Source organism: Macrotis lagotis, chromosome 1 (genome assembly GCF_037893015.1).
Source record: "Macrotis lagotis isolate mMagLag1 chromosome 1, bilby.v1.9.chrom.fasta, whole genome shotgun sequence".
Taxonomy (NCBI): Eukaryota; Metazoa; Chordata; class Mammalia; order Peramelemorphia; family Peramelidae; genus Macrotis; species Macrotis lagotis.
Genome location: NC_133658.1, coordinates 856,246,223 through 856,390,401, shown reverse-complemented (window position 1 = coordinate 856,390,401; position 144,179 = coordinate 856,246,223). Strand labels below are relative to the sequence as shown.

The following is a 144,179-nucleotide window of genomic DNA, read 5'->3' as shown; positions in this document are numbered from 1 at the left end:
AATCACCCTGACCAATGACTTTTAATCCAAAAGCTATCTCTGCTGTGGTCTCTTCCTAGTCCCTCCAGACTTGGTTCTGAATTTCTTTGAAACTCTGAACAAGGGGGCAGCTAGGTGGTATAGTGGATAAAGCACCCGTCCTGGAGTCAGGAGTACTTGGGTTCAAATCCGGTCTCAGACACCTAGCTGTGTGGCCTTGGGCAAGCCACTTAACCCCATTTGCCTTACAAAAACCTAAAAAAAAAAAAAGAAAAGAAAAGAAACTCTGAACAAAAAATTTGCTTCTTCTTGTACATGTCTACAATATGATGCATGGTCCCAATGTAACAAACACATTGAATGCAGAAGCAGGATGGATCTTTGTGGCACTCTAATATAGACCTCTTGATATCAGGTAGGGCTCTAGAGGAAAGGATATTTTTTAATTTAGACCCAGATAATTTGAATTTGAATCCTTACTTTTCTCTATACCATATAAGCTTTAAAAATTCACTTCAAATTCTCCGAATCTCAGTTTCTTGGGTCTGTAAAATAAAAGGAATGAACCAAATGACTTTTAAGAACCCCTCCTTTCCTCCTCTCTTAAAATCCTATGATCCAGAGCCAAGTAGCTATCTCCAACTGTATAATCTAAATGGGCCATGAGTTTTTTCTCCAATGTTTTCTATTCTCAGCACCTGATCTGGCCCTGGGTACCCAAAGGTGCTGGGTAATTGTTCTGGGATGCTACCCTGATGGTGACCAGTCTACTGGAATCCCAAGGTTTCTGGAAAGATCAGGGGACATTGAGTTCCCCCAGTTAAGGTTCTCAGCAGTAGACCACAAAGCAGAAACACCAACATCATCCATAGGGAATTGAAGGGGAGGCGACAGAACTCTGAGGACCAACCTGGGCCTCATACCTCTCTCTGCTCCCCAGGCTCAGACAGGGCCACGGAAGAGCCTCCGGGCCCTGAGAGAGCCTCAGTACCTGGGAACAGTAACTGGAAAGGGAGGGGGAGCTAGTGGCTGGTGAGGGAGAAGAAGACAAGCTAATGAGGCCCCAGAGAGCCCTTAATCCTTCACCTCTCGCCCTGCCTGTGAATCACAGCCACTTGCTACCATCTCTCCCAGGCTCCTACCCGCCTGCCTGCTGAGCTTGTGCACATTTTCCAGGAGTGCCCCAATAGCCCCTGGGATCCAGGAACTGGGCGGGCCACCACTCTTCTCTTACCCTCCCTTCCATCACCTACATAGTGCCTATCTCTGACCCAGTTGTTTCTTTTCCTCCAGAGGCAACAGCTGCAAGAAGAGTGACCTTGGCCTGGGGACCTCTGTGCTTGGAGGAGGACAGCGAGCCTAACAGGGACAGTTCCCTCCTTTGCTCTGCCTGGGGTTGAATGAGGATTATACCAGGAGAGATGACTGCCCCAGGAGCAATATTTATAGTCAAGAGCTGGGGAAAGAAGCTGAGCAAGGCCTCCTGTGTTTTGGGGCAAATTCTTGGATGACCTAGGCTAAGATTGGGACAGAAATAACACCAGAAGAGAATTAGGGGCCAGGATGACACATGCACATAGGAAGGAGCTCCTACACCCTGGAGATCATACAAGAAGCAACGAAGGTAGATCGGAAAGAGCTCTCTGCTGGTGGAGGGAGTCGGGGGACCTGCTTTCAAGTTCTGGCTCTGCTCCTTGATCGTAATAATAGCTGGCATTTCTATAGAGCTTTAACACAAAAAAGTGCTTATTTCCATTATCTCACTGGTGCACCACAGCCCTGTGGGGCAGATATGGATTGTATTATGTCATCCCTGCTTCACAAAGGAGGAAACTGAGGCTTAGCAAGGTTAAAGTGATCGGTGGGGAGTCACAAGGGGAGCAAACCTTAGGATTCGAACCCAAATCTCTCCTTACTGCAAGCCCATTGTTGAGTTATTCTCAATTGGAAACTGTCCTCAGTTTCCACATCTGTAAAGTCATGAATACCCAATCATGAACTTAGAAGTTAAGAGACTTATCCAGGCTCACAGGGCTAATTATTGATCTGAGTCGGGATTTGAACCCAGGTCTCCTTGAGCTCCAAGCTCAGCGCTCTCCCCCCACCCCTTCAGTCTCACTGGGTGAAGCTCAACCCTGGTCTAGTGCCACCTGCCTAATTTATGTCAAGTGAGTTTGTGTCCAGTTCCTGCCCCAAAGCAGGAAGCTGGTGGCAGTGTTAACCCTGCATTTCCATAGTTCCTGGCCATTTTTAGTGTGACTTCATTTCCACTTATGGTTCTGGACCTCTCTGCCCCCTAAAGCCAGACTCTGGACTCTTTCTTCTTGATCTCCCCTGAGAGTGTTTAGCCATCTGAATCCCAAGACTCAGTAGTTAAGTAAGTCAATGTTTGTCGAATGCCCCAGGGGCAAGAACTAAGTGTTCAATCATTTGGTGTAGGAGATGGGAAGAAGACTTCATTTGATAAGTTACTCCAAAGCTATGGTCAAATGGGTTATAATCATTACTACAATAGCAATAAATAGCATTTGAAATGTAAATACTTTCCAAATGTTATGTCACTCCATCCTCCTAATAATCCTTGGGCGACAGGTATTCTTATTATCCCTATTTTACAGATGAGGAAACCAGTTGAAAGGGCTTAAGTAACTTGCCCAGAGTCACACAACAATGCAGTAACAGACAAGATTTGAACTCAGCTCTTCCAGACACCAAGCTTAGCAATGGGCTTAGAGTCAGAGGACCTGAGCAGAAGGTTCAGTTCTATTCTTTAATGGCTATGTGGCAATTGGAATAACCTAGGGAAGCTGCTGTCTAACCCTGGGTCTCAGTCTTCACATCTGTAAAATGAGGTTACAGTGCTCTCTGGTCTGCTTCCCTCACAATGTTATTCTAAGCACTTTGTAAGCTGATAGAACTGGCCCGCCCTGAAATGAACAGGAATTCTGGTCCATCACCCATGATGGATGCTCGCCTATCCTCTAGACGGATAAGAACACAGTGATGGAGAGCACACTCCTTCCTGTTTTCCTTCTACAACAGTAATAACTCCTTTGGTGGTTACTATTATTCAATATTATGCAAATAACACAGGTTTATAAAGATGTGCTTTTGTAACCTTGGATAAGAATCCTCCATTTCCTGAACCTGTTTCCTCCTTAGCATCTCTGAATAGCCTAAACACTTTGTGTATCTGTTACAATGGGGAGATCTGACTGGAGAAGGAAGGGTAGCCGTAAATGCCATCACATTCTGAGTTCAATAAGGGAACAGATAAAGATGGATGGGGCAGTGTTCCTCAACTTCTAGTCCTGGAATTGTGAATGGAAACTCTGGACCTTCCAGTGGAGCTATGACTAGAGATGATGGGGGCCTAAGGTGTCTCTGAGAAAGTACAGTTTCAGGAAGGATGAGGGTTTTTAAACAACACCTTTTCAGAGTGGTGGGTTAAGGCTGGGTTACATGTGACTTCAGGACAGAAACATACTCTGAGAGAAGCCTAGTGGGGATTGGGGTAAAGACTAGAAGAAGCCTGGTGAGCTGTGACATCTCTCATAACCTGTCTGAGCTATAACAGTCTTCTGAGCTGTAAAGTCTCAGAGTGGTGACCTGTATATGGAAACAGAATCAATCCTGGACTATCAAGGTTCATTTCAGGTATTTTCACAATCTCATAGTTAAATCAGTGAAGTATCTTAAAAACCGAAGCATGGAATCAGTCATAAAGCCATCATTCCCATTTTAAAGGAATAACATTAGCAATGACAACAACAATAATAATTCACATTTTTAAAATGCTTTAAGAAAATGATTTGGTCAGAAAAATCATAAAATCTCAGGCATGGAAAGGATCTCACAATTTTAGTCCAGACCATGACCTAATAGGGAATCTCTTCTACAATATCCCCAAGAACTGGACATACACAAATATGTTCTCTAAATGTGTGACTCACTACCATTTTACTCTAAAATTGTGATCATTTTCCATATATTTTCCATGTATTTATGGAAAAGGTTGTTTAGGTTTATGGAAATAATCTTTTGTAACTATTACTCTATGTCCTTTAGTAAATGTCTTTTCTTTGAACTATTTATGTCTACTGGATGAAGGTTAAGGGGAATCACCACTGGGGACTCATGAGCTCCAGTACCCTTTGAACAGAAGTGTCAAACTCCTGACCTGTAACCATCTCAAACTATATTAAAATGTATTGGGCAATGTTCACACACAAAGTGGGCATGCAGCTTTCAAATGAACAATGGAAGATTGATTAGCTCCTGATATCAACCATTCGATTGTTGGACAGTTCCGTGTAGTCTTTATGAACCTATGCTGGCTCTTAATGATCATCATTTCCCTGTCTCAAAGCCTATAAACCCTCACTTTCAAAACCTGTCCCAGAATTTTCACAGGAATTAAATTTAAGCTTTCCAGCCAATTGTTTAAAGATAATCTACCTTCTTCTTTTTTTATATTTGGGACATTTAGCCATCTCTGGTCCCAAGACATTTTCCCTATTCTTCATGTCTTTTTAAAAATCAGTAACAGTAACTTAGAAAGCAAACCTATGAATTCTAATTGTCCTGGGATCTGCCTACTTCATTCTAACTAAATGACTGGAACTTTTTGAGGGCATCTGGTTTCTTTCTTGCCATTTCATCTAAGGGTCCAATTTCCTGTCCTCCTCTATGCTTACCAGTCTGAAGATCATTATCCCAGAGAGCATCATAGTATATTTGATGGATTGATGGTTTGGAAGTCGAGGAGACCTGGCCTCACATTCTATCTCTGATGCTAGCTCTGTGAACCTATGCAAGTCATTTTATGGGGTGAAAGATAAAGGGGGAAAAGCTGTATATTCCAGTATAGTACTGTCCAGGTCAGTACAAGGAAAGAGATAGATGAAAAGAGAAGGGAATAGATGGGAGAAAGAGATAGAAGAGAAAAATACAGAGAAGAGATACAGAGAAAAGAGATGAGAGACAGAAAAAGGAGAAAGCAGATAGGAGGAGAGAAAGAGAGAGAGAGAGAGAGAGAATTTATTAGACATTTACTTCATATCAGACACTGTTTTAAGAAATGAGACTACAAATCCAAGCAAAAAAGATAGCATCTATCGACAAGGATCTTCATGCAGAAAGACCAAAAATAAAAAGGAGAAGAGAAGCTGATGTAAGGAGAGCAATGTGGAAGAAGGGTATCTGCCTGGGGTCAACACTACTTGGGAGGACTTGGAGAAGTCATGAGCTTGTGTGACCTGTTTGGGGTTCCTGTGGAGTGGTGCAGCCAGCAAGTTTCCTAGGCTTAATTTGTACCAGTAATAGCTCAGTCATTCAGAAGCACCCTTCTCTTTATGATCTTGTGGATAATACTGGGTTTTCTTGGCAAAGACACTTGGGATTGGTTGCCAGGATCACACAGCTAGCAAGTGTCTGAGGCTGGATTTGAACTCAGATCTTCTGTACTCCTGGCTCAGTACTCTATCCGCTGAGCCACCTAACTGCTTTCTAACAATAATTGAGTCTATTTCTATAGCTCTTTAAGGTTTTAAAAGCACCAGACTTAGAAGGGATAGGGCACCAGCTTTAGAACCGGAGGATCTCAATTCTAGCCCTGAAACCTTGACTAAGTTATTTTATGTTGGGGGGGGGGGGCTCCAACTTTAGGTTTATGATCCTATGACATAGTGGTTGTAGCTATTATTATCTACATTTCCAGTTGAGGAAACAGAAGTCCAGAGAGGGTAGCTACCTTCCCCCTAGAGCTCTACAGCATCAAAGGCACTAAGGACCAGGACTGGGATTTCACAGCTGTCTCCAGCCCTTTCTTTCCATGATGCTACCTGTGAGGCAGCAAGAGGAAACTTAGTCAAACAAACCAGGGCCAGGTCCTGGTTAATGCCAACAAGGAAGCCACCTCTTCTCTCTCACTGGCTCAGGGCAGAAAGTGCTTGTCTGTTTTTAGAATTCATGCCTCCTTATGGAAAGTCTGTATAGAGTAGGACCAAGTAGGCAAAAGAGAAGAATTGTCCTACCTCTGGACCCCAGGTTTAGGGGTCCAAAGATTGAAGTGGCTTTTCTGGTCAGAGACTCGAGAGGGTTCAAATTTTGATCCTCCCATTTATCTGTGTGACCATAGGCATGTCTCTTTCCCATCTTTATGAGTTTCTATTTTCTCATCTGTAAAATGATCTTGAAAATCCCTTTTAACTCAGAATCCTATGTCTCCGTGGATTGGGGTCAATAAGGGAATGGCAGGGTCCTGAAGGAAGGTATGGGTCCAGCCTAGGGGTTACCTTGGAACCTGGACCCTGGCAGCAGAGCCCCACATCCAAAGGGTTCCAGGCGTCTCTTGCCTGGGCACAGGAAGCTGTAGGCCAGCTAGCTCCCAGGTCCTCCTCTGGGACCCAGTCAGCAGGCAGGCTCTCAGTCAATGGGAGATCCTTTAAATACCTCTCTCAGGGCTGGGCTCTGGCTTCTCAGCAGCCTGGAGAAAAGTGACACCTCCCTATTTTGTAAACTGTTTCTCACAGCTTGTTTGTTCTGGGTTAGAGCTCCAACGGGCTCCGTATGGAAGTGTGACTCATTGTTTAATGTGTCAGCTCATTAGCAAAGCTTGTTGCTGCCTTCTATTCCTCTGCTCCCTCTAATTGGAGAGCCCACCATGGCCCCCACTCCCAGACCAGAGCTCAGGGCACAGCTTCCCTGCCTGGGGACTGACCTCAGTCTCTGCCCTGCTGGCTGACGCTCCAGAAAGGCAGAGCATTGCATTGCCAAGGTTGGACACTGAGTTCTTCCTGGGCAGGATACTCACAACTGCCACCCCCTGGACCCAGTCAAGCTCACTCCCCTCATGGGCTCAGGGCCATGACAGTGGCCACCAGGCAAGCTCCTGCTTCAGGCATGTAAAAACTGAAGAACTGGGGAAATTCCATCATTGATGTAGACACTAACCCAGAGTTGATCATGTTGTTAGACTTGGGTAGAAACTGAAGGACAATGGATTTAGAGCTGCAAGGGACCTGCGAACCTAACTAACCCAACCCTTCTTTTAATAGATAATGACAATGAGTTCCAGAGAGAGAGAGAGACAGAGAGAGACAGAGAGAGAGAGACAGAGACAGAGAGAGAGAGAGACAGAGAGAGACAGAGACAGAGACAGAGACAGAGAGAGACAGAGAGACAGAGAGAGAGACAGAGAGAGACAGACAGACAGACAGAGAGTCTCACAGGATCTCACAGGATCTCACAGGTAGATGACACAGGATCTGAACCCAGTTCTTCAGATACCATGGCCAAGGCATTCTTCATTCGACCACCCATCTTCTCTCCCCAGACTCTGTTGTATATGAGGAGCCACCAGAATCATGGAATTCAGTGGGCTTTCTATCTATTGATCAGAACTGAGGAGGGAGCTTCTCCTGTCAGATAGGGAAGCCAGATAATAATACTAGACTGCAATAGTGAAAAGATGATAAGACCAGATATGAGGACTAGGTGCCATTGACCTCAGAATGTAGGGTTCCAAACCTGTCTCTGACATTCATTTATATGACCTTGGGTCTCATCAATTTCCATCTTGAAGCTTCAGTTTCCCCATCTGTAAGTTGAAGATAATTGGGGCAGCTGGGTGGCACAATGGAGGCAGGAGGCAGGAGGACCTGAGTTCAAATTCAGCCTCAGACACTTCATGCTTAGCTGTGTGACCTTTGGCAAGTCACTTAAACCCATTGCCTTGCAACCCCTCCCCCCAAAATGATGAAGATAATTATTTGTGTCTTATTTTCATTCCTGAACATAGGTGGATTGCTCATCTCTTTGGCAATCTCAGGGAATAAACTTGACCATCTCAATACATTTCCTAGGGAACTCATTGTTTGCCCTCTTGAACCTTCATTAATGTCTTCACACATTCATACCAAAAACATGGTTAGATCTTACAACATGCAGGACCTAAGGCTTGGCCTTGGGGATACCAAGATGGACAAAGCATAATTCCTATCTCCAGGGAACTCATAGCTAGAATAAGAACACTATAATTAATATGACTATTTGTATAGTTCATTATTTTTATTAGATTTGTATTTTCATTCATGTAAGGTACTCCTGGGAAGGAATTTTCTCCATGAATGCAGAGCATTCTCTACAATTAATGGTTTTGGAGAGAAAATTGTATGAGGTCACTCAAAGATTAAGTGACTTGTCCAGGATCACAAAACCAGTATGTAGTAGACCTAGGTCTTTAACCCAGGTCATCCTAACTCAGAAACTAATTCTTAATTCATTAAGCCTCCCCTGCCTCTCTGCACTCAGAAACCGTACAGCCACCCTGTGAGGTAGGTAGGACAAATATTACCATCCTCATTTTATGAATGGAGAAACTATGATTCAGGGAGAAAAAGATTGAGAGAGTCAGCATTTACAAAGGAGCTACCAAGTTTGAAGCACTACACCAAGGCCTTTTTGCTAACATTATGTCTTTGTTCCTCACAATTACCTCCAGTGAGGATTGATCTTTAAGTTCAGATAGACATGAGTTCAAATCTCATCTCAAATGCTCACTAGCTTTATGACCTTTGGCAAGTTGAGTAAACTTATAACCTCAGTTTCTCCTGCTGTAAAGTGGGAAAAATAATAACAACTACTTCCTGGGGCTGTTGAGAATGAGAAAATATATGTAGTAAGCTTTACAAATCTTAAAGCACTATATAACCGTTAGCTATTATTGGGATCAAGATATTAATTATTTATTAGGTTCTATATAGGGCAGTAGATAAGAATGCCAGACCTGGACTCAGGAAGACTCATCTTCTTGAATTCCAATCTGGCCTCAAACATTTCCTAGTTGTGTGACCCTAGGCAAGTCATTTGCCCTTGTCTGCCTCAGCTTCCTTACCTGTTCAATGAGCTAGAGAAGGACATGGAAAACTACTCCAACACCTTTGCCAAGAAAATCCCAAATGCAGTCACAAAGACATGATTGAATGACTCAATAACAATAACAATATGTTTCACATATTGTACTAAGTGCTGAGGATACAGAAAGAAGGAAAAACATAATCCCTGCCTTCAAAGAACTCACATTCTGGTGAGGAAGGTAAATGACAAATAACCATGTGGCTACAAAATATATACAAAGTCAATAGAAAGTCATCTCAGAGGGAAGACACTAGATGAAGGAACTGGGGGTGGAAGGAGATTTGCAGATGGTAGACTTGGAGATGAAACTTGAAAACAAGCCAAGAAATCCAGGAGGTGGAAATGAGGAAGAGAAAGCATTCCAGACATAGAATGCTCCAGACAGTCAGTAGAAAGGCCACAGGAAACTCCAAGCACATTGAAGTTCATTGGGCATTGACAAATTTGTCTTTACTACAACCTTCTCAAGTCTTCTCCAGTCTCTTGGGCATGTCAACTTGTGGTCAAGTTTCAGGTTGTTTGGTAGTCATTGGTCAGGGAACTCTAACAATGGCATTTAAGTCGAATCTTGCAGGAGGGGTGAAATTTCAACTAGTAGAGATGTCAGGGGAGAGCTTGACAGTTCCAAAGATAAGGTGGCAAGAAAGGGCAGAACTTGTTCTAAAAATGGCAAATTATCCATTTCAATTGAAGTATAGTTGAGCAAAGGGAAAAAAATCTCAAAAGTTATGTTGGGCTCAGACCATGGAGAACTTTACACATCAGACTAGTAAATTGAACTATATGCTGTAGATAATAAAGAACCAAAGAAAGATTTTGAGCAGGAGAATGATACTGTCCTGATAATCTAGTTTTGTATAAAGGATGGATTAGCAGGAAGAAATTGGAGGCAGGGAAGCTTAAGGGTCTATTATGACAGTGCTGGTGAAGGCTATTTGAGATGGAAAAAGGTAACAAATACAGAGATATTTTGAAGGAAAATTTCAATGGTTGGTTGGATTTGTGGGTGGGTAGAATTCAATTTAATCAATTTAATAAATATTATTAAGTGCCTACTGGTACAATGTTCCAGTCACTGGGTTAAGCACTTAGGGATACAAAAAGAGGCCAAAGGCAACCCCTGCCCTCAAGGAGGTTACAATTGAATGAGAGAGACAATGTGCAAGCAAATATGCACAAAGCAAGTTATGTACAGGATAAATAGGAAATAATTAACAGAGGAAAAGTACTGTAATTAAGAAAGTTTGGAGAAGGCTTTCTGTAGAATATGGAAGTTAGGAAAGTAAATAGTCTAAGGTGAGCATCCTCCAGGAATTGGAGAAAGCAGAGAAAATGCCTGGAGCTAAGAGGAAGGTCTTGTGTGGAACAGCCAGGAAAAGATATCTCTGGGGTCTTGAGCCTTGATGACTGGAAGGGTATGTAGGTCACTGAGTTAGGAAAACTGAACAGAATTTGAGGAATCTGACAAGTTCAGGTTTGAAAATGTTGAATTTGAGGCAGCTAAGTGACACACTGGATAGGGCACTGGTCCCGAAATCAGGAAGACCTGAGTTCAGATCTCACCTACTTACTACTAACTGTGTAATCCTGAGAAAGTCTCCTAATTTTCTGCCTCAGTTTTCTCATCTGTAAAATGAGATAATAATAGCACCCATTTTCCAGGGTTGTTGTGTGATTCCATGATATAATATTTATAAAGCACATGGAAAGCCTAAAAGTGCTATACAAATACAAGCTCTTATTATTTGGTTGGACAGCTAGGCAATGTCTAAGAAGCAGTTATAATAACAAATATAGCTGCTAATACTGCTGCTGTTATTAGTACTACTGCTATTGCTAATACTACAGCTGCTGCTACTGCTATTACTACTACTACTACTACTATTACTACTCACATTTCTAAAAACACTTTGAAGTTCATAAAACATCTTATTGCAATATCTCTAATACTTCTGTCATACTTTTAGGTAAACAAAGTGCTTTATGTGCCTTGTTTCCTTGGAGCTTCACAATAGCCATGTGTGAGATTGTTGTTGCCTGTTGCTTCTACTGCTGTTGTTGCTCTGGTTCTGTGATTTCATCAGTGCATAATCTCATTGACTCAATTCTTCTGCAGTTTGTGGTCTTAGAGAGTCACCTGGAAGCTCTGAGATAAAGTAACTCAACCTTGATCACAAAAATCAGTTTATCAGAGGTGGGATCTGAAACTGAAACCAGATTTTCCTGACTGGAGCCAACTCCCTAGTATGTTATGACATGCTACCCCCCCCCCACTAACTGCCATAATTACCTCATTTTTCTAGATGAAAAACTAAGGTTCAGAGAGATAAATAACTTGCCCAGTGTCACAAGTAGCTTGCCAGAGAGCATGTTTGAACCCATATCTTTCTGACTTCAAGATCTGCACTTGATCTATGTAGACATATAGATCCATGTATCGACATCAAGATCCACATATCTACAATGAGGTAAATAGAGGAAATATTATTCCCATTTTACAGATGATGAAAGTAAAGCATTATTAAATGGCTTGTCCCGGGTCATACGGTTAGCAAATAAGAGAATCAGAGAACATCAAAACTGGAAAGTCTTCTAGTACTAATCTACTCATTTGACTGAAGGAGAACTTTGACATAAAGTGTCTTGCCCAAGGTGACAAAGCTTATTAATGGAAGAGCTGGGAGTCAAATGACTCCTTGCTTCCAGTTAAATGCTCTCTCCATTACTCCATTCTTCAAGGGAGCTAGAACAAAAAGTCAAAGACTAGTTCTTCTGTAGTGGAAATGGAGCTCAAGAGAAAGATCAGGACAATGGACAGAGATTTGGGAGTCACCTATACAGGGAAATACTTCTAGACTTGGGGCTAGCATCCAAGGAGATGTCAGAATATATACAGGGAAAACAGATACAAGATGGGTCAGATAGAATTCCAGGGAAATTAATAGTTTTGCCCCCCTTACCATACACAGGAATATATGAAAAAGATGGTGAGAAAATAATTAGTACAGGTGACCGAAATGTGAACTCCAGCAGCCTTAGTTTCACGGGAAAGAATAAAAAGGTCACAGAAACTGTGGTTTCTACCAACAAGGCCTGAAAGAAAAATTGGTTATTCTGAGAGTTAATGGATGGGTGGACAAGCATAAAAACCCTCACTATAGATTGTTAAGGAAGTGTATCGAAAAACATTACTTACACCAAAAATATAAAAAACTTTCCATTAAAAGAATTGCTTAATTAATAACTTTAAATAAATTAGCATTCATCTAGTCTTAACCCCAGATGAGGGTGACTTGTCCAAAGTTACAAATATAGTAAAAGTAGAGCAAAGGGTTGTGCTCTGGTCTTTTTTTTTTTAATATTTCATTTTCTTTGATGTTTGTTAATTCTTTAATCATCATTTTGAATGCCAAATTTTCTCTCTCTCTCCCACCTATTAAGAAGGGAAGCAATATGTTACCTATTATTTTAGTATACATGAAGTCTTGGAAAAGATATTTCTATATTAGCCAAGTTGTAAGGGAAAAAGGGAAGAAAAAAATTTTAAATATGCTTCAATCTGTACTCAGAGTTCATCAGTTCTCTTTCTGGAAATGGATAGTATTTTTCATCAAGAATCCTTTGGGGTAGCTAGGTGGCACAGTGAATAGAGCATCAGCCTTGGAGTCAGGAGTACCTGGGTTCAAATCCAACCTCACACACTTAATAATTACTTATGCATGTGGCCTTGGGCAAGCCTCTTAGCCCCATTGTCTTGAAAAATCTAAAAAAAAAGAGTACTTTGGAGAGGCAGCTAGGTGGTTCAGTGGTTAGAGCACCAGCCCTGGAGTCAGGAGTACCTAAATTCAAATCTGGCCTCAGACACTTAATAATAATTACCTAACTGTGTGGCCTTGGGAAAGCCACTTAACCCCATTGCCTTGCAAAAAAAAAAGAGTCCTTTGGAGTTGTTGTGGATCGTTGTATTGATCAGAGTAGTTAAGTTATAGTTGATCATTGTTACAGTTTTGATACTGTGTATAATATTCTTCTGGTTCTGCTCACTTCACTTTGCATCAGTTCATATAACTCTTCTCAGCCTTTTCTGAAACCATTCTGTTTATCTTTTCTCATAGTACAATGTAGTCCATCACAATCAAATACCTAGCTCTCACCTGTGGTTTCAAGAAGCTGTAGCATGCACCCCAGTAAATCATTTCAGCAGGCAGGCTAAAGCAGGTTGAGGGCAACCAAGGGAGTTTCAAACTCATCAGTGAGTAGTGGGGAGGTGTCTAACCCAAATATGTGAAGTCTTCCATTGGTGAAATGGGTGGAAAAGAACAATTCATTCCAATGATCATAAAGCCAGCTGAAGAAGGTGCTGTGGAATGCTTAGAGATTGGTTAGACTTCGAAGATGCCAAGGTCATCTACTGCATCTAGAGCCATCACCAGTTGTCCTGACTGTCTTGCTATGCTGGACCATGATGATTTTAGAAGAGTGAGTGAGGCAGCTGACTTCATGCAACACTAGCTCACTAAATTCAATTTACTCATGCAATGAAAGACATCACTCATAACCATTCCTCAAATCCCTGTGGCAATAGGTAAGTGACAAAGCAGCACTGGGAGCTAAGGTCTCATAACCCTGCACAAAGATGAGCCAGACCACAGGGTTATTTCCCCACTGAAAGTAGCAGTGAGACTGAGCAGCCCTTTTAAGGATTGCACTGATATGAGGAAGAGGCTGGAAAAGGTACTCTAAAATTGTCTGTTTACACAACCCTGGCCTGATTACCACAGTAAGCAGAGATCCTACAGTATGGTTGAGACACAAAAAAATCTACAAATTCTTCTTCAAAGGAGATTCCATTCACCATCAGTGCATGGAACATGTGCATACTCATAGACAATGCAAGATCCAATAGACCTGAAAGATGAACAGTTCTTGTTGCAAGAGTACTCAGTAGGTATCCTAAACAAAAGCAGCCCTGAGTAAAACAAGACTGACAAATGAAGGCCAACTTATTTAAGTCAGAGCTTGGTACATGGTTTTCTGGAGTGGCTGCAGTGAAGGGGAATGCCATGAAGTTGGGGTAGGTTTTGCAATCAAAACTAATCTAGTCAAAGAATGCCTATCAAAAGGAGTGAATGACAAGCTCATGACCATGAGATTGCCACTTCACATGATAAGCACTGATGAAGTTAAAGAAAAATTTTATGAAGACCAGGAGACCCTTATAATCAATGTATCAAAAGAGGATAAGCTTATAATTCTAGGTGACTTTAATTCTATAATAGGCTGAGATTACCGGACATGTCAGGGAGTCCTTGGGAGGAATGGAGTTAGAAACAGCAATAGTAATGGTCACCTACTACTGAAGACTTTGTGCATCTCATGACCTTCTCTTCACAATCACTGTATTCCATTTATCTAAATGCAATAAAACTTCCTGGATGCACCCCTCTTCTCCTTACAATCCTTACAACTTCATGGATGTACCCTCTTGTCTCCTTACAATCGCATAGTCTATTAGACTATGCGATTGTAAGGAGACAAGATGGACAGTTTATGAGCAAGAAAAAGGCAATATGTGGTGCAGAATGCTGGACTGATCGCAGACTCATCCTCTCTAAACTAAATATTCACAGTCAACCAAAGCAGCAGGCCCAAGGCAAAATGAATACTAGAAGAATTAATGTTAAGAGATTAGAGTGTCCCTCTGGGCAGGAACAGTTTGTTGCAATCTTGGAGAAAAAACTGAGTCAACACAAGTTGGCCAGAGGAGCAGAAAAAGACTAAGAAGCTTCCAGAGATCTGTGTACAGCATAGCATTTGCTCATCTGGGCCAGAACACTTGCAAATACCAAGACCGATTTGATGAAAATGATGGAGTAATACAGAAGCTGCTAAAAGTAAAATGAGAACTACATGGGTTTTACCAGCAGGATAGTTCATCCACTTCTAAGAAGGCAGGATTTAATTCCATCAAAAGTAAAGTACAAGCAAAGCTTAGAGAGATGGAAGATACTTAACTCAGTAAGAAGGCAGATGAAATTTAGGTTTATGCAGTAAGAAATTAAAATGTTTTTATGATGCCCTGAAGGTTATTTATGGGCTAAAGACATATGGTCCATCTCAACTACCCAGTGTATTGATTAACCACAGGGACATGATCCTAGAGATATGGGCTAAACACTTCCACAGTATTCTTAATAGACCATCATCAGTCAATACAGAAACCATTGGTCATTTATCTCAAGTTGAAGTCAATAAGTCCCTAGCTGAAGTTCCAACTGAAGAAGAGATTTTGAATGTCATTAGGCCCCTTTGAAGTGGCAAAGCACTTGGTGTCGATTCCCTCCTGAGATCTACAAGGTAGGGGATCCATGGCTCATCCAAAAACTGACTGAAATTATCCAGATTATATGGCATGAGGAGGTCATCCCCTAAGAATTCAAGGATGCCTCCATCATCCATCTCTATAAAGGTAAAGGGGGGATTTCTCTTTTAATCATTGCTGGTATGATTCTTGCCAGAGTCCTTCTCCATAGACTTATCCTTCACCTGGAAAATGGTCACCTTCCTGAGGGCAAGTGTGGCTTCAGAAAGGGTTGAGGAATAGTCGATATGGTGTTTGCTGCCCTACAACTCCAGGAAAAATGCCAGAAACAGAACAGAGATCTATATACAATATTTGCAGACCTGACCAAGGCCTTTGATGTCATCAGTCATGAGGGTTTATGGAAAATTGTCAAAACTGAGTTGCCTGGAGAAATTCATCAGTATTGTATGTCAGTTTCATGATGGTGTGCATCATGGATAGTGAACAATGCTCTCAACATTTCCCAGTCACCAATGTGACATAAGGATATATTTCTTGTTCCTATACTTTTTAGTATGATGTTTTTAGCCATATTATCAAATGTCTTCACTGAGGATGAGCATGGGCTCAAGGCCAGCTACCACATGAGGGCAAATTCTTCAACTTGACCAAATTCTTCCACCCCGACCAAAGTGGAGGGAGTGTTGGTGCATGATCTGTTTTCAGATGACTGTGCACTGAATGTAACCCCTGGAGTTGAGATGCAACAAAGCATGGATTGATTCTCTGCTTCTTGTGTTCATTTTGGTCTAACCTATTAACACCATGAAAACATAGGTGTTTCATCAGCCAGCATCACACCATCCAAATGGTTTTGAGTACTGTGGATGAGTTCACTTACCTTGGCAGTGTTCTTTACAAGGAGATTGACAGTGGAGTTGACACACACATTGCCAGAGCTAACTCAGTATTTAGGAGGCTGTGAAAGAAAGTGTGGGAGAGAAGAGGTATTAGACTGACTGCCAAACTGAAGATCTCCAGAACTGGTGTGCTGACTCTGTTGCTATTATGCCTGTAAAACCTGAACAGTCTACTAGTGCCATGTCAGAAAACTGAATCCCTTCTATTTCAATTGTCTTAAGAAAATTCTAGGGGCAGCTAGGTGGCGCAGTGAATAGAGCACCAGCCTTGGAGTCAGGAGAACCTGGGTTCAAATCCGACCTCAGACATTTAATAATTACCTAACTGTGTGGCCTTGGGCAAGCCACTTAACCCCATTGCCTTGAAAAATCTAAAAATTCTAAACATCACCTGGCAGGAAAAGACATCAGACACTAAACTCTTTTCTTGAACTTAACTGCCCAGTGTCCACAATGAGCTGGACACATTGTTAGAATGCCGGATGTATGCTTGCCAAAAAAAACTACTGTATGGAGAACTCATACAGGGCAAGAGCTCACAAGGGGGGTCAGAAGAAATGATACCAAGACACCCTGAAGATCTCACTGAAAATCTTTGGAATTGATTGTACAAGAGACACTGGCACAGGACCATCCAATATGGCATGCCCTCATCAGTGAAAGTGCTGCACTCTATGAGGAAAGCAGAGTTGAAGCAGCTCAAAGGAAATGTGCCATACATAAGTTTAGAGTATCCACTCCACATGTTCACATGGGCTATTTGTGCCCAACCTGTGGTAGAGCATTCTGATCTCATATTGGTCTGATTACCCACAGTCAGACACACTGTAATTTGGCTCAAACATAGTGATATCATTTTGGTCTTCTTAGATAACGAAGGACAAGAACTAACCAACCAACCAACCATAACTTGTTCAGTCATTTCCCAATTTATAGATATTCCTTCAATTTTCAATTCTTTACCACTACAAAAAGAACTACTATAAATATTTTTGTACATATAGGTCCTTTTCCTTTAACTTCAGTTTCTTTAGGAGTTTGACCCAGCAGTGGTATTTCAGAATGGTTTCAAACCACTTCACAACCTCACCAACAGAGCATTTGCATTCTTGTTTTTCTGCAACCCCTCCAACAATTAGCATTTTCCCTTTCTGAAATTTTAATCAATAAGATGTTTTGTCCTTCATTCTCAAAGAAGACTTTGACGTCAGGGAACTGATGCCAAGACAAGCACATGAATTGGATTTGAGTGCTGTACTAAGTCACCAGCCCCACTTTCTCCTTCAGAGCCTTCTGGGTCCAGTATCTAGATAGGAATCAGAATAACTAGAAATGGTCTTGGATTTGAAGCAATCAGTTAAGTGACTTATCCAAGGTCAAATAGCTAGTAAGAATCAAGTGTCTGAGGCTGGATTCAAACCCCTGTCCTCCTGACTCCAAGGTCAGTGCTCTACCCACTGCACCATCTAGCTGCCCTAACCAATCTGATAGGTATAAGGTGGTACCTCAGAGTTACTTTAATGTGCATGTTTTCTGATCAATAATGATTTAGAGCACTTTTTAAATTATAGATAGCTTTGATTTCTTCTTCTGAAAATTGTATATTCCTAACCCTTGGCCATTTATACTGATAAATAGTATAGGAATTAAACCAGAATTGGGCCTGGAGGCAGGAAGAGATAATTGTGGTGATTGAGGTGATATGGAAAGAGAACTTGGTTTTAAAGTCAGAGGACCTGTGTTTGAATCCAGGCTTTGCCATTTTGGTTACTCATGGTGTGATGAAAAGATTAGAATTTAGAGTCAAAAAACCTGAGCTTGAATTGTACTTCTACCACTAACTATCTGAGTAACAAGCATTTGATTTTTATGAGCCTCAATATTCTTATCTGCAAAATGCAAGTTGAAATGAATATTTTCCAAACTCCCTTCTACCCCTAGATGTTAGAGGCAGCCTAGTGGTGGTGTAGATAGAAGGCTATGGATAACCAGATGAATGGACAGATGGACAGATGAATAGAGGGATAGATGTATAGATGAATGATTAAATAATAAAGCAAATGGATCATCTAGGTGGCACAGTGATAGAGTACCGACCCTGGAGTCAGGAGGACCTGAGTTTAAATCTGACCTCAGACACTTAATAATTACCTAGCTGTGTAACCTTGGGCAAGTCACTTAACCCCATTACCTTGGGAAAAAAAAAACAGTCTGAAACACTTACTACCTGTTTGACCCTGGGCAAGTTACTTAACATTTCAGGCTCAGTTTCCTCATCTATAAAATAAGGACAATAATAGTTCCTACCTCCCAGAGTAGTTGTGAGAATAAAATTAAGTAGTATGTATAAAGTGCTATGTAAACCTTAAAGTGTAATAGCTAGCTATCATCATTATCCACAATAAGAGTGAGGATTAGAACTATATCCCTATCCTGTTTCTGATACTTAATAGTCATGTGACCAAAAGCAAGACATTCATCTCCATGAGACAGTTTTCTCATCTGTAAAATGGGAGAGCTAATAATTAACTAGTACCTACTTCAAGGGACCATTGTAAAACTGAAATGAGATAACAGTTGTAAAGTATTTCATTCACTAAAAATGCTATGCAACAGCAGTTATTTTCATTAATCTAATTCCAGAGCTCTTTCCTTCTACACATGCTTCCAGAACAACTTTGAGGAGAATGACAAAGTAGACAAGACATCAAAGAGCAAGGTACTGGAGATGGAGCCTGGAGAGATACCTGCATTGGAGAGGGGGAGGGGAAAGGGAGAGGAAAGAAAGGTGATAGGAGAGGGGAGGAGAAGAGGAAAGGGGGAAGGGAAGATGAGAGGAAAGAGGAAGGGGTGGAAAAAAAAGAAGAGGAAAAAGAAAAAAGAAGGGAAAAAGGAGGAATTGAGAAAAGGTAGGAAAGGAGGGAAGATAAAGAAAGGAAAGGGGAAAGAGGAGAAAGGGATGCAGGGGAGGGAAGAAGGCAGAAGGGGGAAGGAAAGGAGGGGAGAGAGAGAATAAGGTGGAAGGAGGGAAAAGGAAAGGACAGGAAAGGGAAGGAAGGGAAAGGAGAGGAAAGCAAGCAGGGGAAGAAGAGAGAAAGGGGAAAGAGGAGGAGAGAGGAAGGGGAGGGAGAAAGGAAAAATAAAGGAGAGAGGGAAAAGAGGGAAAAGGGAAAAAAGAAGAGGGGGATGAACAGGAAGAGGAAAAATTAGTTAAGACAAAAAAAGGAATAGTTGAGTGGAGAAAAGAGTGTTCAGAAAGTGGGGTGATCAGCAGTGGCAAGCATTGCAGAAAAATAAATGAAGATAAGAATTAAGAAGCCTCTAGGTTTGGGATAAGTAGTTCACAGATGCACTTGGAGAGAGCAGTCTCAGTGTAGTCCTTGGCATTAAAGCCAGACTTCAGGGGGAGGAGGGAGGAGGAGAGCCAGAAGAAGGGAAGACAAGAGGAAGGAGGAGGAGAGCTGATGGAATGCAATTTGGCCCAGATCAGAGATGAGGAGGAGAGAGAAGTCCAAGGGTTTCTCATCCAAGAATGGAGAAGAGAGAACAGCCAATCACAATGCTAGAGGGGTACAAGAAAGAACACTTCCAGGCAATCAGAGAATGTCAGTGCTGGAAAGGACCCTTTGAGGTAATAATAACAACTCCCATCTTTATAGCACCCTAAGGTTTACAAAGCAACAACCCTATAAAATGAGCAAATATAACCAATCTTACCTTGTAGCTGTGGAAACTGAGGCTTGGGAAGGTTAAGGGAATTATGCATGCTCATAGTTAAGTAGTAGACCCCAGAAGGCAGTATCCTAACTCCAGACCTCTCTCTCCTGTCATACTGTCTCTTGATGTTAGATGCAGAGCTCAGCCATAAAGGCCTTGCTATCCCCAAGGGCTGAAGCTAGAGAGCCAGTCATCCTTGGGAATTAAAAGAGGTTGGAATATGAAATCAAATCTGTGTGTCAAACCATGGCAGACTGAGTTCAGTAACTAAGCTGAGTGCCCATAATTTACCTATGTGACAAAATCACTATATAAGTTTAGTTTTATGGCGGTTTTACATTAGCCTTGTTCTATTTAATTTAATGGTTTTAAAATGAAGGGCATACCTCCTGTAAGAAATGTGTTAAGGTTGTAAAATTCAGGGGAATTACAAATATCAAAAGGCATCCATTTATTCATTCATTAACATGTGCTTATTAAATACCTACTGCAGGGGAGATCCTTTGCTAGACTATGGGGGAGATACAAATGGAGGAGACCCAGTCCCTGCCCCCAAGAAGCCTACAATTTAGTAGCAGTGATGACCCAAAGATATGTAAAGGACAAATTGCATCTAAGTATATGATTAATGCTTTAAGAACAGGTAAGAGAGAGATATCATTTCTCATTGGGAGATCATGGTTTCAATGCTATTTGAATTGGACCTCGAAGGACAGAGAGTTTCTCAAATGCAGTGATGAAAGGAGAGGGGGAAGTATAGGTGTAAGGAAGAGTGTCAACAAAGGCTTACCAGTGGGAATATCCAGGGTGTGTTCCATAGAAGGTCATTTTGACTTTAGCATCGAATTTGTGAAGAGGGAGAGCAGAATGTAAAGGTGCAAACATTGGTTGGGGTCAGATGGCTTGAGTGTCAGAATAAACAGAAAGTTGAAAGGGACCTTCAGAGGTCTATGCCTCCATCCCTGAGCTAGTATCCCTTTTACAGTATAAAGTACCTGAAAGTTTGTAAAAACTTTTCTTCACCATAACCTTGTAAGTATCAATTTACAGATGAGGTACCTGAGTTGGGAGGTGAAGTGATTTTTCCCACTTATCTAGGGCAAAGGTGTGACCTAGGTCCTTTAGACTCTATTGTAGCCTCCCAACAAATCAAGACTGTCTTGAAGGGAAATCCATCACTTCCCCGAAAGATAGTCTGTTTTATTTTGAAATAGCACTTACTTTTAGTTTGTTTGTAGGCAATCAGATTAAATGACTTACCTAGGATCACACAGCTAGCAAAGACTGGATTTGAATTCAGATCATCTATACTCCAGGGCCAGTGCTCTATCCACTGCCCCACCTAGCTGCCCAGCACTTATTTTTAGAGAGTTTCTTCTTTCTGTAAGCCCAGATCTCATTGGTCATATTTCTTCTTTTTACAGCCAGTTCAAAGAAACTTAATCCTTCTTCCTTGTGATGACTCTTCACTTACTTGAACATAGTTATTATATTCCTTAAAAGTCTTCTTTTGTCCAGGCAAAACATCTTCAGTTTCTCCAGTCATTCCTATATATATTGTACAGTCCTCATCTTCTCTCCTACCCACCTTCCTCTGAGCCTGCTTCAATTTGCTGATATCTTTCCTCGATGTTATACCCAGAACTGAACACAATATTCCAAACCATCAAGACAAAGAGCTATGGGGGATTTTGATGCCTCCCCTCCCCAGCTCCCATGAACTCTATGCCCCCCAACATTTTTGGCCACCATGTCAAGTTATTAACTAATCATAACCTTGTAGTTCACTAAAACCTCCAGATGTTTTTTTCATGCAAACTGTTATCTAACTCTACCTCCTCCATCATATTCACATGTAGCTGATTTTTTAAACTCAAGGACTTTGTATTGTTTCTAGTATACTGAATCTTGTTATTTTAGGGTTTACCTTTTTAGTATGTTAAGATCTTTCTAGATCCTGACTTTTATACAGTAAGTTATCCCTCCTAGATTTAAGTTTGGAAACCGGGTTATCTACACTTTCATTTGAAATATTAATAGAAATAAGGAATAGTAAAAAGTAAGAACAGGAGTTCTAAGACCCTCCAGTGAAGTATTGAAATTGAACTCATACCTAGTCACTAAGGTCAGTGGATAGAGCATTGGGCTTGGAAACAGGAAGTCTCATCTTCATTACTTCAAATACAACCTCGGACACTTACTAGCAGTGTGCCCCAGGATAAGTTACTTAACCTTGTTTGCCTCAGTTTCCTCATCTATAAGAATGAGCTGGAGAAGGAAAAGGGAAATCTCTCCAGTATTTTTACCAAGGAAAATCCTAAATGGGGTCACAAAGAGTCAAACATGATTGAAATAACTGAACGAAAACAACAAAAAGTCACTAAACCAATTCTAAATCCATCTAACTGTATTTTCATCGGACCCACATCTTCCCACACTTTGCATGAGGAGATAATGACTGTGTCAAGTATCTTTATTTGGTCAACCTCAAGAGACTATCTGAGAAGACAATGTCTGGAATTCTTATTCCCCATACCTTAGTCCCTGTTTGTGAAAGACTATATAGGTACCAGGAGACATCCTAATCGTCAGCAGCAATTTTGATGCTGGAGGCAAATAACATGAAATAGGTTCTCAAATAAACTTTTCAAGTGAAATTCATTTGAGTGGGATGGAAAGGAGGAAGAGATGCCAGAACTCACCTGGGGGTGTGGCTATGGAGAATAGGAAGTGTGCAATGCCATCTGGTAGCTTCCTACTTTAAATATTCTTACTAACTTTGGTGCTAAGCTCTTGATTCTCTGATGCTAAAGGAATACAAGTGCACCCTTCAATTACCGATGCCTTGGGAATAATCTCTATTGCACCACCCTAGTTATGACACTATGTGGCCAACAAAGAAAAGAGATCTGACCAGCAGCCTAAAGCTAGCCTTGGTTTGAAGAAGCTAATTGCAATACCAGGCAGAGAAGACATGCCGAGCAATAAGTGTACTAAATATATCGCCTTCTATTCAAAGCTTTTTCTGATCCCTCCCCACCAACTGCTGGTGCCCTCCCTCCCAAACTACCTTGTGTTTGTTGTGCATTTGTTCTGCATATGCTTATAGATGCTGAAATAGCTGAAATTGGCTCCCTCAATAAAATGAGAAGCATTATTTCTATTGCTGTATATACATCCCCAGTGTCTAACACAGTGACTAGAACATAGTAGGTTTCTTGTTGATTAATTGATTAAAGGAGGGCTAAAGGGAGCAATTTTAATTTTTATTGCAGAAGTCAAGTAAGGATAGAAAGGAGCAGAGGGACCAGGGGGCTATGAAAAGAACCTGGGATGGGGGGAAATGGGGAGAGATCCAAAGAGAGATTTGGCAAAGCTTAATATGCACACACATACAGCCCCCCCCACATACACACAGACTCACATATACATATATACACACAGAAATATTCCTATATATTGGATCATACTATACTTATTATTATTATAGAGATAACTGGTAGTATAGTAGATAGAGCATTGGACCTGGATTCAAAAATATCTGTGTCCAAATCTGAGTTCAGACACTTCTTAGCTATGTGACCCTAAAGTGGAAATAACAACCCCTACTTCCCAGAATTAATTTCCATAAACTGCTTTACAAAATTTAAATTATTGTATAAATACCAGTCGTTGTATGTATATATATAGAAAGTAATATTTTATGTAGTATATATATTTGTTTACATATACATATACACAAACATATATGGAACATTGAGTTGGATATGGAAAGATATATACATACACATATGTGCATCTCTCTCTAGATACATACATACCCACATACATAAACACATATACACATTCATATAAAAAGGGACACCTGTGATGCAGAAGTTGATTTAGCTTTCAACTCCTGTTTTAGCTGTTCCTGAAAAAAGTAAAAATTAGAGACATGTGCTTCATTTCGGATAAAAAGTACAAATAAAGAGGCACTCACTCTAGCAACTGAAACTCCCTTATGACAAGGCATATCTGGTGATAGTTACTGGACTATGTTCAGCATGGTGTAACACAAGGATCCCTGGCTTCAAATCCTAACTCCCTTATTTCTTAGTGGTGTAATCTTGAGCAAATCAATTTCTGAGTATCAGTTTCCTCCCCTGAAAAATGAGAATAATAATATTTTCACCACCTACCCTCACAGAGTGACAAACAATATCTTAGAATAAATCTTAAGTAAATCAAAGAATAATATATGCATACTCACCATATAGTATGTGTATAGTCAACATATAGTAAATAAATCTTAAAACTCTATAGAAATCTAAGATCTTATAATCAGTTAAAGAAATGGCATTTTTGATCCACACAGAGATCCTACCTGAGGTTCTTCATGGGATATGGAAGTGAACCTGGATCTTTAAGTAGATGACAGTGAGATGCCACCCTGGAGTCTGATTTTGGTTATGTTGAGTCTGAAGTACCTTTGGGATGTCCAGATGGAGAGATTTAGCAGGCAGTTGGTAATGTGGGAGTGGAGCTCCAAAGAAAGTTTAGTGTTGAGAAGCATTCCAGAGAATCTGTCCAGGGATGATTACTGAATTCATAGGAGTTGATGACATCACCAAGTGAGATAATATAGAGAAAAAAGAGATGGATCAGAATAGACTTTGGGGTTAATAAGCTTAATATGGATGAAGAGCCAATAGAGGAGAATGAGAAGAAATAATCAGATAAGTAGAAGAACCAAGAGAAAATAGGGTCATAGAGCAAAGAGAGAAGAGTCTTCCCCTTGGGAGACATCCACAGTTGGTTGGCATGGCACAGGTCCAACAAAGACAATAAAGAAGTGATCAGATATGTAAAAAGGGAATCAAGAGTGGAGAGTAGATCCAGGGGAAAAGTTGATCAAGACTATCAAAAACTGCTGAGAGGTCAAAAGAACTGAGAAAGGGATTAAATTTAGTGGTTGACTAGATCACTGATTGCCTCAAGTGGAGTGCCTCAGTCTTTGGATCAACATTTTTATCTGTCACTTGGATGGAAATTGTGTAGAAGAATCATGGAATAATGGATGTAAAATTAAAAAGAAATTTAAATGCCAACAGGTTCAATTCCTTTATTTTACATATAGGGAAACCAAGGTCCCAGAAAAGCTAAGGGGTTTGCCCAAGATCACAGAACCCAAACTGAAATCTAGAACCTTTGTCTTGGAATTCAGCAGCATTTTTTTCATGATAGCTTGCAAATACACACTCACCTTCCAACATGCTTATCAAATGTATGAATGATATAAAGTTGGCAGGGATAACCAACAGAATGAATGCAAAAAAAATGATGAATTTGAAGAATGACAAGAATCTAATAAGGTCAAAATGCCATAGCTCTAGTACTGACAGAGATCTTAAAGGCCTTCTTGGGGGTGGCTAGGTGTCGCAGTGGATTAAGCACCAACCCTGGAGTCAGGAGTACCTGGGTTCAAATCTGGTCTCAGACACTTGATAATTACCTAGCCGTGTGGCCTTGGGCAAGCCACCTAACCCCATTTGCCTTGCAAAAACTTTAAAAAAAGGCCTTCTTTTTCAACTTGTCTGTTTTATAGAAGAGGAAACTGAGGTCCAGAGAATTGAAGGTTTGTTTAGTACAAGATCTCCAAAGCTAGCTGGATCCAGATTCACCATAGATCTGTCATCTTTCTGGCCATCCTCATACCATGCTACCTTTCAACTACCCCTTTTCCATCTACACTATGTTCCCTGCCCCCTCTCCTCTCCACCTTTATCATGGGGAGCAGTAATCTAATTAATATTAACATTCCTGAAAAACTCATTTCAATCAATTGCCCTATGGTTCCACTCACTAATACTGACTTCTCTTAAATTGGTTGTCTTTCCATTAATAGTAATAATAATGAATAGCTAACATTATCATATCACTTACTTTGTGCCAGTCATGAATCATGATAAGCACTTTACAATCATCATCTCATCTGATGCTCACAACTACCCCAAGAGACAGTTGTTATTGTTATCCCTATTTTTACAGATGAGGAAACTGAGGCAAACAGGTTGTGACTTGCCCAGTGTCACACAGTTAGAAATTGTCTAAGGCTAAATTTGAACCTACCTATTCCTAACTCAAGACCTTACATTCAAATCCAGTCTCCGATACTTATAAATTTTTTGACTCCCAGGGCAAGTCACTTAACCTCTGTTTGCCTCAGTTTCCTCATCTGTACAATGGGAACAATAGCACCACCTATCTCTCAGTGTTGTGAGCATCAAATGAGAATAATTGCAATGCTCTAGGCACATATTAAGTACTATATAAATGTTGCTTATCATCATCATCATGGTATTCATTATGCCACCTGACTGCCCTAAACTTGAGGAGCTTAAGATGGAAGCTTCTTGAAGGAAGGGTCTGCTTCTTGTATCATTCCCTACTTGTATCTCTAGCACTTAGCACCATAGCTGGAAACTTCACTGAAAACAATCAATAATTTTTTTTCATCCATTCTTAGGTTTATTTGGGAAGTATTTGTACCTAGATCCTGTGACCACAAAACCAGTCTTCCTTCTTTCACTTCACTAATTTTATATTGATGTCAGAAAATATTTCCCCATAATTGGAGCTGTTCAAAAGTGGAGTGGGCCACCTCTGGAAGGGATGAGATCCTGCTCTTTAGATGTCCTCAAATAGAGAGTGGACGATCATTGCTCAAGTGAGAATTTCTTTCCTAGGTTGAACTGGGTGGCCACTGATGTGTTTTCACTTCTCAGATTCTGGAACTTTGTAATTCAACCACCATTTATTTATTGTATGTCTGTGCATAAGGTGGTACAGTTGGGTAGCAATGGTTAGAGCTCTAGGCTTGGAATCAGGAAGTCTCCTCTTCATGAGCCCAAATCTAACCTCTGACCACACCTAGCTGTGTGACCCTAAACAAGTCATCTGTAAAACGAGCTGGAATGGGAATAGCAAATTACTCTAGGATCTTTTAGAAGAAAATCCCAAATGTGGTCAAAACTGTACACATCTGAACAATATCAGCACTAAATATATAAGACACAATGTTTGATATTGAAGATAAACAAAGATGGAAGACAACATAGTCTTTCTACCTTTAGGGAGCTTATAATTTGGTAGAAGAAAACACTGACACATGAGTATGAAATAAGGTAGAATATGATAGTGACAAAGGAAAGAACCATATAATGTACTCTAGGGACATTTGAGGATAGAAAGAATGTGGAGGTGGAAGAGTCAGGGAGGGTTTGATGGAGGAGCTTACACCTGGAATGACCTTTAAAGGGAAAGAAGATGCCCAAGATTAGGGAAGTGACCATCATCCCACTGTTCCTTGCTGACTTGGCAAGACCACATCCCTGGAATCAGTTCTAGGGTCATCTTCCAGGAAAGATAGTGATGATAAATAAGGAGAGTACATCCAGAGGAGGGTGACTAAATGGGGGAACAGGACCACAGAAGCACCATTGACTGGAACTTCTCATGTTTGGTCAGAGAGGACATGAGAGCTGTCTTCAAGCATCTGAAGGGCTATCACAGGGAAGAAGGATTAGATGTGCTCTTGGGCCCAGGGGGAAGAGCTTAGAGAAATATAGAAAGATTGAAGACAGTGGGCATTTTTCAGCTTCATGAAAGGTAAAATTAAAGCTGTCCCAAAGTGGAATGAGATGCCTTAGGAAGCAGGATGGGCATTCTTTTGTAAAAGTCTTCAGTCAGAGGGTGACTGGCCACTTGTTGGAGACATGGGAAAGATAGTTCCTATTCAGGAACAGATTGGACCAAGGGCCCTGGGAAATTCCTTATAACTATAAAGTTCTGTGATGATGAAGTAGCAAGTTCTCCATCACTGAAAGTCTTCAATCAGACAATCTCTATTTGCATTTTTGGAGGAAATCCTGCTCACCTTCTGAGGACTCCCTTCCAAATCTGAGATCCTCTAACTCTGAGAATTCTCCTGGGAATCCTCTTCAAATTCAAACTTTTTAACATCATCCTCATTCAACTCAGCACTCTCTCCTGAAGGATACGGACAAAGACAGGAGAGTAGAGGAAGGATGGGTAGGAAAAGATAGAAGAAGAGAATTGAGGATGAGAAACAAGGATGAGAAGAACCAGAAACTAAGGAAGAATCACAGACACATAGATAGAGAGGGTATAGGAATAAGGACAGGGAAGGGACAAAGGTAAAGGACAGAGGCAAATATAAAGGTCAGAAGTAAGACTTCGGTCATTCTCTCAATCCCAAATTAAAAACTCTTTCCAGGGCAGCTAGCGGGTGAAATGGATAGAGCATCAATCCTGAAGTCAGGAGGACCTGAGTTCAAATCTAATCTCAGACATTTAATAATTAACTGTGTGATCTTGGGCAAGTCACTTAACCCCATTGCCTTGCAAAAACCAAACCAAACAAAACCAAACCAAACAAAAACTCTTTCTTCACAGTTCCCAGAATTCCTACTTAACAGGATCTTTGGGTTCTACTCACAGAAATCCTCTGCCTTAAACTGCTTTCCTGGGTGTCTGGTCCCTAAGATTAGCTATCATGAATTCCATCTTAACTGACTGTGCTTGACAGGTCCTGCTAGCTTTGGAATCAGACCACCTGAGTTTCAATCCTAACTCAGATATGTCCTATCTGTGTGACCCTGGGAAAGTCTCTTGAATTTCTGTCTGTTTCAGTTTGCTCATCTGCAAAATGGAAATATCTTCTGATTCAATTCAATCAATTCAATTCAACAACATGCATTAAGCTCCTACTATGTGCTACCTCTATGGCAATTATTAAGGATGTGAGAGCTAGAGAGAAAACAATTCCTTCCCCAGGGAACCTCACGTTCTTCTGGAATGTGTTCATTATGCTCATTCTACTTAGCTTTGAATAGCTCATTACCAGCGCCATTACACCTGAGGTTCTCAAATTCGATTAGATTTGTTTCCCTGCCAACATTATAGGAACTTGGAGATCAGAAAGGAGGTTAGAACTTGGTGAGACAGATCCTAGGAGGGGTAGGGAAGAGGGGGAACAACTCATGATGGATGCCACTGGGACTTAACCTGAAAGCTTGACTGTATTTGCTTCAGGGAGTAAATTGCCTTCCTGCCTATCCTGAACTTGTCCCTAGTTTCTCCCTGCCCTTGACCCTGACCTTTCTAATCTTTATATCTCTCTCTCTGCCCTTTTCCTGCTACATTTCCATCCTTGTCCTGGTCTCTGTCTTTCTCTGCCCCTATTCTTATCCTTCTTTTGGCTCCCAAGTTGTGTATGGGGGACCCTCTTTTGGGACTAGCTACAATAGTTAGAACAATTCAGCCACATGGTCGATAGAAACCACCCCCCCACCCCCGCCCCGGCCCCTGGAGGCTCAGCCAGGCCTATAGCCTGAGGAAGTCCCCAAGGACAAAGGCCAGGGACTGTGCAACATTGAATCCCCAGTCTGTAACTCTGATAGCAGCTGCTATTCTGGGAGCAAGGAGGAGCCAGAAGCAGAGTCTGGAGGAGGGAAGGGAAGGGGGTAGCAGAGAGATGGTCTATGAGCCAACAAACATGTATGTACACATGTGTGCCAGCCTGTGCCAGTGAGGCATGTTGGTACCAGTACTTTCGTCCATGTGGCTATTGTGTGTTTGTGTACCAAGATGTAGAAAGTCACAGAAGTCAAGATTTCAGAACCCTTTTTGTGCTGAGCCCTTGGAAAGTCTGGTGAAGCTTAAGAACCCTTCTAAGAATCATATTTTTAAATGCATAAAGTAAAACTCAGATTTCAAAAAAAAATCAATGACTCCTGAAAATAAAAATGGAAATTTTTCCCATCTAAATTCAAGAACCCCCAGGATGCAAACAGATATCAGGTTAAGAACCCCTACTCTAGAAAAAGGAATTACAAAGATCATTTCTCTAGTTTAAATCTTTCCTGACCAGGAAGCCCCTCTCTAACATCTTTGATAAGTAGTTATCCAATGTGTATGTGTATGTATCAAAATATGTTCATGTGCTGCTGTGAATTTATGGACTTGGGTCAGCACATGTGTATTCTAACATGTGATCTCATGACAGCATGTGAGTCTCATGGTGTACCTCTCACCTGACCATACAGTCAATATACATATGGCATGTCACTGACTAGCCACAGGCACATGTGGGATCCAGCACTGGGACTCAGGGTTTATATGTAAATAAGTGTGTGTATATTTGATATGTATGTGTATGTGTTTTATTATATGGGAGCATATATTATTTATATGTGTTTTGAATATGTATTTGTTTGCACATATTATTGCAATGTATATCATGCTGGTATATTATATATATTATTATAGATCTATTATATAATGTACATATATTTTATGTGGCATATGTGTATGGATATCTGTCTATATATGTATTTGTGTATGTGTGTGTAAGTATATTTTATGTGTGTATGTATCTATCCACATGAATAATCGGAAGTAATAGAACCCATTAGTTGGGGAGAATGTTGATTGCTCTGATTTGGCTCCTGAAGGAAAGACCTCCCACAGTAGGTCTGAGTCTTCTGGATTTTAGATTCCAGGAGAGATGGAAAAGCATGCTCCCAGAAGGAGGATAGAGGATTCAGTAGGATGGACTCCCAGATTTCAATTGAATACCTACCCTTATCCCTCATGTCTCCCCCATCCTTACCCTGACTTTCAATTACTTCATGAGATATCACAGGTATCCTTTGAAGAAACACTCAGGGCATCAGATCCAATGAGGAGGCACACAGAATGGCAAGTGACATCATCTGTCATCAGACTTGCCTCAACAACATCCATAATAAGTGGTCATCCAGCTTCTTTGGAATCTCTCCAGAAGGGGAGAACTCAACTCCTCCCATAGGTTTCTAAGATAGTTTCTCAAGGCCCTGCCATGTTGGATCCTCTGTCTTCAGCTCCACCACCAGTCTTTGTTCTCCCCCTCTCCCTATTTCAGGTATACTGAGAAGTGCCATCCAAACTCAAATGACCCTAATACCCTAGGATTGATCATTTTAAATTGGAAGTCGCCTTAGAGATCATAAAGGAAAATGTGAAGAGAAAGGGAAAAAGAGGATAGACTTTTGCCCTACTCCTACCTGGCAGAGAAGAAATCTATGTGTCCAGGTCTAGCTGCATACATGTATATTGATGAGTCTCTGTGTATTGTATGTCTATTTGTAAATATTTGGGATTCTGGACTTTGTGTATGAATTAGCATCCATGTTGCTCTTCAAGGTTTGCAAAATGCTTTCAGACAGCTAGCCAATAAGCATTTCTTAAGCGCCTACTATGAACCAGCTGCCATGCTAAGTTCCAGAAATACAAAAAAGGCAAAAGACAGTCCCAAGGATCAAGAAGCGCAATCTAATGAGGGAGATGACAAGCAAATCTGTACAAACGAGCTATAGACAGGATAAATGGAAAAACGTTAGCAGAAGAAAGACACACAGCCAGAGAAAAGAGATGGAGTGTCTTGTTCCTGAAACAACCAGGAGATCAGTGTTACTGGATCCAAATATTAGAATATCAAGAGGTAGAATATGAGGAAACTAGAAAGGTAGGAGTGTGTGGGTTAGGAAGAGATTTATACTAAACAGAATATGTATTGGAGTTTATTGAACATAGGTGGTATGACATGGTCAGGCTTACATTTTAGGAAAGTTACTATAGTGACTTAATAGAGGATGGATTGAAGCAGGGGGAGGCTGCTATCTCATTTGATCCTCATAATAACACTGAGGAAACTGAGCTAGAGAAAAGTGATATGACTTGCCCACACACATTTAGGATGTTGTCTGAGGCCAGATTTGAACTCCGCTTTTCATGACCCCAGATCCAACATTCAATCTATTGAGTTACCTAGCTGTCCATGACTTGGATGTCTGCGTATCACATGTCTGCATCTTATTTGTAGTGGAGGCATTTATGTAGTTTTAATTTATGTATTTATGTCTGGCATGTATGTGTTATAGGAGACAACTGGACCATAGTGACTAAAGAGTTCATCTGGGAGTCAAAGAAGTCTGGGTTCAAATTCCAACTTGACATTATCTGTGGGACCTTGAATAAATTATATATCATCTCAGGAAACAGACTAGACTATCAAACTGTAGAATGGGTGTCTATTCTCATCATTGGAGAGAGTTTCCCATACTGGGAGTCCTTGACACCAATAAAGCCACAGATATGTGGCAAAAAAAACCAGGGAGCCAGGGTCTGCATATTTGAGAGACGTATTCTCTCTATATTGTGTGTATAGTGTGTATGTGCATGAGTGTTGGGTCCCTCTTTATGCCTGTGGGAGAAGGAGGTGGAGTGAGGAGGAGAATGAGGCCAACAGTGAGTTACTGGCCCAGACCTGACCTGACCTTAATGAGAACCACATGGACAAGGGAGGGTGTTTGGGAGGTGGGGCCAGAAGGGGGAAATGCAGGACCTTCTGGGGCAGTGCTCTGACTCAGGCAGATGCTATGTGAGCCATTCCAGTAATGGAGCCAGGCATTCTCACCCCCTCCCTTCTCTCCCAAAGGACAGGGACGAGCTCTGGAGCTGCTGGGGAACCTAGGAGGAGGAGGAGGAGGACTCTTCACATCCTAGACATTCCCTGGGGGGATTCTGAGAGCTCCCCCATCTCTTCTCCTGCACTCCATGCTCCCCACCCTCCTCCTGGGACCCCACAAAGGAGAGGAAGGCTGAGATCCTCTTTATTCTTCCTCTTCCCAAGCCTCCTAGTTCTTTCTCTGTCACATTTCTCCAGGGCCTATATGGAGAGAGGAGGTATCCATCCCAAGCAGCCAGGATATTAGCAAGCCTGAGATTCTAAGGGTCAATGGAAAGAGTTCTGGAACTACTCTCTGAGTCTGAGCAAGATGGTGTAGAGGAAGGAACTGGATAAGAGGTTAAATTCCACTATCTGAGGGTCCTTAGGTTAAACCCTCTCACTTCTCTGAACCTCCATTTCCTCATTTGTAAAATAAGAGAGTTAAAGTTGATCAGGTTTTCAATCTTTTTGAATCAACCATATTCCTTTAGCAGTCTACTCTAGAACATTTTTAAATGTGTAACTAATGGGATTAGAAATCCCATACAATTACAAAATTCATGAAATTACAGAAGAATCCAATTATACTGAAATAAATGGGCAACTTTTCCCCATCAAAGTTCATAGGTTCTGTGGAGTCTATCTATGGTTACCTTAGGGTTAAGAACCCCTGGACTCAATCTCTACTCTGCCTTTCATGTTTAAAATCAATAACAAATGTAAGCTGACTGACTGGTCCAAGTCATTTAACCTCTCTAAGCCTCAGTTTCCTCATTTGTAAAATATCTGCACTGCTATCACACAAAAAGAAATAAGTATATAGAGGAAAAATGGAAGCTGCAAAAAATAATGGGGGGGAACAGTACTTTATTCTATTTGAATGCCACCTCTGTTACTTAGTAACTGTGTGACCTTGGTAAAGAACTCCCCTCTATCAGGATTCAGTCTATATCATTAGTGAGGTCAAAGGGATCTAGCTGAAATAACCTGACCTTGGCACTTTTCCACCATTGTTCCTCAATTTCCCCATCTGTATTAAGAGAATTGGACTAGATAACCATCTGAGGACTCAAATCTAAATCTGTGATCCTACATTTTTTGCAATCTGATGTCAACTGAATTCCCTCTCTCTGTATCAGGAAGATTTTGACTGCTAAATCTGAGCACTTTTTCTTAGTTCTTATCCCACTGTGACACTGGATAATACTCACCACCTCTCCTCCTGGACATTCCCCTTTAGTCTCTGTGACATGGTTTATCCTTGATTCTCCTCTTACCTATTTGATCATGGTCTCAGTTTCTTTTGCTATATAATCATCTATTTCCCACCCAGTAAGTGTTCATGGTCCCTAAGGGTCTGTCTAGGGTCCTCTTCTCTCTGTCTTTGACTCTCTGTATCTATTTCTATCTCATTGTATCTCTACCTCTGTCTTCTCTCTGTTTCTCTGTGTCTTGTCTCTGACTTTCTATTTCTCTGCATCTGTGTCTCTGTGACTCCATGTCTGCCTCTCTGTCTCTGATTCTCTGTTGGTATCTATCTGTGTCTATCTTTCTGTATCTCTGTGTCTGTGTCTATGTCTCTTTCTGCCTCTATTTCTCTATGCCTATCTCTCTGTTTCCCTGTGTCTGTACCTCTCACTCTGTCTGCCTCTCTGTTTCTATCTCTCTCTTTCTCTATCTCTGTATCTGTCTCTGTTTCTCTACCTTTCTGGATCTCTGTTTTTCTAGGCCTGTCTCTGTCTTTGTTTCTCTATGTGTCTCTCTCTATTTCTCTGTGTCTGTATCTCTGTTACTATGTCTGCCTCTCCATTTTGTCTCTCTGGTTCTCTGTCTCTGTATCTCTGCCTGACTTTTTGTAGCTCTGTGTGTCTGTCTTTGTATCTCTATTTTTCTGTCTCTTTGTGTCTCTCTGTGTCTCTTTCATTACTCCCATGGGTTCAATTGTCATGTCTCTAAAGAAAATTCCCAAACCCAGCCATTCAACCTTTGCCTCTCTGGAGCGCCAGTCCTACACTGCCAGCTGCTAGTAGGGTACCTCTACAACATAGCTTCTGACTGGCATCTCAAATGTCCCCTAACTCCTATATCCCCCAAGTCATCTCTCCCCTCTTTTCTTTGTCTATTAAAGGTCCCACTATCCTTCTGATCATTCCAGTTCAAAGTCTCAAAATCATCCTTGACAGCCCCTCTCCGCTAACCTCCAAGGTACCATCCAGTCACAAATACATGCCCAGTTTTGGCAGTTCTATCTCACCAACCTCCTCTGAACTCTCTTCCCCCCCTCTCCCATTTCTCTATTCATGACAGGCTAGACACTCATCCTTTTCTTGACTGAATTATTGCGTCTAATTGGTGTCTTTGCTTCCAGTCCTTCCCCTCCTCCATGTATTACCCCCTCTTCTTATGACATAAGTCTGATGACGTCACACCAATTTTTACCCTGTAGAGTAAAATGCAAACACCTCATCCTGGCCTTTAAAACCTTCTCCAATCTGGATTTCATGTACCTTTTCCAGATATTTCTTGTTCCTCCCTTTCACATTCCATTTCATTCTAGCCAAACCATACTGGCCTCCTGGCTGTTCTGTGAAATCAACATGCCATCTCTTCATTCTCAAGTCTTTGCACAGGCTGTTTTCCCATTCCTGGAATGCATTCCCTTTCCATGTCCCCAGCTATTAGAATCCTGTTCTTTGGAAGCTCATCTCAGGCATCACATCCTATATGAGGTCCTTCTGCTCTCTCCTATTGTTAGTATTCTTTTCATCATGATTTATGCAGAAGGTCAGGTGGAGGGGCAGCTAGGTGGTGTAGTGGATAGAGCACTGGCCCTGGAGTCAGGAGTCCCTGAGTTCAAATCTGACCTAAGACACTTAATAATTATCTAGCTGTGTGGCCTTGGGCAAGCCACTTAACCCCATTTGCCCTGCAAAAACCTAAAAGTAAAAAAAAAAATTCAAAAAAGAATATTGTGAAGGAAAGCTACTTTAAAATAAAATGAGATAAAAATTTTTTAAAAAAAAAGGTCAGATGGAATGGTAGATAGAATGGTAGTTAGGTTGGTGCCAAGACCTGAGTTCAAATTCAAGTTCTGTGTGACCCCAGGCAAGTCATTTAATCTCTACCTGCCTCAGTTCCCTCAAATGTAAAATGGGGATAATAATATCTACCTCCTAGGGTTGTTGAGGGAATCAAATGAGATAATCATTATAAAGTGCCTAGCATAGTATCAGTACATGGTAGAAAATAAATGCTTTCTCTCTTCCCTTCCTTCTCTTTCCCCTTAAATCATACCCCCATATCCCAAATATAATTTCTGAAAGCTTTGTATCTTTCCTTTCGTCCTTTTTTTGACAAATTATTTCAATTATGTAGGGAACTGTAATCAAGAAAACCGTATTACCACTACTACTACTGAATCTGCTCAGCAGCTTGTGGTCTCAGAGAGTTGTCTAAGGTACTGAACAGTAACCTTGTTCAGGGTCACACAGTCAATAAGTGTCTGAGGCAGAATTTGAATCCAGGTCCTCTTGTCCCCCAACTCTGTAGTAGTACTAGTAATAGTTGTTGTTGGAGTAATGAAAAGAAGAAGCACTTTTACATATATTATTTCTTCTGATTACATAGCACATTACTTCTGTAACTGCCAACATCCTCAGTCAATCACAGACTTCTTTTGGAAAAACTAAAGCTTCCATGACTTAATTAGCGAAGGTCATAGGATGAGCTAGCGGACCAAATGAAGACATGGAAACTTGCTTCTCCTGACTCTTAAAGTCTGTGGTTTATTATTATTATTATTATTATTCCCATTTTACAGATTAAGAAACTGAGTTTTAATCTCTTACTCTGGTGACATAACTAATAACCATCTAATATAACGAATGATTATCAAAACCAAGATGGGAATTCAGGTCATCTGACTCTGAGATCAGTGCAGTCCATTTACAAAGTAATACTGTTGTTCCCTGGTGCCCCTTATCTTGTTTGTGGGAGATCTTCACCACTAGGGTGGATTCCTGGAGGGACACTATTCCTGACTCCCATCACTGTCCTCTGGGCTATAGATCATGGAAGCAAGGATGAAGTTGGAGTTGTGGTTCCCAGGTCCAAGACTGTGGGCTATCACAAATTCTTATGTTGTTTAATTTTTCTAGAAAGAGATCAAGCCTATAAATTAAGTAGAGGGAGGGTAAAGAGAAGGAGGAGGAGAGGCTTCGCTCTGAATTTAGGCGAGAAGGTGGGAATAAAAGTTTATTCCAGCAAATATGTGATAAACCCATTATTTTTCATTCATTCATTCATTCACCAAATATTTACAAACTGTGTGCACACTGTTGTTTGGTTTAGTGAGAGCTATAACTTAGACAAGAAGTGGTCTCTACATTCTTGGCGCTCCCAGGAGGACGACACACTCTATAATATTCTTATTACATTACATTCTATAAGAGAACCAAGAAGAAATGGTGTTTCTGACAGGCAATAGATAGAGCTCTGTAAAGATTTTTGGTAGTAACCTTTGAGTATGGCTTTTGAGGATGAGTAAGAAGGCAGTGGGTAGAATTGGTGAAGGGAGAAAGCATTACTATTTTGGGGAATAGAATGGACAAAGATATGGAGGCAGAAGTTTTCAGGATAAATTGAGAAGGCAGAGAATCTTCCAGGTTTAGTTCATGCTTAGAATGCGTGTCAGGACATAATACAAGGGAGGGAGAAGAGTGCCAGATCCTAGAGGGTCCTGAATGCCAAACAAATCAGTCTGATCCTTACTTGGCAGGCAATTGAAAGCCAAAGATGATTTTTCAGCAGGGAAGTGACATAACAAGACCAATTCAATTCCCACCTCCCCAGTTCAATTCTTCCTTGATAGATAAAAGTGAACAGATATGGTGTAGGAGGAAGGACTGAGGTTAGATTTGTGGAAGAACTTCCCGCCAATAAATAATATTGAACCCTAAAGAGACTTTGATGGGGGCTGTGAAGCTATCCTAGCAGGTAGCTAACTGCCTGGAAGCCAAAATCACTGGATTTTGTCAGAGAACCAATATTTCGATCTCAGCTCTTTATCCTTTTGGAGCTGGGGGGCCTTTGGTAAGTTATTTAGCCTCTCTATGAAATCAATTTCAAATATTCAAATGGACCTATGATCTCAAAGGTCAGGTGCTCCTTCTGGGCATCTTATAATCATGGTATATTGGATTTAGAGTCTGAAGGAATCTCAAAGGCAACCCCCCCCCCTTTTAGGATTGAGAGCTCAAGGGAGCTGCTTCAAGCCGATGAAAAGTCGTGTCCATGTTCCCCCCAATAAGTTAATGGGGGTCTAAGCCTACTTTTGTTGAGATTTTTTTCTCGCTATTTCATCATCACGCAAGTGAAAGACTTGGGACTAGCTGTCTTCCAAAGTTCCTTCCAGCTGTAAATCTATAATCCTCTGAACTGTGACTTGGCTGGCAGCAGAAGCCCTCACAGCCTGGCCAGGCCTTGGGCACTTCTGCTAAAATAGCCACTGGGAGTTGGGGGTGGGGTGGGGGTGGGGGAGGGAAAGAGTGGAAAGGGGAAGAAGGCGTAATTTTGGCAACCTAGAATTTAAAGTTCTTCCACTGGCCCCATCCCTCGTCAGGCCTCCTGGAGGAGGACCGCACCGAAAGTACAGTATTAAAGAAAGGAGCCTACTACCCCAGCTCCACCCCGAGTCTTAGGGCCCCATCCTCCGCTTTTTGCAGCGGTCCTTGCCAAGGTCCCCCAAAGCTGGCTGTAGGGGGCCGGAGGGTGGAGCTCCAAGCATCAGACTCCGCCCCTCGTTGCCCCGGGAAACCCTGGGTTGTAACAATGAGGGGGTGAAGCTAGGCGAGGCTCGGGGGCCCGGGAAGGGTAAGGGGTGAGTGGGGATTTCTCCGGTGCCCACGAGGCGTTTCAGCCCCGCCTCCGGCCAATGGGAGCAGACCCGGCCTTCTCCACACCCCCGCCCCGAGCGGCCGCGCGCCCCAAGTCCGCGCGCCGGCTGCCCATTTGGGGGGCGGGGGGGCGCTGTGAGGCCGGGGTGGCCACGTGGGGAGCAGGACCCCCGGTTCGGGCAGAGCTCGGGGTCACCCCGGGCTGCCAGGGCGGCCACGGTGCGCGCCCCGCCCCGGCCCCCCGCGGCCCCCACAACTCTCCCGGGTGTGGCTGGCAGCCTCCCCTCCCGAGCCCCGTCCCCAGGTAGGGGTTCTCCCCGGGGCGCGCCCGCCCCGCCCCGCCCCGCCCCTCCTGGCCCGCGGTCCGGGCCCTGCGGGGCGCTGCGAGCCCGGCTCCGACTCGGAGAGCGCCGCGCCCGGCGGGACCCGGGTGGGGGGGAGGCGCCCGCGGCGCCGGGAGCGAGCACGCCCCCGCCCCCCGCGCCCGGCTCCCGGCTCCCCCTTCCCTCCCCGCGCCGCGCCGGGCCCGCCCCCTCCCCACTCCCCTCCCCCTCCCGGAGGTGCAGCCGGCGCTGAGCGCGGCGGGCGCGGGAGGAGCAGCAGAGGAGCCGGAGCGGCGGCGGCGGCTGCCTTGGCAGCGCGCGGGGTGCAGGGGGCGGCGGCGGCGGCTCCGGCTCGGGCTCCGGCTCCGGCTCCAGCATGGTGCGGCCCGGCCCCATCCCGGGGGAGCGGAGGCGGCGCGCGGGGCCAGCGCCCGGGGAGCGGCGGCGGCGGCGGCGGGAGCGGCAGCAGCAGCAGCGGCGGCGGCAGCGGCGGCAGCGCCAGCGGGCGGCTCCGGCTCCGGCTCCGGCTCCGGCCGCGGCTCCGGGGGGCTGCAGGTGCTAGAGCGGGCCGGCCGAGGCGCGCGCCCACCTGGCCCGAGGCGCCAGGCTCCGGCGAGGGGCGCAGCCGCCGCCACTCTCGCCTCCTCCCTCGCCCGCCCCTTCCCCGCTCCCGCCCCGGCGCCCGGATCAGGGAGGGGGCGCTGCCCCTAGCCCCAGACGCCGGGCAGCCGCGCAGGTCCGGGCCGGCGCTGCCAGCGGACCCGAGCGCCCCTGGCCCTGCCCTGGGCTGCCCCGCCCCGCCCGGCGCCCGGAGCTGCGCCCAGTGCCCATGGCTCCTGGCAGGCGGTGCGCCTGAACCCCAACCCCACCCGGAACCTGACCCGCGGGGACGCCCCGGGCCTCCCCGTCTTCCCCGGGGGCTGCCCCGCGGCCCGCTCCCCTCCCGGGGGGGGGCGCATGCCACCCGGAGGGCTTCCCCTTCCCCCTCCCCTGTGAGCGCGCCGTCGCCGCCGCCGCCGGGTCCCCCGCTGCCGCCCGCCCTGACCCCTCCGTCGGGTGGCCGGACTCACCCACCCAGTGCTCTCCCCGCGGCCAGAATCCCCCAGCCCCGTGCCCGCTGCCCGGGGGCCGGGACCCCCACCCCCTGCCCCGTGGCCTCCGTCGGGGCCCCCCGGGCCGGGATCATGGCCGAGAAGCTCCGAGGAGCGCATCAGGTGGACATCGACCCGGACTTCGAGCCGCAGAGCCGGCCGCGCTCGTGCACCTGGCCGCTACCGCAACCTGACTTCGCAGGCGCCGGGGACGAAGAGGATGGGGCGGCCGGGCCCGGCGGCGGCGGCGGCGGCGGCGAGAGCCCGGAGAGCGGAGGGGCCGGGGCGGGCGCCGGGGAGCGCAAGGCGCTGGTGGCGGCCGGGGCCCCAGCTCCCGGGACAGCCGCTCTCCCGCTGCTGGGCGGGGACGCTGGACAGCTCCGGAAGGCGAAGACCTCGCGGCGGAACGCCTGGGGCAACCTGTCCTATGCCGACCTCATCACCAAAGCCATCGAGAGCGCCCCGGACAAGCGACTCACGCTCTCCCAGATCTATGACTGGATGGTTCGATACGTGCCCTATTTCAAGGATAAGGGTGATAGTAACAGCTCAGCTGGCTGGAAGGTGAGAGCCCTCGGGGAGCTTGGCAACACCTGGGGTGGGTCTGAGGTGGGCAGGCTAGCTGGCAATGGGCACCGTAGCAGCCTGGAGGGGGGAGGGACATTGTACCCAGCTAGCCAACACATGGAGGAATGTGACTGGAGACTCAGGCTGGGGGGTGGGGGGTGGAGGGGAGGGTAAGACCCTAGGTTCAGGACAAGTTGGAGCCCCCAGAGCTTATCCCCGTGGGATCACAGGGTCAGGACTCAGGTAGTCCTTAGATCGCTGTCCAGGTGCCTTGACTGATAGGAGAAGGTGGCAGTGGGGAGAATTGGGAACCCTTCTTCCTAGTAAATCAGATAAGTCATTTTTTCCTTGACTGAGATGAGAGAAATGGGGCATTGCCTGTTGACACCCTCCTATTCTTCAGCCTTGTGCCTAGGAGAAAGTGTATGTAGATTTCTGTTGTATTTTTTTAAGGGGAGGAGGGAAAGGGCAGGACCCTAGGCTTAGATTTAAGGAAGACACAGTATTAAAATATAGGAGTGGCACTCCCTAAACTGTTGGGGGGAGGTGGAAGGCAGGGAAAGGACAACTTTGGGAGGTAAAGGAGAAGAAGCTGACTCTGTAAGAAAGGATTCCCCTCCTATCTGCCTAGGTAAGAGCTTAGAGTGTCCAGATAACTGCCAGAAGGTGGCACAGTTAACAGAGGCAGAGAAACTGAGGCACAGGAAAAATCAAAGGTTTATATGAAGGATTGGAGCTAACATCCCATCTCATTTCATTCTCTTTTATAGTCCTATTGACCCTGCTTCCCTTGGACTCAACGTGCTTTATTTGGGGCACTGGAAAGTGCTTACAGTATATAAGGTTAGAAGAAGGCCCTGAGTTTATAGGCAGAAGCCTCCTCTGAAAGTTCTGAGGTCTGTGGGGAGGGATAAGGAGGTCTTCGTGCTTTCTCAGGTCTGGCCACAGGCACCTCCTTGCAGAGGCCTCAGGCTCTAATCTGTTTGGGAGGCCAAGGCTAGCTTACTGGGACAGTGGCCATCGACCCTCCCCTAGACACTAGAATCTTGCTAGACTATCCTCCTCCCTCCCCCTCAGAATCTGGCATTGGGCCAGACCCTTTCGCTTGGTTATGCCACTGGTTCCTGGAGTCCAGAAAGAGAAGGACAAGGTCATGAAAAGGATGCTGGATATGCTCAGAGTAATCAGGGCAAATGCATTTGGTGGTGGTGGTGGTATAATATATGGGTGTGTGTGTGTGTATACATAATGGTTCTCATTTTTATAGTGATTTAAGATTTGCAAATAGATTTCTCTGTAGGTGAGATTTTCTGGAGGTAGGAGATATGGGTAGTAACTATTATGATTCCCATTTCACACATGAGGAAACTAAGATGTGGACAGTGACTTGTCCTAGGTCACAGAGTAAGCACAGGAGCCAGAACATGAACCCAGAGCCTGTATTGTTGGTTCCCTGAATTGGCTCAAAGCTAAGGTGCTTCCTGTACCACTCAGTCAGCAGCTTTTTGCTGAGGCTAGACACCTCAGGGAAGCAGAGAAGGAGAGAGCAGAGTCCCCGTCTTCTTGCCATAGTTGGGCGAGAATCAGCAAAGCCAAAAGAACTCGCAACAGAAGACAGGGTGTGTTCAGGGCAATACGTGGGCTACAGTCCAGCTGGAGGGGCTCGGAGGAGGTTACGGCTTTCTGAGACAAGTGGGTTCTGCAATGATAGGACAGGATGGAAAGATATTGCAAGAGAGGAAGAGGTGTGAGCCGAGGTCAGAAAGTCTCAAAATCCAAAGCTGGCTGGAGCAGAGGCTGTATGTAGTGGGGAGTTATGTGAGACTGGAAAGGTAGCTTGGAAACAGACTGGGTAGAACATGAATTCCAGACTGAGGACATGAATACTCTATCCTTTTTGAAAGAGGGAAGTTGCTGGGAAATCTAGGCCCAGAGAAGAGGAAATTATGAGTCCAAGGCCACATGGCAAATTAATAGCAAAGCTGAGAATGGAATCCAGATTTCCTGGCTCACCTGACTCAGTCCAGGTTCTGTCCATTTTCCTGGGCTATCCTTCAAAAGGGCTTATAGGGGTATATAAAGCTTACCCAGCTCTTCTTACCTAATTTCCAAGTTGAGTACTGTATCATTAGCTAGGACTTGTCTGGGCCTCAGTTTCTTCATCTGTACAAGTAGATTGGATGGGACTTACTCCAAGGTCATGGAGGGAGTTATGGTGGAGCAGGAACCCTTGACTCCCAAAATGGTCTGTGAAGCATCAGTTTACCTTAAACTGCTTGGAAATGGATCTCCTTTTTCTATACCTCAAGGAGTGAAACCAGGCTTCCTCCTTCCCAGTCTCTGGAAGGAGGCCCATGTGGGGAACTGGAGCCCTAGGTCACTGGACCTAGTTGGAGTTGAATGGGATGAGATAGGATGAATCCCCCAGTATATATATTCATATACATATACATATATATATATATATACACATATTCTAGCATCTGCCAAGAAGGAAGGGTTCCCTGGGGTCAGGCTAGTGAACTCTGTCAAATAGAGAAGAAGGTCTCCCTTGCTGATGTCAGGTTGGGTTTAAAAGATCCCTCACCTCTCCTCCTACTGATCTCTTTCCCCAACTTCCATCCTTTAAAATTTTATTTTTCCCCATCAAATATTTATAGGGCCCTTCCTGTGTTCCTGGCTTTGAGCCAAGTGCTATGGGGCACAGGGGAGGAACAGACTCAGTCCCTTCCCTCCAGATCTAGTTGGAAAAAGAAGCTGTCCAGGTTAGCGAGCCAAAGAGAATATTAGGCCAAATATAATCAGATGCTGAGTATGATGAGTAAGGAAATTATTACATTGGGGAAAGTTGTCTAGGTGAGGCATCCCTTAGTTTGTGCTCTCAAAGATGGGAAGAGCAGGCATAGGCCTCTCACTCACTCTCTGGGTATTGAGCAAGCATAGGTTCAGGGGGAGACCTGTTCTTCCTATAATAAGGGAACCAGCCAGAGCAGCCCATGAATGAAGCTGGGGACAGCCAGAGAAATATGGAAAGGCAGTTCATTTGGAGCCAGCATGGGAAGGGTCTTAAGTTCTAAGAACAGGAGTTGGGAATTTAATCTATAGGTAATGGGAGCCACAAAGGATTCCAGGCAGGGTAATGAACTGATTTGCTTGTCTAACAAATATTTATTAAGACACCTCCTGCATCCAGAGCACTGTGTTATGAACTGAAAATAATGGTTGAGAGAAGATATACCTTTACACATCATTCTCACAACAACCTTATATGATGTCGGTGTTCCAGGGATTCTTATTATCCCCAATTTACAGATGAAATTTTGATGAAGGAAGTAGAGGTTGGAACTGGGGTGATATGGATGAGCAACTTGTTGAGATGATAATGGATACATATGTCAAGGATGGATTGAAAAGGAAGAGATTGGAGGTGAAAATGCCAGCTAGGCAAGCAGTGATGAGGCACTGAACTGGTTTGGAAAATGGTTCACTGGAAGTGCAGAGGAGGAGACCCCAGGGCTTCTCCTTTCCTGCTGCAGCCATGGCCAGCTTCAGAACCCTTCTCTCAATCCCTCAGGTTTATGAGATGTTACAAATGGAAGGGACATTGAATCACTGAAAAGCATTTAATCCAACTCCCTAGGTTGGCTTTTACAGGATTCTACAAATAAAGGCTCAAAGGAAAGAAAGTGACTTGTCCAGGGTTAGCCAGGGAGGAAGTCACCACAGTAGAATTCAAATTCAGGCCCTTTAACTCAATTCAAAATTCTCTTGGCACTTATTTCCCTTTTCTTGTAATAGAGATCAAGAGGGCACAAGCTCCAAAGGCCTAGGACCTCCTGTGATTATACAAGGTGTATCTGGGTCCAGTCCTCCAAAAAAGTCTGCCATGGTGTATCTGACTTCTCCCCTGCCTCCTTTCTACCCTCTTGCTTAAAAATCTCCTCTAAATCCTTGTCACACATCTAACATACCAAATCACCCAAGGCAGGGTTTTCCTCTTGATGGTGTAAGCTGTCTATTCTGTTGGTGGAATCTCTTCTTTGAGTTGTTATGGCATTTGTCTGGCTTATGTCCCCTAACAGAAGGAGAGCTCCCTGAGGATAGGCCAGAAGCTGATCCATCTTTTACCTTACCCCCCCTACCTAAACACCAGGGTCATAGAACTACAAAGGTCCATCATAGCATCTTTGATTCTAATACTCCCGTTGTATAGAGGAGGAAACTGAGGTCCTGAAAAAGCAGGGTAGAAGGGAGGTATGACATACCCAGGATCACTTAAGTAGACTGAGAACTCAATTTCTCTCACTCCAAATTCAATATTCTTTTTTCTTCAGCCAAATGAGGATTTTCCCTAGCTTGGGCCTGCTAAGTTCTTCCATTTTTGAGGGTTAGCTGCTTTTCCTAACCATCCCTTCTTCATCCTCAACTCAGGAATTTGTCTGCAGGTGTCCTCATTCCAATCTTTATTTCGGTATCTTTTGGTTTCCTTTTATAATCCTATGGATTTTATTTCATTTGTTCAAGAACATAATTCTGGGAAGGAATCCATGAGCTTCACCAGACTGCCCAAGGGGTTCATCAGATAGCATCATCTAATCCTCCCTTGCTGTTCTTTCCCCCAGAACTCTAGGAGGCATGACTCTGATCTTTCTGGGGTCTTGCTTGTCTACCTCTTCCTTGGATTCTGAAAGGCTCACTCAATCCTGTGCCCCTGTACCTTTCCCCCTTCTCCCATTCTTCTCCTGCCTATAGCAGCCATACCCTCTGTTCCTTTCCTTCTTCGGAGGATCTGAGTGTCTTTTTCTCAGATTTATTTCCAGTGATAAAGAATGATAGAATGGAAATACAAGAATAGGGTAAAGAAATTCTCTTCTGCTCAGCCATGAGGCTGGCAGGCTCCAGGCTCATTAATCTAACCCACTACTGCCAGAGCCACTGGAAGGAAATGCTTGAGGCCAGAGGAGCCCCCCTCTGAGAAAGCCACTGGGAAGGCTCTGCCCAGCAGGATCTGACTGCCCAGGAAGCTGAGATATTCAGCAGTCCCAGCCCAGAATTATTTCTTACTGGGTCCTGCCCACAGTAGGTATCCAATCAGTATTTGATGAGGGAGTGAGTCTTGGTGGCTCTTCCTCCCTCCCACTGACAACTCTTCTCCCCAATGTTGGAGGCCTCTTGCTTCTTTCTCACCCACTTTAGGGGTAAGGAGGGAAGAAAAACCTGTGTGTCACCCCCCCCATTCTTTATGGAGCTGGGCTCAGCCCAGCCTTAGTCTGATTTAGCCCCAGGATCAAGCACCAGCCAGGGACTGGGGGAAAATGGCCCCTGGGAAGCTGCAGCCTGTTCTGGAGAAACCCAGGACCTGGCCAGATCCAAGGCCTGGGCCCCATGCCCACAGCAGGCCCCCTGGAGTGGGACAAAGGGGCCTCATGCCCACAGCCTGAGGGAATGGGCAGGGCTAGGGGGCATTGTGCCAACTTGGGGCCAGGATTCCCTTCTTCCCCAGGTGTAGCTGGGGCAGGGTGCCAGCCTGCTGGGCCAGCCGGTTTGCCAGTGCAGCTGCTCCCAGGAAAGGAGCAGCAGAATGAATTTGCAGTGTGTGTGTGTGTGTGTGTGTGTGTGTGTGTGTGTGTGTGTGTGTGTGTGTGTGTGTGTCTGTGTCTGTGTCTGTGTATGTGTATAGGGGGTGGAGGGAGGAAAGGGAAAGTAGGGAAGCCCAGAGACCCCCTTCTCTATGATTTCTTTTTAGAATGTGTCCTCTCTGGGGTCAAAGAAACCATATAGAACCTCCCATGCAGTTAACTAAGGGGAGAGAGAGGTTCCTTGATTCCTTCCTTCCCTGACTCTGGCTTTTCCCCCTACACTACCTTAGGACTTAAGAAATAAAGGATGCCAGGGAGCATGAGATTAAACACCAGAAAAAAAGTTTGAATATTGTCTGTGTTACATGCATGACCTTGAGTAAATAACTCCCCCTCTCTAAACTGGCCAGAGTCTCTCCATCTGTAAAATGGTTTGTTCTTATCCATGTTGAAATGGGTTGATTGGTGACTCAATGTCCAGAAAAGACTCACGGTCAAATGTCAACTCTTTGGGGTATATCCTGGGGATAATAAGGTCGGCACCCACTTGCCTGGGGTAATGAGAGAACGTTTTGTTGGCTCAGAGCTCCAGGTCAATGGGAGTCATTTTATTATTGTTATTACTTTTCAAGTGCCTTCCTTATGACAACCCTTTGAAGTAGAGAGGGCCAGCCCCCTTACCCTCCTCATGGGCACAATGAGGATTAGAGGGTTGAAAGACGGTTCTCATCATTCTTGAGTCTTACATAGATTGTCAGTCCGAATTTGAACCCAAGTCTCCAAACCTTTGCAATTTCTTTCCCTGTATTCTTCCCCCCAGTCTCCACCACCCCCCTCCCCAGCCTGGGCTGGGTGTTGTGGACAGCCTCAGCTCCTTAGAAGTGAGTGGGGGGGTTGGGGGGCTGTTGGACTCCACCTACCCCCAGATAACAGATTCAGATTGTGGTGTGTATGTGGGGGTGGGGCTGGCTAGGATTGGCGGGGCTGTGGGAAAGTGTGCCAGCCCCGGGTTGGGGGGGGCACCGCCTCAGAGCGGCTTCCCTCACCTCATCCATCTGTCTGCTTCTCTCCCTCCCCCCACCCCCGAAGGCAGCGCGTGTTTCCCCGCTGGCTAGGGCTCCGGAGAGCTTGGGGGTGGGGGGAGGCTCCGAGGGCGTCCTCACACACTGTGCCGAGCAGGGGCCTGGCAGCCTCCTGGGCCTGTGCCCGCCACTGCTGGCACAAGGGCTGGTGTGCCCAGCAGACTCCCACAACCACCTGCTCACACGCACCCACGCCCCTTGGCGCTCCAAGGGCCCTCCCCTCTTCCTCCCCCGGGATGCTCTCGCACCCCCCCACTGTTCCCCAAGTCCCTCGAGGGGTACTACCTTGGTCTGGGTGAGCCGTGAGGGGGGCGATAGGAGGGGCCGGAATGGGAGACACTGAAACCCTTGGATATCTCTGCTTTGTCTGGGGGTGGGAGACAGACAGGCTGGAAGCCAGAGAGTCCCCCCCCTGGGGTGAGGAGAAGGGGGGGCTGCCAGGGCCCCCGCCTGCCACCTGGCGAGGCTCCAAGCGCTGGGGACGCTGGAGGGCGGGCGGCCGTGCCAGGCGGTAATTGCAGACAGACTAATTTAAAGAGACGAGACAGTTATTTTTAACTCATGCTAAGGTAATGAACCGATCTCCAAGCTGAGGGTTCAAAAGTTCAGCCCCCACCCCCCCAACATACACCCCTTATCCTCTTCCCCCAACCCACCATCTCTCTTTCCAGGACCCTGATCCTGGCCTTCCCTTTGGAGTGTGTTGGGGGGGAGTGAAGGGGTGATGCTGTGGCTTCCTTCCCTAGGGGAGGGGCTGAGCCCTGGGGGTGATTATCTTGTGGATCCTCCAAAAATGTGGGAGAGAGAGACAGGACATGCTGATGCTCCCCCCTTCCTGCCAGAGACTGGAGGTTCCTCAGAAGGTCTGCCCTATCCTGCCTCCGGGGAAGTCAGGGCCCTGGAGTCGACTCTGGGTCCTCGGGGTCCTATCAAGTTCACCCGAAGGCTTAGGGGGAAGAGGGGCAGCTTACTCCAGAGAGGGAGGAATTTGTCAGCCTAATGTCTAAGAGCCTGCAGCCTTTAGCCTGCCTCAGATAGAGGAACAGAGGAACCTGAGCCTTGGTTATGAGGGAAAGGGAGGGAGAGCTATGCACCCCACCATGGGGTCAGGCTCTCTGATCAGAGATGCCCTCAGAGGTCAGTGGCATGCATGCCCTACTGGACTGAACCCCAGAGTTCTCAACCTTTATGTAATGGTCCTTTCTGCATAGTCTGGTTAAGCCTATGTGGACCCCTTCTTGCAAAAATATTTTTAAAGGCATAAAAACATAAAATTACAAAAGAAAAGTTATATTGAAGTGTTTTTATATAATATTAACTACATATTAAAATATATAGTAAGATATCCATAAATATGTATATATATATATATATATATATATACATACAAACACTCATGTACATATATAAAATGCAACTCCACAGACCTCCAAGTTAAGAAACCCTGAGTTAGACTAGTGAATGTTAGAGCATTTCCTCTGATCCCATCATTTTATGGATGAAAAAACTGGGCCCAGAGACGAGACAGGTCACTTAAAAGTATATTTCACAACTGGGATTGGAATCCACCTCTCACCCTAGCTCCATTCAATACTCTTTCAGTGAGACCATGAAGTTAAAATTTTCTATACAGAGTCTGTCATACAGGAGGTATTTAATAATTGCTTGTTGCCTTCAATGTGAGCCCAGCTCTGTCTGCCCATATCTCTCATTCCTAGTTCCTAGTTTTACTCACCAGGGCCAGGCAGAGATAATCTAATCCCTCTTTCCCATATCAGCTTTCAAATTTTTTTTCTTTAGTTTTTGCAAGGCAATGGGGTTAAGTGATTTACCCAAAGTCATATACAACATAAGTTTTAAGTGTCTGAGACTAGTTTTGAACTTAGGTCCTCCTGACTTTAGGACTGATGCTCTGTTTGCTGCACCACCTACCTGACCCAGCCCCCTAAATTCTTAATGATGCCCCCCACTTATTTTTCCCAGAACAAATGCCCCCATTCCTTCATTATTTTAGACTTTACCCTGCTCCCTTCTCTTTTCCATGCTTCCCAGTCTTTGTTAGGCAGGACAAAGGCTCTGGTTTAAGGCTAGGGCATTAGGGGGAGGAGTAGCCATTACCAAAACTGGTTGAGTATGTGAATACTTCATTTCACCCTATATGTACATATGAGTGAATGTGTGCCTAAAGACAGAAAGACCTTCTGGGAGATTATTGGTGAGTTAATGTGAGTGTGTGAGACACTATACACACACACACATACAAGGGACCCTGAGGGAGGAACTTAGATAAGCTCAGGGTGACCCTACTGACCCTGTTACAGGGCTGCCACTGTAGTCCATCCTCTGCTTTTGGCTCCCTAGGACTTGAGTCATTCCCCTTGGCCCCAGTTTCAACATTCATTCATTCACTCATTTGGTTACCATGTCTTATTAAGAAGCAAATCTCTGCAGAGTACTGCTATCTGCAGTCAAGGGCTATAGATAGGACACAGGTAGCAGAAAAGAGAGAGAAAACTCTATTGCCTGATAAACTGTGGATCTGGGGAAAGAACTCTGAATTTCATGCCAGATAACAGGGCCTCAAATCCCGGACTTGTTCATTATTGATCATGGACAAATCTTAGATCCACTTCTCTGGCTCTAAGTTTTCTCATCAGTAAAATGAAACAGGGTTGACAAGATGACTTCTCAAGGCCTCTTTGCTAAGCATAAGACCTAAATAAATTCATGAGATGCAGTCATTGGAGGACCAAGAAGGATTAGCAAGGTGGAGGCAAGGAAGGATTAAGGGCTAGTATCTGGATTGGTTTGTAAAGGACAGATAGAAATCCAGAAAAGAGAGGACATTTGAGCAGGCAAAGGTGCTGAGACTGGAAAATATCTTGGTCACAATCTGGCTGAAGGGGATTGACTCTGTCTTGAAGGATAGTATGAGATGAATCCAGAAAGGTGGGGTGAATTCATGTAAAGGAGGCCTATTGGCCTATCTTCCTACCCTAGATACTTAAGGATAGAGGCCTATTTCTCTCCATCTTCTCATTCCTAGATGAGATCAGGCTATAAAGTTAGGTTGGCAGTAATTTGTGGAGGGCTTTGAATGCCAGATGGATTTTGATCTTTAATTGGTTGATTATAGGAAGATTTTTATCAGAGGAGTAACATGACCAGATTTTAGGCTCAAATAAGATGATTCTGACAGGTTGAAGGGGGTGGTAGAGACTGGAGACAGGAAGACCTTTTGGGAGGTTACTGGTGATGGGTCCTTTTTGTACCCTAGGGACCAGTGTTTGTGGGAGTAGAGAGAAGGGATGAATAATAAGAAGGTGGTTCCAAAGATGAATTCAACATGACTTGGTAACTGATTGTGTTGTGCGAGAAATGAGGGAGAACCCAAAGGTTTTGAACACAACCGAAATAGAGGTTCTGTGTGCAGTGCCCAGACCTGGTATATGGGCACTGATTGGTAAGGGGTGCTTGGGGGCGTGTACCAAGGACTTGAGCCTGGCCTCTATTTTCCCACAGTACCAGATCAGTACAGTGGCCAGAATTGGACTCAAGAAGGGAAGAGACCAATCTTTTTTGCCCCTTTGAGCTGGTACATGTGGACTATTGAGGCAGTCCAGTTGGATTTTGGTGTTTTAGGGTGAGGAAAGGTAGGGGGGAAGAAATGTCTCCATTCCTACTTCTTGTTGCTGAAGAAGGAGGGGCATGGAGGGAAAATCTCCCCCCGGAGAGATCTGCATTGAGAGCCCCTCCCCCACTCCTAAGCACCCCAGTTGCCATGGAAACCCTCCTGTTTGGGATGGGTTCAGCTGTTAATGTTCCCCCTCCCCATATGTGGAGGTGGGAGGGGGCCCAGGTGGCCTGTGTGGGAGGGGCCTCTCTCTCTGAGTCAGAAGCCCTGGGTTCCAGTCCCAGCTGTGCCAGAGGACTTGCTGTGTGATTTAGGGCAAACTCCTTCTACTTTCTGGATTCCACTTCTCCCTTCTGTAAGATGAGGAGGTCTGGATGAAATGTCCTGCAAGGTCATGTCCATTCTGTAAATCTGGTTGACATTCCCTCCCCATACCCACCTTCTGTACAGAGAAGACAAATCCCTGGTCACTCACAGTCCCTCTTGGAGAGACCAAACCCTCCCCTCCCCTACCCAGCTGCACCCACCAGATTCCTCCATTATTTACCTGCTGGAATCCCTAGATCCAGCCTCCTGAAAATACAGTTTCCCTGGGTCATTAGCCTTAGCAAAAACCCTGTAGTGTCTCCCTTTTGGATTGAATCCCAATACCTCAATCTGGCGTTCGAGACCCTCTGCCAACTGTCTCCACCTCAAAAACACCCTCAAAAACACAGCTAGTAAGTAGCAGAGCTAGAGTCCAAAGCCAGTGTTATTTCTAGACACTCTGGGTTGAGACCTGAGTTCTAGTCCTGACTGCCACTAGCTGATTTTGAGTGACCTTGGCACAGTCATTTCCTTTCCCTCTCTGGCCAACAGCTTTTTCTTCTGTAAAATGAAGAGGTCTGTCTAGGGTTCCTTCCAGCTCTGAAATTCTCTGAATGTCTTAGAACCACTCCTTGCCCCCAGCTACTTCATACTAGCTAATTACTCCTGCTCCCCTATCCCCATTCCCACCTCCTTAATTCTTGCTCCCATGTTCAGCCCTCCCACTTTCCCCCAGTCTTATTCCTCATCCTTTTTAAGATCCAGGCTCTTACCTCCTCCAGGTGGCTCTTCTCTCAGATTACCCCCATAATCCTCAAGCCACAATATCACCTTCCATGATGGATGTACATTATACTAGGTTCCAGAGATCCCTATGACAAACTCTGCTAGACTGTCCCCATGCCTGTGACCTTTTGGGACAGGCTTGACCATCCAGAGCCTACTGGGAGAGGCCTAGCCTCTGGACACACTTAATTGTCTGCTGAATTGACTCGAATGATTCAATAAGTCTTGACTAACCACAGCCCCTCACAAGGGTGCAGATGGCTCTTTACAAATTGCCAAGTCTCTCCTCTTCCACTTTCTCATTTGTTCATTTGCTCCTTACACATAGCTCTGTGAGGCAGGGAAGGATATGTGTATGTATGTATTTTAAATTGCCGACAAAAGCATGGGAGTTTTGTTTTACAGATAAGGAAACTGAGTCAGAGAGGGATGAAGGGACTTGCCCAAGGTTTTGGAGCTGGAATTTGAACTTGAGTTTTTTGATTCCTAATCTAATACCCTTTCCCATTACCCCAAGTTCTTACAAAACACTTATTGTAAGCCAGTCTTGTTCTGAACTATGCAGTGGGAGTCCTAGGAGGAGACAGTGAAGTCCCCACCATCAGGAGCCTTGGAATCTCACACACAGTCATTTCACACATACATGACTAATACTCCTGGGCCGGACAGAAATCTGCACCCGCCCCCAGATTCTTGGTTACAAATATTCCCTTGGGGCCCTGAAAGCCCTCCAGCTGCCCCAATCCCTCCAGACTGTCAGCCACTGCCCACCCCGTTCTCCAAAGTATAAAAGAACATTGAAAGACTTAAGCATTATCGGGAAATTTCTGAACCCTAGGGGGATCTGTTGTTGGTCCAGGGGCCTCCATAGTTCATAAAGGAGCCACTTGGAGACCTAATTCAAATTCTGGGGATAGGCAAGAGTGGGTTTACAGAGGAATTGGGGCTTGAAAGCTAGGTAGAGTGGTGAGTCTATAGCAATCTGTTTGGAGTAGAGGTGAACCAGATATCACTTTGGTGCCTCCCAAGGGTCTGGGAGGTAACAAGAGGAGTACTAGACTGGGGAGGGGGGATAGTTGACCTATCCATAGATACCAAACAACCCCTCTTACCTGTCTCTGCCTCTGCTTGCTAGTCCCTTGGGTTGAGTCAATGTCTGATCCAGGGGCACCAGGATTGGCACAGATGTCTCTCTTGTGTAGAAGACCAAGCAGAAGTATCCAATTTAAAAGATGAGAGCTGTTCAAAATGGAATATCATCTCTTTCCCATGAGGAACTGATTTTTGTCCTTCATTCTCAAAAAAGACATTGACATCAGGGTGGTGATGCTATGACATGAATTAGATTTGAGTGAGAGTCACCAGTTTCATTTTCTCCTCCAGAGCCAAGGTTCAGTGACCAGATACAGATAAGAGTGACTGGAGATGACCCTGGATGCGAGGCAGTCAGAATTAAGTGAATTGTCCAAGGTCAAACAGCTAGCCTGTGTCAAGTGTCTGAGATCAAATTTGAACTCAGGTCCTCCTGACTCCAGGGCTGATGCTCTATCCACCTAGCTGCCTAACTGCCGTTGGTGGGACCTCCATGGGGAACTAAATACTCTATTATTGGAGGCTTTCAAACTTGTGGAGGAATATTGTAGAGTTCCCCCTTTCTTTGGGGAGTATTGAAGACAAAATTCCTATTGATGTATTCACCAAACATTATCTGCCTCAAGATGCCAGGTCTTGGGATGGATTCCTTTGAATTTAGAGAATGTGTTCTCTGCTGTCCCTTAGAAGCAGACATTTCTGACCCAGAAGGTCTTTCTTCAGAAGATGAACAAGACTGAGAGTAAAGGAGGCTCCTAGGAAGGATTCTCTATGGCTAAGGCAACATGCTGGGGAAAGAGCAGAGTCAAGAGTCTCAGAGGACCTGGGTTCAATCTCAGTTCTGCCACTTTTCTTAACTTCGAACCCATCCTTTTCCTCCTCCAGGCCTCAGTTCCCCCCCCCCCATAAAAGAGAAGGTTGGACTAGATCTCTCCAGTTCCTTGCCATTCTGAATCCTGGGGGTCTTTTGAGCAATGCATTCAAGTGAGGCTGGCAGTAGAGCAAAGCCTTCCCTTTAGCTTGGAACCCCCAAAGGTTATAAAGTAGGCCCCTGACAGTAAGTGCATGGGTATTTGGGGAAGGGGGGAGGCTGGCTAGCACCAGCTGGCAGGGAGGGGGAGCCACATCATTCCCTCCCCACCCACCTACCAGCTGCCTCTCTGAGTCCCTCCCTGCCTGACGACCAAGTGCCTCCAGCAGAACTGAAACTGTTTCTCTTGTCTGGGGCCTGCCCAGGTGGACCCAAAGCATTTCAGGGTGGGAAGGACGATAGTATCCTGAGCCCTGGGACAACCCCCAGAGTGGAGTCTGAGCTTGGGGTGTAGGTTGCGGAGGTCCTGCACTTAACCTTTCCATACAGTTCTCAGCCCTCTGCTTTTTCCTCCCTCCTTCTTTTCCCCTTCTCTTCCCTCTTGGGGGACCTGTGTCCTCAGCTGGCCTCATGCTCCTACTTGTAACCTGAGTTGGGGTGGGGGGGGTTCTGAGATGCGCTGTGGGTGGCACCTGCCCTTGAGCAGATGTGCCTGGGTGGGGCCAGGCGGGGTATTGAGGCTCTTCCAAGGAAGCTAGAAGGCTCTATTCCTTTCCCCCCTCTATCCTGATTGGAGGGGACTTCTGGTGGGTTCCTGGCCCTCCCCTCTTTTCTTCTCCATGCTGAGTCCAAGCAGCTGAAGGCCCCTGAATGCCTGCCTGGGCAGCAAGCAGACCTTGGACTTTGCCCCGGTTGCCTCCCCTTAGCTCCCACTCCCCTACCCCTTGGCCCGGGAGGCTGTGGGGGTTGTCTGCCTTCCCTGGGTGCCTGGGCCCCGGGAGAGCAGATGGTTCTCACTGGCTTTGAGCCAATGGCCCCAGCCCATAATCCACAGGAACCCAGGCCCTGTGGGGCTGAGGAGCAGCTGCCAGGCCCCACCCCAGAGCTGGCCGCATGGCAGGGGAGGGTGAGGTCAGAGCAGCTGCGCTAAGGTCCAAGATCCCCAGGGGGTGAGACTGTGGGGAGAGAGAGGGAAGGGCTGTGAGAAGGGGAGGAGGAAGGGGTGGAGTAGAGCCTGGTGTCTGAGAGCCAGACCTAGTCTGCTTGGGCAGGCAAAAGTGGGACTGACCTCCCCCCACCAACACCTCCGCATGGTCTAGTACCAGCAGGGACCCCACACATTTACCCTGGAGGCACTGAGAACAAGCTGGGAGCACCCTTAGAACCCTGAATGTCAGGGCTGGAAGTGATTTGAAAACAGCTTGAAGGGAGTTTAGAATAGAGAATATCAGAACTGGGAGGAACCTGAAAGATCCTTTAGGCTATTAGCCTTTTTTTAATGTCATAGATCTTTGCAGTCTGGTAAAGCCTGGGCCCCTTCTCAGATTGCTTTTAAATGCATAAAATAAAATATATAGAATTACAAGGGAAACCAATTATATTGAATTACAGTTATCCAAATACACATTGTTTAAAAAATAAGTCCACAGACCTTGGGTTAAGAACCATTGTCTCTATTTCAACAGCCTTGCTTATGGAAGTCCATAAAGAAGGGATTTCTCCAAAGCCAAGTCACTTAAGTGGTAGCAGTGTAGACACTAGAACCCACCAACCAGCTTCCTAGTACTAAACTCTTGTGTTTCCACTGAATCTCCTCTGAAATGAGGTTACTGTGCTATCCGTGACCTGCAGAATATAAACCCAAGAACCAACTCAGCAGAATCCCTGGGCTGCCAAACCTCCTTCCAGCTCTTCCCAGGTCCAGGACAAAGTTCTCTGGCCCCACCTCGGCCTCATGGCCTTCTCTGATCTCCCCTCCCCACTGGGGAAACTCAGAGGAAACTTTCAGGCTTGTGTTTCAAAGCCTTTTACCACTCCCACAGAGTTCCCAAACCCCTTTCTTCATTTTCCAGAGTTCCCAGAATTCTTTAGAAGCTTAGGACTGAGTGGAAACTTTCCCCTAGTGCAGAGGTCTAGGGAGGAAGCCCCTCTTCCACACCATTCAGCTCTTTCTGGCTGTCTGCCATCCTTCCTTCGTAAACATTCTTCTCTCTACTAACTTTTCACCAAAGCATGCAGCAGTAGAAAAGAGCACTGAACTCAGAGGCAGAGGATATGAGTTCAAATCCCAGCTCTGCCCCCCCCACGTGTGACCTTGGACAAGTTACTCTCTCCGGCCTTGGTTTCTTCATCTGAAGCATGAGGTTTAGACTAAATGGATTCTAAGATCCCTGCCAGCTCTTAGGCCAAGATCTCCACCTTTGGCTCCTAGAGATGTACCCCAAGTCCTCTGCAATCTCCAGCACATAGTAGGCTTGTTCCCCATTCATACCCGGTGATTTGGGCAGAGGGGGAGGGTCATTTCAGCTGTCTGTTTCAGCTTTCTATTTCAGTTGTCAACTTCAGTTGGCAATTTCAGTTGTCATCTTCTGGTGTGGACTTCTTCTGGGTTGACTTCTGTGTCTCCCCAGTCTCCTCTTTACTTCAGACCTAAATTCAACTCACAGGAATCTAAAACCCATTTTTTCTGGATCTTGAAGGTCTCCTTAGACTCTGACGTTTCAGGACACTACAGAACTCCTTAGGACTTGGGTCCCATCTACCTGGTTTCTGATCTGCTGCTGATTTGGGCTGCCTGTCGTCTTAGGTGCCATGTTTTGGGGATGCTATCCGTCACATTTTCCAGGACCCATTCCCACCCATATTTGAGAAAGCTGTCTCATCCACCAGCCTCCAGGAATGGGAATTCCTAAAATAGAAGTAAATCACCCTCACCCCTTAAAAATTAGATAAGAGGTGAATGTTTACATTTATATGAGCCAGGCCCCATGCACTTTACAAACAGTGTCTCCTTGGCTCTTCACAGTCCTTGGGAGGTAGGTTCTATTATTTTTTTGTCCCATTTTACAGATGAGGAAACAAACTCAGAGGAATGAAATTACTCACCCAGGGTTTCATTGCCAGTAAGTGTCTGAGCCAGAGTTTGAACCCTGGTATTTCTGCCTTCAAATCCAGTGCTTGAACCACTACACCAGACCAGCTCAAAATAAGATCATACTGTCTGAGACAAGGGAGTTGTGTTATTGTTGAATAAATGAAGTCATGCTGCTGAATAAAGGTGGTTGAACAAAAGAGCCAGCTTGGTGTGATGGAAGAAAAATTGGAGGCAGAGGAACTGGGTTTGAATCCTCTTTTGACTACCTGTGTGACTTTGATTGGGTTATTCCACTTCCCTAGTCATCAGTTTCCTCATCGCAAAATGAAGTGGGGTGGACTGGTCCCTTCCAACTCTTAACTTTAGGATCTTATCGCTTTTAAGATAAAATATTTTTATTACCAAGTAAATGTGATGTTGTCAAATGAGTAAAGCAGTAGGACCTAGTTAAGAAAGTCCTGCATTTTATTATCAGGGTTATACTAGGCTTTAATGCTATTGAGGAGAGGAGCGAAGTACAAAAGACCTTGACTGCTTAGCTGAGAGAATTGTATTTGGAACATTCTTTGGATTCCATATGCTCCTCGCAAATCCACCTTCCAGAAAGAGGTCTTGCTTTTTTGGCTTGGGGGGGGGAAGTCCAGAATCACCCTGGCTTTGGACTTGAAGAAAAGGGTCCAGGACCTGAGGCAGCAAATACATATCCTCAATGGCAGAGGCCCTAAGGATGAGAAAGTCTGATGGTGTTCAAGGCCTGAGGCCCCAGTGTATCTGACCTGAACATGTTCAGGGTGGAATTTGAGGTGTGTGTTCACACCTGGGTCTGAGTCCTAGACCCATGCCTGGTGTCCATGAAACCCAATAAGAGATTTTCCCTCCACCTGTGTAAATAGGGTCAGGGGAGAACTTCCCTCTCTCTGTGTGTCACAAATTATGTTCTCCCCTAACTCTCTCTGCCAACCACCACCCCCAGTTAAGGCACCAAGCCAAGGCTCAGTTTCTTCCTCCCTGGACCTTCATACCCTAGGCCCTCTGAGGCCTCTGCCCTTCATGACAGCAGGTTGCTAGACAACTGCACTAGGGAACCCTGCTTACATCTGCCTGGAAGAGGCTGTGAGTCTAGGTCTCCCTCCTCCTTCTCCTGGAGTTTCCGGTCCAGAAGGGGGTAGGGAAATGTAATGGAAAAGGAACCCATGAAGGCTGAAGGGGAAGGATCCCTGGGGGGGGCTCTGTATCTTAGGGGGAAGCAGGAGTTCTGGGGGACCTGTCTCAATTCACACATAACCTTTGTATCCTAGGATACAGAACTTTGGACAGGGAGTGAGAAGATCTCCATCCAAACCCTGTCATGTGACATTGAACAAGTTTCTCCTTCTCTTTGGGTCTAAGTTTCTCTGCCTGTAAAATGAGGGATTTGGATGAGACACCTGGATGCTTTCTATGGCTTCTGTAGCAAATCAGGGGAGGAGGCATAGGGGATGCTCCCTTGAGGGATAGTGGTGAGTATGGGGAACTCCTAAGGGATCACCTGCAGGGAGTGAGGCAAAGGTAGCCAGGTGCTGTGTTGGGTAGGAGGGAAGAGGTGGAGTGAACAATCCCTGGGGTCCATTGTATGGGGGAAGGGTTGCCAGGCACCGAAGCTCATCTCTTTCTCTGTCCTGAGGGAGCCCAGGCCTACTGGGAGGTGTCATCCCCAAATCAGAAGCCAGCCTGGGCAGGCAAGCCCAGATCTCAACCTGCTCCCATTCCCCTTCCACCAACTGTGTCTGGAGAGCATAATAATAATATGATAACTTACATTTCTATAGCCCTTCAAGTTTTACAAAGCATATTCTTTAAAATAACCTTGCGAGTTAAAGATTGGATATATTCTTCCCCTCTCTTTTATAGATGAGGAAAAGAAGAGGAAACAGATCATACCCAAGGTTAAACAATAAGCTAATGGCCTTAGGACTCTATTCAAGCTGTCCTTGACTATAGTTTGAGTACTTTCCATCATGCCACAACTTGTATACTGACACTTGACTTTAGTCCAGTCTTGTGAGGAAGTCATCTCAGAAAAGTTAAGTGATTTGTCCAAGGATACACAATAAATGGTGGAAACCTAGGGCTTTTAATAATACATCCAGATCGAGAAAAAAACATACCCAGAGCTAAAGAATTTTAGAGTTGCCCTAGAGACAGTGGGAGCCACTAAAGATTTTTGAGCACTGGTGTGAAGAGTTCAATTGTGGGCTCTGGAAGGACATCTTTGACCACCATGTGCCAGATAAACAGGAGGAAGGGAAGCCAAGTGAAAGTTGTCAACAGTGATCCAAGGACTGCATAAGGTGGTTGAGTTTTAGTCTGGTTTGAACTCAAGTTTTCTTGACTCAAGAATCAAGGCTCTCTATCCACTGTACCACCTAGAGGTTCATATATGTTAGATCATTTGATCACTGGGATCACTGGGAAGGGGGACAGATGAGAAAATTGTTTTGAAGAATTTAGAAAGTGATTGGATATGGTGGATGAAGAAGAGGGAGGAGCCTTAAATGTCTCTGAGGATTTAAACTTGGGTGCCTAGGAAATGGGTAGCATAAGGAAGTTGGGAGAAGCTGCTGCTTTTGGAAGATTATAAAGTATAAGATTAAAATGGCAAACCACTCCAGTATCTTTGCCATGAAAACTCCAAATGGGGTTATGATGAGATATAACTGAAACAGCCAAAAAACAAATAGACCTGGTGAGTTTTAACTTTTTTGTGGGACACTCGGGGGAAGCATGCCACAAAATACCAGAGATACAAGTCTGGGATTGTGGCTAGGGACACGGGGAAACCTTTAGAATATGCATGAAAAATGGACTCATATTTAGACAACCAGAAAGAAGAGAAAGCCAGTGAACAAAAGAGGAGGGGGGGAAAGGGAAGGACCAAGAATTAAGCAAGTGAAGGATGTCCTGTGGCAGTAGAGAAGCCAGTTTGCAAGGATTTGCAGAGTGAGTGATGAAGTGAAGGCAGGGAGTATAACTGCTTTAGAAGGAAGGGAGGGAAGGACGGTATTTTCACGGGTTAGCAGGGTCAAGGAAGGTGGTAGGGGATTTTTGCTTTTTTAAAGGACTGAAAGACTTTTTTATATGCATGGAGAAGGGAGAGATTAAATATATACTAAGTTGAGAATAGCAATGACTGTTGTTTCAAGGTCCTGGAGTACATGTGAGTGGCTAGTAATTATAGCTCACATTTATGAGATCCTTATATAATATCATTTGTTGTTCAATCATATTTCAGTTGTGCCTGACTCTTCATTTCCCCATTTGGAATTTTCATGGTAAAGATACTGGAGTAGTTTGCCCTTTCCTTCTCAAACTCATTTTACAAATGAAGAATCTGAAGCAAACAGGGTTAAGTGACTTGTCCAAGGTCACACAGCTGGAAAGTATCTGAGAGCAGATTTGAATTCAGGAAGATGAGTCTTACAAAATCCAGAATTAGTGCTCATTTGCCATGGCACCTAGCTGCCCTAAAACATATATATTATATCTGGATAGATATCCAAACACATGTACATATGCATATATACAAAAATATGTGTATGTATGCATCCTTATTCCAAAATATAAAACTTATTTGGTAGCACTTTCAGGCCTGCATCAGACAATATACATTATCTCATTTGATCCTTACAACATCTCTATAAAGTAGATGTAATTAATCTCATATTTTCCAGATCAAGAAACTAAGACTTCAGGATAAATGATGTGACTCGCCCAGTCATATAGCTAGTATCTCTCAGATGCAGCTCTCTAGCTGATTCAGGATTTATTTTTTTTTTTTGGTTTGTGTTTTTTTACAAGGCAGTGGGGTTAAGTGACTTACCCAAGGTCACACAGCTAGGTAATTATTAAGTGTTTGAAGTCATATTTGAACTCAGGTCCTCCTGACTCTTGGGCCAGCACTCTATCCACTGCACCACCTAGCTGCCCCAGATTCAGGATTTAAATACAGGTTTTCCCAGTTTCAGATCTGATGTTCTAATCCACAGATACACTTTAACTGCATAGCTAAAAAGAATTAGCTTCAGCAAGTAGGTATCCTTTGAGTCTGGAGGGCAAGAGGGAGGAGGAAAGTAAATAAAATCATCATGCTAACTCATGCTGATATGCTCCTTTGATGTTTGCAAAGTGATTTCCTTACAGTAAACCTACACAATGACTTGCCCAGGGTCACCCAGCTAGTGTTTTAGGCTGAATTTGAACTCAGGTTTTCTTGACCTGAGGATCAGGGCTCTATCCACTTTAGGTCCCTAGAGTTCTACCTACTAGATCCCTAGAGACCCATATATGCTAACTCATTTGAGCACTAGAATATGTAGAGCACAAATAGATGGGTTTGTTTCAGCAAAGAGGAGGGACCCCGTATCTTCTGAGAAAAGAGATCGTAGATGGTGAATGAAAGAGAAGGAGGCAGGAATCACTTGGATCTGGGTTATGGAGGACACCAAAGATGGTGAGGTGATGGGATGCCATGTCCTATGGGGATCCACTGAAGGAAATGGGAAGTTTTATCTTCTCTTTGAAGAAGACTTAGGAGGAACATGATAGCTGTCTTCTAGTATTTGAAGAGCTGTCACAGGACAGAGGAATTAGCCCTCTTGTGTGATCCTTGAGGATCAAATTAGGGGCATTGGGGAAAAGTTGCAGAGAAATGGATTTTGGTTTCTTGGAATGATAGTTACCCAACAATGGAATGGGCTGTCTTAGGGAAGGTAATGAACCCCCTTCATTAGAAGTCTCGAAACTGAGGCTAGAACACCCAGGGATATCAGCACTCCCTAAGTCCCCCAAACCCTGGGATTCTGGGATTCTGAAGGACAAAGAGAGGAATGAGCCCTGGACTTGGATTTGACTCCTGAGTCTTTGAAATCTGAACTTTTAAGAATTTGAAAAACTCTTATGGAAAAGGATTAAATTTCTTCTACCTAGCCTTATGGAGCAGAACCAGCAGGAAGAGGTGGAAATCTCTTGGTCCTTCCTTTTCCCCCTTGCCTTTTGTAACAGGGGCTTTTATCCACTGGCTTTCTCTTCTTTCTGGTCGTCAAAATATGGGTCCATTTTTCATACATATTCTAAAGGTTCCCACGTGTCCCTAGCCACAGTTCCAGACTTTTATCTCCAGTTTTTTGTGGCATGCTTCCCCCTGAGTGTCCCACAAAAAAGTTAAAACTCACCAGGTCTTAATGGTCCTGTGAACCTCTGTTTCTTCATCTGTAAATGTCCTTTCCAGATCTAGGGGTCAACGAGTCTGTGACTTCTTCTAGGTCATCCTCCCACAAGTCAGTGGGGATTCTTCAGGCTTTACTGGGGGAGTCCACATCCTAGACCCTGTACCTTGCTGGTCACATCAGCCTCCCGGGGCAAGCTTGTGAAGAAAGAGCTCTGTAAACCACTAAACAATTATACAAAGAGATATAGAAGTAGAAGGGACCTTAGAGGTCAACAAGGCCAAACTTTTCATTTTTACAAATGAGAAAATAGAGTCACATAGTCTGAGTTGAGATTTGAACCCAGATCTTTCTGAGTCTTGATCCAACATTCAAATTTCTGCATCACACTGCATCTCAGGAAAATATATGTTATTATTAAGATGGTGATGTAGGGATCAATAAGGCCACTGGTTCTTTGGCATGAAGCAATCAGACAATCAGTACAGCAGATAGGTGTGCAGTAAGAAATATCTAAGTTCAAATCCAGACCCAGACATTTACTAGCTCTTTGACCTTGGACTAGTCATTTGACCTTGATCAGCCTCAGTTTTCTCAACTGTAAAATAGAAATAATAGCAGCACCTACCTCCCAGGATAAGGATCCAATGAGACAAATATTTGTAAAGTGCTTCACATAGTCTCTGGTACATAGTAAGTGTTCCATAAATACTTATTCCACATGGGGTCCTAGGTAGAGCACAATAGGCTTGTAGTTGGTGAGGGGGTTGCTCCCCCCCTTTGGGGGGAAGGAGGAGTAGCCTAGAGATGAAGGCCCAGTTAGGACATGGCCAAATATCCAGTCAGGCATTAGGGGGGTTGAAGTGGGAAAGGGTTTGAAGGGGAAAGACTTGAGTCAGCACTGAAGCCGTTGCCTGAGACTTTGCTAAGAAGGGTTTTAGGATTGATCCCCTTGTAGACGCAGGAGTTTCTGACTCATAGGATCTCAGAATTAGTGTGAGGTTCTCAGGTCTGGAGTCAGAGGACTTAGGTTCAGTTCTCACCTCCTGATGCCATGTTATGTGAACTTGGACAGACAGAACCTCTTCACTTCTGTGGGCCTCAGTTTCCTTATCTGTAAAGTAAGAGGTTTGGATTAATGGGCTCTGAGATCTACTCCTTCTCACTCCAAATCTAGCGTCCTCTCATCTTAATTGACATCTAACTCCTACCAGAAACAATTTGTCTTTTAATCTGTTGGAATACCTCCAATGACAGGGAACTCTCTACCTCTCGAGGTCATTCATGATTGTGGGATACCACACTGATTATTGGAACGTTTTTCCTTATATTGAGCCTGAATTTGTTTCCCTGTAACTTCCACCTGTTACTTCTGGTTCCACCCTCCGAGGCCAAGTAGAACACATTCTGATTCCTCTTTTCTATGGAAGATTTTCAACCATTGAAGACAGATTTGGCCCTCCTCAAGCTTTCCCTTCTCCACGCTCAGTTTCCCTTGTCACTTCACCTGATGGGAGAGTTGTACTTCTAGTCCCTCCATGAGCCTCATCATCTTTCTTGGCTTTTCAATGTCCTTCTAAAATATGGTGTCTGGGGGCAGCTAGGTGGCACAGTGGATAGAGCACCAGCCCTGAAGTCAGGAGGACTTGAGTTCAAATCTACCTCAGACACCTAGCTGTGCAAGTCACTTAACTCCATTGCCTTGCAAAAACCAATAAAATAAACTAAAATATATGTCCAGAACCAGATCTAGAACTCTACATCATCTCTAGGGAATTGAGAGATCTCTGTGGGGTTGGGGGAATCAGGGTATCAGGGGGACATGAGTGATCAGTCTCTTTGGAGTCAGCAGAGCTACATGGGGAATAGGGATCTCCATAGGAACTGGATGTGGTGATGGATCCTTTTGGTGGGACCCAGTTCTCTGCAGCTAAGACCTCTTCTGGTTAGGAACCTTAGGGCAGTCCAGGCTTCTTCTGACCCTTCCTGAAATGCCCATCTGGTATCTTCCCCCCTTCCCTTCTTCTCTGTTGCCCCCCCTACCACCACCTCCCAGGCCCCTCCTGCAAAGGGTTAATGGCCTTCCCTACCTGCAGTTGCATTTTAAAGCTGTGAAATTAAAGCACGTAATTTATTCTCCCCACACACGAAGGAGCAATTAGTTCTAAACAGGGCTTAATCAGTCACTGCGAGATTGATTTCTGGAGCCCGGATTTGCGGGCTGCTGGCACTGTGCCAGGCAAGGAGAGGGAAGCATCGGGTGGGAGTCGGGAACCATTACATAATGTGCTGTATGGTATGTGCATGTGGGGAGACTGGGGAGAAGGCCCCTCAGGATCTCCCTCTGCCAGGGACTAGGGCAGGGACCCTGGATGGCAGGGAGGAAAGGAGAGGCTGAGGCTTCTCCCACTCACCTTGCTTGCTAGGCTCCAGCTCCTCCTAAGAGTGGGAAGAACCAGGTGTTTGGGGCAAGAAAGAGGGAGCTGTCCTTGGTGTCAGACCCCGATAGCTGGAGTCCCCTTCTTAGCCTCCCAGACTCAATCCCTTGCAACCTTACCCCACAGCTCTGCAGCCAGTCTTAAGACCCCTGGAGGATTTGAGCAACAGAGCAGACCCTCCACTCCTGACCTCCCCCTTCATTTGAAGGCAATCCTGCCTGACCTCCCAGGCTCTGCACTCCTTCCTCCCTCCAAAAAAAGCATACAAACCTGGGGAAAAGTCAGATCATCATGTCCCTGGTTCTTCCCCTCCCTGTTTTCAGGTTGCCAGGGGGAAGGGCTACCTCCTGGCTCCCCAGTGGAGAGCCCTCTTCTCCCGAGCCCTGGGACGTCCCTGTGAATGTAGCAAAGAGAACAGTTCTGACCTCCAAGGGGTCGTGGTGGCTCTCGCAGATCCAGGGATCTTGTCCTCATTCTCTCCTCTAGATCCCAACATATCCACAATTCCTATTGCTAAGATGAGGTCTAGAACAAGACTGCTAGCCAGGCTCACCTACTGCCTCATATCTCAGTTTCCTCATTTGGAACTAAGTCAACTAAGCATTTGTTGAATGCTTTCTATGCTCCAGACACTGTGCTAAGCATTAGGGATACAGAGAAAGCTAAAATGAGGTTGGACTAAATGACCTCCAAGGTCCCCTCTGGGTCTTAGTCTGTAAGGGGAGGGTGAGTGGGGTCTGGGAGGCAGCGTGTGACTCGGTGTGCCATCTGGTGCTGTCACACACTGTAGCCACACTGAGGCCCAGCCTGGGAGCCCTAGCCTTTAGGAAGATTCCCTGGGTTTTCTCTGGGACATTCCTCCATTGTCTCCCATGAATTTGGGTTGTTGAGGGGGGTAGGTATTGGGAGGGAGGGGACAGATTCTATAAGGAACAGAAACCATCCTGCAGTTCTCGTCTGCCCCTATCCATCCTTGGTCCAGATGAGCCCCTTGTGGGGAAAGAGATGGGGAGGGAGGGACATCCTCTCTACTGCTCCCCCACTGACCAGAGCTCTTCTTTCTCACCTTCCCTTCCTTTTTCTTCCTCTCCTGTTCCCCATCTTCATTTCTCTCCCTTTCTCCCCCACCTACTTTCTTTCAATCTTTCTCACCAACTCTCTTCTTCCCATTTCTCCATAATTCTCCCCTTTTATCTCCCCCTCTCCCTCTATCCCACCACTCCTCTCCTTTCTCCACCATTTTTCCTCTCCTTTTTCCATCTCATCTGTCTTCCCATCTCTCCCCCTCCTTTCTCCATCTCTTCTCATCTCTCCTCTCCTTTCTCCCTCTCTCCCCTTTCCCCCATCTTTCCCTCCTTTATCTCATCTCTCCTCTCTTTTATTCACCTCTTCATCTCTCCATCTCTCCTCTCCTCTCTACCCCCTTTCCTTTCCCCATCTCTCTCCTTTCTCCTTCTTTCCCATCTCCTCTCTCCTTTCATCCTCTTCCCCCCTCCTCTCCTTTCTCCCTCTGTCTTCATATCTCCTCTGCTCTATTCATCTCTTTATATCTTTCCACCATCTCTTCTCTTTCAACTTCGTTTCCTTTCCCCTTCTCTTTCTTCTTTCATCCTCTCTCCCTACCTCTCCTTTTCTCCCTCTCTCCATATCTCCTTTCCTTTATCCATCTCTAAATATTTCTCCCCATATTTTCTTTTTCCCTCTCTTCCTCTCTTCTCCTTTCTCCTTTTCTCTCTATCTCCTTCCTTTTTCACTCCCTCCCCATCTCTTCCCTCCTTTCTCCATTTCATCTCTCCTCCCCTTTCTACTCCTCTTCCTTTCCCCCATCTCTCTCATTCTCCCATCTCTCCTCTCTTTTCATCCTTCTCCTTCTCCCCACTTATCCTCTCTCCTCTTCATCTCTCCCATTCTCTTTTCTCCTCTCTCCATCTCATCTTTCTCTCTATCCCCTATCTCTCCTCTATATCTTTCTTCTTTGTCATTCTCTTACCATCATCTCTTTTCAAATTTCTTCCCCATTATCTCTCCCCTCTTTCCCTGCTTTCTTCTCCTTCCCCTACAGAACTCCATTCGGCACAATTTGTCTCTGCACACTCGTTTTATCCGAGTACAGAATGAGGGCACAGGCAAGAGTTCTTGGTGGATGCTGAACCCTGAGGGTGGCAAGACGGGCAAGACGCCCCGGCGCCGTGCTGTGTCTATGGACAATGCCAGCAAGTTTCTGCGCATCAAGGGTAAGGCCAGCAAGAAGAAGCAGATTCAGGCAGTCGGTCCTGAGCGGGGGCCCCACAGCCCAGCAGGGGCCCCCCCACCTGCTGCCAAGTGGTCATCCAGTCCTGTCTCCCATGGCCCTGGCCCTGGCCCAGCTGGCAGTGATGACTTTGAAGCCTGGGCTGACTTCAGGGGTCGACCCCCACCCCCACCCCCTCCAGGGTTGGGCTCCCGCATCTCCCCCCTGCTGGCGGGCGGGGGGCAGCCAGATGAGCTGGAGGATGAGGAAGCGGCCCCTTCCTCTCCACTCATGTATCCTAGCCCCTCGAGTGCCCTGTCACCAGCTCTGGGGGCCCGCTGCTCTGTGGAGCTGCCCCGTCTCACCGACCTAGCTGGGCCTCTCAGCTTACATGAGCCGGGCCTAGCCGATAGTCTTCTGGATGACCTCCGGGACGGCTATGGTTTGAGCCCCCCGCCACCACCACCACCTGGTTTACGGGCCCGGGTCCCCCCAGCCCATGGCTACGCCTTCAGTGCCAAGTGTGGGGGTGCGGCTGGTGGTAGCAGTGGCTTAGGGGGTTCTTACTGCGGGACTATCTACAGCCAGCCTGCCTTGGGTCCATTGCGCCGCCTGCCAATGCAGACAATCCAAGAAAACAAGCAGGCTGCCTTCGCCCCCTTCCGGCCTGGTCCCTTGCAGGGCCTGCTGGCCTCACCAGCTGGGCCACCCCCACTGCCCCCAGCCAGGCCCCACAGATCTGGCTCCCTCCTGGGCGGGGGCCCCGGGGAGCTGGGACTCTCTGCGGCGGCGGTGTATCCAGCCCACAGCCACCCCCCACCCAGCCACAGTGCCTTAGCTCACCCCATCAGCCTTATGACGCTGCCTGGCGATGCCTGCGGTCTTGGAGGACTGGCCCACCCGGGCCATCCGGCTCCATATGGGAGTGGAGGTGGGCCGGCAGGGCCCACCGGCCTACTGGAGGCAGCGCTACAGGGCCCATACACGGCAGGCACTGGAGGCCACGTGCCGCTGGCCGGCCAGGACCGCTTCCCTGCTGACCTTGACCTGGACATGTTCAGTGGCAGCCTAGAGTGCGATGTTGAGTCCATCATTCTCAATGACTTCATGGACAGCGATGAGATGGACTTCAACTTTGATTCGGCTTTGCCCCCACCACCCAGTGGCTTGGCTGTGACCGCCCTGCCCAGCGGGCCTCCACCCCCCAACCAGAGCTGGGTGCCTGGCTGAAGGAGGCCCCAGGGGGAAGGGGGGGCTCCAGGACTCCTGCTGACTCTTGGGGACAGTTCAGGAGCCAGCCCCTCCCTCCTGGGCCCCACATCTCACCGCCTGGACTGGGACAGCTCTTTGGAAGGGCCTGCCTGGCCTGGGCTGAGCTGGGCTTGGGAGACTGTCTTGCTGCTGCCACGGGGAGGAGAGAGGCCTTGCCCAGCTCTTCCAAGCTCCCCTGCACATCCCTCAAGGGTCCCCCGGCTCCTCCCTGCTGCAGGGCTCCCCCCACCCCCTCGCCCTTACATGGGATCAGTCGGTCCAAGCCCTAGTAGCCCAGTCTTCCTGGATCCTAGAGAGCCAGACCATATGGGGCTGCAGGAGGGAGGCAGGCCCCAGGCCCCGGGCTCCCAGGCCCCAGCCCAACCCCTGGCCCACCCCCTAGGCCTCACCCCCAGCTGGGCCCGTCTTGTGCCGCTGTGCAGTACAGTGGGGTTGTCGTGTCTGCTTTGTGTGGTGATAAGCGTTGTGTTCCCCCTTGGGTCAGGACAGGCTAAAGAGGCCGGTGGGCTGGGGGAGAAGAGGGGGTGGGTAGACAGGACTACAGTGAACCCCGGAGGCTGGCGGTTCTGCGCCCCTCAGGGAGCATCCCCTCCCAAGCAGCCTCTCTGCTGGCCTAGCCAGGCCCTCTGCCTGCCCATGCCCAACTCTCCCTTGGTTCATCCTGCCAGGCTCTCTGCCTGCTCATGCCCAGCTCTCCCTTGGCTCATCCTGCCAGGCCCTCCTCCCACATTCCCCCTCCCTAAGCTCCCCCCAACACCAACCCTCCCCCATATTTATAAGTGTCCAGTCTGGGTCTGGGGGGGGAGGGTGGGCGCGGTCGTTTCCCGTGCAAATATCGTAGGCAGTGTACTGTGGCCGTGCCGTTAGCGTGTGTGTGTGTGTGCGTGTGTGTACATGTAAAGGCTGTGTATAGTGCATTGTACAGCATATTTTCATGAATAAAATTGTTTTAAATATTCTCAGGGTGTTGGGCCTGCTGCTGTGGGCATTCTAACATTCTTGGGGGTTGGAAGAGAAATGTGGTGAGGACCCTACAGTGGGCCTGGCCCAACATTACCCAGACATCTAAGTTCATGTCCACAGGTATCTCTGGGCTCTCCCAGACTTCAGCATCCTTGCCCAGGTCTGTTGCAATATGAGTCTGTGAGTCTGTGTGCTTTTATGAATGTCTGATACAGAATGGGGAACTGACTTGGGTGAAGGCAAGCAATTCAGCTCCCGCTGTGAGAGGAAAACTTCTTACTCCTTGGAAGGACCCCCATTTTTTTCTCTCCTGTCCCCCAACTCTGCCCACGCCAAAGATAAGGATGCCCCAACTCAAGGTCTGAATCCTGAGGAGAGGAGGCGATCAGTCTGCATCTGCATGAGTGGGAGGGAGAAGAAGAGAGAGAACCCCTCCACCTCTCCTGTAGTCCCCCCACTTTGCCCCCACACAGTCCCCGCTTTGCTCCTCCATCCTTCAGGGCAGAGGTTTCTAAGGAAGGATAGGGCTCCAAACCCCAGCAGCTCCCCCTCCACCACACACACACCAAGTACCTTCTCCCTGGAGCCTCCGCTGCATGATTTATTCATAAAAAAGCCATTATTTATGCCAAAGAGAGAAGACAGGATGGGTTGGCTTTTTAAGTGCCTATAATGCATTCGCCGGTCCTGCAGCCCAGACTCATCCTCAAGAGGCAATTCAAGCAGCAGAGAGAGCCCTAGACTCTGAGCCAGGACACTTGGGCCTGTCTCTGCCACTGATGTAGGGGGTGACCCTGGGCAAGTCATTTCCTTTCCTCTGGGCCTCAGTTTCCTTCTCTGTAAAACAACTAATATGCCTTTATATAGCATTTAAAGTTTTCAAAACTCTTTACATTTGGTATCTCATTGGGTATTCATAACAGCCCTAGGAGGTGTTTTATTGTCGTCATTTTACAGATGAGGAAACTGAGGCTGAAAAAAGGTTAAACGACAGCCCCCCACTATGCACAGTGAGAGAATGAACTAAGATCTTCCTATCTCCAAGATTAATATTTCATCCACTATACAATCTAGCTGCCCAATGAAGGGGCTCAACTAGATAAAATCTAAGTCCTTTTTCATTTTAATATGTTCTAAGGGCTCATTCAGTTCTGACATTCTATGTTCTAAAGCCCTTCCCAGTTTTGACATTCTCTAGTCTAAGATCTCTCCCAGCTCTGATATTTTGTGTTCTAAAGCCCCTCCAAGTTCTGACATGCTTTATTCTAGGATCTTTGATATCTCTGATATCCCAGGAACTAAGACCCTTCCCAGGTCTGACATTCTCTAAGATCTCTGCCAGTTCTGACCTTTCTGTTCTAAGGGCCCTCCCAGCTCTGATGTTCTATGGTTCATCTCCAGGCAAGTGTAGCTCTCTCCTTTCATCTCATCTTTTATCTCTAGGTCAAGAATGAGAACACAGAGACTTCAGGTATTTGTTGGTAGATGGGGGGACAGCTGTCAGTTGGGCCTAGAACAAGATAGCCATGCTGGACCCCTTCTCCAATCTGTCTATTCAAGGCTCTTCTGATGCCTCTCCCTCCACCTGCTCTATAAGCAAAGTTTTCAGAGCCTGTCCATGTCTTGGGGATCAGGACGCCACAGAACCAGAGCCTCCCCTAGCATTTTGCACTTCCTACAGAAGGGATCCATGTTGGAGAAAAGGTGAACCAAGAAATTACCTTCTCCCATATTGGGTGAGGATTTGTTCAGGAGAGATGGGAGATTTCACTTCATAAGTTCCATTCTGCTGCCACTACTTAGCCAGGTGTAACCTGGCCCCTCCCCAAACCAACCTCTGAACCCAAAGCCAGTTCAACCTATAGGCTGCCCCAGCCCAATGCCTCCATGACCACAGAATGAAGAACCTCAGAAGCAATCATCTCTCTTCCCACAGAAAACTTTCTCTCCCTACCTGCTAGTAAAACCCATTTCAGGAAAAAGAATCCCAGAGAGAATTCAATGTTATTTCCAGATCCACCTCCCCAAGCACTGGGCTCTCCCTAGTAGAGCCTGGCCTCCCACATACCAAGCAAGCTGGAGCTAGAACATTAGGAACAGGTAGGAGGGGAGGTGTACACAGACCCTATTGCCTGAGCATGCCAGGAGATAACACTTGGAAAAAATCTATCCCCCTTTCCCATCCTAGACATAGTCATGCTTAAAGGTATACAGATATATCCCCCCTACACTTAGATCACCAAATGTCAGATCTAGAAGGGTTCTAGAACATAGACTGCCAGAGCAAAAAAAAAGGATCTTAGAGTATAAATAGAGCTAAAAAAATGAAACTTGGAAAATAGAATTGCTAGAATGGAAGGGACACAGAATATTGGAGTTAAAGGCATCTCAGAACACAGCATGCCATAGTTAGGAGGGACCCAGAACACAGAATTTTAGAGCAGGAAGAGCCCTTAGTACAAAGAATGTTAGAGTTGGAGAACCCTTAGAACCCAGAATGTCCGAGGACCCTCAGAACACAGGATGTCAGAGCTGGGAGGACCCTTGGAACACAGAAGGTCAGAGGTTAGAGGGCCCTTAGAACATACACTGTCAGAGTTGAGAGGGGCCTTAGAATATAAAATGTCAGAAAAGCCTTGGATGGAAGGAATGACAGAACATAAAATGAAATATCAGAGCCAGGAGAGATTAGAGATCAGCTTTTCCAATCTATCTCATTTCTTTCCTTTCCTTCCTTCCTTCCTTCCTTCCTTCCTTCCTTCCTTCCTTCCTTCCTTCCTTCCTTTCTCTCTCTCTCTCTCTCTCTCTCTCTCTCTCTCTCTCTCTCTCTCTCACACACACACACACACACGGCTCTCACACAGAAGCACACTTAGGAAATCTCTTCCTTCTCACAAATTCCTCTTCCCACTCATCTCCTTTGGGGGTGAGAATCTTCTCTCATGTAAACGTGAGTTTGGAGACAGAGGGAGGGGAACTGGAGGCTCTTGTACAGGTGATCCACTTCCCCTCTCCGCCCCTTACCTCCCCCTTTCCCCCCTTACCTCCCCCTCACACTTAGGCAGCCAGGCATATCTGGCCCCAGTAGACAAAGGGTTAAAGCCATTTGGTGGTAGAGCCAGAGCCATTAGGCCCAATAATTATGAAATTATCAAGGTGCTCAGGTGACTGCTAATCTCACACATACTGTTCAGCTCCCCGGCTAATGAGCTGAAGAACTCCCGGGCCTCATCCTTCTTGCTGAATGGTGCCCTGCAATTAATGAGCTTCCTGGAAGCCCAACAGTGTGGGGGCCAGCAAGGGGGCCAGGGGAGCTAGCAGGCAGCTTGCTCCTTTCTTCCACCCCACTGCTCCCTGGCCCCCAAAGCTACAGCCCCACTAGCTATTTTTCAAGGCTGGACCTTCCTTTGGTTGGCACAACTGGCTGAGCCCTACAAAGGTCAGAGATGGGGGTAAGGGGCAGGAGGAAGGGAAGATGTAGAAGTAGCAGGTAAGGAATAGGTAATTGGAGAACTGGAACCTGAGATGAACTTGAAGGGTAAGTAGCCAGTTTCAGGGCCCATGTGATGAAGACTCTATCTGCCTGACTATACAGCCAACCCAAGGAAAACCTTAGAGAGCAGAGGACTCCATGTGGAGGAAGGAGGATGATGATGAAGAATGACGGCGATGGGGGCTGATGATAGTGGTGGTACCCATATCTTTGCAGATACCAGAAGAAGACAAAAAAGCTTCCAGAATTCCTGAATAGTACAGGCCTAGAGTTGAAGAGAGGAAGATACCTTTTCATGAAAATTCTTCAGGGACCCTCAAATCCTAGAGCTGGTGGAACCTTGATGATCGTCAGTTTGTCCTTCATTTTCAAAGAAGACCATGGCATAGGGAGGTGACACATGACAAATAAGTGAATTGAACTTGAGTGGGGGTGGGGGCTGTGCTAAGTCACCAGCCTCACTTTCTCCTCCAGATCCATCTGGGTCCAGTGGCCTGATATGGATCAGGATGACTGGAGATGGCCCTGGATGTGAGGCAATCAGGGTTAAGTGACTTGTCCAAGGCCACACAACTAGTAAGTGTCAAATGTCTGAGGCTGAAGTTTTGAACTTAGGTCCTCCTCACTCCAGGGCTGGTGTTCAATCCACTGTATCACCTAGGACACTAAAGAGGATCTAAGTTCCTATTTCCAAGCTAGTGACCCCAGATGGAATAAGAAGGGGAGAGCTGGAATTTTTTCTATGACATCTCTTCAGGGGCCCTGGTAGAAGTCAGGAACCTTAACAGCTAATTTCTGGTTCCATCAGAGATAGCATGAGGACAGTTTAAATGATTCTTTCCTAGGTATACTGTAGGCAGAATAAGAATACTTTCTTAGAAGTAGGGTTAGGGAATACTCATGAAGTGTGATAGGAAGCTTCCTCCAACCATTACCCAAATATTTCCTCATCAGCCTCAACTAATCATCCAGGGTCTCCCAGCATGGGGTTTGCTTCTTTGGGCTGTTACAGATGAAATTTAACAAAAAGGACCCAGTGAGGAGGGCCTGAGAAAATACAGAAAAGGAAAGAGAAGAACCATTAATCCCTCCTCACCCAATATTCTACTTTAACTCATTTAATTAGCCCATCTTCACCTACTGGCTCAACCTTAAGCATCAACATTCTGTATTCTCTGGTTTAAACAAGATGGCAGCTGAGATCCCTTCACTTCTCAAGCTCTGTGATTCTATAAAGCTATCCTCATTCCTCACCCTCAACCATTAACTTATTCATTCTCATTAATCCATACTCATCGATTATTAACCTTACCATTGACTCACCATCTGCTCATGCTCCATCAACCCATTCTCACCTGTAGCCCATGTCCTCTAAGTCTCCATCATAGATGAGTGCTCACACACATTCACAGAGAGTTGCATACATCATGTATGCATGGATATAGACACAGATATGCTCCCAGAAATACTTGCAGATAAGTAGGCAGACATGGCACCCTTTCCTGGCTTTTGGAGTGGCCCTCCAGTGGGAGCAGATCCTTACCAGGGCTTTCTTTGACAGGGGTCTGTAAGGGGTGAGACAGGGGAAGAACAGAGTTGACAAGGACCCTGTTGTGCTATTGAATCTTCCTAAGGACTGAGAGCCCTCACTCTGAAGTGTGCAGGAGTGAGGGGTTTCCCAGATCCAGCTCCTATACCCTCCCTGGAGAAGAAACCTTACCATCTTGTTAGGGACTCATTAGAGTTGAGGAGGACGGACAGGAGGGGAAGTTGCTGAGCCTTTGATGCCACTCGAGTGCGAGGATGTCGGCTGTCTCCCCCTCCTCCTTCCCCCTGCCTGCCTGCCAGCTCCGCCGCCAAGGAGCCCGGGAAGCCGCCTTTGCCAACTGGCGATAAATTTCATGAACATCATAAACGTAAGTGGTTTCTGGAGAGCAGGGCAGATTGCACATAAAAATCCCCCTTCTGTCCCTGGAACAGGGGAGGCCTTTCTTGGCAATTGGAGCCCCACACGTCGGCTCCCAAGCTTCCAGGGCAGAGGGGATGCCAGTTGTATCTCTAGAGGCCACCTCCTCCCCCTCCTCACCCAAACACACACACTGCCTTGAGGTCTGGACTCTGGGGCTTTGGCCAGGGGCAAGAAATGCCTATGTCCAGACTTGGGCGGGGGGAACCATCTACCCCTCTCCCCTTCAGAGTCCTAGCCACACACACCAGAGAGTTCACTGGGAAGGGTGAGGGGATTTAGATGTGGATATCTCCAGAGACCTAACTGGTCTTACCCTCATACCCTTGCAGGTCCCTGGCTAAAGGCCCTGGCAGAGATTTCTGCCAGGAAGACTGAAGAACCCAGGGCTGAAGAGATGCAGGGAAGAGTCTGCTCTTGGGGCTTGGCAGATTCTTGCCTCTTCCCTGACCAGCCTATATTCTTTTGGGCAACTTCAGAATATTTTCATCATCATCATCATCATCATCATCATCATCATCATCATCATCATCCCTGACATCCCTTTATCATTTTAAGAAACATTGTCCATGCATTGTCTCATTGACCACCATCCACACCTGATTAACCCCATTTTCCAGACCAGAAAATCAAGAATTCATACCACCCAGCTAGGAAATCTCAAGAGTCAATATGTGAATATAATCTTAATAGCAAGCATTTTTATAGAACTTTAACATTAGTTATGTTCTTTATGAGGAAATGGTATTTCACTTGATTCTTATAACAACTCTGGGAAGAAGATGCTATCATTATGCCTATTGTGCAGATGAAGAAACTGAGGTAGATAGAAGTGACTTGTCCATGCTCACAGGTCCAACATTGTGTTGACTGAACTCTATGGGTTCTTAGAAGATTTACAGCTAGATAGATCCTTAGCTGTCTTCTCATCCAATCCTTTATTTTTAGATGAGGTAACAGGTCCAGAGAGGAGAAAGCCTTTGTTTGGATATCCCTAAAATGAGAATCATAAACCCTATACTTCCACCCCTAGGAATGTTATGAAGCACAAATAAGATACAGTATTTACATGTGTTCTAAAATGTTATGTAAATTCAGCCATGACTATAATTGCTATTAATATTGGGGAAGAGGAACAGGGAAATGGATAGATGACATTTCCCAGGCTGAGTCCTCCAGACTCTTCTATCAAAGTTCTACAGGTCTATATCAAAGCTCTATGCCTCCTGTGACCCAGTTTAGGGAGCTGCCTGCTCCAAGGGTCCCCCAGGACTCAGCCTTTTCCTCCTGTTCTTATGCCAGAGACAAGTTTCAAACCAAAGGGATGGTCACATTCCTGTTTATAACCCAGACTGGCTTTGTGAGGAATCCTGTTGCTGCTGAGATACCTTAAATTAGGGTTTGTGGGTGATGGTTACCACCACACACACACACACACACACACACACACACACACACACACACACACACACCCCTACATTGAGCCAGCCCAGCTGGGCTTCCCATCCTTATAGGTCCAGTCCTGAGGGAATGGAAAGAACACAAACTTTCATTTTTTGTCTTTGTATCACCCGATAGCTAGCCATATAGTAGGTGCTTAATATTGTTGTTGATTGATTGATCAAGTCTTCTCCTTAATCTTCACAGTTTCACACCTCTCCTTTCTACTCCACAGCTACAGCTATCACCCTATTTCAGGCTTCCATTAGTTCTTGCCTATATTATTGCAGTGGTCTCTTGACTGGTCTCCCTGCTTCTCCACTACCCCCTCCTTTCTTGGGCATGTAGCCAAGGCCACCTTCCTAAGGCATGGGTCGGATCATGGCCCTTTCCCTGTTTAAAAATCCCCAGTGGCTCAACATTATACACAGAATAAGACTGAAATTCCTTAGCCTGGCAACCAAAGCTCATTGTAATCCATCCTCTCTCTCTCTCTCTCTCTCTTTAGGCCTATGTTTTCCCATCGGACACATTGAAATATTAGGCTCTGGTTGGGCCAGTTAGACCACTGTTTCCTTCTCCACCTCTCCATATACCATTCTCCCTGTCTAGAGAACCCTCCCACTTTCTCTCCACCCATGCTATCCAGTCTGTTTGTCAAGGCCCAGTCTTCTGTGCAAAGCTCTGCCTCCTCTGAGTCCTTATGGTCTATTCTCTAAGCACATAGAGCCAAGCATCTTTCCTGAGCAAAGCTTGGCTCTTCGAATCCACTGTAAACTCCCTGAGGACAACCTTGGATCTGCTGTCCTCTGACTTCCCTAGACAATAAGCTCTAGGAAGGTTTGGTCTGGGTGTGTTCCTCCACTGTCTTTCCCAGACTGAGAGTTCCCTGAGGGCAGGAGCTAGGTCTGCTTCTCAGTCTCCCCACCAACTGGAGAGGATTCAATAACAATAATAAATACTGATTAATTGTTCACAATAGTAATTAGTCGATTATAAATAATCTTCCAGGTAACTTCTCTGATGCCTCCTGGGTTCTATTCAACAAACTATGCAAAGACCCTTCTTCCGCCCCAAATAAAACATCAGCTGTATCTGAAAAGAAGCCAGAGTATGAGCCTACATTTTCAGAGAGAAAACTCTAGCAAATCCTATCAAGCTGGAAAGGCTTTGAGAATAGACCCAGCAAAAGACTTCCAGTCTGTCCTCCAATGACCTGCCTTCCTGGGTTCAACAATACTGATCACCAAGGGGACCAACAAGGGATGACTCAAGAAGCTTTCTAAGACTATCTGCCACTGATGCAAGGGCTGCAGTGGGTGGAGAAAATACCCATATGGATGAAATCACAGATTCTTTTTGTATTGAGGTAATCAAAATTATCATTATTGTCGTTGATGAATTATTAATTAAACAGACAGAAACAGAAAAGTGCACAAAAGGTAAGATGAGCAGACAGAGAGATGGAGAGAGAGAGAGAGAGAGAGAGAGAGAGAGAGAGAGAGAGAGAGAGAGAGAGAGAGAGCAGAGACTAGTCATGCCAGGAAAAGATACAGCTGATCTGAGAAGAAAATGGATCCAAAACAATTGGTTTGGAGTCAAGGAATCTGAGTTCAAAACCCAGCTCTGCACTTTATCCATGTGACCTGGAACAAGACACTTGATATTTCTGGTTCCCAATTTTCCTATCTGTAAAAATGAATGGACTAGTTCTACAATCCCATAATCTAATAATAATAATAATAATAATAATAATAATAAATGATAATAATAATAATAATGGCAATAAGCATGGTATTGCTATAGTGAGATAAAAGGCTTTGGGAATCAGAGGCCCTGGACTTGGATCTCAGCATTGACTTTATTATTTTTGTGATTTGGGATAAATCACATACTGTCCCTGGGTTTCTCAAGGGACAGGACTCTAAAAACTTTGAGATTTCTCCTAACTCAAAATTACAATTGTAATAGCTACCTTTCTCCCACCCAAGCAAACTCTCATTTTTTCCTTCCTTCTACTGGGGGAACAATGGCAACATATTTAAGTATTGTCTGTTCTGAGTACATATGAAGAAGTGGGGTGGGATGGGGTAGGAATAAGAAAGGAAGTAGAGTTAGGGGTGATCCAAAATCATGGCAAGGAAGAGGGTCTCATCAACAGAAACTAGAAAGTTGCAGAGAGGGACAAGGTTGAGGAAGATGATTTAATAATTCAATTTAGCAAACTTTTATTAAACCCCTGTTATGTGTAAGTCAAGGCATCAGACAAAAATGTAATCCGGAGGGCCAGCAAGGTGGCACAGTGGATACAGAGCATTAACCCTGGAGTGAGGAGAATTTGTGTTCAAATCTGGCCTCAGATACTTATTGTGTCTGTGTGACCCTGGGCAAGTCACTTAATCTGACTGCCTCCCAAAAAAGTAATTGGAAATACATATACATATATATATATATATATATATGCATATGTTTTTTGCAAGGCAAATGGGGTTAAGTGGCTTGCCCAAGGCCATACAGCTAGGTAATTATTAAGTGTCTGAGGTCGGATTTGAACTCAGGTACTCCTGACTCCAGGGCTGGTGCTCTATCCACTGTACCACCTAGCCACCCCAAAAATATTTAACAAAATAAAGATACAATAGCTTTTGGATAATGATAATATATGGTTTTCTGAGTTAAGATGGAGCTGCAGGGATCCTTTTATATAAGTCCATTACTATTTGAGTTTGATACCAGTGACAGAGGAAATGGAGGATCAATGCTTTGGAGTCAGTCTTGTCTCTCACATACTATGTAACCCTCGCTAGTTACTTAATCTCTTCCTGCCTCAGTTTTCACATCTGTAACGTAGGAACAAGAATGCTACCTATGTCTTAGGGTTGTTGTTTATAAAATCTAAAGAGATAACTTGCATAAAATGTTATAGAAATGCTAACTATCATTACTCCTTTGTTGCATTAGTCTAGCAAGGGTGAAAGAGGAACTAAATTAGAATAGTAGCAACATGAGTGGAGAGGAGGGGCACATACCAGAGAAGCTGTGGAAGTAGAAACATTAAGACTTGGTAGCTGTCTGGAGATTCCCAGGAGCTGTCAAATGTTGATATGGGGACAGAAAGGAGAAGAAGAGGCAGGAAGGGGAGTGGAGAAAGTCGAGTGGACAGAGGGACAGGAAGGTCATGAGAGAGAATCAGGAAACCAAAGAAAGAGAGGCAGTATCCAGAAGAATAACAGTATCAAATGCTACAGAATGGATGAGGTCTGAAAAAAGGACAATGGATTCATTGATGATAATAATTACCACTTAAATATCCTTTTAACATTTGCAAAGGACTTTAATACATTAACTTATTTGATCTTCACAATTCTGTGAAGTCAGAAGGATTAGTGATTTCACTGAACTAGAATACTGGATAGAAGCACTAACAAGAAAAGAGGGGGAAAGAGTCCAGATCCTGATAAGTTCTCTGGAAAAGAAGGGAATTTCAGCAGCAGGGGCTTTTGCTGGCATTAGGTGAAAGGCAGCAAAGACTAAGTGTGGACACAGAGACAAAAAAGGTAAACTCAGAGTCAGGGACACAAAGAAACATAAGAGGCAATGAAGAAAGGAACAAAAAATGAAGAAAAAGAGAAACAGTGAGAAAGTGAGAGAATCAGAGACAGACAGAAACAGTCTAAAATACGGAAAAAAGATGAAATACAGAGACCATAAAAGACAAGAAATAGTGACAGAAACAGAAAAAAGATGAAAATGGTGAGAGATACAGAGAGATAATCAAGAGAGGCACAGAAAAGGGGATGCAAAAGGGTGAGAGAAGAGACAGACATTCAGAGGCAGAGATAAAGAGAATAACAGAACAAAGGGAAAAAAGAGAGAAAGGAGAGATGGAGGAGGATGGATGGGAAAAGATGCTGCAAATGTCTGAATGAGCCAGATGATAAATGAAGGACCAGGGTGTTGAGTAGATTGAATTACAGGAGGTGAGTAGAGAGCCAGCAAATAATGAAGTTGAATAGAATCTGGGAAAAGATGAGATGTGTACCCTGGAGAGGGGGCTGAGAAGAGAGACAGCTTCAGAGTAGAGGAAAGACAGGCTCCCCATAGAGTTGGCAGTGCCTCTGGTGCCTTTCTTACCTTAGCCACCTTCTTTGGATTTGACTTTAACCATGACCCTAATCTGAATCTAAACCTTGTCTAGACAGTCACAAACTTTATCATAATCCTCATCAGACTTCCAATCTAGCACTCATATCAAAATGGAGTCAAATCTCTAATCCTTCCGGCCAGTGCTAACCTTTAAGTCTAACTTTCTACTCATCCACCTCCTCCAGGAAGCCTCAGCACCTAAATGGGGTCAGTCCTGGGCCTTATCTCTGGACTGAGCCTGGACTAGAAATCCAGATCTGTCCAGATGAGACAGACAGAAAAATGGATCAGAGAACTGTGTGTGCAGGCATGTGTAAGTATTGGGTGAGGGGAGGAGGTATCCAAGGGATGTCTCTCAGCGTGTCTTTCCTCTTTGTCTAACACTATCACAGGGCTGGAGTGTGGTGAATGTTGGACACAAAATACAATGGGTAACAAAGTGAGGTTATCTTTATTAAAAGTCCTCAAGAAGAAACTGGGTGGCCCCTTACTTGTCAGAGAGATTGTAGGAAAGATTCCAGCTCATGTACAGGTTTATATGGGATGACCTCTGAAATTCCAAGATTTTCTAGTCCTGTTAAGATTGGGGGAAGGAGGGGCATGGATAGGCCCAATTGGAAGGCCAATAAGCCTTGACTTTATTACCCATAGACCTCAGACAAGAGAGTGGGAGTGGGGGAAGGGCAGAGGGTTCTGGGTGGCCCTGACATTCTCCTAATTGTCTCCCTGTGTGATGAGCGGTTCCTCCTCTAGCCTGCGACAGATCAAATTAAATGTGAGCCTCACTCAGCAGCCCCTGCTCCCTGATTAGATTGGAAAATACCACATTTAAATATCTTAGCATTTGTGGGCATTAGGGACTCAGAGACATTGACTAAGAAACAGAGAGATAGGGGAAAGCAGAGAGAACAAGACAGAGTCAACAGTTCATAGAGGCAGAGAGAAAAGGATAGAGACACTGAGATAGGGGAAATAGAGAGAGTCAGAGAGACACCACTTCAAAGAGGCAGAGAGAAAAGGAGAGAGGCATAGGAGGAGGCTGGAGGCTGAGAAAGTGGGGGAGGGCTGAGGGAAAGGGAGAATGATGAATACAGAGATACATAGAAAAAGAAAAAGGAAAAGGCACAAAATGATAAGGAACAAGACAGACATAGAGAAGAGGGAATCTGACATAAATGATGAAAAAAGGAGAGATAGCCAAAAAAATATTCCAGAAATAGATATTATGATATGATGAAAAAAGCACTGGCTCTGGACAAGTCATTTCCCCCTTTTTAAACCTTGGTTTTCTCTTCTATTAAATGGGAACAATTTATTCCCTCCTTTCCAGGGCTGATGTTCAGAGAGAGAATGTCATCCATACACACTAAATCCCTGGATTGGAAAATTAGCTGCTATCATGATTAATCATATTAGAGAGATGGAGGAGTGAGACCCAAAGGCGGAAAAAACATTCCTTCTCTCCACTGGGCTGTAACATTCTTGAAACCAAATTTCTGGCTCAGTCCCAGGTTTAGAGTGAAGTCAGCCTGGAACAATCCTGCCCAGAAAGACTCCCTCAGGACTCTTGTCTCTCAGGGTCCTCCTCTGCAGAGATCTCACCCCTCCTGCCCCCTCATTCTTGCTTAGACTCACAAGGATGATGTGGTTTATCCCTGATCCATCTCCAGTCCTGAGATAGCCCAGATGTCCAGCTACCACCCAGACCAGTATTAGGATTGCTACCTCGTCCCTAACCTGATGAAGGTATCCTGGGGACTAGAACCTAAAGATACAGTTCAGTCCCAAGTCAGTCACCTCAGGGCTCCCCAATCTAGACTCCTCCTCTTCAGTTACTAAGAAGAGCACAGTCCCTCACCTCCATCCTCAAAAGTTGAACATCTGTGACCTCCATATCCTTATCCCACAACACCATAAAACAATTTATATGGACCCCTTAGATTGGTGCTGGAAAAATATAATTTAATTAAGCTTTGAACCCTCCTCTTAAAGAGTTCACTTTGGAATAGGAAATTTCTCACACAGGCAATCAATCAACCAATAAGCATTTATTAATCAATAACAATGATGATGATGGGACCCATAGCCTTCCAGGTACCAGAAGAAGAAGGCATAGTTAGGGACTCCCAGAATTCCTGGAGTCCAGTTCAGGTATAGGGTTGGAGAGAGCAAGGAATCTTTTGATGACAATTCTTCAGAGACCCTCAAATCCTAGAGCTGGTGGGACCCTAAAGAGGGCATATGGTCTAAGCTCCTGTTTCCAGTTTAGTGATTAAATGAGAAGGGGAGAGATTAGTCCTAGAGATACAAAGACAATACAAAAGTAGTCCTTGCCCTCAAGAAGTTTACATTCTAATAGGGAATATGTGCATGAATGAGTATCTATAAAGTGCATACAGTTGGACATTCTCAGGATATGAAAGGTCCAACCATGCATTAGGGAATTTCCTCAGTCCTTTAGATTTCTGGCCTTGAACCTCCCCCATCTCCACAGAGAACCTGAAGAAGTATATGAAAGACAGTCACTGGGAGGAAGGCTGTCACAAGTTGGCTACAAGCACGCCTGCAGTTCATTATATAAAAAACAGCTTTATCAAAAGGAAGAAAACAAAAACCACCTGGGGATGGGGAGGAGTGACAGTCCCAAAGATGTTTGTGAATCATAAGAGCCCCTCCCAAGTTAAAATTATGGAGGGATCTTCTGTCAAAGGATATCCTGCATTCTGACAATACATACACAAAATTAGTTTATCAATAAAGTGCCTACCATTTGGTCCAGTCTACTTATTTTTACATATGAAGGAACCAAGACCTAGGAAGATAAAGAAAATCTAATGTCACCCATAGAATAAATTGAAAAGCTTGGATTTGAATCCAAATCCATATCTTCTGAATCCAAGGCTTTTGTCAATATATTTCTAACCCATGTAGTGTTTCCTAGCCCCTTAGCAATCTACCCAGTCCCCCCAATTCCTTAGGAAAAGTGCAGACCCATCTCTAGAGTCCTTCCTCCATTTTTTTTTTGTTTTGTTTTTTGTTTTTTGCAAGGCAATGGGATTAAGTGACTTGCCCAAGATCACACAGCTAGGTAATCATTGTGATTTCAGATTTAAACTCAGGTCCTCCTGATTCCATAGCCAGTGCTCCATCCACTGTGCCACCTAACTGCTTCTCTTCTTCCAATTTTTTGGTGTTACTTTCCCCATTTACGATAACAGCTCTCCCTCCCTTTCAAGTGCTGCTGTTTCTATGGATTCTTTCTCCTCTCTTTTTCCTTATTTCAGTCTCCACCAGTTTCTATCCCCAGGGTCCAGAATTTGTACCCCTTAGATGGACCCCATTTACTATCTTCTGCCTTTCACTGGGATCAGGGAGAGAAGCAAAAAAAAAATCCCAAAACCTATTGTAACAGATGTGTAATATGACACCTTAAAATGTAGTATAGGAGTGAAAATATGAGGATTGAGAAGATGATCACTAACAGTGGAAGTCAAGGTTTCCTGATAAACATGGCAGCAAGATTCAGGGAGGAGGAAATGAAGGGGAGGGGAGTAGAGACATAGATAGTTCAGTTTGCCTGGGTATACAAGCATGGAAGAGAGCAGTAATAAATCTAGGACCTTGAAGAAGAACCTTGAATGCCAGATAAGAGTGATGTCAACAAGGAACCACTTCAGTGTTTTGAGTAGTGAAGTGACACTACCAGATCAAGGCATAAAAGATCATGATACTCTGCTGTACTACGAAGAATGACTTGGAGGAGAAGAGTGGACATGAGGAGATCCCCAAGGAGGTGGTGGGAATGGATTGGTGGAAATGAGCATCTGTTCTTAGGTGATAGCCATGAAAATGGAGAAGGTGTGGATATAAGAGATGATAAGATGGCAAAAATATGCCAGGGCTTGATAATGGATTGGAGATGAAAAGGGAGGGAGAATGAAGAGTCCAAGAGTTCAAAGTCATGACAAGGTAGATGCCTTGGATATAAGGAGGAGCAAGTTTAACAGGGAAGTCACATTGTTTTGAATATGTTGAGCTTAATGTGTTCATAGACATTTAGGTGGAGATATTCTCCAGAAGCTGGGATGATGCCTCTGGATTTCAGAAGAGAAATGGAAAGCTGAGAGGAATCCTGGAAATCATCTAATCCTACTCCTTCACTTTACAAATGAAGAAACTAAGGCACAGAGAGTTCAGGTGACTTGCCTCAGGTCACACAGCTAATGAATTCCAGAGCCAAGATTTGAACCATCTAGGTCCTCTGCAAATCAGTTATTTACTCTGCAGAATCAGGCAGAAATAAAAACTTAGTATGTCTATGAATGTGGTCACTGAAATCTGTAGAATCAAAGGAAACAGTATAGAAAAAGAAAGAAGAGAAGGGAAAAGAAGGAAAGGGGGAACAGAAAAGGAAGGAAGAGGAGAAAAGGGAAGGAAAGAGGAGGGGAGAAGAGGGAGGGGAGGGCCAGGGAGGGGAAGGTAAGAGAAAGGGGGTACAGATGAGAGGAAAAAGTCAAATGCAGACACTTGGGCCACACCCACATTAAGGGACTAGGAAGAGTTCCTGATGACCTTGTAAAGAATTCAGAAGGTAGAAGGATGGGAGATTTTGTTTTTAAAACCATGAAAGGAAAAAGTATCCCATAGCAAGGGTAGTTCCAGAATGCCAAATACTGAAGAGAACTCAAGGAGAATGAGAGCTGATTTTTAAAGCTAATAGACTTGACAAGGCATTAATGACAATGGAGAGAACAGTTTCTGTCAATAGTGGGAGTAGATGTCTTGTATCAAGGAATTGGGGTAAGAGTAGAAGCTGAGGAATCAGAGATATTGAGTGACAATATTTTCAAGAGCTTGATTAGTGCAGATGGAAAAGGAAATAAAAGTATATAACTAGATGGTCTTGGAGGTTCAAGAAAAGAAATTTAATAGGATTTAGGAAGTTGTCGGTAAGTGCAAAGAAACTAGGGGAGAAAGAAGCAGACAGAGAGATAGAGAGAGAAAAACAGATAAAGAAAGAGAAAAACTGAGAAAGAGACATAGAAAGAGGCAGGGAGAGTATAAGGTCTTATTGGAAATGGAAGGGAAGGGGATCCAGGTAGAGGGATTAATCTTAGAGAACTGGAAGCCTATCTTCTCTTTTGTGTTCTTAGGGAAGAAGGAAGATGATGATGCCTCCAAGAATGTTCAAAGGGAACAGGGAACTGCTCTCTCTAAAGATTCTAGTGCTCTCCCAGTCACCAAATCCAATGGCCCTTTTTGGGACTTTCACCCTCCTTGATCTTTCTGTTTGTCACTGTTGATACATTCCCTTTACCCCCTTACTGTACTTTTTCCTCCCTCAGTATCAGAACCAACCCTTACATAAACCTTTAATCCTTACAGGGAGTGTATATTCCTGGTTCTCTTCCCACCTTGCTAACTTCTCTTTTTTTTTTTTTTTGGCTCCTAATCCTCTTTTCAGGTCCTTAATATGTGGATGCTCTCCAAGGATCTATGCTTCAGAGGAGCTGAGGTCCCCATTCTTCTTGGGAAAGGAAGAATCAAGGTCATTAGCTCTAAATGCACTAGTAGTGTGGCTAGGGGACATTTGAGGACAAGGGGAAAAAAAGGAAAATGTAGGGAAAAGTGACCATGGGGAAAAAACATAGAAAGTATGTAAAGGTAGAACAGGACTGTCAGGACTATGGAGTCCAGCTGAAAATTACACCAAAATTACACACACCCCCAGTATTTACACCATACTCCAACACCCCTTCCTCTGCCCTTTCATCTGGAACATTACTCCTCCCCACAAAGCCTGGACAGCTGGGGCTCAATCTCCCCTCCAACCTCCAACAGCTGGACCACAGCCCCTTCCAATCCCCAACAGCTGGAGCACAGCTGCCTCCTTTCTACTGCTGGGAGGGGCCGGTGTATGGGGATGGCTTTCTATTCTCTCCAAAGTTCATGCTGGGACATTCCTACAGATTACTGGGACAGAACTCAGGGGACACAGCACCTCCCTTCCCTACACTGCTCTCCTGGGGCTTCTGGATGTTTGATCTAGAAATAGAGAGTGAATATGTTTGGAGGAGCTAATACATATATGTATGCAACTGTGTTTGGATAGCTGTGTATATCTGTATTTATCTATATATGTCTTCATGATTGTCGTGTACATATTGTACTTATACTTCATGCTTTCGTGGATCCATGGTTGGATAGGTGTGAGCCTCTGGAGATGTTGGGAATAGGGGATAATCTAGCTCAATGCAGAAAAAGTTTGTCCAACAATTCCGAGATGAAAGGGCTCTGCCTAGAGAATAAGGACCAAGGAGATGCTTTGCACCACCTAAGAAACCATGGAAGTTTGATCTAGGGCAACCCGAGGTATCATTGTGTGTGTGGAGAGAGGAGAGATGAGGATGGAGGTGTGAGACAGAAACAGAGACAGAGACAGGGGCAGAAAGAGGAGGAGGAGGAGGAGAGAGAGAGAAAGGGAGGGAGAGTCAATGATACTATTGTGTCAAGTCAACAAACAACTGTATTCAGTTCAGGGACTAAGCAGTGCTGGTTCACCTTTATTAAAGGTGGGAATAGTGAGGGGGCATAGATTAACTGTGCAGACACATAGAACATTTGGGAAAGGACCTTAAAGCCCACTTACTCAGAGGAGTACAGGATCATAGGTTTACTACTGGAAGGGACCTCTTGGAACATCCAGTCCAACCATTCTATTTTATAAATGAGGAAGCTGAAATCCAGAGAAGTTAAAAGTTAAGTCCAAGATTGAATAATGATAATGTTTGTCCTTCATTTTTGAAGAACACCAGGACATCAGGGAAGTGATGCCATGACTAGATTGTGAATTGGATTTGGGGCGGGGGGGGGAGACACCAACCTCATTTTCTCCTCCAGAGCCATCTCTGAGTCCAGTGGCCAGATATGAATCAGGATGACTGGAGATAGTCCTGGATATAAGACAATCAGGGTTAAGTGACTTGTCCAAGGTCACTTGGCTAATAAGGGTCAAGTATCTGAAGGCTTCCAAGTCCCATCCTCCTGACTCCAAGGCCAGTGTTCTTTTTTTTTTTTTTAGGATTTTTGCAAGGCAAATGGGGTTAAGCAGGTTGCCCACGGCCACACAGCTAGGTAATTATTAAGTGTCTGAGCTGGGATTTGAACTCAGGTACTCCTGACTCCAGGGCCAGTGCTCTATCCACTGCACCACCTAGCCGCCCCAAGGCCAGTGTTCTAAGCAAGATTAGAAATTCAGTTCTTTGCTCCCCACCCACCCCCACCATCAGATAACTCATACAAACCAAAAGTTGAGTTTGTAAAAATGATTTCATCTGAGTACATAATGACAAACCTCTATCCCTGGGTCCCACTTGGTGAGTTTGTGTCTTTCAGGGCATGAAATAGTATGGCTCCTTTGAAGAGGCCTTTTTCTTTCAGAGCCTGATTTATTCTTTTTTCCTCCTCTGTTGGTTGAAGGTTAACAAGAGAATTTGTTCTATTTATTCATTTATTCACTCATTCATCAAACATTTATTAGTCTATGTGAGTCCAAAGAAGCTTAGCAGTGGACAATATTGCATATAAACACCACCAGTATTGAAGTATTTCATATTGGGTTGAGTTGGCGAAAGCCACATATTTTTAGAGAGTCTCTAATCCAGTATTCTACACCAATACAGAGATATCTTAAACATCTTTGACAAGTAGATGTCCAACCTCTTCTTTAATATCCTCACTAATCTAGTATGATTCATATGCTTGTAATTCCTGCTTTTGAGGGAAGAGTTTGATTAAATCATATTAACTCAAATCAGGAGTTCTGAGCTAGAGAGGAACTAAAGCCAATCAGGAGTCCAAACTAATCCAATACAAATATGGTGAGCCCTCAGGAGTAGAGTGCCATCATGCTACTCAAGAATTGATCCAATATGGAAAAAAACAGAACAGGTTAAAACTTCCATCCTGATCAGCAGTGGAATCAGACCCACAACAGATCAGGCTGTCTTCCAGTCTGGGCAAGATAGGAAAAAATCAGTCTAAAAAAACAAACAAACAAACAAAAACAATATCAAAATAAAGTCCCTCCAGGTAGTTACTATTTTAGAAGGTAGCCCATTCCACAGTTAAGCAGCTCTAATTGTTAGGAAATCCTTCCATGGATTCATAAGCTCTTTGATGAGAATTAGTTGTATCACTGAATAGGTTGAGAAATCATTCCTCTTCCTTCCTTAAGCAGAATGGTGTCCCTTTGAAAATTCACCTTTTTTTGTCTTGGATTAGTCTAGACTCCTGATTGGCTTTAGTGCCTCTATAGCTTAAAATTCCTGAGTTAAATCAATCCACTAGCCTCAGCCTCCCCCAAAAGCAGGAATTACAAGCATATGTACCACATCAGACTAGGGAGGGGTTATTAAAGAAAAGGTTGGATATTTACTTGTCAGAGATGCTGTTTAAGATATTTCTCTTTTGGGGTGCAATGTTGGATTAAAGAATCTCTATAACATGTGTCTTCCCCTCAAACCCCAATCAGAAATCTATACCTCAGTGTCTCCAACAAGTGACCTTCAGTCTCCACTAAAAAACCTCTCATGGACAGAAACTCATTGTTTCCAAAGTCCATCTCACCTTTGGCTACCTGATTGTAAGGAATGAATGGATGGGATGGATGGATGGATGAAAAGTAATGAGTTCTTACTATGTGCAGAGCACTGCATTTAAAGCTAAGAATATAATTCAAATGGATGATAAACTGCTCTCATGGAGCTTATGTTCTAATAGCAAGAGACAATGTATATATAAATGAGTAAGAGGCAGGGAGTGGTTTGGGAAGTCAGGGAGATGATAAGTGGAGTCTTAGGGGAGTTGACTTGCTCATTCTTTTCAGAAGCAAAGTTTGTATCAAATTGGATTACTGTTCCCAGAAGTGTAAAGGGGGTGGAAGTCAGAATAGGACAGTAGGGCAGATGGCCTAGATGGAAATCAGCCCCACTCTACCTTCCAGTCATTGCTCCCAATTCTATCCCCTGGGTCAAGCCGATCAAGTCAAATGCTTTCCATGACAGGCCTTCAAATATTTGAAGTCAACCAGAATGTCTTCTCTAAGTCTTTCTGCTATAAAATAAACAGATACCTCACAGTTCTATCAACTGAGTCTTTCATGATATAGTCTCAGATTTCCCACCCATTTTGGTTGCCCTCCTCGGGCAATTAGGAGTACTACAGTTAGTCAATGTCCTTTGCAAAATGTGGTGCCCAGTCTGAATATTCCAGATTAGTTTAAAGTACAGAATGACAGAAAGATTACCTTCCTCATTTTGGACACTGCATATGCCTCTCTTACAGTTTCCAAAAGTCAAACTGGCTTTTTTTGCCTGCCATGTTATAACATTGATTCACATTGGAATCAAAGGGAACTAAAACCCCAGATATTTCTCATGTGTATCATTGTATCACCATTACTCCTCATCTTGTCCTTTGTACAGTTGATTTCTCAAATCCTAATGGAGGGCTTTATGTTTTTCCCAATTACATTTCATTTTAATAGATTCAACTTGTTCTTCTTGCCAGTTGGTTCCTTCTGAATCATGACCATTATCTGGAGTGCTTGTTATCACAGAATTATCACAGATTTAGAGCTGGGTGGGACCATAAAATCCATTATAGCCTCTTCATTTTATAATTGAGGAAACTGAGGTCCTGAGAGACTGACTTACCCAAGTTCAAACATGTAGTAATTATTCTTAGTGGAGCCAGGGCTATTAGGTGACACAGACTACTATCCATTTCCTGGATTCAGGAAGACCTGAGTTCACATCTTGCCTATTTGCTAGCTTGGTGAACTTAAGTAAATTATCTAAACACTATCTGCCTCAGTTTCCTCAATTGTAAAATGGGGTTAGCAATAGTACCCACCTTTTAGGGTTCTTATGAGGATAATATGAGATAATATTTGTAAAATACTTAGCATAGGTCCTGGAGCATAGAGGTATTTAATAATTGACTATTTCTTATCTTCTCCTCTTTTATAAATATGATATATGCAACCATTTATTTTTTTAGATGTAAAGAACACAGAGCCCAGGAGAGATCTCTGGGGCACTCCACTAAACACTTCCAAGTAGATGCCACTCTATTCATAACCACTTTTGAGGAGGTTTGGAATCTACCTAATTATTTTATTACTATCCAGTCAATATCTCTCTACTTCATCTACAAGGATATCATGAAAGATTGTTCAATGCCTTTCAGAAATTCAGTTAGACAATGGAATTAAAGAAGTCGAACTGCAAAGAGCTCTGGGGAGTTAAAAGGACTAGGTTCATCTACCTTTGACTTACTACATTTGTGACCCTTGGAAAGTTACTTAATCTCTTTAGGCCTCAGTTTCCTCCTCTATAAAATGAGGGAGTTGGACTAGATAGTGTCAGAAATCCTTTCCAGCTCTTCATCTAATCCTGTGTTTTCAATAGTTCCTCAACCTATCAGGCTAGAAATCTTGCTTCCCAGAAAAGGGAAGAAGGTTGCTATGGTACAACTCATGGATCTTGAGGACCCCCATGTTGGTTGTTAGTGATTCATTTTGGAAGGAAGGAAGGAAGGAAGGAAGGAAGGAAGGAAGGAAGGAAGGAAGGAAGGAAGGAAGGAAGGAAGGAAGGAAGGAAATAACATTCATTCAACACACTTACAGTAGCACCAAGTACTGTGCTAATCACTGCAGGGACAATTAGGAAAATGGAGATGGTCCCTACTCTCAAGAAGTGCATCTTCTGATGGTGGAGACAACATATCAGAGGCTTCTGCAGCAAGTCAGACAGAAAGGTCCCATTGTCCTCAGGGTGCAATGGTAAAACAGATGGTAAATCCTCATAAATTCCCTCTTTAATAACACATTCGAGAATGTTGTCAGAAAAAAAAGCAATCATGCTAACCTCTACTTTAAAGACTCCATGTCCTTCCTTTTTGGGGGAATACTAGTACATTTTCCGTCTCCAGTCATTTTCCATCAGTCATTCTTTTTTTCAGAGATCCCTTGAATAGCCCAGCAAGAGCTCCTGCTGAACAAATGTTCGGCATTCTCACCTGTAGTTGGTTTGGTTCAAGGGACTTGAACTTGAGATCAACTTGCTACTAGGTTATCATATCCTCACTTGTCTTGGATTTCATTGCCATCTGTTCACTGATGCTACTGGTGACTAGACAGTGATTCAGGGAGGCAGCAGGGTGAGGTGGGAGATGATTCCCTCAGCTGACACTCACAAACCTCTCGTCTATCTATTTATATTAGTTCTCAGGCTCCCATCACCCAGATAGAGAGGTGAGCTGCCTGCCTTATCTTTGTCCCTCCGGTCATTCTTTGGGACTGGACTCGGTCTTGCCATTCCTTTCTGGCCTGGCCTTGACCATGGTCTTGAACAAGGACCTGGACCTGACCTTGGACAAGGACCCAGACCTTGGTCATGTAAGCCCACTCTCTAGAGCTTACTGACCCCTAACTGGTTAGGGGGGAGGAGCTTTCACTTTATGTCCAGGCCTGGGGTTATGCATGAACCTCTTGCATATGCATACCTCTATGTGTGCATGTAAGTTTTATGTACATGTATGTCCCCTGAGGATATGTAGTATATGCCATCGCTTATCTAGGCTCCTCCTTTATCATCTTACTTCTCATTTTATGTTCATATAGGATCAGGGTGATTTTGATGCTGAAATCATAGACTTAGAACTGGAAAGGACCTCACAGGTCATTTAAGCTTCCTTCTTTACAGGTAAGAAAAATGAGTCCCAGGGAAGTGGAGCCCCTTTATTTTATAGGTGACTTGCCCAAGGTCATGCAATTAATATGTATCAATCCAAAGAACCTCAGAATTTGGAGGCCATCTAGCTGAGTAGGAATCCCCCCTGACAAGCAGTCATCCATTCTTTGCTTGAGCAATTATAATGATGAGGAATTCTCTCCCTATCATGTCTTTGAATATGTGTCCTCCTCTTTTAAATCTTCAGTTTCTTCATTGAACTTGAGAGGACTAGACTTCCAGCTGTGACCCCCACAAGTCTCCCCAGGGAACTAGTCTCCAGGACAGCAGACCTAGCTTGGATTGTAGAATGGAGCCCCCCTTTCCCTGAGTGGTGACCTGGTCCAGGCTAGGTCCAGATAGAGCCCCCAAAAGGGGCAGGGGAGCTCCAGCTCTCCTCCTAACCAGAGCTCAGGATGAGCTGCTTCCCATACCCCATTTGCCAATTTGCCATTCCCCTCACGTAGGCTCAGAGGCCACTCAGCCTCTTCTCAGGGCTGAGGAATTCATTAGTTCATGCAATGGGCAGGAGAGAAAGAAGGAGGCAGAGAGGGAGGGAAACTCTGGGCTTCTCTTGTCCTCAGATCACCGGGCAGGCAGCTGAGTCATGGGAGGACATGGGGAAAGAGGAAAGAACTGGGGCGGGGGGGGGGGGGAGAACACCTGGCACTTTCTCTTTTCATTTTTGGTGTTTGTATGTATATTGTGAGTGGAGGGTTAGCATCCAGGCAGCAACCCCAACACTGAAGACTGAAATGAGTGAGCTATATAGGAAGCAATCTGGAAATAACAAGATTCTCTCTCATCCCCATTCCTGAGCTGGGTGACCACCAACTGCTCCTATTCCTCTCTGAGCTGTGACTGACCCCTCCAAAAAATCCCTGCCCCAGAGTGACTGAAAGCAATCCTAGAAAGCACTGAGAATCCAAGTGGCATCTGCTTTGAACCTATAGTCCCAAATCTGATGGGCTCTGTCTAGTTTCTGGTTAATAACTTTCCATTTTCCTATCATTATGGGACTCAGGAGAAAGGGAAATTTAATTCCACCAAATTTATTAAGCACTACTTTTGAGGTTCTGAGAGAAGCATTGGAGATACAAAGGTGGGAGATGGCATAGTCCTTGGCCTCAATGAGCCTACATTTTGCTAGACTGTGTGGATTAAATATAATAGGAGGTGTGGGATGGGGACAAAAAAAATTACTCTTCCAGTTCTGGTGCTGACCTTAGATTCTAAGCTTTCCCTGTCTCCTCTCCCCTCTTCCATCCTACCTTTCTAGCCCCTCCTTCCCCTTTTTTAATCTGTTTCCCCTCGGGAGTTTAGAAATCAAGAGAGCTAAACTTACTAGTGCTTCCTCTGAGGTCCCTGATTATGGACCAAAGAGAGATGAAGATTGAATGTCAGAACTGACAAGAATTCAGAGGCCCAGGAACAAATCTTTGTGAGAGATCCTCTGGGCAAACACCTAGTACCACCACTCTACAGATGAAGAAACTGAGCCTCAGAGACACAAAGGACCTAAGTGCATACACTTTATATCTGGCTGAACTGGCAGGTGAATCAAGTCATCAAATCACAAGAAGGAACCTTTGAGCTCAAGATAAGTAATGTGATATAGTGCAAAGAGGGCTGGATTTGGAGTCAAAGAGAATCTGGGTTCAAATTCTGATTCAGTTCCTGACTCCCTGGATGAGCTTAGATAGGTAATTTTTTTTTTAGATTTTTCAAGGCAGTGGGGTTAAGTGGCTTGCCCAAGGCCACACAGCTAGGTAATTATCAAGTGTCTGAGGCCAGATTTGAGCCCAGGTACTCCTGACTCCAAGGCCAGTGCTCTATTCACTGTGCCACCTAGCTGCCCCAGATAGGTAATTTTTACCTGTTAATTTCCTCACCTGTAAAATAAAAGGGTTTAGAAGCTTTTCCTGATGATGTCTCAGATCTTTTCCAGGTCTAAGCCTATTATCCAACCCTATCTCATTGTTTTACAGAAGTAAGACCCAGAAAAGGAAATGACTTGTCTAAAGTCACATAGCAAATTTATTACTAGAACTGGGTCTGGAGCTGAAAGGTTTAGAGAGAAAGAAACACACAAGCCTAGACATGGGGAGTGACTAATTATGAGATTTAACAGAGAGAAGCTTTCTGAATCGTGGCTGCCCAGCAAACAGGGCTTTGAGTTAAAGGAGTCCCAGAGAGTTTAAAAAAAAAACTAACCTCTGAACTAGGGAATCAGGAGCCATGTTTCCTCATCCTAGATCTACAAAGTCTTCGGATGAGACAAAGGAGTTAGATTTAGTCCTTTCTCAAGGAATCTATAATTTTGAGACTAAACAAAGGAGAAGCAGAGTCAGACCCTGTCTTCAGGGAACTTACAGTTGGGAGACTGGACATAGAAGGGGAAGAACTAGTCCCTGCTCTCATGGAGCTCACAATCTGAAGGAGACACTAAAACATAAAGTTCAAAATATATAGAATGAAGGACAGCCTCTAAGGACCTCAGAGACAGCTCATTAGGTATCTGCATATTGAAAGTCTTTCTTGCGGAAATGAGACCTTGAGGAAGGGAATGGGGGAAGGGAAGAGGAAAGAGGGTTTTGAACAAGAATTCAAAGGTATGGATTTGGGAGAGCCCCCAAATCCTTCCTTCATGTGAACTTACCTACTTCTGTCAAGGGTACCACCATCCTTCTAATCCCCCAGAGTGGCAACTTTGATTCCATTCCCACCTCCTTTTCACTCATCCCAGGTGTCCAATCAGTTGCCAAATCTTGCCATTACTTTCTCTAGATCATCTCTGACATGTGTGCCCTCTGATCCACTCCCACAGATACAACTCTCATTTAGACACTCATCACCTCTCACCTGGGTTATCAAGATGACCTTCTCCTTCCTCAAGTCTCTCCCCACTCCAATTCATCCTCTATTCAGCAGCCAATGGGATCTTCCTGAAGCACAGACTTTTTTTACTAGATAGTTCCACTAATTAATAAATTCCATTGGTTCCTTACCCCACAATCCTTTGTTTGGTCTTCAAAGTTCTTCTCAACCATGCCCCTTCCTACCTTTCCAATTTTCTTACCTCCTACTCTCATCACACACCAAGATCTAGCCATATCAGCCTTTACACTACTCCCATCATATCATCTCTGGCCCTTAATTTGAATTCTCTACATAATTGGAATTCTCTCTCTCCTAACATCCAGCAGTGGTATACAATTTAACTGAGATTAAAAATAAAATAATGAAACATATTGACATTCAATAAACCTTACAACTTCTTGTACCTTTAAAATAAACCTTTAAAATGAAATATATACCCCTTTGTTTCACATCTTGTTTTACCTGATTTGCCATTGAGTTCACAACATTTTAACCCATATTTGTAAACTCTTTATGAAGCCACACTTTTATTATACTGGGTAGCAATCATACTTTTTTAAACTATCCATTTTCTAAGTCTAATTTTTATTTTCATCCATAGGTTTTAAATGGAGTTTCAATCAAGAGTGTTCCTGGGTCATGGATATATATTTATCTTCATATCTTAGAAAAATTCTTTAACCTTTTGTGATGTATGACATGATGCATGATCAAGTTGCCCTAGTTCATCTCCATTTGGAAAATTCTATAATTCTGGAACATTTCTGCTTCTCAGTATATTAATGTAGTTATCAGAGTTTATTACTCCCTCAATGGGAGCAAGACTGCCAGGCCCAATGTAAATTAAAAATGTCCTAAATATGTGTTTGAGTCACAATTTTATTTGAGCAGCTAGGAGGCACAGTGGATAGAGTATTAAGCCTGGAGACAGCAAGACTCATCTTCCTGAGTTCAAATTGGGTCTCAGACACTTATTAGGTGTGTAACCCTTGGTAAGTCACTTAACTCTGCTTCAGTTTCTTCATCTGAAAAATGAGTTGGAGAAGGAAGTGGGAAACCATTCCAAAATCTTTACCAAGAAAACCCCAAATGGATTCACAAAGAGAAAGAAAAGACTGAACAGCAGCAACAAAGATATTTTATGGTCTGACAAAAGAACTTCACATCTAATACCACTTACTCATCTAGAATTGTGACAATGGTTTTAGTATGATCTTGAATGAAAAAATGAGTTTCCTCAGCAAAATTTATTCCTCTCCCTGCCCCACCCCCATTTCAGTACTCCAGACTTTGTATTGTCTGGTCCACAACAAGTGTTCTTTCTTCATAGCATAGTTTTTTCACAACATCATAGTTGTTTTAGTTTGTTTTAAAAACTAGTCTCCTTGATGTTTTTCCAACTTCAGGAGGTCGATACTATGCAATAGAGGACTCTCTCTGCTGTCAGATTTTTCTGAAGGGAGAATGACATATTTTTTAAGGATTGGTTAGGCTGTTTTGTCCCAATAATTTGTCAGTTCTTCGCACTACTCTTCAATTTAACTGTACTTTTCTTTGTGCTTCAGTGTGACTGATCCTATTTCATTATGTGCTTGAATGATCCTTGAATTCTCCACACCAACAGCAACTGCACTATCCCTAATAGTGTGCTCTTTAAGTAAGAGCTAAAGCATTTCCATGTTTTCTTTGCATAATATCCTTTCTTCAAATTCTCAGAATTAAAAACATAGTAAAAAGAGTGTGATAAAAATGTATATGGCACAAAATTCCCAAGAAACTGGGAATGAAATAAAGAAGGGGAAACCAGCTCGATTCAGATTCATAGGGTCAACATTACACATTATGAAACAGTCTAATGTCACCAGAGTCACATTTGAATGGACCAGTGCTGTCACAAAATGAAATCATATCAAAATTAATTCTTATTCCAAATAATTTGCATACCAGTATAGACTCCCTGACTTCCTTTAGGATAACTCAAGCATCATCTTCTCTGAGAGGCCTTTCCTGGTCCTAGATATTGATGGTATTCCCTCTAAATTTATCTTCCAATCACTCCACTTTTATTTTTCATTATCCTATTTATATATGTCATCTCTCTCATTAGAATATAAACTCCTTGTGGTCAGAATTTTTGTCTTCTTATTGAAGTAAGGATTCCATGTCAGAAAGAAGGTGGTAAAGTCTGAATAAGAAAGGGGTGGAATGGGTGGGATGAGGATTCTACAAACCTTATACTAAGAATCCAATGGAAACTGGAGAAATGAGGAAGGAGTGGGAGAGTCCAGGTTATGAAAGATTTTAAAAGCCAAACAAAGGGCATTCTAATTGATCTTGAGAGTCAAAGGGAGCCACTGGAAATTATTGAGTAAGGGCAAGGATATGGTCAGATTGGAACCTTAGATCAATTTAGCAAATGAGTAAGAAGGTAATCAATCCCAAGGTAATAGAACAGAGTCCAGTTTTGGATTTAGTGTTTGCTATTTTCTGCTTCTACTTGGATGAATCTGTCCAGCAGTATCTCAAATTCAGTCCTCTGGGTGGAATCCTTTCATCTATCTCCCTTTGAATACACAATTCTTTCAGTCTCTACGATCAAGGTCAAAATTTCTCCAGAGAGTGATCTTTTCATCATTTCTACTTTACCTTCCTCAAGTCTAACTTCATCTCATCATAACCTCCTGAAATAAATAGGGATAAAATTTAGAGTTCTACATTTGCATTGGAAAACCAATTGCATAAATACAGGTTGGGACCAATGTGGCTAAACAACAGATCATATGAAAAAAAGGTCTGACTGTCTTAATGAACTACAAACTTAACATGAGTCAGCAATGTGACTTAATAGCCAAAACCAAAAGATAGGATCTTAATTCACAATTATAGGAATAAAATAAGGAAAATAATAGTTCTATATATTTCTGTCTGGGTCAAGTAACATAAGAAAGAATGTGTTTGGATCTGGGAGTCACATTTTAGGAAGGAGCTCATCCAGAGATGATTGCCCAGGAAGCACTTTAGGGCTTCAACTTTCCCATTTATAAAATGAAGGAACTGAATCCCTTCTTCACAACAGAAAGGGAGTTGAGGGTCTAGTGGGGCTGAATATTATGTTCTTTGTCTGATATAATTACTGTATATACTTGAGCTTAGTCAGTTTTCATAGCTACAGGAGAGAATTCATAAATTGGGGAGGGGAGAGGGATATGAAGGTTCCAGACACAACTGAGTCACAAAAGGCAAAAGAAAACAATAAAACATTTCTTCAAATGAAGAAGTTATCCTCATTATCCTGTTAAATCGCACATCTCTCCCCTCCCAACCCTCACAGCAAAAAAGTAAACTCCCTGAAGACAGGAACTGTTTTTCATTTTGTGTTTTTGTTCCTACCATTTAACTCAATGTTTGCAATGAAGATGGATTTGAAGCCTTATGTACCTTCCAACCCTAATAATCCACAAACCTCTAAATGAAAGGAGAATTAGGCTTCTTGTGCTATTCCTATATGACAGCCCTTGGAGTAGCACTAGAGGAGACGGAAATGACTGGAAGACCAATTTCAAGTGAAAGGAAGAACTTTCTAACCATACAATTCATCCAACAATGAAAGGGGATTTCTGGTTCCCTTGTCTGGAAGGTTCTTCCTCCTTACCTCCACTTCTAGGAATCCCTGTTTCCTTAGCTCAGGTTGCACTTTAAAGACCCATCCACCCCACCCCCACTTCAGCAGTATCTTCCCTCATGAAACCATCTCGTATCATTTTCAGTAATTCAATGGAGCTAATTCTAATAGATCCTGAGAGCTGATTGTAACATGTTTAGGATGAGCATTTATTTATACCTAGGAAAAACTGCAAATGCTACAAATTAGGATTTGATTTATTGTTTTGTTGATTGTCTAGACTCCAAATGTAAGAAAGTGATGGAGAAAATGTTAATAATGCTGATTAAACTTAAAAGCATGTCACACTTTATTCTGAGAGATGATTATTAAAACATTTACCAGCACATCCCTGATCATCTTATATGTCTTCTGTATATGCTTACATATGTATACATTGTCTCTCTCTTAATAAAGTAAGCACTTTGAGAGCAAAGATTACTCCACTTGTAATAAAAGCTTGTTGGCATTGATTTGGAAAGTGGTGAACTCCCCATTACTACTGGAAGTAACTAAACAGAGGCTGCATGACCCCTGTCAGAGAAACTATAGAGTAAATGACCAAATAGGAAAGGAAATTATAGAAGGCATTCTCTATGGTAGGGCCTCTCAATTTGGGGGGGGGGGGGTCTGTGAATTTTTATTTTAAAAAATACTTATGCAAATGTGTGTAGATAACAGTGTATTTCAATAGAATTGTTTTCTGATGTATTCTATTTTGTGTATTTAAAAGTATGATTCTGAGAAATGGTCCAAAGACTTATCCAATCTGCCCAAAGGGGTCTGGGACACCCCCCAAAAAGATGAAGAACTCCCATTCTATAGACTTTTTCAACTACTGGATTTTATTTTTGACTCCATGATAAATTTGTGAATAGTGGACTTGCAATCACAGATTTCAATCCAGACTATGCTATTTAATACCTTTGTGACCTGGTCAATGACCCTTCTCTGAACTTCAGTTTCTTCATACGACAAATGAGATCATTGAACTTAGAGTCCCTTCTAGCTGGGAATTCTATTTCCTACAGCTTCCAACTGGATAATCTCACTAGAACAACCTCCTTCATTCCTTGCCAATCTTTAATTCTTTTTTTCATAAATTGTCCTTTGCTTTTAGATGTATCTTTGAGTCTAGGTGTATGTTCTTATGACTCCCCAATGCCAGTCATGAAGACTCCACTGGGTCATACTAAGAAGCCTCAACCACCTTGCCACAAACTAGTTCTTAGAAAGTCAATCTTTCAGGACACAAGATGTCAGAGCAAGAGAATTAGCAGAAGCACTAAATGCCAGCTCACTAAAGTCCCTTGTTTTCCTCTGATAGAACTGAAACCCCTGTTGGAAAGGGACTAACCAAGGTCATAGGGAAAGTCAATCTTCTGACTCTAGGTTTCTTGCCTTTGGACCCGCACCCATTTAAATAAGCTGGAAGGGTCCCACAAGATTAGTTAGTCAGAGACCCAGAGAGCCATTTGCTCAGAATCTTTTCCTCCCCTAGTGCTTGGTGCCTGGGCAGACAGAAGTCAGAAATGATTATGGATCTTGAGATAGAAGAGATCACCTCGGGGCCCACATACTCGAATCCTATCATTTTTCAGATGAGGAAACTGAGACCCAGTAAAGGGAAGGTCACCCAGATCCTGTAATCAGCACTAGAGGTAGAGTTAGAATCCAGGACCTCTGACACTCCAGAGTCATCATTCCAAGAGGAGGGAGGCAAAAAATACTTGGTAGCACCTTCTTCTTCGCCCAGAGCTGCCCTGATCCAGATAGAGCTGGGACAGTGAAGCTTTTAGGACTCTATGGAAGCTAGTCCCTCACCCACCAGGGTCCAGCTAGGCTTTTACTAGGAAAATAATTAGAAATCTAATTCTTCTTTCTCCCACTCAGCTAATTGTCTGTGGACAATTTGATTGTAACAGTATTCACTGAAGCAGAAAGCTACCTTATTTCTGCCAGACATCTCCTTTGCAATTAACAGTATTGATTGCATGTTTCTCTCCTCTCACCTGCGACTTCCCTGGGGAGGGGGGAGCCAGGCCCCAAGAGGCCTTCACCTGCTCCCCTTGCCCTTAGTCACAAGGAGAGAGGCAGGTGGGTCTCCTGGGTCCTGGGCCATCTGATACCAGGGTCCCCAGCCCACAAACTGGGATGTGGAACTCCCACGGCCTCTTGAGACTGACAAGACCAGGGTCCTGCCCCAATTTGACTTTGTCCCCATGCAGTGGAGGCCACACCAAAGTGAAGCTGCTGGCTCTTCCAACTAGTCCTGTACAGTCCCGTCATTCCCCCCTCCCTACCCCCCATCACCTTGCACCAATCTCCTCCAAACACACCTGCTCCTCTGCCCTGGGAGCTTGAGGTGAGGTGGGGATGAGAGGTTTGGAGTAGATGAGAGCAAGATAAAGATAGAGATAGAGAGAAGGCCACAGAGAGATGGGGAGATAAAGAGACAGAGAATAAGAGACAGATATAGGCAAAGAAATGGAGACAGACAGAGACTTTAGGACTGAGAGACAAGGACAAGCAGAGATTAAAAAGCATAAAGACCAGAGAGAAAGTGATAGAAGCAGAGAGAGGCAGAGGGTGAAGCCCCAGAGAGTACATTTTTGAAAAGGCCAAAAGGACACTCTCAACACTGAACTACACAGAGAACCAAAGGTCCTATGGGTTTCACTGGTCTTGCTTAGCCAGGTAAGGTGAAAGAACCCAGGGCTTTACTCTGAGAGGGTGCTTAATAAATATTGTCAAATGAATAAATAAAGTTGGTGAGCACATCTTCTCGGAGACAAGACCAGACAGAGGCAAGTTTAGAAACCTCCCAAAGCTTCCCTAGAGAGATGACATCTTCCTGTGGGGATGTGGGTAATCAGAGAGAGAGAGAGAGAGAGAGAGAGAGAGAGAGAGAGAGAGAGAGAGAGAGAGGAAGGAGAGGAGAGGAGAGGAGAGGAGAGGAGAGGAGAGGAGAGGAGAGGAGAGGAGAGGAGAGGAGAGGAGAGGAGAGGAGAGGAGAGGAGAGGAGAGGAGAGGGGAGGGGAGGGGAGGGGAGGGGAGGGGAGGGGAGGGGAGGGGAGGGGAGGGAGGAGAGGAGAGGGGAGGGGAGGGGAGGGGGGGGGAGGGGAGGGGAGGGGAGGGGAGAGAGAGAGAGAGAGAGAGAGAGAAATTCTGGGAGGAAAGGAAGAGACTCAGGGGTAGGAGTAGATTTCTATGTGTCTGATTGTTTTTGCAATATATGAACATATATTGTGTGTCCTTGTGAGTGTATATCTGTGTGGTTTTGCTGTTCTTGTATATGTGTGTATGTTTGCAGTGTGAACTTGTGAATGTTTGGGTATCTATATCTGTATTTTGGTTGTTTTGTGTGTGTGTGTGTGTGTGTTTGTGTGAACCTAGATAGAAGGAGACCAATCCAGTTAGGGCTGCCAGAGATTAAACAGTTGTATCCAGGTGGGTGGATGCTCTAGGAAGAATGTCACTCCCAAAATACCATCCCACAGCATGTCATCCTACCAGATAAGGAGGGAGAACATTCCTGGCCTGGCGAATGGCCAGTACAAAGGCATGGGAGTGGGAAATGGGTTGTCATGTGCAAGGAACAGCAAGTCGACCAACATAACTGGGTTGTGGAATTCATGAATGGGAATAAAGTGTGAGAAGGCTGGAAAGATAAGGAGTCAGATTGTGAGGAACAGAGTCAAACAAAGGACTTTATATTTGGTCCTGAAGGTAAAAGAGAACCACTGAAGTTGATTTGGTACATGAGGTTCCCCAAGGTCATATAGGCAGGAAAATGGCAGAGGGAAGGCTAGAGTTCCTATCTTCTGGAGGTAGGACCAACACTCTCTTCACTCCCCCATAATTGCCATTCCCCATAATTTTAGATAAGAAACTGAATCTGGGACTACTACCCAAAGAGAAGATATAACCTGCTCAAGCCAAAGGTAGAGCTGTGATTCCTAGTCCATCTCTCTGTTACTATTCCAGACTTCTTTGAAGACAGAGGTTCATGAAGTCTGGACTAGTGTCTCTCCTGACCTGGGATCAGAAGATCATAGATTTAGTGTTGGAAGAGAGCTTAGACAATAATTCAACTGCCTAAGTTATAGTTAAGGAAACTGAGACCCAGGAAGAGTAAAAGACTTCCCTAAGGTCATATAAACCAAGAGAAATAAGGAGGACCTTGTTTCACTGAGAGTAGTTGACAGAGTGACTTTACTCTCTCTGTCCTCATCCCATTCTCCTATGCCAGGTCCATGAGGACTCTTCACTGAAGATCATAGCAACAGAAAAATCATACCCTGAGGACTGGTCATCAAGGGACTGGGCAGATTCTGGCCTGTGTCTAACTTAAAAAAAAAAAGAAGAGGGAGGGAGAGAGAAAGTGATATACTGATAGAAGTTCCAGATTTGGAATAAGAAAATGTGGGGTTGGGGCAGCTAGGTGGCACAGTGGATAAAGCAGCAGCCCTGGAGTCAGGAGTATCTGGGTTCAAATCCGACCTCAGACATTTCATAATTACCTAGCTGTGTGGCCTTGGGCAAGTCACTTAACCCCATTTGCCTTGCAAAAACCTAAAAAAAAAAGTGGGGTTTAAACTAACCTATAGAGTTTCTTCTACCCTAAAGGCCTCAGTTTTCTCTTCTGGAAAAATTCTGGAATTCTGTGAAGTCCCTAGGTTGACCCATTGCAGAGGTCTCTTCACTTTCATCCCACCCCTGGGGTGCAGTGGGCAGGGAGCGACTTGTTACCTCCCCAGATCATTGAAGACTGAACCAAATCCTATCCCACAACTCCTTTTCCTATCCAGTCTGGCTTATTCCCAACCATGGCTGGCCCCTACCTCCGGATATTGGGACCCAGCCAGGAATGGCACATCTAATGCATGGGCTAGGTCTGAGTGTTCAGAGCCTGTGGAGATGCAACTAAGGGGAGGTACCTTTAGGTTTCAGAATGCTGAATTTCCTACCCATATTCAAGAGCAGCAGAGAGGCCACAGGATGTCAAGGAATGAAAGAGGAGACAGATCACAATGTTGGGATGGGTTGTGGGGGGGGGGGGAGACTGGGAATTGTGTGATGTGCTTATGTGTATGTGAGTCTGTATGTGTGACATATGTGCATTTATAAATTTGTGTGCATGTGTGTATAATTTTATCTGTAATGGTGTATAGTTCAACTAATAGTTGAACTGTGTGTAGCTGAGTGTCTAGAACTGAGTTATTGTATAGATGTGCAGTATTTAATAGGTGATTGCCTATGTCTCTGTGTGATCATATATATATTTAAGATGGCACAGTGTTTAGAGCACTGGCCCTGAAGTCAGAAGGACTTGAATTCAAATTTGACTTCAGACACTTATTAGCTCTGTGACCTTGGGCAAATCACTTAACATTGGTTGCCTGGCATCCAGGGCCATCTCCAGTGGTCCTGATTCAAATCTGGCCACTGGACCGATGGTCTGGAGGAGAAAGTGAGGCTGGTCACTTAGCACAGACACCCCTCACTCAAATTCATTTCAGGGTGCTTATCATGGCATCACCTTCTTGATGGCATGGTTCTCTTCGAAAATGAAGGACAGAAACTAACATTGCATGGAACTGGAAAAACAAATAAAATATTTTTTCTTAAAAACAGGAAAATGAAGGACAAAACGTTATTAGACCTGTGTGCTTGCATGTCTGTGACTGTGTGATTGATTGTGCACTTCTGTGCACCTCTGATCATTCTTGTGTGACTTGATTCGAACTTGAGTTTATAGGTGTCTGTGATTGTGAAAGGAGGGGGTATGGTTGTGGCTGACCACGGTGTGCGGATTTGTGTTGGTAGGAGACTGGGATTGTGTGTAGCTGCATCTGTAGAGTGTGGGTATGTCTGCGTATCTGGGTGCAGCGTGTGTGTGTGTGTGTGTGTGTGTGTGTGTGTGTGTGTGTCCGCGCCCCCGCGCGCTCGCCCGCGCCGCCAGCCTACGAGGCAGTACTGCCATCTCCAAGGAGGCTCGGGAGGGAGCCCGGGCGCAGCCCCCGCCCCCCGGCCAGGCTGAAGAGCCTGAGCCCAGACAGAGCCAGTCACAACTCGCTAATTTGCATGTTAATGAAGCGCGCGGAGCAGCCGCTCCGGAGACTGACAGGGAGCCCCCCCTACCCCACCTCCCCTCAGCCTCTGACAGGCACGCGGGGAGCGGGGGAGAGACGCGGGGGCGGCGGAGCCTCTCCCTGGGCAGAGAGAGAAGAAGGTGGAAGGGTGGAGGGGGTGGGGGGACGGAAGAAGGGGGGTGGTAAAAAGGGGGGAGAAGACGCAAAGACGAAAGGCAGGCAGGCAAACACTGAGGCTGAGACAGAAAGACTGAGAGAGCATTAGAGAGACAGGGACAAAGACAGAGATACACACACACACACACACACTCACACGCACACACGCAGCATAGCCAGAGATGCAGAGATGAGCAGAGATAGGAAAAGCGAGAAGAGGCAGGGTCATAGAGACATGCAGAGACAACCAAAGACAAAGAAAAGGAGAGAGGTAAAGGCAGAGGGATAAAAAAGTCAGACAGACGGACAGGCAGACAGCTCCACAGGCTCCTAGCATTCAGATCTAGATCCAGAGACGGAAACAGGAGATAATCCCAGAGGCAGATTAGCAAAGACAACAGAAACAGTCACAGAGAGATGGACAGAGGTGACAGAGGCACTGACAGAGGAAGTGAAACTGACGGAGGAAGAGAAACTGACGGAGGAAGAGAAACTGACAGAGGAAGAGAAACTGACAGAGGAAGAGAAACTGACAGAGGAAGAGAAACTGACAGAGGAAGAGAAATGAGGGAGGAAGAGAAACTGGCAGAACAAGAGAAATGACAGAGAGACAGACACAGAGGGGCGGAAAGGGCTCAGTGGAGAATGGGTCAGAGGGAGCCAGGTACCCCCAGATATACAGAGGTACCGAGGTGGCATAGACAGGCAGAGTGAAACAAAGACCCGGAGACACCAAAACAAAGAAACCGGGAGTCAGAGACAAATACACAAAGTCATAGAGACAGACAGAAACACTGAAAAGAGGCAGGAAAGAAGAAATGCAGAACAGGAGCGGAAGAGACAAATAGCAAGAGGGCAGAGCCATTCTGAGAAATGGAGAATTGAGAGGGGGAGACAGAGAAGGCCATACTTCCCAAATTGTGCCAATGGAGCAGGAGAAAGGGAGTCAGGGAAAGGTAGACTAGATCTAGGCCTCACCCCCTGCTTCTGTCACACACACCCAGCCCTAATTAGCCCTGAGGGATCTCACCCACAAGATGTCACCCTCCTCTCACCTAAGCCTGAACCCCCACCCCCCATTCTCCTTATTAAAAATCATTTTGGGGTTAGATCTCAGAAGAAGACAGCTACTTTCTCTAGAAGGATCTTGGTGAAAATGTGTCTAGGAGAGGAACTCTCCTTCTGGTCCAGGTCAGTTTATCAAAGTTGGTCCCTCCAGGAAGTGAAATGTTTCCTTCCCCAGGGTGGGGAGTGGAGGAAGGATGACATGGCCCTCAGTGAGCATTTTGAATAGACAGAGTTAAAAGTATGGGGGGGTGGGGTGAGTAGAAAGGTTGGGAGGAAGAGGGATGCAAGAGGGATGCAAAGCCTGCCTTCCTAGTCAGCTCATGCTTCAGGTCCAGGCTATGAGACCCAAACTCTCCATCACTTAGGACACTCCTATAAGGGAGCTCCTCCCCATTTCCTCCCTCCCCCACACCTTTCCCTCTTTCCATTTTGGCAGAGAGAATGGGCCATCTGCTTCCCTGGCCACTCACAGGGAGGTCTTGCTGGGGGTGGGGGAAGGGGAAGGATGACTCAACCCTTGGATGGGATGCATAGAGTTCTATCCAGAGACTTCGACAGAAACAGAGACAGAAGCAGAGATGGAAACTGAGGCGGGCTACAAACAGGTACAGAGAAAGAGAGAAAAGTGGCCAGATTGAGGTAGAGGTGACAGTGCCATAATGTATTGGAAAAAATACTGAATTTCAAATGCATGTGAATCCAGATTTGCTCTTTGCTGTAAAGGTGGGTAAGACACTTCCCTTAGTCTCAATTTCCTTATCCACGAAATGAGGGGGATGGGACTAGTCAGATGTTCTCTTCTAGCCAGAAATCTCTTCTGGTACCTAAAGATACAGAGATATGAGTAGAGAGATGAAACAGGGACAGGAGCAGAAAGAAAAAAAAAAGGAAGAAAGGAAGAAAGAAAAAGAAAGAAAGCAAGGGAAAAAAAAGAGAGCAACAGAGAAGAGACAGAGAAACAGAGCTATAAGTCAGAGCAGAGACAAGGAAGGGAACATTTCCACCACAGAAATGATGGACCAAAGACCAGGATGAAGCATGAAGAGAGAAGGGGGGGGGGGGCGGAGAGAGAGAGAGGAGATGAACAGACAGAGAAAGGAAATAGCTTTAGGGAGCTAGAGGAACACTGACAATACTGGGATATGAGGGGTGGGAGAATAGGGCTCAGTCAGTTAGATGCTAGTGAGAGCAGTAAGATGAGGAGGCAGGGAAGGAAGAAAAGTAATGAGGCCAAGTCCAGGCTGCCTTCTATCATCATAGCTCCAAGGCCTAGTCTAAAATTTACACTCAAAAAAGTCAGCCCCTGCCTCCCTTTCTCAACCCTTTTCCTATAGACACTAGGGTGCTCAATTCCTCTTCTACATCTAGGTCAGTCCTTAAGAAAACTCCCTAAATATAAATATATACTCCTGAACTCTTTTGCATAAAATGAATCAAAGGAGAATGAGTGGGGAAAGGGGGAAAAATGAAAAGGGAAAGGGTTTTTTTGGGGGGGAGGGAAGAAGAGCCTCCCCATGTCCTGTAGACAATCCTATACTCAATTAAATTAATGCTGGCTGGCCCTGCCTCCAGAGTTCCCAGAGGCTCTGGGTTGGCAGCTGTTCTCTCTGCAAAGTGCCTACCCTTCAGCTCTCCAAACTGCTCTCAACAATGGGGTGGGGTTGGAAGCTGGGAGGCAACAGGCCTCTGGGTTCCTCCCTCATTCCCACAGCTCTTCCCTTTGGATTGTAGTACAATGTGGAATGAACATTAAATCTGAGGACAGAAGATGTGAGTTTGAATCCTGTTTCAGCTACTGTGGGAGTTTAGACAAGTCTCATCTTTCTCTGGGCCTTGTCTCCTTATTTCTTAAAATGAAAAGTTTTTATTTAAAAGATAATCTTCAATGCCCCTTCCAGATTTAAATCCTAAAATTGTGGAAACTGGAAGTAAAGAGAGTCAGCTTTCAGCAAGGAGATCTTGGGCAAACACTTTCCTCTCTGTGAATATGGTTTTTGAATATGGATTTCCTCTCCCCTTTAATTTAGACACAAGAAAACAGAGACCAAAGTCCAGGTCTCTGCCGCCACCCCCCACCCCCCACCCCCAGTCACTGCACTCTCTAACCCACAATGGGGCTTCTTGAGGCTCCTCCTAGATGAGACAAAGGCAGACTAGGAGGCTTCCTCAAAATCAGTCCCTTAAAAACAGAGAGAAAAGTCAGTTATTTATGGTCATAAAGATAGTTTTGTAGGCATTTTGAACACATCTTTGAAAGAAGGCAGAGTGACTCACTGCTGTCCCATTCCCTAACTGCTTTGTATTTATTTATGTATACTCTTCCTTCTCCCTCCAGTAAAATGGAAACTCCATTAAGTCAGGGACTATATTATTATGGATGGATGGATGGATGGATGGGTGGGTGGGATGGAAGGAAAGATGAATGGAAAAAGGAAGGAAAGAAGGAAGGAAGGAGGGAAGGAAGGAAGGAAGGAAGGAAGGAAGGAAGGAAGGAAGGATGACTCCACTTGGCCTTCTGTTCTTAGTTTAGGGTGGGAACATAGACCCTTAGAGCTGAAATGGACCAAGTGATTTTCTGAACAGAATCCCCACCCACTTAAAACATCTCCAGTTAATGGTCATCTTGCCTTGCTGGTAGACCTCTAGGACTGGGAAACCACTATCCCAGAAGCAGCCTACTCCTTTGCTGAACAGCTCTAATTGCTATGCGACCCTATTGCTCCTAGTTCTGTCCTCTAGGGCCAAGCAGGATAAGACTAATCTCTCTTCCATATTAGCCTTTTAAATATTTGAAAATATTGATTTTAACTTCTCTAGGCTATATTTCATTTGAAACAACTACCTGTCCTATGGCATGGTCTCCTGTCTCTTTACCATCCTGGGTTTCCTCTTCTAGTTCCAATCCACTTAATCAATAACTTTTTGTAAATTTCTATACCCAGACTCAGACGCAAGACCCCAAATGTGGTCTGACTAATATATATATACCTTATTTGGGACATTATGCTTCTAATACAAAGTCCAAGTGAGCAGTGATTTCTTGGCTGCTATGTGGCACCGATGACTCATATTGATCTTGTAATCCACTTTGAACCTTCAAATCTTTTTCATAAACTATTACCTAGCTATTCCTCTCTCACCCTATATTATTGCAATTAATTTTTTTTGATCCCAAATATAAGGCTTTACACTGATTCTCATAAAAGAACTTGACCATATCCTGGTTTGTTCACATCTTTTTGTATTCTGATTGTCATTCAACTTGTCTACAATTCCTCCCAGTTTCATGTCATTTGGAGATTTGAAAAAACCTAACAAGGGAACCTTCATCTAAGTCATTGATCAAAATGTGAAGCAGAGGGGAGTCTAGCACCCCTGGATACTTCACTAGAGACTTTTGTCTTGGTTGACACCTCTCCATTAATCACCAGTCATTCTTTGGGTCTCAGATTATTTATTTTTTCTCTAGTCCTACAGTCACATACCTTCTCCTTCCATAGACCTAATCCAGACTCTTGACTTTTTCTCATTTTCCCAGCTTTGAGGCATTACCACTGTCTAGACCTGATCGTCCAGACCCAACATGCTTTCTGGGGCCAGGGACTGAGAACAAGATGAAGAAAACAAGAAGTGAAGTCATCCAAATCTCTATCTCTACCTGGGTCAATGACCCAGCAACTGAGTCTGGAGGGAGTTAGGAAGGGATCCTAAGGTTTAGTCCTGTGTCTTTTCTGGAAGTTGAGAGAGCAGAAGTATGAGAAGTGTGCCAACTAGTCTGACTTGGCTGCCCCACTGGTGGGAACTCAGTATGCTAGACATAGATACAATGGGCCACAGGCCCAGGTTTTTAGGGGCTGGGGGTATCATCCCCAAGCCTAGGAATCCCCAAGTCCCACTAGCATCAAAGACCTAAAGAAATTTCTTCCCTTTCAGGTCCTGAACTGACTCTTCCTATTTGTTACTCTTAAAGGGAGACAGATGAGAGAGAGCCTCTGAGACTGATCTTGGCACAAGCCGCCCCTGCTGGGCACAGATGTGCTCTCAGCTCCTGGCCCTAGAATCCAATGATTAGGAAAGGGCTGGGGATGAACAAGGAGCCAGAGCCACTGAGTAGAGGCCAAACAAGGTGAGATGAATTCAGCCAAGTTGAAATTAGGGGTTAGCATGGAAGGTAATCCCAATATGGACTGACCTTGACTTCTCTCATCTCATATAGCATCTCTTTTCAGTCTCTCATTCAACATTCTTCCAGACCTACTTGAAGTGAATGGGTCTTCCTTTGAAAAAATCTTAAAACTCATCCCAGTTGGAGGGTTCTAGAATTTTTCTCTGTGACATCAGGTTGGGCTCCTGGCCTTCCCTACCTCCCAGGAGCTTGAGACTCCCTCCTGGGTCTTGTCTCCTGTGCATTTTCTTCCTCCTAATCACCACTTCAGGTTCAGAGACCCACCTAATTCCCTAGAATTAAGAGAGCTTCTCTCTGAGGCCTAAGGAGGTACCAAATGAGGTGTAGGTCCAAGAAAAAGGATGAAAGTTTCAGGACATCAGAGGCAGTCAGAAATGGAACTCTCTTCCCCACCTCCAGAGTTCAAACTTTTCCTGACCCAGGATCCCTTAAGGTGTGTCTTTTCTGTTTAATTCTCCTACCTTCAATGTCTCCTGATGGTGATGTTTTGTTCTTGAAGAAGGCCTTGTCATGATCCCATCACAAGCAAGTGAATTGGATTTGAGTCACGGGCTACTGTACTAAGCCACCAGCCTCATTTTCTCCTTCAGAGTCATCTGGATCCAGTGGTCAGAATTGAATCAGGACAACTGGAGATGGCTCTGGATTTGAGGCAATAGGGATTAAGTGACTTGTCCAAGTCACAGCTAGAACTTGCCTGATGACTGAGACTACATTTGAACTTGGGTCCTCCTGACTTCAGGAGGACTTCACTGCATCACCAGTGTCTCCCTCTCTTCCAACCATCTTTTGAGGGGTGGTAGAAGGATAAAGCAATGTCTTTCTCTGAAGCCTGACTTACTTCAATATAATCAGTGCAACTTTGTTCAAGTCAATCATTCTGGTCTGTGCCTCAATTCCCTCAACTTCCAAATGATGCTGAAAAAACCTAGGCAGCTAGATAATTCAGTAGCTAGAGTGCTGAACTTGGAAGAAGGAAGTTCTAAATTCTAACCTGACCTCTGACACTTACTCAGCCTGTTTCCTGAGGTGGTCATGTAATCTCCCTTAGCCTTGGTCTCCTCATCTGTAAGGGGGGGATATTAACAGCACCTGCTTCTCAGAGTTGTGAGGATAAAATGAGATAATATATGTAAAGCACTTTGCAAACCTTAAAGCTAACTATTATTGTTCTAATCCCTGCCCTGCCTGCCTCCCAGGGGTAGGCGTGGTAGCACATTATAACTATAATGAACTTTCCATATGCATATATAATCATAAACAAGAATGATTCTCTTCCAGGGTTTCCTTCCCATTCTTCCTTCCCCCCATTCTCATACTGCAGCAGGCTAGGGAGGTGACCCTGAGCTCTCTCAAAGCCATTGCTAACAGAGCCAAAGTTCTACCGGGCACTACTAGCCTGGAAGAGCTTCAAGTACAGCCTGGTAACAGTCTGGGTGTCTGTCATCCAATGACCGGCAGAGCCAAGATGGGGGAGGTTCATCACCAGTGGGTTGGCCACCAGGACATGGATGTTTTGGCCACAGTGACTCATCAAGCCATCACCTAAGGCAGGGCAGAAGCCTTGGCAATGCCAATATCATGGATCATTTGAAATATTCAATAATAATAATAACTTAAGGGGGGGGTTACCCTAGTTCTTTAATAAATCAATGACTTATATGCTAAAAGAGCAGGCTCAGGACTCAGGACTGCAGAGTATTCATTTCAGTCCATGAGAGGAGGGGAAAAGTGAGGGGTAAGGTCAGTTTTCAAGATCAGAGCCTAAAACAGTCCCCCCTCAACACACACACACACACACACACACACACACACACACACACACACACACTCACTTATAAACTTGGCCTTGAATTCAAGGATCCACCTCAGTGACAAAGCAGGCCCACAGAGTACCCCAAAAGAAACCCTCCCTGCCACCCCTTCCCCTCCCCTGAGAGCCTGTGCTAGTGATGCCACCACTCCTGGTCAAAGTCTCAAAGAGGATTTCTCTTCTCCTAGGGAACCCATTCTGTTCTCTGATATCACTTTCCTTTCTACCTGTTTTCTCCTGCTCTTTTTCTTCCCTCCTCCTCTTTCTCCTTCCCCACCTTGTCTTCTCCTTCCTCTTCCCTTCCTTCCCCCCCTCCTTGCCCTCTTCTTTCTTCTCCCCTTCCCCTCCTTGCCCTCATTCTCTTCTTTCCCCTTCTCCCCTTTCTTGTCATTCTTCTCTTCTTTTTCCTCTTCTTCCTGCTCCTCTTCCTCCCCTTTCTTCTCACCTTCCTCCTTTTACTCCCTCTTCCTCTCCATCTTCTTCTTTTCCCCTTTTCATTCTTCTCCCTCCTCCTCTTCCCCTCCCCTTCCATTCTGCCCCCTCATTTGCCTTTCTCCTCCCCTATTTTTCCTCCTCCTCTTGTTCTTCCTCTTCCTCTTCTTCCTCCTCCTCCTGTGTATCACAGGTTCCCTCATCAGTCCATTAGAATGTCACAACTATTTGGTTCCTCTGCATGTGAGGAAATCTAGGCACGCTGGCTGTGTGCAGGTGGGTAATTACAGGGACATCTTAGTCACTCAAAGCTACCTCACATAGATAGCCTAGTACTCTGACCAGGCTTTTAAAATCCTTATTCTTTTTCATGTGTTCAACAAATGGAGTCCCTCTCCATTGAGAGAGAGAGAGAGAGAGAGAGAGAGAGAGATGACAATCCCTGCTTGCCTCAGTTTCCCCATCTATAAATGGGGATAACAATAGTACCTACTTCCAAGAATTGTTGTGAGGTTCAAATGAGATAATTGTAAAGTACTGAGCACAAAGTATGGAGCACTATATAAATGTTCGTTGTTATATCATATCATCATCTTTAAGATGAAATTCGGACATCAACTTCCATATCAAGCCTTTCCTGACCCCATCTCTATCTTGTATTTAGGCAGTGAGCTAATACAATGGATAGAATGTCAGCTCTGAAGGACCTGAGTTCAAATGTGGCTTCAAACATTTGACTCTTACTAGCTGATTGCCTCTCATCCAGGGTCATCTCCAGTCATCCTGATTCATATCCAGCCACTGGACTCAGACAACTCCAGAGGAGAAAGTGAGGCTGATGACTTAGCCCAGGATCCCTTCACTCAAATCCAATTCACATGCCTGTCATGGCAACACTTCCCTGATGTCATGGTCTTCTTTGAAAACGAAGGACAAACAACAACTGCTTGTATTTAACTACTTTGTATATATGCGTGTGTGTTTATGAACTTTATATCCATGCTATGTTTCTTCTGTAGGTATTTTATTTTTTCTTTATTTTATTTTATCTTGTAGTCCCCCCCATTAAAATGTAAGTTCCTTCAGAATAGAACTTGTTTCATTCTCTGTTTCAGTATAGTGCCTAAGCCTAATAAGTACTTAATAAACACCTGATTGATTAAGGATTTACTGTATACAGATTGCTCATTGTGCTCAGTGCTGGGGGAGGCAAAAGATGCTTAGAGAAAATGAATAAGGTCTAGGCCAGAGACATAATTAATAGGAAGCAGGGGTGGGGGAGAGCAGAGTTCACTGTGTCTGGGCAGCCTGTGTCACAGAGAACCCGGCTTGTTATCATGGTAATGGGGCCTCAGAGCAGAGTGGCCTGGGGCTAGAGGAGAGAACAGGATGTCACAGAGCTGTGCAGACCAACAGAGGACTATGGGGCACAAGGAGTGGGCCAGCAACAACTAGACTACCACAGGGAGGAAAAGTCCTGTGGGTGCTGACAGTCCAGTGTTAGAAAATCTCAACCACCCTACCTTTGTAACAGCGTTGTTCTCTACCTTCATGGAATTTACAGTTTCTTAGGGGAGAATATGACACATAGACAATAATTATGATGTAAATTAATACATGATATATTGCACATAAGAGAGGCGTAAAGAAAGAAAAGTGCTGGGGAAAGGGCACTACAAAATGGGGGTCGGGGAGGAATGTGATGATCAGGGAAATCTTCCTGGAAGACAACATTCAAATTAAGCTTTAAAGAATACAGAAGACAGGTGGCTAGGTGGCGAAGTGGATAAAGCACGGGCCTTGGAGTCAGGAGTACCTGGGTTCAAATCCCATCTCAGACACTTAATAATTACCTAGCTGTGTGGCCTCGGGCAAGCCACTTAACCCCTTTTGCCTTACAAAAAAAAAAAAATAGAGAAGATATTCCTTGAGGAAATTGTGCTAAATTGAAGTTCAAATCCTTGCCCAGATACTTACTAGCTATGTTCCCTTGGACAAAGTATTTATTTTCTCAAGGGTCCTTTTCTGAAATATGAGGACATTGGACTAGATTCTCTCCAAGGACTCTTAAATCTACATTAAGAATGGTATGAACTGCTAGGTGGTGTAGTGGATAAAGCACCGGCCCTGGAGTCAGGAGTACCTGGGTTCAAATCCAGCCTCAGACACTTAATAATTACCTAGCTGTGTGGCCTTGGGCAAGCCTCTTAACCCCGTTTGCCTTGCAAAAAAAAAAAAAAAAAGAATGGCATGAACAAAGGTGTGGTAGTGGGAAATTCCAAGACAGATTTGAAGCAGCTAGGTAAGTACAATGAAGAAATTTCTGGGTCATGAGTTAGGAAGACCCGAGTTCAAATCCAGACTCAGACATTTAATGGTTGTGTAACTCTAGGCAAATCATTTAACCTCTGTCAGACTCAGCAGTAAAGTGGAGATAACAGCATCTGCCTCAAAGGGCTATTGTGAGAATTAAGTGAGATAATATTTTAGAGACTCTTAGTTGGCACTATATAAAAGCTTCTTCCCTTCCCTTCTCTTCCTTTCCCTTCCTTTCCTTTTCCCATTCCTCCAGGACAAAGAGCAATCCAGTTTGGCCACACCATAGCAGGTCCACACATCACAAAGGACAACGATGACTGGAAAGGTAGAGGACTTCCAGATTAGGTGGGGTTGACTAATGCAGGACAAGGAAATTCAAACTTGGTTTACTAGGCTATAGTCAGTCAGAAATAAACATCTATTGTCTGTCAGACACTGCTAAGCCAGAGGCTAGTAAAGGAGGCAAAAGATAGTCCCTGGTCTCATGGAAGCTTATAATCTAATAGGTATGACAACAAGCAAACAAATATGTATAGATACTGAGACATGCTGAAGGTCTTATTGAAGAACTTTAGAATTGATTGTACAGCATGCCTGGCCACACTGGCATGCCCTCATCAGTGAGGGTATGACATTTTATGAGGAAGGCAGAATTGAAGCAGTTCAAGGGAAACATGACATCCATAAGTTTAGTACCCACCCCAGGGGTTCTTATGAACTATTTGTGCCCATCCTATGGTAGAGCATTCCCAGTTCATATTGGTCTGATCAACCACAGACAGACACACTGCAATTTGTCTCAAACACAGTGAGGTCATTTTGGTCTCCTTCAATAACAGACAAGAACCAACCAACCAACCAACCAATGTAAAGACAAGTTAAATAGAGTATAAATGGAGGTTGTGGGGTGCTCAGGAGGACTAACACTTCTGTTTTAAGGACTGCCAAGAGCTTTTCAGAGCTGCTCATCCTCCTTTGGTATTCACCTGATTCACCCATCTCTTACCTTCAGCTCCAAGATGCATACACAGCAGCCACACCCTGGTAAACTGTTTCAGCAGATGGGCTAAACCAGATTGGGAGTAAAGGAGGGGTCTCAGAACCATCAGTGAGTTAGGGGCTGTCTACCTCAAGCATGTGAAGACTTCCTCCAGCAGAATGGGCAGGTGAGAACAATTTATTTCAATGACCATGAAGGTGATTGAAGCAGAATCCTATGGAACTCTTAGAGTTTGGTCAGATACCAAAACCACTAGTCATCCACTTCATCCAGAGCCATTACCAATTTTGATTTTTGTTTTGCCACTGGATTTTGATAACTCCAGAAGAGAGAGTGAGACTGAAGTCTATTCAACTCTGCCCCACTTAAATCCAATTCACACACAAATCAAGGTATCACCCTATAATGTCATTTATCCTTTTTGAAAAATGAAGGACAAACAACAGGATAAATAGGAAATAATCAAGGGAAGGAAGGCACTAAAGTTAAGAGGGGTTGGACTTCCTGTGAAAGTGGAAGCCACTGAAGATTTTTGAACAAAGGGATGATATGGCCAGATCTCTGCATAAGAAAATTGATTCTTGGGGCATTTGTGGGGGATGGGGTGGGATAGACCTGGAAGAAAGTTCTCACAAAAGCAAGTGGGTCAATGGATTGTAGTGAAGATATCAACCATAGTAGTGACTGTGGAAACATAAAGTAGGGAAGGGACATAAATGAGACCTAGATGGGGGGTAGTCTTAATAGGGATTGGTAGTTGATTGTCTATAGGAAATGAAGATTGACGTTCACATCTAAAATTGAGTAAAATCAGAAAGGGGAGCAGGTTTAGGGGGCAAGATAATGAACTTTGGCAGTGACATAGGACGAGAAGGTTTATCAAAGGGACTTTAGATTTGATCTGGTTCTACTCTAGCATTTTACAGATGAGGAAACTGAGACCCAGAGAAACTAAAAGACTTTCTCAATAACACATGTGTCCAAAATAAAATAAGGATTCACACTCAGGTCCTCAGATCCCAAATGCACTGAACCTTCCATTATTCAACACTGTCTCCTGTTTGATTCTGGGGTACGGGAGACATCAATTCAATGCAATGCAATGTGAAAGGCACAAGGACATAAATGACATTCTTATCCTCATGGAGTTTACATTCTAATGAAGAAAGCCTCAGAATTGAAGTGAAGTAAATGAGTTTCCCCCCAACAGGTCATCAGATACAGACTGGGCAGTCTCTTGCCCTGGGGAATAGGACTGAAGGCATTCTTCCTCACCTGCTTCTTCCTTAACTTTCTGTTAAGGACTACTGGGGCTTGAGATGTCATCCCCACCTTCCCCACTGCCTTCCAGCTCTGAGGTTCTGTGCTTCAGTTCCAGTCTTGGGTCTGAAGCTGTTGCCCTCCCTTCCTGCAGAATGGATCCCTCCTAGACACCAAGAAACCTAGGTCCTTTCTTGCATAAGGTCACCTGGTTAAGAAGAAGCAGAAGAGGACTACGGGCCCAGTTTTCCTGCCTCCCCAGACACTGATTTTCTCACAGGGGCTGGAGCCATGCCCCTTCCACCCTGGGGAATGAAAAGAAGCAGCCCCACACCCTGCTAGGCTGAGGCCCAGATTGGGGTGGAGGGGGAGAATTGAGCACAGGGGCTGGAGGTTGATTCTCTGGCCTCTGCCTGTGTCTGTCACATCAAGTTCAAGTGATTCATATGGCAGCAGCTCCCAGGTCTGCCTGTTGTCACACCAGCCTTTCCCAGTTGCCATAGCAACATGATGCAAGCCACCCTGGCATCCCCAGCTTCAGACTCCTCAGGGCAGTGTTGCCACTGGGAGGGGTGGAGGGTGGGGGGAAGGGGTTGCTGTTTCTTCCTCCTCAGGGAGGCTGGCTCTGGCAGCGGGAATGGCTCACAGCCCCTCCCTGCCCGAATCCACTTGGCATTTCTTTCCCACCATCTGGGCTGGAAGCTGGGGTGGGAGTGGGGGTTGGGGGGGTGAATTTCCGTCCCTGGGTGGAATGGGGGTGGGGAGGGAAGGGACCAAGAGAGAGCAGATGGCTCTATCATGTCAGGGAGATAGACCACTGGGACTGAGTCAGGAGGCTCCAGGTTCTAGTCTTGGATTTGCCACAGACTCAAAATGGGTCCTACCTTAAATAAGTTCATCCCCTTCTCCAGGCCTCAGTTTTCTCATCTCTAAAATGGGAAGCTTAGACAAGATGCTCCCTAAGATCCTTTCCAGCAATGGCATTTTGTGATTCCAGGGAAAGGGTGACTTAGTCTGGTACAGATGGCACTTGATTTGGAATCAGAGGAACTTGATTCAGGTCCCACTTGCTGACTGTGTGACATTGGGCAAATTAGTTGACCTCTTTAGGTCTCAAAGTCCTCATTTGAAAAATAAGAGGGTTCAAAGGCATAACTTCTCAGATCTCTTCCAACTCTGGGTCTAGGAGCCTATGATGAATCCTGAACCAGAAAGAAGACCTGGCTCTGTTCCTGATTCTGTATTTGCCCTGGGACCAGGCCCTGGTCCTCCCTGGTCCTCTGACTCCTTATCCAAAGTGATAGTTAAATTCCTTAAAGGAACTGTCATTTCCCTTTGCCTATAAAAATCAGAACTTCTCTTTATATAGATATACACAAATGAATACATATCTGTAGATAGCTGTGTGTGCACGTGTGTGTATGTGTATGTGTGTGTGTGTGTGTATGTGTGTGTGTGTGTGTGTGTGTGATCTCCCCATTATAGCCACTCCCTCCATGGACACAGATCAGAACATTTTAGCAGATGGTCCCATGGGTTGAAGTAGCCAAAAAAAAAAATCATCACCTGGCTAAGAACCTTCTTCAGATGACAGATATTTGAGCCTTTGGATAGCCATTGGGAATCCACGATCCCTTTCATGAGAAGCCAAGTTCATAGATTTACAACAGGAAGGGACCTTAGAGGTTATTAATTCCAACCCTCCCCACTTTCTTTTTTCAGATCAAGAAACTGAGGCTCAGAAAAGTTAAGCAATTAGCTCAAGGTCATAGAATTCTTAAGTATCTGAGGAAGGATTAGACTACAGATCTTCCTGCCAAGAAGTGCAAGGTTCTAGCCATTATACCATACTGCCTCTAAAAGAGTTCTTTCACCCTTTTTCTTAGGTCTTCATCTTTAGTATAGGAATTCTAATTCCTGCCCTACCCATTCAGTTCAACAGACACTGACTGAGCCTTATATGGCTTTGTTCAGAACTCTAGACTGTAGGTTGGAGGAGAGATAGGATGCTCCAGTGTATGAGAAGTGGTGAGGTAAAGTTGGAAATGAAATAAATTTGGAGCGAAAGGACCTTCAGCTCCCCTCTTGTCTCTCTGACAACTCATGTGATCTTGGGTAAGCCAATTAACCTCTCCCTGGGCCTCAGTTTCTCTGTCTGTAAGGTGAGGTTGAAGTGTAGGATGATCTCTTTTCATAAGCAAAATTGAGTTGTGAGTTGAAGTTGAAAAGAATAGTGAAGCTCAGATGAGATGGGGGTGGGGCATTAGGAATGCCCAGCAATAGGCTAAACATAATGCCCTTGCCCATGGCCTTCAAACCCATGCCATATGAGGATCAACTGAAGGAACAAGAGGTTTAGAATGGAGAAGAAAAGATAGTGTAAGGTCTGGCAGCCATTTTCAAGGCTAGCACGGGGAAGAAAAATTAAATTGTCCTCTCTGGCTCCAGATGACAGAAGTAGGAGAATGGTTTACAGCTTGGGGGTGGGGGTGGGGGAGTCCTATGTAATGGTATACTTCCTAACAATCTGAGGTGTGTAAAATTAGAATGGAAGGTGAGGGGTGGATATGGGTTCCCCTGTGCATAGAAGACCACTTGTCACAAGGACTCTAGAGCAGGTCTGGGTCCAGTCTGGACTTGCTGGCCACCAAGGTCTCATCTAGCTTTTAGATTCTGTGATTCTAAGCTTTTGAACGGGGGATAGCCACACTCCTTTCCTGGCTAGGAGTATGAACTCTTTTAGTTCTTCCTGGGCTCTTGTGCCTACTTTCACCTCCCAACTCCCTCCCCTCCTTCCTGTTTTTTCCCCTTTCACAGTTGGGGAAAACTAAGGTCCAACTGCCAAAACCCAGGCTAAAAATCCAAGCATCCTGACTTTTCAGACTCTCTGTTTTCTGGGGTCTTTAGTCAAAAAAAGGAACTGTCTGACTGCCTCCCTCCCCCAACCCATCTGTAGAATCCCAGAATGTTACAACTGGAAAGGATAATAAAGATTCCTCATTTTACCAATAAGGAGAACAGAGAGAAGGGACTTTGTCAAGGTCTCAAAGCTGGTGAGTAGGAAAGAGAGGAATTGAACTCAGGTCTCATTATTTTAAGTCTAAGAGTCTTGCTATTCTACCCTGTTTCCTCCCTTCTAACCCTTTCTTTTCCTTCTAAGTAGAGGATTGATAGCTGGCTGGGATCACTCACTTCAAGGCAGGGCCTTGGATACAGGGATGGACTTGGGATTTAGGATGTTACAACAAAGGCCGAGCAATTAAAAATAGTAAGTAGGGAACAGAGGAAGAAATCACAGAACGCTGGAGCTAGTAGGGAACCTAGGGAACTGAAGGGATAGAGCAGAAAGCTCTCTGCATTAACAGTCAGTCAGGAGACCTGGATTTAAGTAGAAGTTGTGTGACCTTGGGCAAGTCACTTCCCCTCTGTCAGCCTCAGTTTTCTCATTTGTAAAATATATATAATAATGTCCACCTCACTGGACTGCTGTAAGGAAAGTACTTTGTTATAGCAAAAGGTGTCTATAGATAATCGTGGATAATAATAGATAAACCCCATCAATGTGTTTATTTTATAGATGGGAAAATTGAGAGGGGGAGGGGAGAGGTAGAGAATTCAGTAGTTCCTAAATCCAGTCCTGAGTCAGAGAATTCTCTGGCAACAGCTGGGAAGAAGTATTGAAATGGTTGCCGAATCTCAGCTGAAAAGACAGTTTCTGCTAATGAAGGATGGATGATTTTATTAGCCGACTATAGCTGTCTCCCTCATTTAGCATTCGACACCCCAGTCTCCCTTTCTCCAACTGAGTGGTTGTGGCCAGAGCCCTTGTCCTGGATTCATTTGCAGAAGTAGGCCAAAGGGTGGAGAACTTGGATGGCAGAGGTGGCTAGGGCTCCAGGTAGAAAGAGGGGAGACTCTGAGACAAAGCTCAGTCAGTTGACGCTTTGGTTCTCAAGTCATTTCCGATCTCTGACCTCTTCTGTCCTCTCCTGCTCTGTTCAGATTCCAGTGATTGAGTAGGGTCCTGGTGGAAGATGTGGGTGAGAAGTATCCTAGGCTGAGAGGATTGAGAGAGAAGGAAAATTTATGCTCCCCTTCTAACCCCCAGAGAAACCCCCATGCCAGCCTTGAGAATGATGGCCATGCCATAGCCATGAGATAGGAAAAAGTCCCACGGGGTCTCCTGTGGTGGTATCTCTTCCCAGACTTCCCCCTAGCCCTGTGGTCCACAGTGGAGAGGCTGTATCTGACAGGCAGTGTGGGACATGGGCCCTGGGGGCCCCATGGAGAGGGGCTTGGCACTGGCTCTGGCTCTGGTGAGGAGCACATGGTCCCAGCCTTCTGGTTGTTTACGACGGGCAGGCAGTTCCTGCGTCATACCTCATGCCTGGCTCAGGGAGCCAGTGCTGGGGGTTCGGAAACATCTCCTCTTTCCTCCTCCTCCTCCTCACACGTGCTGCCGGCTCCCAGGGTTGGCACAGGCTGGCACAGGCTGGCACACGCATTGTGGCACCAATCCAGGCTGAGAGGGGGGAGATCCAGATCCAGGAGGCCCTGGGAATCAGGAGCGTATTTGGAAGGGGAAGGGGCCCAGGCTGTGTCTCTCAGAGAAGACCCAGGGGAAGGTCTAGTGTCCTGGTGGTCAGGGAGGCACAGTGAATGAGGATTAGGCCAGAGGTTAGGGGTTAGGATTAGAATTTCAGGCAGGAGGGTGATGAATATAGAAGGGGGGAAGACGAGACTTGGGGCTGGGGCAGGTTATTATCAATCAAATTACAAGGAAGAATTTAGTCCCACATCTGCCATTGATTTAATAATGTGTGATAAGTTACTGGCCCTCTCCGAGTCTCATAGGAATAATAATCCTTGCCAAGGTCTTCTTGGGGGAAGGAGCAGGGCTGTCAACATCACCAAGTTCAGGAAAGTATACTGCGACTTCCAAGCACCTCACAGACCCAGACCAAAAGCTAGAGCCATGATTCTAGGAAGGAGGGGGAACATGACTGCCTGCCTGGGAGGAAGGGAGGTAGCCATTTGGGGGAGGGGGTGGGTGGGAGAGTTTCCCATCATGTGCCTGGGCTGCTGCTGCCATGACAACAGAATGGGGAGAGGGAACCCCTTACAGACAACTGATCCCCTGGAGAGAGGGGGGCTTCCCTGCCTCTCTTCTCCTGAGAACCTGTCCCCCTTTCCCTTCTTCCATGAATAAAAAGAGAGCTAAGCTGCAGAGACCCTGAAGGCAAAAACTCCTCTCCCTTTAGACACCCCAGATCCTGGCACCTGTTTTGTTGACTGTTCTCCCCTTTTTTCTTTTCTCTCCCTCTCTCTCCCCTTCTTTCTCCCTTATATTCTTACATTTCTGAGCAACCATGCCCCCTCCCAAATCCCCACCCACCCCCCAAAACATCACATCTCTAACACCTGAAGAAGGAGGGAGGTGACCTAAATGAGGTCCCTACCCCATCCCCCAACAGCCTGGTCACTACATTCTCCAGGCACTATGGGTAATGACCTAGAGTTTCAGTCAAGGTTGGAAATCCTTTTAGACCTGCCACTTACTCTCTTCTAGCAGTTTCTGGGACTTTGATGAATTTCCATTAGGAAAGGATTAATGAATGGACTGGCTTTGGCCACTGGTCAACTGAAATAACACCTGTCCAAGCCTATGGTCTTTCTAGATGAGAGTGCCCAGAATTTGAAGTGTGAACTCACCTTTTCTCTAAGGCAGATTCCTATCAATGCCCAGTCCACTCAGCCCCAGTGCACAAGCCTACCACATCTGCAGCACAAATGTTCTTGTGAAAAAAAAATCTTTCTAAATACTTATACTTACTTTTTTTTTGTTTGTTTGTGTCCAGGGAATAGGAGCCTGGCCCCTTTAAAAAAACTTACTTGTGTGATCCCCCAGGAATAGCCCAGAGTGAGGGAATTGGGAGCAGCTAGACATTTGGAGTCATAGTCAGAGGTTGGGGGGGGAGAGAAAATGGAAAAGAAAAAACAGAGGGGAGAAGGGAGATAGGTTGATAGATATATAGAATAGATCGGCAGACAGACATATAGACAGATAGATGAATAGATGATAGATAAATGATGAATAGATGATAGATGGATAAATGGATAGAAAGAAAGAATAGAATAGAACAAACAGAACAGAACAGAACAGAACAGAACAGAACAGAACAGAACAGAACAGAACAGAACAGAACAGAATAGAATAGAATAGAATAGAATAGAATAGAATAGAATAGAATAGAATAGAATAGAATAGAATAGAATAGAATAGAATAGAAGAGTAGAGTAGAGTAGAGTAGAGTAGAGTAGATAGAATGGCAGGTAGGCAGATATATAGCTATAGATAGAATAGACTGACAAACGGACAGAGATAGATAAATAGATAGATAAAAATGACAGGTAAACAGAGAGAGAGAGAGAGAGAGAGAGAGAGAGAGACTAGCAGATAGACAACTACATAGACAGACAGACTAAATGACATTCAGCCAGATAGGTAGGTAGAATAGAATAGCAGATAGATGACAATGATGTTTGTCCTTCATTTTCAAAGAAGACCATGACATCAGAGAGGTGATGCCATGACAAGTACATGAACTGGATTTATGTGGGGGAGGGGGTGCTGTGCTAAGTCACCAGTCTCACCTTCTCCTCCAGAGCCAACAGGGTTCAGTGATCAGATAAGAATCAGGATGACTGGAGATGGCTCCAGATATGAGGCAGAGTTAAGTGACTTGCCCAAGGCAACACAGCTAGTAAGTGTCAAGTGACTGAGGCTAGATTCAAATTCATATTCTCCTGGCTCCCAAGACCAGTGCTCTATCCTAGTCCCACCCAGTATCTCCAACTCCAACTCTTTAAGGACAATACACATCTTACAAACAAGGAAAGTCCTTGGGAAAGGAAAGTACAGGCCAGTTCATGAATATTTAAAATATGAGAGCTCTCTTGACTAAGATGATCTGGGAATAAATACTTCTTGAACCAGTTGGAACTGAAGTGGGCCCTGAATGAAGGAGACCCTTGTAGACTTGAGCAAAAGCTCAGACAAGAAAGAAGAATGAGAACAGGAAACAGTCAATACTCCAGTTTTACCAAAAATTTAGACTGAGAAAGGAAGTAGTATGAAGTAAGACTGGGCAGATAAGTGAGAACCAGATTTTAGTTGGCCTTGGAAGTCAGGATCAGAAATGTATGATTTATTCAGTAGTCAGTGGGGAGTCACTGAAGGTTTGAGGGGCAAAGGAATGAAGTAATGAGAGTAATGCCTTAGAAAGATTACCCAGGCAGTGGTTCGAATGGAGAAGGGAGAACTTGGAGGTTAGAAGCCCAGCTGGGAGATAAATGTAAAAAATATTCCAAAGAAGAAATGAATGAACTGGATGGAAAAATATAGAGAGATCAGAGGTCATCTAAATACTGACAATAATTGAAGTCATGGGAGTGAATGAGACTATTTAAGAAAAGGATACAGATAGAAAAGGGCTGGGGACAAAGTCTTGGAGGACACTCATGTTTAAGGGGAGATGAAAGAGAAGAAAGAAGAATGGTTTAATAGGTGGGAGAACAAGAGAATTCAGTGTGACAGAAACCAAGGTACAAATTAACTCAGATGCCAGATGCCAGTCAAGATCCAAAATGATCTTGACAGCCTAAAACTTTGGGCTAAATCTAACAAGGAGAAAATTAATGGGGATAAGTATATTGCAGTTTTCTTTTAAAAATTAATTTCACATTATAACATGGGAGCCACATGGTTAGGTGGTGTTCATCCTTTGTTCCTGAAGAGGATCAGTCACTTTGTCTAAAAAAAATCTGGGGGCTTTCATGTATTACAAGTGCAACTTGAACTGACCATATGACAAGGCAGTAAAAAAGAAGGCAATATTGGGTTCTATTACAAGAAGTATGGTTTCTACCAATACAGAGGTGATAGTCCATCTATATTCTTCCCTGGTCAGGACATATTGAGAATATCAAGTGCCATAGAAAGAACATTTATAAGCCGAAGTGTTGTCAGGATGCTGAAGGACTTTGAATCAAACAATATGAAGGCAGCCTGAAAGACATGAGGTTGTTTAGTTGGGAGAAGAGACATGAGGGGACATGACAGATAAAATCAATTATTCAAAAGATTAACAAAAAATTGAAATAACTGAAAATATGACCATAGTTGACCCTAAAGAAGTCTCCTTTGCAGACTCATCATCCATATCACCTCCACTGTGTGTGTTACCCAAGGTTCTGTCCTAGACCCTCTTCTCTTCTTATATATTCTGCCTCTTAATTAATGATAATTAAACATTATCATCTTGACACAGATGATTCCTAGATCTGCATATCCAACTGAAGTCTCTCCCTTGAACCTCATTTCTGCATTTCCAATTGCCTACGTACATTTTAAATAACATGTTCCAAAGACACCTCCAACTCAGTTTGTACAAATCTACACTCATCTCTTCATCTAAACCCTCCCTTCTCCCTTACTTTCTTTTTTCTGTCAAAGGTACCATCATGCTTCCTGACTCCTAGGATCATAATGTTGGCATTATCCTCAACAATTTACTCTCCATCAGTCCACACATCCAATCAGTTGCCAAATCTTGCAATTTTTACCTTTAAAACATCTCTCACATTCAACATTTGCTCTACCCAAAGCAGTCCTCATTTTGGTTCAGGCCCTCATCACTTCAAGCACAAATTCTTGCAATAACCTCTCTGACTGTCCTTCATTACTCAATCTATCCTATGTACTGCTGTCACCATTATTTTCCTTAATGTAGATCTGAATATATCATTCCCCTACTCTGAATACATCATTCCACTACTCAACAAACTCCAGTGACTTCCTATTATCCTTAGGATTAAATAGAAACTCCATGGTTTAGCTATCAAAGTCCTTGCTTTTCCCTTTCTAGCCTTATTGGACATTATTGTCCCTTCTGTGATCCAGTCAAAGTGACTTTCCTCTTGTTTCTCAGACATATCTCCATCTCCAGTCTTTATCCTGGATTTCTCCCAGTTCCAGAGCATTCTCCCTCTCCACCTCCATTTCTTCCTTTAAGATGAGCCCAAGCATCATCATCTACATGAAATCTTTCCTGACCCTTCAAACCCTTTCTTACAGATTGCCTTGTGTTATGTTGCTTCTGTATATTCAAACATTCATTTTTTAGTTACGTAGGATCTAAGTATTTCCCGTCCTTGTTAGGATGTAGGGGAGTCGAGTTCATTTCATTTTTTTATATTTATGTCCCCAGTACCTCACACAGAGTCTGACATGTTGTAGGTGCTTAATGAACAATGGTTAATTGATTATTTATCAACATATTTGGAAATGAAAGGAATGTAAAAGCAAAAATATGTTGGATGGTCTTTTTTTAAAAGAAAGATTACTTGACCCCAGAGGGAAGAACCAGAAGAAATGGGCATTGCCAAAAGACAAATTTATGTTTCATGTCAGGAAAAACTTCTTAACAATTAATTAGACCTATCCAGAAGTGAGATTACTTGTCTCAGAATGTAGTGGCTACCTTTCATTCAGCATAGGTCTTCAGGCAGGCTAAATGACTACTTGCCACATGTTTGGTTGGAATGATTATTTTCTGATAGAAAATAAGTGGTCACTGAGGCCTTTTCCATCTCCAAAACTCTGTGCTTTTAAAGGAAAAAAATCAAGAAATTGGAATATGTCATAAACCAAAGGAAGTCCAAGGAGGATAAAGACAGAAACAGATCATTAGAGTCAGTGGCAAGGAGATCCCTGGTGACTTTTGAAAGAACTGCTTCAGTAGAGAGATTGGAATGGATGGAAACCAGATTTCAAGGTGTTGAAGAATAAGGGGGAGGTAAGTTATTTGGGGACAGCAAGTGTAGACATCTTTCTGGATATTTTGTAGTAGGCATTGAAAAATTTTGCAATAGTTTGAGGAGATGGCAGGATTAAAGGAAGAATTTTTTTATTTTAGGACAAAGAAAATCTGAATATCCATTTGGAGGTACAGGGAAAGAAGTCAATCAAAAGAAATAATGGAAAGATTCAGGGAAGAAAGGTAATGATTCCTGGAGTAAAGTTCTGAAAGAGATCAGAGGAAATAGGATCTAGAGTATAGCTATATACTTTGCCAGAGGGAGGATTGCCTCAGTCTCTGAGGTTAGAGAGAAGAGAATGGTTGAAAATATAAATTTGGAGGAGGAAAGGAAGGTAACTGAGTGAGATATTTAGGATGGGTGGCTTTGACCTCAGTAAAAAAGAAAATAAGGTCATTCGCTGAAAGTTAGGAACATTGTGGGGAGAGCTCAGGGCATAAGAATGGAAAAGGTATGAAACAGCCACTTGGAGAGTGTAATAGAGAGTCCATTAGGGATGAATAAAAGGGCTCCTGTGCTGCAGTTAAACCTCAGTTGAAATTAGACACTATGAATTTGCAGGAGTGCTAGTCATCATGGTTTTGCCATTTCCTCCAGATAATGCTTTGCAGCTTGGAAACAGGAGCAGAGGAGGTGATGGTGGAGACAATCCAGGTTTGGAGGTCAACAAGGCAGAACCAGTGGAAGCTCAAGGGAAGGAGAGAGATGAGAACAATATTGAAATCATTGGCCAGGTCAAGATTGTGTGGGGAGGGAAGTGAATGATACAGTGGAAGGGTTAGACTTGGAAAGACAAAAGATTTTCTTCAAAATCCATTCCTGCCATTAACTAACTAGACAAGTCATTTAACCTCTGTGGAATTCAAGGTCCCATCAAGTAAAATGGATCAGATGAAATGACCTCTAAAGTCCCTTCCAGTTCCAAATCTATTCAAATTAATTGAAGTACCTACTATGTGCGTGGTCCTGTGAATTTGGGAGAAGAGGATCTGGATCTTTGATTTTCCCAATGTTGGGAGCTCTCCAAGAGGGAATTTCCTCAACCAAGGCAATTGTCAGTTCTTAGACAGTTGCCAAGGACCGTGAGACAAAGTTACATAAGCAACTCATGTTCAGAGGCTAAACATTCTGGTCCAGGTCTTCTTGACTCTCAGGTCAGTTCTCAATCAATTAACAATCATTTATTAAATGTAAAGCATCGTGCTAGGTACTGAGAATATAGAGAAAAATGAAAGAGTCCCTGTCCTTCTATTCTGTTGAGTACAGACTTTCAGGCTCTAGAAATGCAAAGACTCCATCTTGGCTTTGCTCCCCTCCTAGCAGTGTTATCTCAAACAAGTCATTTGACCTCAGTGGGTCTCCATCTGTAAAACCAAAGTGTTAGACTAATTAAACCCTAACTCCCTTCTAGCACTAAAGCTGATGACCTCAAAGATCAGAATACAACAACTCAGAACACATAGGTCACCCCCAAAGTTCACAAAAGACAACCTTCCTCCATGGAGGCTCTGGTATGGGAAAGCAATTAGCCTCGTTGTTCTGCTTCATCCCACAAGGGCCAATGTGTGGAAAGTTATGGAGAGGCATATTTCTGTTCTTTATGAAGGAAGACTTCCCAGCCATTAGTGAAGTCACCCCAAAGTTATTGTTATAATAAAGGGGAGTCATGTTTGGAAATAGGTTTATTGCATGGTATTGCCAATGTCTTCCATTTCAGAGATTCAGTTATTCTCTGGACTCTGGCCCCAGATGGATCCTCTACCCTACTCTGAAGGCTGGGGGAAGGAGGGAGAGGGTGATGTATGCCCCCGATAAGCCTGTAGCTGACTCCTCCCTGCTGGAACTGCAGAGCACCCCAGGGAGAGCAGCTGCCGAGATTGTGGGAGAATTCCTCCTGCTGCTGAATTTGTCAAACAATTGATTAGAGACAATGCAATTAATTATTCCTTGATGAAATGGTGGAAATTACCCTAGAAAATGAAGATTTCAGCAGCAGAATGCTGAATCCCCCTAATTATGCCATTTCTGTGAAAGAGACCAAAAAATGGAGAAGGAAGGAAGGGAGGTTTATTTTTAGACAGGGTCACCCCGAGGGCTTCTGCCCATCTCCTCCTCCTGAGCTGGGCTGGGATAGAAGGGACACTTAAAAACTCTGATATCCATTAAGTCCACAGGCTGAGCAGGGGCAGCTGGGCTGGGTCAAGGAGTCAGGGCAGCCTAAAATGAAACTCTGAACCTGATGATAAGAGCCTTGTCTATGACACTTGCTAGCTAGGTATGACACTAGCCGCTTCTCAGAGCCTCAGTTTCCTCATCTATAAAATAGAGATGCGGTTTTTTGTCCTCCCAGGCTTGTTGTGATGGTAAAGAGAGCTTTTGTAATCCTCAAAGTATCATGTAAATAGGAACCATTCTTATTAAATAACTTAATTTATGTTGTTATGCTGTTGTTGCTCAGTTAAGGTCCTCCCCCCCTTTGTGATTCCATTTGGAGTTTTCTTGGCAAAAATACTGACATTTTTTCTATTTCCTTCAGAATTCATTTTACAAGTAAGGAAACTGAGGCAAACAGGCTTAAGTGACTTGCTCAGGTTCACACAGCTAGTAAGTATATGAGGTTCAAATTTTAACTCAGGGAAATGAGTCTTCCTGACTTCAGCCCCAGGGCTCTGTCCAACATGGCTCTACCTAGCTGACTTGAATAAAGGGTTGATACTATCAAATTCATTTTTTTTAAATATTGTAAAAGCAGAGTGGTAAAGGGAAAGAGCACTGAGTCTAAAGTAACAGATCTGGGTTCAAATACTACCTTTACTATTTGTGTTGGGCAAATCAAGTACCCAGTTTCCTCATCTGTAAAATGCAGGAGGGATGTTGAAACTAGATGGCCTCAGAGATCCCTTCCAGGTCTCTGCGGATAATCCTGGGATCTTTTTTCACAGTCTTCTCCTGTCTCTACACATTTGAATATATCTCCTTTCCCTGGAATGTATTTCTTCCTCACCTCTGACTGTTGATATTACCTTCCTGTAGTGTCTAGATCAAGTGTCTCCTTGGTGAAATCTTCCCTGACCGCCAGCTGAAAGAGTCCCATGTATCCTCTAATCTTCCTAGGGTGCTTTGTCTGGTTTTTTTCCTTTGTCCCCATCACATTCTACACTGCATCATATTAATTTGTAGGCTTACTATATTCCTCACTAGATTTTAAAGTTTCATGAAAGCAGGGGCTGCCATTTTTCTGCTTTGTAACCACATTGCTGAGAAAGGGACTTGGCATATAGTAGGTGACTGGGGCAGGGGCAGGGGCAGAAACCAAATGAAATGAGTGGAAGATACAAAAAGGAAGCTAGGAACCATGGAAGCAAAACTTTCTCAATCATTTGAGCCATCCAGGGGTGGAATGAGCCTCAGGGGGAAGTATTGAGCTCCCCTTCAATGACAGTCTTCAAGCAAAGACTTGATAACCCCTTGGCTATGTTGTAAAGGCTATTTGGGGATTGTGGGTTAGACTAGATAGTGGCTGAAGTCCATCTTCCCCCAGCAAATTCTGTAATTTTTGTGGAGATACAATGAGGCTGGAGAAGCCTTTGTAGTTCAATTCGGCTGATATGTAGAGAACTTGAATTGGAATGTGAAAATAGATTGGAGGGTCTGCTAGGTGGTGCAGTGGATAGAGCACCGGTCCTGGAGTCAGGAGGATCTGAGTTCTAATGTGACCTGAGACACTTAATAATTACCTAGCAGTGTAGCCTTGGGCAAGTCACTTAACTCTATTGCCTTGCAAAAAAAACTAACAAAAAGAGAAAAAATAGATTGGAAAAGCTAACTTGAGTCCAATCAGGAAGGACTTGAGTTCTAAAGAGTCTCAGATTTGATCTAATCTAACCCCCTCATTTTACAGATGAAGAAACTGAGTCCCAGGGAGTTTGAGTGATTAACTCAGGGTCCCACAGGTAGTATCAGAGTTGAAATAAGAAATTTGGATTTTATCCCTGAAGCAATAGGAATCAGCTGAAGGTGTCAGGAATCTTCCCAGACCTTGTTTTAGTTACTTGGCCTTCCCAATTCTGAGATCAAGTCTTTTGACATAATTCCAAGTTACTTCCTAACCCCATTGTTCCCATTACCTACCAATATACCTACAACTGACCCTTCTTTTTTAATTAGATTTTTATTTTTTTATTTTGAATTTATCAGTCATCCTAAAACATGAATATCTCTGTATATGATGACCAAAAAAGAATGCGTATTAAACTAATAATTTAGGTTGCACACAATTTGAATTTCTAAAAGTATGCACTCAGCTTAACATGGAAGTCACAAGATACAATGGGGTATCTACTGACTATTCTTTTAGCAAGAGAGGCAGAGGCTGTGATGAAATTCCCTCATGATTACTTCTCCTCCAGGAGAGCCCTTCAGGAATTGGCCATCCAGTAGCTGCTCTTAGACTCCTCCTAACCATTGTCTCAGAGTAGAACCTCCCTCTGGACCTTTGTCTCCAGGCAGCTTGTCCTGAGGTCTTGCTGCCCCATTTATCCCAGAGGACCAGTTGGGCTTTCTTAGGGGAGCTCTTGGGGCATGGTGGACAGATTACTGATTTTTTTCTCCTCAAACAGTTGATTTAAGAATAGGAATCTAAAAGCCTGGTCTATTGACACTCTATCCCCAGGTCTTCTCTCTAATAATGTCTCCATATTCTTAGATGTGTGACTTTTTCTAACTCCTCCTGGTCCCTATTGCCATTTCCAGACCCTCCCCTTGCCACCAGCAACCCTTAGCAATCCCTTCTCCTTTGAGATTCACTCTATCCCTCAAACCAGATCTTGGTGGCATTTATCTACCAGCCTCCTCCTTTCTCAACAAGTTCAGTGCCAATATAGAATTTCCCTCTTTTACATATCCCTTCAAATATCCTAATCTTCCACTTCTTCAAACTATTCGATTCCCATGACTTGCTTTCTTCCCTCCATCTAGGTTACAAACTGGGATGTCACACCTTCCAATCAATCAATTAACAACTATTTATTATCACCTGATGTTAGATGCTGGGGATACAAGTCTGAAGAATGAAATAGATTCAATTTGTAAGATCAGTTTTACCTTGTACCTTGAATCTTTAACCATTATCGACAAATAATCAGCTTCCTTGTTTCAAAATCACTGGGACACTTTTACCCAATCCCAGCCTCTTGAAATTCTCTTTCCCAGTGCCTTCATCCTCCTAAATCTGTTCTTTGACCTATTATCATGATCTCAAATCCCTCTAGTCCTAGTATTTTTTTTCAAGTTATTACTCCTACCTTGGTTTTACTTTCATCTCTTCTCAATCTGAGAATCTTGTGCCTACTTTCACAACATCTCTCAACTATATCCCCTTATCTCTACTAATACAGCTGTCCCTCTAATTAACCTTTAGTTAACCAATTCAACACTGCACTGTCCTCTTATTTTTTTAATCCTTTACATCCTTGCCCTATCTATTGATTCTCAATAATTTGTTACTGAGTCATTTTTTCAGTTGTGTCCAACTTTATGACCCTATTTGGGGTTTTTTTTTTTTAGCAAAGATATTGAAGTGATTTACCGTTTCTTTCTCCAGCTCTTTTTACAGATGAGGAAACTGAGGAAGTAGGGTTAAGTGACTTATCCAGGATCACATAGTTATTAAGTGTCTGAGGCTGGATTTGAATTCATGAAGATGAGTCTTCCTGACCACAGAACTGGCCCTCTATCCGTCATGCCACCTACCTCACATCTTGCAACCTTAAATTACTTCCACCCTCTACCTCCTTTATTTCTACTCATATATTCCTGAACAGAATCTGAGAAAGTCACCCAACCTTGCTGACTGGGGCTACCTCAAAGATATGGTATCTAATCTCAACTAGGTCTGAATTAAAGCAAAATAATATTTCTACTTCTCTATAATTAATGATTTTCTATCCTGATCCTTCCAGAGGCCATTCCAAACCTCTTCTCTCTTCAAAATTCCCATGCCATGCCTTGTCTCAGTCTCTCATCTGAAGACTTTCCTTAAATTTTACTGAAAATATAGAGACCAGTAACCATGAGCACCCTCTTTCCTCTAACAATACATTTCATAAGCCTTGGGCATTGTCCCCCATTCTTTCCTCTTTTCCTCCAATCTCCTCTAACCTTTCTCCCTGCCATGGGGCATTTATCTTATTCCTTCCTATCTTCTTCAGCACATTACTCCTACAATTATCCTCTCTACTATTCAATGACTCCTTATATGTTGCTTCTTTCCCTGTTGCCTAAAAACCTCCTTTTCTCGATCAAACTTCTAAAAAAACACTTTCTACAATCATTGTCTCCAATTCCTCTCTTCTCACTCATTTCTTATCCCTTTGGAATCTATTTCCCCAACTTCAACACTAAATTAAAATTGCTCTTTCCAAAGTTACTGGTAATCTAAATGCCAAACCTAATGACTTTTTTTTCTCAATCTTCATCCTTCCTAACATCTCTGCAGCCTTTGATTTTGGTAATTATCCTCTTCACCTCCTAGACACTCTTTCCTTTCTGGGATTTTGTGATTTGGTTCTCTCTTGTTTTTCCTTCTACCTTTCTGATCACTTCTTTGTTGGATCTTCAGCCATATCATGCTCCCTCTCTAAATGAGTATCCCCCAAGGCTCTGTCCTGGAGCCCATTCCCTTTTCTCTCTACATGCCTTCATTTGGTGACTTCATCAGCTCTTATGGATTTAATTATCATCTCTATGCAAATGAACCTAGCCATTACTGCCAACTAGTCTCTCCTAATGGGGCCATCACAGGTCCCTCATATCCATCCAACTTGACTCATCTCTGAGGCTAAGGGCTGCCATAATCTATATTTCCAGCCCCAGTCTCCTTCCCAAACCCCAGGCTTTTATCACCAACTATTAGACATAGCAAACTGCTGTCCCATAAGTATTCCAAGCTCAACATGTCCAAAATAAAACTCATCCTTCTTCATACCCACCCTTCTACTGAATTTTCTTATTTCTTTGGGTTTTTTTTGTTTTTAGGAATTTTGCAAGGCATATGGGGCTAAGTGGCTTGCCCAAGGCCACACAGCTAGGTAATTATTAAGTGACTGAGACCGGATTTGAACCCAGGTACTCCTGACTCCAAGGCCGGTGCTTTATCCACTGAGCCACCTAGCCACCCCAGAATTTTCTTATTTCTATAGAAGAAACCACTATCCTTTCAGTCACCAAGATCTACAACCTCCACACTAGCTGCAGACTTTCATACCCTCTCCACCTGAACTTTCTCCCCACTCCAATATGTCCTCCGCATGACTGCCAAAATAATTTTTCCAAAGCACAGGTCTGACTGTATCTCTCCCCTTCTCAATAAACTCCAGGGGCTTCCTAATGCCTCTAGGATAAAATAGCAGTTCTCAATATGGCACTCTCCACATCCAGTCCCCAGCATAGCTTTCCAGTCTCATTACACATTATCTCTTTCACAACCTGTGAAGTTCAAACTGTCCTTTGCCAGTCTGTACCTTGCATTGGTTGCTTCCCATACCTGGAATACACTCCATCTTCTACTCTACCTCTTAAAATTCCCACTGATGTTCAAGGTTCAGTTTAAGAACCTTTTATAAAAAGCAGAAGCAGAAGAACATTGTATACATTACAATCAGCTATGATGGACTTAGCTACTCTCAGCAGTTCAGTGACCGAGGACAATTCTAAAAAACTTCTAACAGAAAATGCCATTCACATCCAGAGAAAAAACTATGGAATCTGAATGCAGACCAAAGCATACTATTTTCACTTTTTAAAACTTGTTTTATTTTTTTTTCCTTTTCTCACAATTTTTTCCCCTTTAGTTCTGATTCTTCACAATATGACTAATATGGAAATATGTTAAACATGAGTATGCATGTATAACCTATATCAGATTGTTCATTGTCATGGGGAGAGTGGGAAGGGAGAAAGGGAGGTAGAAAAATATGGAACCCAAAAGAACCCAAAAGAATGAATGGTGAAAACCATCTTTGCATTTAATTGAAAAAATAAAATAACATTCAAAAAAACTCCATACAAATAAGATAAAAGGAGTGCAGTATTGAGATGTAGGTATACCTATTAGATTTCCATATTATGTACATTACTATTACAAATATTTTAAAATAAATATTTGTAATAGTAATGTCCATAATAGTAATAGTCCAGAATAGTAATAATATTTTTAAAAGCCATTTTCTACTTTAAGTTTTTTTCCTGATCCTTCCAGTGACTGGCACCCTTCTTCACCAAATCATCTTGCATCTATACATACACACACACACACACACACACACACACTAGCACATACATACACATATGTATTGTGACATTAAAAAATTTGAGAGATATAATTTCTGGTCATTTTATTAATAATGTTAACATTTTAATAAAAGAAGTCAGTGGTACTCTCAAATGCCTCATGGCAGTAGAATCAAGGCTTATACAGCCTTTGGAAAGTGAATGTTCTATCTCTGATTGGTTAACAATTAATGAGAGATAGACCTTACAAAAAGAAGTGAACTCCTGGACTGTTCTCCACTGGGGGGGGGGTAGGAAGGAAGGGTGGAAGAAAATTTTGTGACTTATAAATGCAAATGAGTGTTGAAAAGCTTTCATAACATGCCATTGGAAAAACAAAACAAATTATCAATCACCAAAAAAAAAAAAAATTGGTGATTGATGCATGTCTGGGAGTGACCTCATGTCACTCCAAGAACAACTATCCCTATACCCAGTCAACCCCAGCCTTGGGCAATCTAGGCATAGGATCTACCTCTGCCCAAGTTTGATTGAGTGGAATTCATCTTGTAAGGTTGGGTGAGGTCTGATAGGGGAGAAAGTTAATTCAACATTCAGAGTTTGAGTTTTTGAAATGAAGACTTTGGAAAAATGGGGAACTTTAGTTTCCCCAAATCATTGGTTATTAATAGTCATTTCTCTCAGCATATACATATATGCATATACTTATTGTCTCCCATGATAGCATGCCAACTCCTTGAAGTCAAGGACAATTTCACTTTTGTCTTTGTATCTATAGTGCCTAGTATGTGCGTGATATATAGTAGGTGCATGATATATAGTAGGTGCTTAATTAATGCTTGTTCATTGATTGAGTTCTTTTGCACCTTTCCTAATCCCAGTGCCCTCACCTGGAGCACGAGGGATTGGTCCTCCAGGTTAAAAGGAACATCAGATATGGATACACATTGTAGTTACTGAATCCAACCTGACCAGAATTAAGACAATGATTAGATTTGACATTGTCAACAAGGTCTTATTAAATGCTTAGTATGAGTCAGGCACCATACAAGTAAGTTCCACTGTTGGCCCCTCTGCCTCACTCCCCAAGCTGACTGGTTCCCACTGTATTCCATGATTATAGAGATATCTGACCTTTTTTCTAAGCCCCAAGTATCTATTCTGGTCATTGAATGCCTACATCACCACAGTCACCCTGACTCGAAGTTTTGTTCCCAGAACCTCTTTTTTATTTCTGATGCTTGTTACTATTTAGAAACATGTTGCTATTATTTGCTCTTATATCCTCTTCATATCTGAATATATATCCTTCTTCAGTATATTACTCAGAGATCCATCCAGAGAAGGGAAGGAAGCAGTTCTGCAAAACTAACAGTGCATCAACTGAGTCTGGAAGTATATACAGTGTTCTGAATCCATAGTCCCCCACCTTTGCAGAAAAGGGAGATATATTTTCTTATCTTTTGGGGGGAAACTACTTGGTCCTATAATTATGTAGCATTGAGTTTTAACTTTCTTCTGACACATTCTTTTTGTTGTGTATATTATTTGCCAAGTTCTGCTTATTTCATTCAGCATCTGTTCATTTGGATTCTCCCATGCTTTTCTCAAGTTTTCATTTCGTATTATTTTATAGCACAGTAATTGGATGTAATTTCATTACATTCATGTACCATAATTTGCTTAACCATTCTACAATCAGTGGGCATCTACTTTGTTTCCAGCTCATTGCTATTGCAAAAATTAGTACTATAAATAGTTAGTGTCAACAAGATATTCTTTCTTTCTTTGACCTTATTGGAATATACACCTGTCACTAGGTTCTCTCGACCAATCAGAGAGCAAAATCAAAGGTCCCCCTTCAGCACTGTAGCCCTCTGTGGTCCTTGCACTGTCACAGATTGCGTTCCCTCTATGCCTTGGTGGATTGTTTCTTGAGTTGCTATAACCAAAATAAAAATTCACTCTCTGGTGTCAACCTGCTGTTGATGATGAGCTTCCCAAATTTAACCAGTCTCTTCCTTGAATGACAAACACATAATCCATTACCTGACCCATTCCCTATGTTTTTTCACCTTATCTGAAATTGCAATCTGTTGGCACAGCTTTCAAGAAGTTCACTGTTACCTATGACACAATAAGGCAGAGGAGGAATTGGGCAAGGGAAAGCTTTCTTTAAAATCCTTCATATATTAAATGGTCTTTTCTACCCATTTGAGGATCAGCATCCTTGGATGGGTTTGTGAAGCTGAGGAAAAAGAGCAGCAAGTCCATAACCCAGGGATCTGGTAGCAGAGCTGAGTAGGATTTTTCTGAAGGAGGGGCATGAGATGGAATGGAAACTAAGAGGATTATGGGGTCCTTGTGAAGGTTCTGAGAGGGTACCAAGTGTGAAGGTTATGACTGTTCCATTATGAGTTCCAAAGAAATGAGGTAGAGAAAGGAATTGAGAAATGATCCCCCAATCATTTATTCTCTCCCTCCTTTCTTCCCCCTCCCCCCCACATACATACACACAAATGCACAAACACATAAATACACACATACACACATACATCTTGACCAGCAGCTACAGATGCTTTGGAATGTCCACATATTTATGAAGAACTTTTCTGCATATACATGCTAATGGGTGTATAAATGAGCACTCAGCCCCACACTACATGTTCACATATGTGGACAATTCATATATTAGCTGTGTGATCTTTGATCAATTGCTTACCTTCTCTGGATCTGTTTTCTCCTCTGTAAAATGAGAACATTATACCAGATGACTCCAGAAGTCCCTTCCAACTCTGGGATGCTCTGAATCCTGAGGGCACTATGTTAGCCTGCTTTTTCTCCTTCGGTGTCTTACCCTGTAGGAAAGTCTTTTTCACTTCTCTGGGTCTCCTTTCATAACCCATAAAAGACAGAAGGCAGGGATAGCATATGAAATGTTTGTATCAAGTGATCTCTGAGCTTCCTTCTAGTTCAAAACTTTGAGAACCTAAATACTAGCCTGACTCATGAACCAGAGCTCACATTTCATAGCAGTGTGACCTTGGTCAAGTCCCTTCCTTTCTTTGGACCTCAATTTCCCCATACATAAAATATAGGGGATGGATGAGACAAATTCTGAGCTCTCAACTGTAACTTCTCTTCTTGATGCTCCATGACCCTGAATCTTTGTTTTCCTTTGAAGTTTCTCTCCCTCTCTGGACCTGTTTTCCTTTCTTAGGCCATTTCTAGTTCTATCTACCCTGCTTTTAAGAGGCATCCCCTTAGGTTTGCATGATCCTAGCTTGCTTTTTATTTCTAAGCCTTCTGCATTGTCAAGAAAGTCCCCTCTCCTTGCTTCATCATCCCCTGATTATCTTGTGAAGGATCTTAGGAAGACTTGCCTTCATTTTCCTCCCAGTTTTCCTCACTCTATTTGACTTTCTGGACTTAAAAATCATGTTGGGTATTTTTGTTTCCCACCTTTCCTCCCCCCAGCTCTCTGGTGCATTTGGTCTCCCTACATTGGGTTGTAAGCTCCTTTCATTTGCCTCTGTATCCACAGTTTAAATGGTGCTTATTACATTTGCTGTGGTTAGTTCAGTCATTTCAGTCATATCTGACTTCATGACCCCTTTGGGATTTTCTTGGCAAAGAAACTAGAAATGCTGTGGCCATTTCCTTCTCCAACTCATTTTACATATGAGTAAACTGAGGCAGACAGGGTAAAGTGACTTGCCCAGGATCTGGCAGCTAGAAAGTCAACCTTTCTGACTCCAGACCTGGCTGCCCTGGTACATAATAAGAGCTTAATAAATGTCTATTTCCTTCCTTCCTTCTAAGATCTCTTTCAGCTCTGAAGTTCTATTCTGTTCACCAGGGGTTTCTTTTGAATTTTAATAAAGCTCTTCCCTTTGCAGCTGAGCTTCCTGTGTCAGAGCCTCAGCCGACCCTTCTCCCCACTTCTCCTTCCCCTGTGCCCACCTCTGCCCACCCCCATTGGGATTGTCTGATTTGAGCAGGAGGGTGGAGTGGGTTCCGGTGTGTGGGCAGCTGCTCCATGCCAGTAACCTGGAACTATACCCCTCCCTTCCCTTCCCTTTTCTTCCCTCCCTTTCCCGGAGGCTACAACACCTGCCTACAGCCACCCCAGTCAAAAGCTCTAGCCTCCTGCCAGCCCATTAGGCACCAAGCCAGGGCTGGAACTAAGCCCGAGGCAGAGTTGGAGCCAGAAATGGAAAAGGACCAGGAGCTGGGGACCTTGGCTGCCCACCCTGAGTCATAGGTTCAGACCTCAGGAGAGAAAGTGTAGAATAGTAGTAAAATCACTGTACCCAGAGTCAGGAGACCTGGGTGCAAATCCCAGCTCTGTTGCTTAACCAGCATGATTTTAAACAAGTTCTTTCTCTTCTCTATGCCTCCATTTCCCCCTTTGTAAATTAAGGAGGTTGATATCCTTCCAGCTGTAAGATTCTATGGTTCCCTCTACTACTAAGAAAGCCTTTCTTCTTCCCTTCCCAAGTTTCTTACTCTATATTTTTTCCCTCTCTCCACCTCAGTTTCTCCTACTGTGAAATAATAGACTTAGACTAGATGAGCTATGAGATCCTTTCTAGTTTAAGTCCTCTGATTCATTATTCCATTACTTGACAAGTTATTCTTCTGTCATTCATCTGGCTTCTGATTGTCTCTCTATCTGTCCTTCTCTGACTGTATAGCTATGTGGTTGTCTCTCTGCCTATCTGGCATCCTAAAGATATGATCCAGATTCCTCTGCAACCCCACCCCCCATGGTTCAGGGTAGGGGAATAGGGGGAAAGAAGGTATTTTGGCATATAACCAGTTCCCCATGGGCTTCCCTGGCCCTGTTCCAATTCCTCTGGCCAAGTCAGGAGGAGAAATTCAGGGGCTAATGAAGGGTGGGAACCATTTCACAGAAAAAAAAATCAAAGAATCTAGGATTCAGAGGGGGCCCCAAGATCTTCTAATCTTAAGTCTTCATTTTATGGATGAAGAAACTGAGGCCCAGAGAGGCTAAATAATTTGTCCAAGCTCAAAATGGTTTTCCAGAAGTCAAAACCAGATTTTCTGACAATTTCACTGTTTTATTTTCTTTTTGCTACTACCTGCTAGTTGAGTTGATACTTGCTTCCCCAGGGGGATACATCTTTGGTGGAAGGAGAGGCAGAAAATGAGAAGTGGGCAGTGAAAGCCCCATTTCAGCACTAGGGAACCTGGGTCTGTATCCCTCCATCCCTGATGAGACCTCATTTTATCCTGAGCAGTGATCATAGGCAACGGCAGGGGGCTGAAAAGTAAGGAAATAACAGGCAGGCCTAAGATGAAGGAGCTTTTTTTCTGCGGGGATGGGATGGGAGCCAAAAACTCAGGAATCAAGAGCAATAGTCTCCACTCCAAGTGTCTCCTCTGGTCCTCTGTGGTAGTTCCACTGTGGTGCTCTAAGAGCTCAGGCCCAGACAAGGTTGGGGGTGGGGGAGGCTCCAAGAGCAGCTGTGGGGAACAGCCCTGCCAGTGAGCCTCCCCCCCCAAGAAGGCCCCTAGGCTTGGTCGTGGGGCTGTCCCTGGCTCCCACGCCCAGGCTGACTCATCTCCTGGGACAGGGGCTGCCAGGGTATCATGCCAACAGTCCCCCTCCCTTCCTCTCCCTGCAGGAGGGACCACTGGAGCCTGGGTGCCTACTGTCTGAAGCTCCTGAGCATGGGCCTTGCTGATGGGAAGATGGGGAAGAACCAGCTGCTAGCAGCTGGCCTGGAGGACAGCTAGGAGGCTGGCTTGGGTCCACAGGAGCTGCAGAGTTTCAGAGCAGGCTCTCACCATTGTGGAGAAACAGCCAGGACCAGGAGGAGAAGGAAGCAGCCTCTTTAACCCTTCTCACCTAGGAGCTAACTAGAGCCAGTTCAGTGGGGCAGAGAGATGGGCAAGGGTACAATCTCCCTTGCCTACTACTTGTATAAATTTGAGTAACTTAACTTACTTAACCTCTCTGGAGTTTAAAATGAGGGGGTTGGACTAAGTGGTCCTGAATGGACTCAGAGGACCAGAGTTTGAATCTCATCTCTGATGCTTACTACTTGTGTAACCTTGGACAAGTCATTGAACTGTTCTGTGTCTGTTCCCTTACCTGTGAAATAAGGGATTGCACTATATGGTCACCCAGCTCCAGGGCTCTGACCCTGTGATGAGATAACCTCTAAAGTCCCTTATGACCCCATAACATATGAACCTGTGACCTCCAAGCAAAGGACAACAATCAACAATCAACAACTTCAGCTTGGAATCTCATGAACCTCCCCTCCGTCTCTTAACCTCTCCATCTAGAATCTGTCCATACCTCTCTCTCTCACCATCATAAAGTCTGATTGTTCCATGTTCTGTCAATCAAAAGTCATTTATTAAGTGCCTATTAATAATATGATGAGAGCTGAGAATCTAAATAATGAATGAAACAATCTCTAATTGTAAGGAATTTACATTTAATCCTTACAACAACTTTATGAGGTAAATGCTATGAGTATTATAATCACCACTTCACAAACGAGAAAACTGAGGCTAAAATTAAATGATTTACTCAAGATCACACATCCAGGAAGTATTCAAAGTAGTAATCAAAATCAGGAAGAGAGATAGAGAGGTAGAGTGTTCAGGTATCAGGGACGAGTAGCATCTCTGGGGTGAGGTTTTGTTGAGAGTTGCTCATCCACCTTTAGTGTTCACTTGTCCACTGGACTCAGATGACTCTAAAGGAGAAAGTGAGGATGGTGATTAAGCATAGTACCCCTTCATTCAGATCCAATTCATGTGCTGTCATGGCATCACCTCCATGATGCCATGGTCTTCTTTGAGAAAGAAGGCAAACATCATTATTATCAGTGTTTACATGTCATCCAGCTCTCACCAGCTCAACCAGATTGAGGTTAACCAAGGATCTTCAAATTGTGAGTTGGAGGGGAGGGGTCCTATCCCAAGAAGGTAAAGACTTCCCCTGGTAGAATAGAAGGATAAGAACAATTTGTTTGGGGTGGCTAAGTGGTGCAGTGAATAAAGCACTGGCCCTGGAGTCAGGAGTACCTGAGTTCAAATTTGACCTCAGACACTTAATAATTACCTAGCTGTGTGGCCTTGGGCAAGCCACTTAACCCCATTTGCTTGCAAAAATCTTAAAAAAAAGGAAGAAGAACAATTTGTTCCACTGTCAAGAGGGCAGATGAAGTAGATGGTTTTGAGCGCTTAAAGCCTGGTCATGGTCATCCACTGCATCCCAGGCCATCACCAGTCATCTTGACTGTGATCTTGTCACTGGACTTTGAAAACTCTAGAAGAGAGAAGTACAACTCTGCCTCACTTAAATCCAATTCACATACAAATCAAAAGACATCACTGTACCATTTTACCTGTCTCAAAGTCCTGTAGTAACAGACTAGTGATGAAGCAGCAGGTGTGGATGCACTAAGAGCTGTAGTCACAACCCAAGTGACCCAGATCATAGGATCATCTTCTCACTGGACTAAAACAGCAGTGGAATTTGCCAGCTCCCTGGTTTCTGAGCAGCCTTTTTTAAAGGACTTCCTGGAATGAGGAAAGATCTTGAAAGAGTACCCTAGAAATTTTCTGTTTCACCCAATCCTGATTGCTGCAGCAGTTTGGGAGCCCACTGTGAGGTAAAAATAAAGGAAAAAGTACAAAACTTTCACAAAAATGATTCTACACATAGAATTGGTACTTAGAATGGAGAGAGAGAGAGAGAGAGAGAGAGAGAGAGAGAGAGAGAGAGAGAGAGATGATGGACAGATGGACAGATAGACAAATGGATAAATAGATGATAGACAAATGGAAGGATGGATGGATGGATGGATGGATGGATGGATGGATGGATGGATGGATGGATCGATGGATGGATGATCTCTAGGTCAACATACATAAATGGATAGATGAATGGATGGATGGATGGGTAGATAGGTGGATAGATAAATAGATGAGTGAATAGGTAAGTAGACAGGTAGATAGATAGATAGATAGATAGATAGATAGATAGATAGATAGATAAAGAGATGAATGAATAGGAAAGTAGGTAGAAATAGATAGAGACATATAGAGAGATAGAGAAGAGAGAGAAAATCTCCTACTCTAAACTATGTTCCTCTTCCTCATATTGCTAGGCCCTGGTTGCCAAGACTTGGACTAGTTGGCCTTCCATCTATGCATACAACCCCCTCATTTTACACATGGAGAAACTGAAGTCCCATGAGATCATACAGGTAGTAAGTACCAAAAATCAGGAAAAATACTACCAAATTGGAAATCAACCAGAGAAGGGCAGGTTGCTGAAGAAAACATACAAGCATCTGCTAAAAGTACAAGGGATATTTAGTCTGCAGAAGACTTTGAGAGCACAGAATTTCTGAATTCAAGTATTTGAAGGATTATTAAACCCAGGTCCTCTGATTCCAGGGCAAGTGCTTTTTCTATTATCTTATTCTAGATCCTTGGCTAAGAGTACTACCATAATGAATACAAATACACACACATACACACAAATAAACACATATACAAACACATACATACCTCATCTTAACCTTTAGGGGCATCTAGGTGACTCAATGGATAGAACCCCAAGTCTAGAGTCAGGAAGACTAATCCTCATGTTTTTAAATCTGACTTCCTGCACTTACTAGCCATGTGATCCTGGTCAAGTCACTTAATCTTATTTGCCTCAGTTTCCTCATATGTAAAATGAATTGGAGAAGAAAATGGTAAATCACTCCAATATCTTTGCCAAGAAAACCCTAAATTGGGTCATGAAGAGTCAGACAGGACTGAAATGATTGAACAGCAACAACCCTAGCCTTAGAAATAGTCCTCTGAAGCCTTGATACCCAATACAACTTAGCTACTACTCAGGTCCCAGAGGGTCAAACATGTTATAATCAGTGAATTTGTGACCATCTTGCCCCCTCCTTCCAAGCCATATAGGACCTAGAATAACAGTAGCTTATGGTCCAATGCTTAGGTTATGGGACCCTTCCAAGTTAGGCAATTTCTCTCTTAGTCTCAGAACTCACTAAGATAGGTCTGATCACATTTGCATTACCTATCTCACATATTGGAGATGGTAAAAGAGCTTTATGAACCTCGACTCCTTAAATAAATTGGAGCCACCCTTTTTTACCATGTGGTTCTCTTAATCATAGATTCTGAGAACTAGAAGGGACCTCAAAGGCCATCTAGCGTGACTTGTGCAAGAATTATCTCTAAGGTGGATCACTACTAGAACAGACTACTGTATATAAAAGAAAAAAGATTAAGCATTCATTAAGACCTCTGTCTCAGGCACTGTGCTAAGTGCTTCACAAAATTCTCTCCTTTGATAATGGAGGGGATAGTTAGAAAAGTGTCTATATTTTTGCTTATTTTTCTTTGAAATAAGGGAGGACTCATTCTGGAGGGTGGTAGTAGGAGATAAATAAAGATAAGGTATCAATAAGATCTATTTTTAAAAATGTTAATTCTTTTTATAACATATTTTGACAAGCAGCTTTTGCATGA

The 144,179-nt window shown here is 44.2% G+C and overlaps 1 protein-coding gene and 3 long non-coding RNA genes across 12 annotated transcripts; 2 read left to right on the top strand and 2 right to left on the bottom strand.

Annotated features, from left to right (window-relative positions):
• The first annotated feature begins 38,682 nt into the window (after window positions 1-38,682).
• Window positions 38,683-68,705, top strand: FOXO6 (forkhead box O6). Of its 2 annotated transcripts, XM_074217774.1 has the most exons (3): window positions 38,683-39,164; window positions 39,706-40,264; window positions 66,356-68,705. In XM_074217774.1, exons 1-3 carry the CDS (start codon window positions 38,986-38,988, stop codon window positions 67,751-67,753), a joined length of 2,136 nt encoding a protein of 711 aa, XP_074073875.1. In that variant the 5' UTR covers window positions 38,683-38,985; the 3' UTR covers window positions 67,754-68,705. The 2 variants fall into 2 exon arrangements, with proteins under 2 accessions (XP_074073875.1, XP_074073874.1); XM_074217773.1 differs by having other exon boundaries at window positions 39,125-40,264.
• LOC141508825 (uncharacterized) lies at window positions 50,006-68,535 on the bottom strand. Of its 6 annotated transcripts, XR_012474517.1 has the most exons (8): window positions 68,185-68,535; window positions 67,850-67,924; window positions 67,367-67,591; window positions 64,564-64,687; window positions 62,899-62,969; window positions 61,862-62,052; window positions 52,767-52,893; window positions 50,006-50,946 (listed from the first exon to the last, which is right to left on the bottom strand). It is a non-coding gene; the product is annotated as an uncharacterized LOC141508825 (long non-coding RNA). The 6 variants fall into 6 exon arrangements; XR_012474516.1 differs by having other exon boundaries at window positions 67,367-67,924; XR_012474514.1 differs by lacking the exon at window positions 67,850-67,924 and having other exon boundaries at window positions 61,862-62,079.
• Window positions 68,706-71,865: 3,160 nt separating the features above from the next.
• Window positions 71,866-109,726, bottom strand: LOC141490898 (uncharacterized). 3 transcript variants are annotated; one of them, XR_012469391.1, is made up of 5 exons: window positions 109,651-109,726; window positions 108,944-109,061; window positions 87,158-87,269; window positions 86,687-86,756; window positions 71,866-73,816 (listed from the first exon to the last, which is right to left on the bottom strand). It is a non-coding gene; the product is annotated as an uncharacterized LOC141490898 (long non-coding RNA). The 3 variants fall into 3 exon arrangements; XR_012469390.1 differs by lacking the exon at window positions 108,944-109,061 and adding an exon at window positions 86,453-86,539; XR_012469389.1 differs by lacking the exon at window positions 108,944-109,061.
• Window positions 109,727-109,860: 134 nt separating this feature from the next.
• On the top strand, window positions 109,861-140,536 carry LOC141490895 (uncharacterized). The gene is made up of 4 exons (XR_012469387.1): window positions 109,861-110,077; window positions 114,462-114,533; window positions 115,221-115,374; window positions 140,288-140,536. It is a non-coding gene; the product is annotated as an uncharacterized LOC141490895 (long non-coding RNA).
• Window positions 140,537-144,179: the final 3,643 nt, after the last annotated feature.

Coding starts and splice junctions, on each gene's coding strand:
- FOXO6 (XM_074217774.1), top strand. CDS start 38,986: ATGGTGCGGCCCGGCCCCATCCCGGGGGAGCGGAGGCGGCGCGCGGGG. Junction 39,165..39,705: donor GCGGCTCCGGGGGGCTGCAG/GTGCTAGAGCGG, acceptor CCCCGCGGCCAG/AATCCCCCAGCCCCGTGCCC. Junction 40,265..66,355: donor ACAGCTCAGCTGGCTGGAAG/GTGAGAGCCCTC, acceptor CTTCCCCTACAG/AACTCCATTCGGCACAATTT.